The sequence below is a fragment of the Chiloscyllium plagiosum genome, unplaced genomic scaffold (assembly GCF_037043375.1).
Source record: "Chiloscyllium plagiosum isolate Xiang-an unplaced genomic scaffold, Cpla_swu_hap1 HiC_scaffold_1, whole genome shotgun sequence".
NCBI classification, from domain to species: domain Eukaryota; kingdom Metazoa; phylum Chordata; class Chondrichthyes; order Orectolobiformes; family Hemiscylliidae; genus Chiloscyllium; species Chiloscyllium plagiosum.
The window spans coordinates 43,237,130-43,381,308 of NW_028270139.1; the positions used below are offsets into that span (position 1 = coordinate 43,237,130).

At 42.1% G+C, this 144,179-nt stretch overlaps 1 protein-coding gene and 3 long non-coding RNA genes across 8 annotated transcripts; 2 read left to right on the plus strand and 2 right to left on the minus strand.

The window, feature by feature from the left end:
• Positions 1-22,377: 22,377 nt before the first annotated feature.
• On the plus strand, positions 22,378-89,051 carry LOC122552208 (uncharacterized). Its single transcript, XR_015757738.1, has 3 exons — positions 22,378-23,456; positions 56,490-56,909; positions 88,169-89,051. It is a non-coding gene; the product is annotated as an uncharacterized LOC122552208 (long non-coding RNA).
• Positions 74,608-91,892, minus strand: LOC148152109 (uncharacterized). The gene is made up of 3 exons (XR_015757741.1): positions 91,676-91,892; positions 84,424-84,584; positions 74,608-74,822 (listed from the first exon to the last, which is right to left on the minus strand). It is a non-coding gene; the product is annotated as an uncharacterized LOC148152109 (long non-coding RNA).
• A 3,609-nt stretch (positions 91,893-95,501) lies between these two features.
• LOC122552176 (heparan sulfate glucosamine 3-O-sulfotransferase 1-like) lies at positions 95,502-100,514 on the minus strand. 2 transcript variants are annotated; one of them, XM_043694742.2, is made up of 2 exons: positions 100,149-100,514; positions 95,502-97,359 (listed from the first exon to the last, which is right to left on the minus strand). In XM_043694742.2, the coding sequence occupies exon 2, from the start codon at positions 97,254-97,256 to the stop codon at positions 96,306-96,308; it is 951 nt and encodes a 316-aa protein (XP_043550677.1). In that variant the 5' UTR covers positions 97,257-97,359; positions 100,149-100,514; the 3' UTR covers positions 95,502-96,305. The 2 variants fall into 2 exon arrangements, with proteins under 2 accessions (XP_043550677.1, XP_043550686.1); XM_043694751.2 differs by lacking the exon at positions 100,149-100,514 and adding an exon at positions 98,417-100,081.
• A 6-nt stretch (positions 100,515-100,520) lies between these two features.
• On the plus strand, positions 100,521-142,207 carry LOC148152110 (uncharacterized). Of its 4 annotated transcripts, XR_015757013.1 has the most exons (6): positions 100,521-100,662; positions 102,224-103,104; positions 112,918-113,141; positions 133,466-133,614; positions 139,242-139,318; positions 139,979-142,207. It is a non-coding gene; the product is annotated as an uncharacterized LOC148152110 (long non-coding RNA). The 4 variants fall into 4 exon arrangements; XR_015757014.1 differs by lacking the exon at positions 133,466-133,614 and having other exon boundaries at positions 100,522-100,662; XR_015757015.1 differs by lacking the exons at positions 133,466-133,614; positions 139,242-139,318 and having other exon boundaries at positions 100,523-100,662.
• Positions 142,208-144,179: the final 1,972 nt, after the last annotated feature.

Consider the following 144,179-nt stretch of genomic DNA (forward strand, 5'->3'; position numbering starts at 1 on the left):
TTTGAATTTTTTCATTGATTTTGCTCCCATTTAGTACCTTGAAGGAGCCATAGAGCACAGTTCACAATTTGCAAGTGAATGATCTCAATGAAAACAGCCCTGCAGCAGTCATTTGTACCAGTCAGTAAACTTTGCACTATTGAGGGCGAATAATAAAAGGCAAAATAAAAGCATGAACTAAGATTACTATTTGTAATATATTGCTATTTTGGTGCTCGTTGGAAAGCAAGGAAGCATTTTCTGGAAGATGAAAATATGATCTCGAAAAGAAGAAATTCCCCAAAGATTCACCAGACAAGAATTTATTTAGAGGCATCGAAAACAAAGCCTGAATAAAAGGCTTCATTTTTATTCTCAGAATGAACCTACAATTTTATTAAAAATGTATGTTTCAGCCTTGATGATGAGTATCATGTCCGAGAAAAAAATCCTGTTGCCAATGTTTGCTTCTGTTCTCCGCTGGGGATAAGACCTTTATTCAATGACATGACTGGAGCATTTTCTGATTGCTAGAAAAATTGTTAAAATTTCAAAAATAAAACAGCATCAAAAATCATGACCAAAGGAAATATTTGTGGTTACATCGAACAAAGTTCTTCCAGAAATATCAATAACTTTAATCACAAAGTAAACCTGATCCCAGGAACTGGAACCTTGCCTAACTTTCACCTGAACAACTCAGAAGTATGGATGAGCATTTGTAAGCAAATGGTTGAAATATGCACAAAGTAAGATCAAATCCAAGATCTTCCTGACCTGTATATTCTCATTTTGTCATTGTTTTGCCTTAGGCCTATCTTATTTTTGAGGGTAGAGGATACACCACTATAGAGTGTCTTCAGAACGAAACTTTTTTTTTAGATACAAAGGTTTATTACATGATAGTATTATATACAACTACATTTGGTCAGCCATAATACCAAGGGCCTTTGAGAGCTCTTACAATCACATTTGTTGCAATAGTGGAACTCTTCTTTCCTAAAAGAAAAACCCAATTGAGAAGTTATTCCACTTCATTTATCATAGAATGTAATTATAATTTTGCATTGCAGCTCAGGAGCTGTAGTTGGTCAACATGTTGGGGAGTGTTGACAGTGATATTTACAGATCAGAGTATTTCATTCCCTTGGCTAATGTTTGGAGCTAGAGAGACAGCAAAAATAAGGAGTCAAAAGAAGGGCTTATATAAATTATTCAAGCCAAAAAAAAAGAAAAATGATAATAACCTCCGAATATTCAATGCAGTAGCATCAGTTCGATATGTGCTTTATCTTGCTGTAATTAGGGAATCATTAACTACTGCATCCCTTTCGATTACAAACTATCATTCTATGTCTGTGAGTGCCTTCTGTAGCTCAAAATCAAAGCCCCTCCAGGTATAATTGACATTGACCTATTTCTGAAATCAAACATGTAATTACGTCAATTATATTCCTCTACTCATTTCTGTTTGTCTTTTGTTCATTGCTTCCTTTCTTTATACAATGAACTTTGTGGAGTTTTCCCAAATGACCACTGGTGATACCTTGTGGTATTTGGTACTGGATAATACTTGCTTAAGGTTGTTCACAATCAAAAATCCTCGTTTGGTCTTTACTTTGTCTTAGGTTTATCTTATGTTTGATGGGAGAGGATACACTACTGTGGAATGTCTTCAGAACTGATACATGTTTTAGACATAAGTGCTTATTCCATGAGAGCAATGTGTACCACTATATTTGGTCAGCCATAATGATCAGGCTTTAGAGGTGGTACAGATACACCTGCTCCCTCTTTGAACTATAGTAGAGCTCCTTGTCCACCCACAGACTCTGAAACATCAGTAGAATGGGTTAAGCCAAAGTCACCTGAACATTAACTCCTCCAGAACCATTACCCTATATGACAGACTTTTGCGTAAACAAGATAATCACTGCGTCTTTTTCAGCCAGATTAACATGTTCTGAGAGGCATCTTTGTATCTCAGTAAATGCTGGATGTTTAGTTAAACTGTGACCATAATAATCTGCAAGGATTTGAATTTCTTGCCAAGTAAGTGTGTATGAAACTACACGATGCAACTATCAGACCTAAAGTTCTACACTTTCTATTAGAATAGGTGGCCTGCCCAAGCTATCAAACCTAAGGTAATAGCTTTCTCATCTTGCAATAGGCATATGGGCAGTGGCTCCGTGGTTAGCACTGTTGCCTCACAGCACCAAGAACCTGGGTTTGATTCCACCCTCGGGTGACTGTCTGTGTGGAGTTTACACATTCTCCCTGAGTCTGCGTGGGTTTCCTCTGGGTGCTCTGGTTTCCTCCCACAATCCAGAGTTGTGCAGGTTAGGTGAATCGGCCATGCTAAATTGCCCATAGTGTTAGATGCATTAGTCAGGGGTAAATGTAGGGGAATGGGTCTGGGTGGGTTACTTTTTGGAGGGTTGGTGTGGACTTGTTGGGCCAAAGGGTCTGTTTCCATACTGTAGGGAATCTAATCTAATCTAATCTAATATGGCTAAGCTTTCTTGTGCAATACATCCCCATCAGGAATTGTGACTTTCCTGGGATTGGAGTATTACAGTAAACAAGATGTTTCTGACTGAACCGGTTTGACGTAGTGGTCATCTTGCCACACATCGTGGGTGTCTTTCTTGAATAAACCTTGCAGCAGAGAAACCCTATCTACAAAGTTGGGAATGTATAGAAAACGAAAGTTAAAATAACTGATGGAACATTGTGGGCCCTTTTTATCCGATGCAATCCGTTTCTTCTCTATCCCTGATCCTACCTGGATTAGGATGGGTCCCCTGCACTGAAGTAAATGGATTCAAAGAAAAATATTATCTGGCTGATGTTGACCCGGAATTTTGTGCTGTTAAACATTAAACTTGTTGCTCTGCTGTCATTAGTAGATGAAGGTTGATCATCCTTGCATCATCAGAACACCTACATTCTCTCCACAAAAATAACCCTGAGCTTCCTGTTCTGAAAATGTGTTGCTGGAAAAGCGCAGCAGGTCAGGCAGCATCCATGGAACAGGAGAATCGACGTTTCGGGCATAAGCCCTTCAGCATCCAAGTAACAGGAGAATCGACGTTTCGGGCATAAGCCCTTCAATCGACGATTCTCCTGTTCCTTGGATGCTCCCTGACCTGCTGCGCTTTTCCAGCAACACATTTTCAGCTCTGATCTCCAGCATCTGCAGACCTCACTTTGTCCCTGAGCTTCCTGTTGTCTGGCACTTCAACAAACCTACTAGTTCCCAGGCCAATACTGCCTTCTGCAGTGCTCCAGTGAAGCTCAGCACAAGTTGAAAGAACAGCACCTCATCTTGCACTTGGGAGCTCTACAGTCTTCTAGACTCAATATCAAGTTCAACAATGTTTGGGATTGAGGCACCTTCTCCATGTCCTTACCCCAACCCCCGCACACCAGGCCTTGTCATCAGATGGGTTGCTACCACACACAAACTATTGTCAGCTACTAATGGCCCCCATAGCGATTATTCATTCCTCCAGACTGACCTTTACCCATCCCTTTGTCTGTCCAACTGTTTTTCTCTTCCCATAGGCTCTATCTTTACTTATTATTTACTCTTCACCTCACCCCTCCTCCCCCATCCACAACTTTTGCAGGAATACCAATGTTTTCCAGCTACCACCAGCTCTGAAAAGGGTCACTGGACCCAAAACGTTAACTCTGATTTCTCTCCATGGATGCTGCCAGACTTACTGAGCTTTTCCAGCAATTTTTGTTTCTGCCTTCAAAATTAAGATTGGTGTCAAGCAAATATTTACAATCTACCTGATGGCAACTAATCGCCTTATCAATGATCAAATGATTTTGAATAGTATATACTACTCGAATGAAAAATTCCTGCTTAACTCTGCCATCTCTATGACAAAGCTAGTTTGACCACAATAGGCACATCTGATCTATGTGTTATGAATGGCTGCTGTGGATTGCCCACTCTGCAGCAGATCTGCATGGACTTTTGCAATATTGCTAAAACAAACATATCAACCTAGACCTGGCCAATCAAGTAGACCACTTCCTATATACGAGAGAGGAAAGACTTTTGAATATGTTGGAATATATAGTGGTCAGCCACCTTTCTCAAAAAGGCACCATTGATGAAGTCAGCCAACAGCAGAATAGCTTTATCAGCTCCACCTTCTACAAACAAATGGAATGAGTTTTGAGAAAGAAACCCTCTGCAAGACAATGAAATTCTCGCATACAGAAAAATTATTGTCACCACATTACTGTATTTCAGTGCGACCTGGAGCAGGTATTAGTGACACATAAAAGTACAAGAAAACGTCCACCAGCAATGACTTCACTGCATCCTCCAGATTCAGTGGGAGCACCATCAAAACAAATGCTCGTGCCTTTCTCGAAGGTAACTTCACAAGCAGCCAGCCATTAAACTCAACTTCAATGGACTGAATACTGTGTCCAAGTGATAGAAAAACATCCCTCCTGCCGGGTCTGTTTTCTCAACCCTCAAATGGGCAACATTCCAGGAAAAGACAGAGAATGATTCACAGATGCTCCGATGTTAATGTTGTTGCACTCAAGGAGAGCATCAATGATTGGGGGAACCTTGCTGTAAATAGTTTAAAATAGTGACACTTGTTTATCAAGCTGCAGAGGCAGCACAGTGGGAACAAGAAATTAAAAAGAATCTAATCTTGCACTCTGGATGTCACTGCCTTGTGAGATATTCTATCCTAGGTACCCAACAAGCTGCCGGTTGAGAGTTGAAAATGTGTTGCTGGAAAAGCACAGCAGGTCAGGCAGCATCCAAGGAACAGGAGAATCGACGTTTCTGGCATAAGCCCTTCTTCAGGAATGAGGAAAGTGTGTCCAGCAGGCTAAGATAAAAGGTAGGGAGGAGGGACTTGGGGGAGGGGCGTTGGAAATGCGATAGGTGGAAGGATGTCAAGGTGAGGGTGATAGGCCGGAGTGGGGTGGGGGGGGCGGAGAGGTCAGGAAGAAGATTGCAGGTTAGGAAGGCGGTGCTGAGTTCGAGGGATTTGACTGAGACAAGGTGGGGGGAGGGGAAATGAGGAAACTGGAGAAATCTGAGTTCATCCCTTGTGGTTGGAGGGTTCCTAGGCGGAAGATGAGGCGCTCTTCCTCCAACCGTCGTGTTGCTATGGTCTGGCGATGGAGGAGTCCAAGGACCTGCATGTCTTTGGTGGGTAGGAGGGAGAGTTGAAGTGTTGAGCCACGGGGTGGTTGGGTTGGTTGGTCCGGGTGTCCCAGAGGTGTTCTCTGAAACGTTCCGCAAATAGGCAGCCTGTCTCCCCAATATAGAGGAGGCCACATCGGGTGCAGCGGATGCAATAGATGATGTGTGTGGAGGTGCAGGTGAATTTGTGGCGGATATGGAAGTATCCCTTGGGGCCTTGGAGGGAAGTAAGGGGGGAGGTGTGGGCGCAAGTTTTGCATTTCTTGCGGTTGCAGGGGAAGGTGCCGGGAGTGGAGGTTGGGTCGGTGGGGGGTGTGCACCTGACGAGGGAGTCATGGAGGGAGTGGTCTTTTCGGAACGCTGATAGGGGAGGGGAGGGAAATATATCCCTGGTGATGGGGTCCAGGGATATATTTCCCTCCCCTCCCCTATCAGCGTTCCGAAAAGACCACTCCCTCCGTGACTCCCTCGTCAGGTGCACACCCCCCACCAACCCAACCTCCACTCCCGGCACCTTCCCCTGCAACCGCAAGAAATGCAAAACTTGCGCCCACACCTCCCCCCTTACTTCCCTCCAAGGCCCGAAGGGATCCTTCCATATTCATCACAAATTCACCTGCACCTCCACACACATCATTTACTGCATCCGCTGCACCCGATGTGGCCTCCTCTATATTGGAGAGACAGGCCGCCTACTTGCGGAACGTTTCAGAGAACACCTCTGGGACACCCGGACCAACCAACCCAACCACCCCGTGGCTCAACACTTCAACTCCCCCTCCCACTCCACCAAGGACATGCAGATCCTTGGACTCCTCCATCGCCAGACCATAGCAACACGACGGTTGGAGGAAGAGCGCCTCATCTTCCGCCTAGGAACCCTCCAACCACAAGGGATGAACTCAGATTTCTCCAGTTTCCTCATTTCCCCTCCCCCTACCTTGTCTCAGTTAAATCCCTCGAACTCAGCACCGCCTTCCTAACCTGCAATCTTCTTCCTGACCTCTCCACCCCCACCCCACTCTGGCCTATCACCCTCACCTTGACCTCCTTCCACCTATCGCATTTCCAACGCCCCTCCCCCTAGTCCCTCCTTCCTACCTTTTATCTTAGCCTGCTGGACACACTTTCCTCATTCCTGAAGAAGTGCTTATGCCTGAAACGTCAATTCTCCTGTTCCTTGAATGCTGCCTGACCTGCTGCGCTTTTCCAGCAACACATTTTCCGGTCTGATCTCCAGCATCTGCAGTCTTCACTTTCTCCTCGCCGGTTGAGAGTTGACCAGTACAATCACAGGAAGATCCCTGGCAATAAATACAATGTGAACCCATTGAATTAAGGAATGTCCAATGACAATGGCTTAGCTGTTTCTCAGCACAAAACCCTCTTATGATTTATCAGCTTTTTGAGGCTTTTTTTTGTTTATGGCTTGTTCCTAAGTTTTCCCAACTATATTTGCAAAATATAAATGATAAAATAATTTTAAAAAACACAAAGAATGGATGCTGGAAATCAGAAACAATAACATAATTTGCTGGAGAAACCAAGCAGGTCTGGCAGGATCTGTGGAGAGAAATCAGAGTTAATGTTCCGAGTCCAGTGACCCTTTTAGCTAACTCGAGATGATGCCAGCCTTCCTGTTGACATTGATAGTCTTGTTGACCTTACAGTATTGCTTCAGTGTACTTCAAATCAATCTGGAAAAAACTATTAAAAAGCATATTGGAAAGTTTTTGACATTCAATATGATGGTGGTGTATGCCAACTGTAAATCCAATTATGATGCCCAACTGATTTCATAAACCAATAGAGGCAGTTTTGTATTGTATTTTCACTCCCCGAGATTCACTGCTCGATATACATTTCTTTTTTTAGGATTATATGGATTCCGCTGTGGCCTTTCTTCTAATGTCAGCAGTGCAGAATGTGAGATGGAAGCTGAATACGGACTCTCTGTGGTAGATGCACGGGTTGGTCCCTGATTAGATGTGTTTGTATTGGTGACTCAAGTGAGCGAAGCTTAGTTAATCTTATGTTAAGTCTTGAATCAATACCTCATCTGACTCCTAAACCATGAAATACCCGAATGAGAAAAACAAAGGAAGCTGAAAGGCAGAGTGTTCTTATGTAAAACTTGGAAGAGTCCCTCTCAGCATCCAAATGTGATTCAGATTTATGTCAATGATTGGGTGTTAATATTTTGTTTTCATGGAATATACTTCTGTATGCCCATACGTAACAGGTACTTGAACAAAAGGACCTGATGACTTTTTGGTAGACGTATATTCAGACTGAATTAGCATCAGATAAATGTGATGTGCTGCATTTGGTAAGGCAAATCAGGGCAGGACAGGGCCGAACAAAGAGACCTTGGAGTGCAGGTTCATAGTTCCTTGAAAGTGGAGGCCCAGGTAGACAGGGTAGTGAAGAAGGTATTTGGTATGCTTGCATTTCTTAGTCACTGCATTGAGTATAGTAGTTGGGATTTCAGGTTGCGATGGTCAGGACATTGGTTAGGCCACTTTTGGAACACTGTGTTCAGTTCTGGTCTCACTGCTATAGGAAAGATGTTGTGAAATTTGAAATGGTTCAGAAAATATCTACAAGGATGTTGTCAGGGTTGGAGAGTTTGAGCTACAGAGAGAGACTGAATAAGACGTGGCTATTTTCCCTGAGCGTCTGAGGCTGAGGGGTAACCTGATGGAGGTTTTTAAAATCATGAGGGGCATGGATAAGATGAACAGCCAAAGTCTTTTCCCCAGGGTGGGGGAGTCCAAAACTAGAGGGCATAGGTTTGGGTGAGAGGGGCAAGACTTAAAAGGGACCAGGGGCAACTTTTTCATGCAGATGGTGGCACGTGTATGGAATGAGCTGCCAGAGGAAGTGGTGGAGGCTGGTACAGTTACAGCATTTAAAAGTATCTGGATGGGTATATGAATAGGAAGGGTTTAGGGGGATAAGGGCCAAATGCTGGCAAATGGGACGAGATTAATTTAGGATATCTGCTTGGCATGGATGAGTTGCACCAAATGGTGTGTTTCCATGCTGTACATTTCTATGACTCTATGACTCTAACTTGTCAAAGGGGCTATCAGATGTGGCTCCATTGCTAACAATCTCCCTTCTGAGTGAAAAGGTTCCAGGTTCAGGATCCATTTCAAGGCATGAGTACAAAAATCAAAAAAATCACTCCAGTACAGTATTGAGGAGGGTGGGCACTGCACTCTGGAGGTAGTCTCAGGTAAGATGTTAAATCCAGGTTTAAACTTTCTGCTTATGAGGATAGAAGATCGGAAATATTTCAAAGGAGAAGAAGCAAACTCTCTCAGGAATCCCTGACTAATAACTTATATATACTTATATATACACTTACCTTCCAATAAACATCAGCAAAAAACAGAATATCTGGTTATTATAATGTTCTTGTTTGGGGGAGGTGGTTCTGCATATATTGACTGCTATGCTTCTTACATTACATCAGTGAATAGACTTCAAAAGTACATCATTTGCTGCAAAGCATATTGAGTCATCAATGGTTGTGAAAACTGCTATATAAATGCAAGACTTTTGTTTTTTGAGAAGAACAGTGCTCAATTTGAGCTTGTCATTGTCGGACTGGAAAGGTGCAGGCTATCAGAGGATGTAAAAGCCTGCAGCGTGTCAAACAGGCAGCACAACAAATTCAATGATTTCTAATAGGTCTGGAAGAAAAGATAGCTGAACATTTGCAGAGCAAATATGAGGCAACAGCTTCCCAGCTGCAACGTTCACTTCCTGTGTGGATGTCCATGATGCTGCTTGACTAGGACCAGTAGCACCACAGGAGTATGGTCAAGGTAAGTGCTGCTAACTTCAGGAGCCTACTCATGACAATACAGATCTGTCAGGATGGAAGAAACAATTGCATCATGTAAGTATCTCCTCTCACTGTCTTCAAGAACTCATTGTACGCCAAAGATACTGTAGAGCTCATTATACCTACACCTTCCCCAGCAATTGTTCCTTTACAACTATCCATCCATGTTTCTCCTGCTCTGATAGCTTCACATGTTCTGCAGTTGTTTGGTTCATGCATGTTATCACTATATGATGGTCTGCATGCACATTTATGAAGGAGAAGAGGAATGCAGAGACAATGTTGGTAGAAACCTCTTTTCCCTGAATTATTACCATCTTATTCCTAATGAGGAAGAAAGTCTGAATTTCTATGGCGGGATGTAGAAGATGGAGTTGGAAACTAGGGAGGCTATCAGGATGCATCATTTCCTATTCCAGCTTCATTTCCTTCATGGAGTTTAATGTAGGAAAATGTGAGGTGTTGCACTTCAGTAGGAGGAATCAAAAGGCAGGCTATTATTTAAATGGAGAGAGACTCCAAAAAAAGTGCAGAACACAGGGATCTGGATGTTTTTGTGCATAAACCACAGAAAGCTAGCATGGAGGTGCAGCAAGTAATAAGAAAATTAAACAGAATTCTGGCTTTCATTGTTAGGAAGTTGGAGTTCAAATACAGGGATTTTTGTCACAAATGTACAGGGTATTGGTGAAGCTTCACCTGGTACATCCGCATAGTTTTGTTTCCCATATTTAAGAAACGATACATTGGCACAGGAAACAGTTCAAAAGACATTCAGTCGGCTGATTCCGATGTAAGAGGATTGATTATTGATAACAGCTAAACACATTATAACTTTATTCTCGAGTGTTTTAAAGGATGAGGTGTGATCTTATCGTAATGTGCAATTTTCTAAGAGAGATTAACACGGTAGATATTGAACAAATGTTTTGACTTGTGGGGCACCCTCAAAGTAGGGGACATAATGTTATTCTGTAACTGATATGTGAAGTAATTTCTTCTCCGAGAGAGTAGTGAACGTCTTGAAATCTGTAGCTTAGAGAGCTGCGGAGGCCAGATCACTGAAAATATTTAAAGAGCAGGTAGGCAGATATTTGAAATATCAGGCAGTGGTGGACCATGAGGAGCTGGCACAAGAGGAGAGTTAAAGTCTGGGACAGATCAGCCATAGTTTAAGAAAGTGGCAGGGCAGGCTCAAGGGGCTGAATGGCCTACTCCTGCTCCTATTTCTTTTTTTTAAAATATGTATTACTTACGAAGAAAATAGATCATGTAAACCTCCTCTAACTTTCACCCAAATGTGATTCAACTGCTGAGTAATACATTCTAAGTGCACTACTTCTTTGTCCTCCTCAGGGATACCCACAGACTTCCAGAAACAAGGAAGAATCAAGAAACAGAATATGGAATCACAGAATACCTACAGTGCAAAAATAGATCATTCTGTCATCGAGTCTCAGTATAGAGATCATCCTAATCAGACTCACACCCCATCTTATCCTCATAAGCTGCATTTCCCATGGCTAGTTCACCTAACCTGCACATCTTTGGACTGTGGGAGGAATCCAGAGCACCTAACAGAAATTCATGCAGACTCTGGGAGAACATGTAAACTCCACACAGACAGGTCAACAGATTAGGGTGCACCCATCACTCACTTCCCTGTCATGCTCCAAAGGCACCTTCCCATTGTAAATTGGAGGATAAGGCTGGGAGGAACAGATGGCATAACGCAACTTGGTAACTGGAGGGCCAGGAAATTTCACCGTCATCTGAAAAGTCTATGACACACATCTTGCTTTTCAAGTAAAGAGCGTTGGCATTGTGAAGGGACCAGACAGTGGTGGCTAACTGGAGGAATCTACAGCATCAGGATGGATGAATAGTTGCTGAACGATTCCCAATGGGAAACAGGGTTGTTACTTCTTCAGGAAGTAGGGGAAAAAGGAAGATTCACAGCGGAAGGCACCAAAAGAAAATGCAAAGTTTCACTAAGTCGTAACAGAATTTAAAAAACTAAGGTAAAATTATTGAAGAGACAAAAGGGTGAAATTGATCATTTTGGCAAGTTAACTTCAATCAAATGTTTTTGTTTTGAATTTCCTCCCCTCATGGCCAAACTATTGATGTGCTGTTGCCTGTATTGTTTTGCCATCCTTCAATTTCAAGACCAATTTCGTCTTTTAGATATTTTTAAGAGCACCTGAAAGATCATTTAAATTTACTTCTGCCTTTTTGCACTGCTTAGCAACGTGAAATATCTTTTCCAGTTTGAATCTGCAATTCATATTCTGCACTAATGCTAAAAGATGGTGTCTACGGCAGCATCACTTCATTACTAACTAATTTAAATACTATCTTTATTCTGTCATAAAGAACAGATCAGAACTAGGAAGATTAAATAGAGTATTTTTGCCAAATTGACAAGGATGTTGCTGTATCTACATGATGCACAATGCATATTGAAGGGAGTTCAAAGAATAAGAGGGGATCTAATTAAAATGCATTGAAACAGATCGAGAAGGTAAAAGCTGAGAGGCCACTTTTTTCTCGCCGGATAGTCTAGAATTAGCGGTCATAGCCTTCCTAAAAATAAAGTGATTAACCCATTTAAAACTGACAGAAGGTGAAATTTCTTCATGCAAAGGATTATCTGAATTCTCGAGATGAGAGTGCCGTGGATGCACAGTCAGTGAGTATATCTGAGAGGGAAATCAATTGCTTTTTGTCACCGAGGTAATTTCAGGGATATAGAAACAGGGTAGGGAAGTAGAGTCGATGTAGTAGTTCAATCATAATTTTATTGAATGACAAAGCAGTTTCAAAAGTCGACATGGGTTGGATGCTATTCACAGGGTCAGGCAGAGTCTTTGGGTCGAATGGCCTCCTTTCACATTGTATGGATTTGATCATTGTAAATAATTCTGGTTTTGGATGATGCTGTAAAGCAGACAATGTTGGTCAAGTGATTAATTCTACAACTCTTTGCATTTTTAGTTTCATAGTTCCAATTTAAAAAAAACTGAAGTGATTCTGGTCTCCTTCCTATTGGAAAGATGTTGTGAAACTTGAAAGGGTTCAGAAAAGATTTACAAGGATGTTGCCAGGGTTGGAGGATCTGAGCTATAGGGAGAGGTTGAATAGGCTAAGGCTGTTTTCCCTGGAGCGTCGGAGGCTGAGGAGTGACCTATAGAGGTTTATAAAATCATGAGGGACATGGATAGGATCAATAGACAAAGTCATTTCCCCGGGATGGGGGAGTCCAGAGCTAGAGGGCATAGATTTAGGGTGAGAGGGAAAAGATATAAGAGAGACATAAGGGGCAACTTTTTCACACAGAGGGTTGTGGGTGTATGGAATGAGCTGCCAGAGGAAGTGGTGGAGGCTAGTACAATTGCAACATTTAAAAGGCATTTGGATGGGTATATGAATAGGAAGGGTGTGGAGTGATATGTACCGGGTGCTGGCAGGTGGGACTAGATTGGGTTGGAATATCTGGTTGGCATGGACGGGTTGGACCGAAGGGTCTTTTTCCATGCTGTACATCTCTTTGACTCTATGATTCTAAAGTGTATAATGGGAAATTGCATTGATCATGTCTGTTTCAAGCAACTATGCAATCGTACATTTACCCTCATTAATTAGGCAAAAATGAACACTAATCATAGGTTTCATTACAACACTAGAATGATAGGGTATGGATTTTAACAAGGCAATCTATTTGTTTTGAGCTAAAAGAGAATACAGAACAACCTCGATTATCCGAACATAAATTATCTGAATTTTGCATTATCCAAACAAGATGCCAAGGTCCCGTATCAATGCTATCCATTAGCTGAACAATCCGTTATCCAAACACTCAGTTATCCGAACAAAAGACCCCCCTGCCCATCTCATTCAGATAATCAAAATTGTTCTGTATATCTGTTCATCCATTAGGATCTTATTGTTGACTGACAATAATGTGGATGGATTCAAAATAATGAAAGCAAAGCTGGCCATAATGATGGGTGGCTAATTTTTTAACGGTAGAATGAGATAAAAGGCAAGTAATTGATTTTAACAAAAAGTAGACTGTTTATATTATAAGTGGGGATTGGTTATAATTGTTTTCTAGTCCAACAGCGCAAACCTCATTTGATAGGCAGTAAGAGAGATTTGCGACAGCTGCTCAGGAGGATTTAAACTAGTAAGGTGGAGGGGTTGGGACCCAGGGAGATAGTGAGGAAAGAGATCAATCTGAGACTGGTACAGTTTAGAAAAGAAGCGAGTCAAACAGTCAGGGCAGGCAGGGACAAAGGAGAGAACAAAGTAGGACTGATAAATTAAACTGCATTTATTTCAATGCAATGATCGTCTGGCCACATCGATCGCTGTTAACATGTCTTTTTCATAAAGTACCTTAACACGAAGAACATTCCGTAGCAGTGTCATATTTGTCTAGAACATTGACTCTGTTTCTCCACAGATACTGTCAGAGGAGCTGAGTATTCCAGCAATTTTATCTTTTAAAAGAATATTATAAGGGTAGTTACATCAACAGAAGCCTGAAAATAAATCTAGGGAAGAGTGTTGAAGTGACACTGGATACGTCAGAGGTGGTTGGGGGCAATTATAAGGACTGTGTAATCAGAGGAACACTCATACACCCTGGTTTTCAAAATATTTAAAGACATAGCTGTACAACAGACTGCACTAAAAATTAGGTTTAGCAGAAATTTAAAGCAAAAGTGCATGACAGTTCCCAGGATAATGTAAAACCCAAAAACAAAGGAGAGAGGAAAATACAGAAAATAAGAAGAAATATAAGAAAGGCAAAGAGTGAATATGAAAAACAATTAGCAAGAATGTAAAGAATTCTGAAAATGCACAATAAGTAAGAATAATTCAAAAGGGAGAGTTGATGAAAGTGCAAAGAAGAAATATTGTTGAAGTACTCATAAAGTCTCAATACCTTATAGTCATTGAAGCTGTTTTGCAGTGTAGTCACTGTTCTAATATATGGATTACAGCAGCTAAACTGCACACAGTTCGCAACACACATCAATAACCACATATCTATATTCAACTAATGTTGATTGAAGGTTAAAAATAATCGAGGATACTAAGAAGCCTCCCCTGTTCTTTTCTATATTGTTTCATGGACTCTTTAACATCCAACTAAGAGAGCGGTCAAATCATCAGTTCATGATATAATCCAAAATCTGACACCTTTAGCAGTGCATAGTTTCCTGAGTACTGCACTGATGTCTCAGCCTAACTTGTTTGTTCAAGTCAGTGGAATAAGACTTCGAGCTCACAGTTTTCTTTTTTTTAAACTCTTTTATGGCTGGGTTAAAATCCTGGAACTCCATCCTGAATGGCCTACACTGGTACCTACTACCTCCACCTGGGGTCAGTTAACTCAGTTGGCTGGATGGCTGGTTTGTGGTACACGCTGATGCTTTACCCAATCAAGAAGGCAGCTCATCATCACTTTCTCAAAAACAGTTAGGGATGACCAATAAATGCCATCAATTAATAAAGACCAAAGGAGAATTCTACCACTGAATGAAGTCCCAAAAGCTTTTGAATGGAGAAAATTGAGGAAGGATCTAACTGATTTGTTTGACAAAGGAATGTGTAGAATTGGTACGTAAAAGCTATGCCCTCTGATGAAAGAGTCTAGGACAAGGGAGAGCAATTTTAGCATTGGAGTTAGATCATTAAGCAGTGAAATCAGGAGCTTTCTTTATGTAAATGGAAATGTATAGCATTTTTGTTTCCCAAAACACTGTTCAGGTTGTGAGTTTTATTTATCTCTTATTTATGCAAGGGTATCAAGGAATAAAGGCTCAAAATATGTTGCTGGAAAAGCGTAGCAGGTCAGGCAGCATCCAAGGAACAGGAGAATCGACGTTTCGGGCATAAGCCCCCCGAAACATCGATTCTCCTGTTCCTTGGATGCTGCCTGACCTGCTGCGCTTTTCCAGCAACACATTTTCAGCTCTGATCTCCAGCATCTGCAGTCCTCACTTTCTCCATCAAGGAATAAGGACGAAAGATGGGTAAAACAATTACTTAATACCTAATTACCACATAGATGGGTTAACTCCAGGAAGGGTAAGAGAAGTAGGCAGCTAATGCAGGAGTCTTTTGTGGATATACCCATTTCAAACAGGTATGCTGTTTTGGAAAATGTAGGGGGTGATGGATTCTGAAGGGAACATAGCACGAACAGCCAGGTTTCTGGTATTGCGATTGGCTCTAATGCAATGAGGTGTACGTCGGGTTCCAAGAGATCAACAGTGTTCGGGGACTCTCTAGTCCGAGGTACAGACAGACGTTTCTGTGGCCAGAAGCGAAAAATCAGAATGGTGTGTTGTTTCCCTGGTGCCAGGATCAAGGATGTCTCAGAGAGGGTGCAGGATATTCTCATGGGGGAGAGGGGCCAGCAGGAGGTCATTGTCCACATTGGAACCAACGATATAGAAAGGGAAAAGATTGAGATTCTGAAGGGAAATTACAGAGAGTTAGGCAAAAATTTTAAAAGGAGGTCCTCAAGACTAGTAATATCTGGATTACTCTGGTGCTAAGAGCCAGTGAGAGCAGGAATAGGAGGATAGAGCAGATGAATGCATGGCTGAGGAGCTGGTGTATGGGAGAAGGATTCACATTTTTGGATTGTTGGAATCTCTTTTGGGGTAGAAGTGACCTGTACAAGAAGGACGGATTGCATCTAAATTGGAAGGGGACTAATATACTGGCAGGGAAATTTGCTAGAGCTGCTCGGGAGGATTTAAACTCGTAAGGTAGGGGGCTGGGACCAGGGGAGATAATGAGGAAAGAGATCAATCTGAGAGTGGAAAGTTTAAGGGGGATACAAGGTGGAAAGTTTAAGGGGGATTCACGCGGCAAGTACTTCACACAGAGGGTGTTGGGCGTTTGGAACGCATTCCCAGCAGAGGTGGTCGAGGCAGGCACGGTAGATTCATTTAAGATGTGTCTGGACAGATGCATGAGTAGGTGGGGAACAGAGGGATACAAATGCTTAGGAATTGACCGACAGGTTTCGACAGTACATTTGGATCGGTTCAGGCTTGAAGGGCCGAAGGGACTGTTCCTGGGCTGTAAATTTTCTTTGTTCTTTCTTTGAGACTGGTACAGTTGAGAACAGAAGCAGGTCAAACAGTCAAGGCAGGTAGGGCCAAGGTAGGACGAATAAATTAAACTGCATTTATTTCAATGCAAGGGGCCAACAGGGAAGGCAGATGAACTCAGGGCATGGTTAGGAACATGGGACTGGGATATCAAAGCAATTACAGAAACAAAGCTCAGACATGGGCAAGTCTGGCAGCCTAATGTTCCAGGATACAAATGCTACAGGAAGGATAGAAAGGGAGGCAAGAGAGGAGGGGGAGTGGCATTTTTGATAAGGGATAGCATTACAGCTGTGCTGAGGGAGGATATTTCCGGAAATACATCCAGGGAAGTTATTTGGGTGGAAATGAGAAATAAGAAAGGGATGATCACCTTATTGGGATTGTATTATAGACCCCCTAATAGTCAGAGGGAAATTGAGAAACAAATTTGTAAGGAGATCTCAGCTATCTGTAAGAATAATAGGATGGTTATGGTGGGGGATTTTAACTTTCCAAATATAGACAGGGACTGCCATAGTGTTAAAGGTTTAGCTGGAGAGGAATTTGTTAAGTATGCACAAGAAAATTTTCTGATTCAGTATGTGGATGTACCTACTAGAGAATGTGCAAAACTTGACCAACTCTTGGGAAATAAGGCAGGGCAGGTGACTGAGGTGTCAGTGGGGGAGCACTTTGGGGCCAGCTACCATAATTTTATTAGTTATAAAATAGTGATGGAAAAGGATAGACCAGATTTAAAAGTTGACATTCTAAATTGGAGAAAGGCTAATTTTGACGATATTAGGCAAGAGCTTTCAGAAGCTGATTTAGGGCAGATGTTCGCAGGTAAAGGGAGGGCTAGAAAATGGGAAGCCTTCAGAAATGAGATAACATGAGTCCAGAGAAAGTATATTCCTGTTAGGGTAAAAGGGAAGGCTGGTAGGTATAGGGAATGCTGGATGATGAAAGAAATTGAGGGTTTGGTTAAGAAAAAGAAGGAAGCATATGTCAGGTATAGACAGGATAGATCGAGTGAATCCTAAAAAGAGCATAAAGGCAGTAGGAGTATACTTAAGAGAGAAATCAGGAGGGCAAAAGGGGGACATGAGATAGCTTTGGCAAATAGAATTAAGGAGAATCTAAAGGGTTTTTACAAATACATTAAGGACAAAATGGTACCTAGGAAGAGAATAGACCCCTCAAAGATCAGCAAGGCAGCCTTTGTGTGGAGCCGCAGAAAATGGGGGAGATACTAAATGAGTATTTTGCATCAGTATTTACTGTGGAAAAGGATATGTAAGGTATAGACTATAGGGAAATAGAAGGTAACATCTTGCAAAATATCCAGATTACAGAGAAGGTGGTGCTGGATGTCTTGAAATGGGTAGATAAATTCCGAGGACCTGATCAGGTGTACCCGAGAACTCTGTGGGAAGCTAGAGAAGTGATTGCTGGGCCTCTTGCTGAGATATTTGTATCATCCATAGTCACAGGTGAGGTGCCAGAAGACTGGAAGATGCTATTGTTTAAGAAAGGTGGTAAGAACAAGCCAGGGAACTATAGAGCAGTGAGCCTGATGTCGGTGGTGGGCAAGTTGTTGGAGGGAATCCTGAGGGACAGGATGTATATGTATTTGGAAAGGCAAGGACTGATTAGAGATAGACAACATGGCTTTGTGCATGGGAAATCATGTCTCACAAACTTGATTGAGTTTTTTGAAGAAGTAACAAAGAGGATTGATGAGAGCAGAGCAGTAGATGTGATCTATCTGGACTTCAGTAAGCCGTTCGACAAGGTTCCCCATGGGAGACTGATTAGCAAGGTTAGTTCTCATGGAATACAGGGAGAACTAGCCACTTGGATACAGAACTGACTCAAAGGTAGAAGACCTGGTGGTGGAGGGTTGTTTTTCAGACTGGAGGCCTGTGACCAGTGGAGTGCCACAAGGATCGGTTCTGGGTCCTCTAGTTTCTGTCATTTACGTAAATGATTTGGATGCGAGCACAAGAGGTACAGTTAGTAAGTTTGCAGATGACACCAAAATTGGAGGTGTAGTGGACAGCGAAGAGGGTTACCTCAGATTACAACAAGATCTTGACCAGATGAACCAATGGGCTTAGAAGTGGTAGATGGAGTTTAACTCAGGTAAATGCGAGGTTCTGCATTTTGGGAAAGAAATTTTTAGCAGGACTTATACATTTCATGGTAAGGTCCTCGGGAGTGTTGCTGAACAAAGAGACCTTGGAGTGCAGGTTCATTGCTCCTTGAAAGTGGAGTCGCAGGTAGATAGGATAGTGAAGAAGGCGTTTGGTATGCTTTCCTTCATTGGTCAGAGTATTGAGTACAGGAGTTGGGAGGTCATGTTGCAGCTGCACAGGACATTGGTTCGGCCACTGTTGGAATATTGCGTGCAATTCTGGTCTCCTTCCTATCGGAAAGATATTGTGAAACTTGACAGGTTCAGAAAAGATTTACAAGGATGTTGCCAGGATTGGGGGGATTTGAGCTATAGGGAGAGGCTGAACAGGCTGGGGCTGTTTTCCCTGGAACGTCGGAGGCTGAGGGGTGACCTCATAGATGTTTACAAAATTATGAGGGGCATGGATAGGGTAAATAGGCAAAGTCTTTTCCTTGGGATCAGAGAGTCCAGAACTAGAGGGCATAGGTTTAGGGTGAGAGCGGAAAGATATAAAAGAGACCTAAGGGGCAACTTTTTCACACAGAGGGTATTATGGGTATGGAATGAGTTGCCAGGGAAAGTGGTGGAGGCTGGTACAATTGCAACATTTAAGAGGCATTTGGATGGGTATATGAATAGGAAGGGTTTGGAGGGATATGGGCCAGGTGCTGGCAGGTGGGACTAGATTGGGTTGGGATATCTGGTCGGCATGGACGGGTTGGACTGAAGAGTCTGTTTCCATGCTGTACATCTCTATGACTCTATGACTCGATAATTGAATTGAGGAATAGTCACCTCTGTAGGATAACTTAGCTCTGTTTCTATATTTTTATGCTCATTTGAAGAAAGTGATACATTTTAACTCAGAATGTGATAATTAACTAAAATGATAAAAAAAAATAGCCAACCAAATGATTATCACCCGGTAGCCCATATTCTTTGACACATTCCATAATCTGTTGGAAAACAAGTCCAATTAAAGCAAAACTACTGTTGATTAGTTATCATAGTTCTTTTTCTTTAATCTTTGCACTCCACATTTAGGTTGCTTAGCCAAGTAGAAAATGATCAGAAAGGTGCCTGTCTCTTTCAGAACATTGGAGCTAGAACCACATAACATTTCCATCCTGTGCAAGATAACAATGTCATGTGCCTGATATTATCAGTTCTTTTTCTCTCATTATCATTCATAGTTTCATTGTGTCTGCTCCATCATGAGAAAAAGGCTTGTTAGTCTAATTTGATTTGCTTCGGCTCTCTTCAACTGATGAAAAAGGATTGTATACTCCTCTAAATAGATTTTCATATCATACTTTAAACTTGTAATCTGGATTTTAAAGTGTTTAAAAATTGAATAAATCTGTTAGTTGCTTTCGGGTGGTCAAACATATTACTTGAATAGTTTGGAAGCGAGCAATAACATGGCTGATTAAAATTTTGTTTGGATGCTCAATAAAGCTGAAATAAGAAAGAATTCAAATGCTGTATTTTTGAGTTGAATTTTACAAGTGGGGTTTGATTTCAATGATAAAATCCAGAAACCAAGAAATAAGTATAGTGGGACAATGAAAGTGATCTCCTTAGCCAATTAAGAAGCCACCCCTATGAGTTCTGTGGTTGGGTTCCAGCATTGTATGCTCCATTCCACACAACCCATGGGCATGACTGCAGGCCACCTTTGCAGAGATGGTGATGTTTCACCAACAGTATTCTCTCAGGGTGTAAAGGTCTGAAAGAGTTAATGCTGAGCAGTGCCTTTTGCACTAACTCCTGTAATCACTGTCATATGGACTTGGGTAGAAAGCAGCTTAGGATCTCAAAGGAGTAAAATCTACTGCCGTTGTCATAGTCTCTAACAATCTTTATCAGATCAGTGGGACATGACTAGAGTTGCTGTCCTGTACCAAATTACATCTTGTGCAAAGACAACAGCCTCTTCTTATTAGACCATGGGCTTTTTAAAAACTCGATCACATTACACTGAGCAGGCCATGTGAATCTCTGCCAAAGAGAAAATAGTGGCAGAAATCTAAATGGCAGCAGATAGCTGTGTCTCATTGCCAGAGATTCAACTATTTGATGTTTATAATCAATGACTTGTTTAGAGGACTGAGTGTGTCATAGTGAATGACACCAAGACAAGTGGGAAAACAAGTTGTCAAGAGATACAGACTTTGCAAAGGAATATATGTAAGATGAGGAGGCAGAAATTTGACAGATGGGGTATCATGTGTGAAATCTTAATCACACCTTTGGCGGGAAGGATGAAAAATCAACATACTATTTAAATATACAAAGATACTACAGAACTTGGTGGGACAGAGGTATGTGCCTGACCCAGTACAAGAATCACAAAAAAGTTAGTATGCAGATACAGCAAGTGATTAGGAAGATAAATAGAATATTGGTGTTTATTGTAATAGGAATTGAACATAGAAGTAGGTAAGTTTTACTACAACTGTATCGGCATTAGTACATCACCTGGAGTATTGAGTACAGTTTTGGTTTCCTTATTTGAAACAAAATATTATTACATTACAAGCAGTTCAAAGGTTTACGTGACCCATTCCTGGGATGAAGGCTTATTTTGTGAAGAAATATTGAACAGTTTGGTCCCCTCTCTATTCAAGTTTCAAAGAATGTTAGGTGATCTCATTGAAATATGGAAAATCGTGAGAACAGTTGATCGGGGAAGTTGAGTTCCCTTGTGATCGGAGACTAAATCTAAGGGGTATCAGTAAAGCTGAAGAGGATAAGACCTGCTGAGACAAAGGTGAGGAAAATAATTAACCCCAAAGGGGTTGTTAGAGTGTGGAATTCTCTTCCTCAGCAGGCAGTAGAGGCTAGGACTATAAACTAACTCAAGACTGCATTAGAAAATAGTTAGTCAAACAGGTCAAGAGTTATGAGGTGCAGAGAGACAAGTGGAGATAAGATGTAATCAGATCAGTCATGATGTTATTGAATGGTGAAAAAGGCTTGAAAGACCAAATGATTTATTCCTGGTCCTGTGTTCATGTTTTGTCTCCCCAGCATCCCCAGTACCTGCTTTGTGTTAGTATTTTATTCATTGCCAGTTTCCTTCCAGGAGTTCCCAGCTTGAAGCATTTGTCTTTCCTGTCCGATCAGTTTTCTGTTTCTTGCCTCTGCGTTGTTCCTTTTCTTATTGCATTACATTAGCTTTCTCTTATCTTGTCAGGTACTTCAAGGACCGAAGATCTACTCTGCTGACACCATCAATGTGTGTCTGGAATCAAAAGTTGATGCTTTCTGCACCCAAAAGCATATGCCAGAGATGGCTTGTAACATGATTATATCCAATGCTCCATGGCCTGCTTAGTCCACCATTTAGTTACCAAGCCATTTGGTGCTTTATTCCTGCTCTGGGTCACGACCTACTTGGATACCACCCTGCTGTAAGAACTGTGACATTTTACTTTGCATTAAAAAATATTGGGACTGAAATTAGAGAAAACTGTTTTAAAAACCAGTGTTTAAAAAAATAGCTGCAGTTTTTAATCATATAAAACTGAAACCTATGGCAGGCATTACAAGCAACACTTTGAACAAACAGTAATTGAAGTTCAGATTGTAGATGATCTGGAGTGGAGGCTATTAACTGTTGGGGCACTTGTAGGCAACCAGATGTTGATTGATCTATGGACTAGTGACAGTTAACAATGAAGAGGTTACTTTGCTTAGCAGCAAATTGGTTCTTGAGTGGCTAAACTGCTTGGAGCTGGAAATAAATTACAGAGATTGAAGAGAGAGAGGAAAACCAACGTATGCGGATCTTCTCCCAGCCAAAAAGCTGCCTGATCTCTTCCAGCAAAAACTTGCAGGAAACCAGTCATTTTTCCTGCAGCAGTTGTTGTAAGATGTGCCTTTTGAATTGATAAATCACAGACATTTTCCAAACGAACAAGTCACTCTGTATTTTTGACAAATCAGTGGAAGCAGCTAAAGGAAGACACCTGAACACCATCTGGCCACAAAGAATCATCTCATCGTCGGAATCAGGAAGCAAAAAACCACTGAAGTAACTTTCCAATCTGTCTACATCTGCTATGAACCTATTTTCCCAGTTTGTTTTTCTGTCTAATTGAGTGTAAGAGGAGTTTATAAGGGGATTAATTAATAGTGTTAAATACCAACAGTTTATATCTGTTTACCTGTACATATAGTTTAATTACTTTTAATAAATAATTATTGGTTTGTTCTTTCTCTTACTCTACCTTGATGTGAGAGTCAGGTACAGTGTGTACTTTAAAAACAACTTCAACATCTGGTACAATTCGGGAAATAGTGGGTGCCCGATGTTTACTGAGTGCTAACCCTGTGGATTGTAGCATGCTGTCTAGTCACCATCCCTCTCTGGTCACACCACTTAGTGTTCTACACCCACTCAGGCCGGCTTCCTGCTCGGAGCAAGATGGTGATTAAATTCAAATTCAGATGCTGATTAGATGAAACTGTTTCTTTCTTCTATCAATGGATGTAGCTTGCTATAGAATTGTACAATGATAGAGCACAAACAGAAGCTATTTTCTCTATTGTGTCTACACCTGATCTCTGAAAGATTTGTCCAATTAGAAGTATGCCCCTGCTCTATTCCTATAGACCTGCATTTTAAAAATCACTTTCAAATATACATCACTTTGCTTCTGAAAGTTTATTTATTTTATTATTTTTGCTCTTTGACCTCTTATAAAAGAATGGAGGAGGTCATGATCAGCTCTGACAGTCGTAGAATGGAGTGCTAGTTGAGATGACGGTAGGAAGGATTTCGTCCTGGGAAAAAATCCTTGACCAATGATGTATTTTCTAACTATACAGAGATGCACCGATAGAAGTGCTTGCACCTGCCTGTCTGAGAACTGTCAAAAGACCAACAGATGTAGGCTGCTAGTAAGGACTCTCTGAGAGAGCTGAAAATGTGTTGCTGGAAAAGCGCAGCAGGTCAGGCAGCATCCAAGGAGCAGGAGATTCGACGTTTCGGGCATGAGCCCCTCTGAGAGACACCTGTCCAGAGAAGGAGTTTGCACAGAGAGAGAAAAAAATCATCAACACCACCCTGGAGAGCAAACCTACAGAGGAAGATACAAAGAGAAGATTTGACAGCTGGTTGGTTTTGAAATTTGTAATTTTTTTTGGTAAATTTTACTCGGGAGTTTTATCGGACAAGTAGTTTAGAAGGGAAAGTAAAAGGTTAGATGAAGGAGTTGTAAATAGTTGTTAGTCAATTATTCTCTGTACACTTTAAGAAATAAAGTTGTTACTCTTTGCTTTAACTCATTCTTGGCCTCTCGAATTTTCACAGATTACTGCAAAAGATAAATCTTTCCGTGCTGCTGGTTTAAAATTAACAGAGGGGGTTTACCCTGTGTCATAATATAAGGCAGAATCATATTGGTACAGGACAGTTAGAACCAAATATCGTTGTCTATAAATAGTCTGGGTACTTTTTTTTAATTGGAGAGGTAAATAATGTAACGGTTTGACTCTGAAGACATAGCTTGAAGTCATTGTTTTGTTTATTCAGGTCATGCTGACACTCTTGGATTTCTGCAAAGCTTTGAGCCAGAGGTTTTGCAAACAGCAGCAATTTGTAAGCTGATTCATAGATAAGCACCTTTAAAACCAACTGCTATGTGGTAACTCAGGATTTACATGATCTTGAAGAATAGATCCTCAAATCAAGGTGTTGTTTTTCCAAACATGCACTTTAATGGGGTACAAAACCAATTTCCAGCATAAAAGACTGAGGAAATTAGGGCATCTGTTACGTATTTCCTACATCTGAATATTTCAAGTTTTATGATCCATTTATCAAGTCATGTGTTCAGACCTGACTCAGTACAATGGCTCAGTCCCACAATAAAGTGCAGTTTGTATGAATACCATGTAATTATACTGGTTCAAAATGCATTGAAATTTTAGGTCCAAGAAGAAACAAATTCCTATTTCAAATGTTCCACATAAACTGATTTTTAAATTTAATCTCACTGAGACCAATATTGTGACTCCTATTTCCTTAAGTTATTTTTATGGCATTAATACAAAGCACATTAAAAATCGGAAAACATCTGTAATTGCAATTTTTATAAATGCTGTGGAATGTGCATGAATGGTGGTGAGATAGTTTCAAATGTTAATTTCATATTTAAAGAAGGAATAAATGGTGTGAGATCTATGTTTCCTTTGGGGCCTGTTGTTTACATTCATTTCCATTAGGTCCCACAGAGGTATGTACATCTATATGTTAATAAGAATGAAAGTTCAGTGCAAGATTGCCATTGGCAAAATAGGTTGAACAACGGGCTGTACAGCTTGCCAATTATGCTTCCATGGGAAATTCGGGTGGTTTCATAGCAAAGGGTCCCTATCATGCCATTTGATATCATATATTCTGATTTCCAGATTTGCAAAAGAGACTTGATTTATTACTTTCTGTGTTTTCATCTTCCACTAATTTGAAAAGAAACCTAGCAAATCACTTCTACACTCCTTGTTGTAGAGTTTTTAAAACATATTTTCTCTTTATTCTATGAAAGCCAAATTTGTAGTGATCTACAGTACAGAAAATATCATTTTGCAACATTTGGTCCATAGCCTTGTATGACTTGGCATGACAAGCCTCTTTGTTATGTTGTGCATTAACAGAAAACTAGATTCAAAAATCTTATCACGCTATTGCACCATATGATGATGATGTACAAAAGTCTCTCTTTGAGCATTGCTCTTTAAGATGAAAGAGGTTTTACCCTTCACATGGGTTACTTAGCCACTATCGAAAGTCCTGACCCATTAATTTCATTCCCACTTTGATTGGCGCCTATTGTGATTAGTAAAACAACGAAACTACAATATGTTTGACAAAATATGCACATAAAACAATGACATTAAAAAAGCAAATACTTTCAATATTTGACTCTATTACTTACACTTGGAGTGGAAAGTTTTTATGTCACTTGAGAGCTAATTTTCCCTGTCCATTAATGTACGAAATTTCAATATTGTTTCAGTGCACAGGCTGGTTTAATTGCTCCATGTAAATTAACTAGGGGCAATTTAATTGGCCTGGTAAGGATCAGTTCTTTGGGGTGTGATGCAACCAATTCAAACATATATATAGGTTAGATTAAAACTGTAAGGAAGCTGGATATAACATAGATAGGATTATAGTATACTAAATGTTAAAGTAAGCTGAAGTGCTTTGATTGACTTGTAGACTGCCTTCCTGTGCTATACAATTATGTCACATTAGAGTTTAATTCTCATTTGGCAGTATGCCAGCTGATCTTATGCAAGTCAGGGTATTAAGCTTTACTTCAGTATGCCCAATTGGAAGAAGGGGAATTCATTCAGGATACTTGATAAGGGCTAGCGTAACAGCTGTACTGAGGGAGGATATTCTCAGAAATACATACAGGGAAGTTATTTGGGTGGAAATGAGAAATAAGAAAGGGGTGATCACCTTATTGAGATTGTATTATAGACCCCCTAATAGTCAGAGGGAAATTGAGAAACAAATTTGTAAGGAGATCTCAGTTATCTGTAAGAATAATAGGGTGGTTATAGTAGGATGTTTTAACTTTCCAAACATAGACTGAGACTACCATACTGTTAAGGGTTTAGACGGAGAGGAATTTGTTAAGTGTGTACAAGAAAAATTTCTGATTCAGTAGAGAAGTTGCAAAACTTGACCTACTCTTGAGAAATAAGGCAGGGCAGGTGACTGAGGTGTCAGTGGGGGAGCATTTTGGGGCCAGCGACCATAATTCCATTAGATTTAAAATAGTAATAGAAAAGGATAGACCAGATCTAAAAGTTGAAGTTCTAAATTGGAGAAAAGCTAATTTTGATGGTATTAGGCAAGAACTTTCAGAAGCTGATTTGGGGAAGATGTTCGCAGGTAAAAGGACGGCTGGAAAATGGGAAGCCTTCAGAAATGAGATAATGTGAGTCCAGAGAAAGTATGTTCCTGTCAGGGTGAAAGGGAAGGCTGGTAGGTATAGGGAATGCTAGATGACTAAAGAAATTGAGGGTTTTGTTAAGAAAAAGAAGGAAGCATATGTCAGGTCTAGACAGGATAGATTGAGTGAATCCTTAGAAGAGTATAAAGGCAGTAGGAGTATACTTAAGACAGCAATCAGGAGGGCAAAAAGAGGACTTGAGATAGCTTTGGCAAATAGAGGTAAGAAGAATCCAAAGGGTTTTTACAAATACATTAAGGATAAAAGGGTAACTAGGTAGAGAATAGAGCCCCTCAAAGATCAGCAAGGCAGCCTATGTGTGGAACCGCAGGAGATGGAGGAGATAATAAACAAATACTTTGCATCAGTATTTACTGTGGAAAAGGACGTGGAAGATATAGAAAGTAGGGAAATAGATGGTGACAGCTTGAAAGATGTCCATATTACAGAGGAGGAAGTGTTGGATGTCTTTAAAGGCATAAAAGTGGATAAATCCCCAGGACCTGATCAGGTGTTCCCTAGAACTCTGTGGGGGACTAGGGAAGTAATTGCTGGGCCCTTTGCTGAGATATTTGTATCATCGATAGTCACAGGTGGGGTGCTGAAGACTGGAAGTTGGCTAACATGGTGCCACTATGTAAGAAAAGTGGTAAGGACAAGCCAGGGAACTATAGAGCAGTGAGCCTGATGTCGGTGGTGGGCAAGTTGTTGGAGGGAATCCGAAGGGACAGGATGTATATGTATTTGGAAAGGCAAGGACTGATTAGGGATAGTCAACATGGCTTTGTGTGTGGGAAATCATGATTGATTTCTTTGAGTTTTTTGAAGAAATAACAAAGACGATTGACAAGGGCAGAGCGGTCGATGCGAACTATATGGACATCGGTAAGGCATTCGACAAGGTTCTCCATGGGAGACTGGTTAGCAAGGTTAGATCTTATGGAATTAGGCAGAAGCTGGGAAATGTGGATTGGACACAGCTATTTGAAGGGAAGTCCACATTTGATATGTGGGACACTTTCAAAATAGGTTAAAGATAGTGCAGGTTAGGCATGTCCCATTGAAGGCAAAGGATAGGAAAGGCAAGATTTGTGAACTGTGGATGACAGGAGAAATCGTACGACTAGCCAAGAGGAAAAGGGAAGCGTACATTAGGTCCACGCAGCTAAGAACAGAATGGGCCATGGAGGAATATCAGAAGAGTAGGACCAGTCTTAAATGAGGAATCAAGAGGACTAAGAGGGGTCATGAAATAGCTTTAGCGAGCAGAATTAAGGAGAATCCCAAAGTATTTTATTCTTATATAAGAAGCAAGAAGATAACTTGAGAAAGGATTGGTCCACTAAAGGGCAATGAAGGAAGGCTGTGTGTCAAACCTGAGAGAATGGGTGAGATTCTGAATGATTACTTTGCATCAGTGTTCACGGGGGAGACGAACATGATGAATGTTGAGATTAGAGATAGAGGTTTGATTAGTCTGGATCACGTTGACAAAACTGGGAAGATGTGTTGGGTAGACTAGAGGTTATTAAGGTGGACAAATCCCCAGGACCGGATGGGATCTATCCCAGCTTGCTGAGGGAAGTGATAAAAGAAATAGCTGGGGCCCTGACTGATATCTTTGTGGCATCCTTAAACACAGGTGAGGTTCCGGAGGACTGGACGTTTGCTCATGTTGTCTGCCTGTTCAAGAAGGGTAGTAGGGATATTCCGGGTAACTACAGACCAGTGAGGCTGACGTCAGTGGTGGGAACGTTGCTGGAGAAGGTACTGAGGGATAGGATCTATTTATATTTAGAAAAGAATGGGCTTATCAGTGATAGGCAACATGGTTTTGTGTGGGGGAGATTGTGCCTTACCAAGTTAATAGAGTTCTTTGAGGAATTGACCAAGTTATTAGATGAAGGAAAGGCTGTTGATATCATATACATGGACTTTAGTAAGGCATTTGATAAGTTCCCCATGGTAAACTAATAGGGAAAGTGAAGTCACAAGGTATGCAGGATGCTCTAGCTAGGTGGATAAAGAACTGGTTGAGCAACAGGAGACAGAGAGTAATAGTTGAAGGGAGTTTCTCAAAATGGAGAAAGGTGACCCGTGGTGTTCCATAGGGATCAGTGCTGAGGCCACTACCGTTTGTGATATACATAAATGATCTGGAAGAGGGCACTGTTGGTATGATCAGGAAGTTTGCAGATGACACAAAGATTGGTGGAGTAGCAGAAAGCATAAGGGACTGTCAAAGAATACAGGAGAATAGATAGACTGGAGAACTGGGCGCAAAAGTGGCAAATGGAGTTCAATCCAGACAAATGTGAGGCGATGCATTTAGGCAAGTCTAATTCTAGAGCGAATTATACTGTAAAAGGAAGAGCCTTGGGAAAATTTGATGGGCAGAGAGAACTGGGAGTGCAGGTCCATTGTACCCTGAAGGTTGTTGCACAGGCGGATAGAGTGGTCAAGAAGGCATATGGTATGTTTGCGTTCATCAGACGGGGTATTGAGTATAAGAGCTGGCAGGTCATGTTAAAATTGTACAAGCTATTGGTTCGGCCGCATTTAGAATACTGTGTACAGTTCTGGTCGCCACATTAACAAAAGGATGTGGACACTTTGGAGCGGGTGCAGAGGTTTATGAGGATGTTGCCTGGTATGGAAGGTGCTAGCTATGAAGAGAGGTTGAGTAGGTTAGGTTTGTTTTCATTCAAAAAAAGGAGATTGAGGGGGGACCTGATTGAGGTCTAAAAAATCATGAAGGGTATAGACAGGGTAGATAGAAATAAACTTTTTCCCAAGGTGAAGGATTCCATAACCAGAGGTCACGCTTTCAAGGTGAGAGGTGAAAAGTTTAAAAGGGATACATGCGGCAGTACTTTACACAGAGGGTGGTAGGTGTCTGGAACGAGTTGCCAGCAGAGGTGGTAGAGGTAGGCACGGTAGATTCATTTAAGAGGCCTCTGGACAGATGCATGAGTAGATGAGGTGCAGAGGGATACAGATGCTTAGGAATTGACCAACAGGTTTAGAGAGTAGATTTGGATCGGCTCAGGCTTGGAGGGCCGAAGGGCCTGTTCCTGAACTGTAAATTTTCTTTGCTCTTTGTTCTTGAATACAGGGAGAACTAGCCATTTGGATACAGAACTGACTCCAAGGTAGAAGAAAGAGGGTGGTGGTGAAGAGTTGTTTTTCAGACTGGAGGCCTGTGACCAGTGGAGTGCCACAAGGATCGGTGCTGGGTCCAAAACTTTTCGTCATTTATAAAAATGATTTGGATGTGAGCATAAGAAGTATAGTTAGTAAGTTTGCAGATGACACCAAAATTGGAGGTGTAGAGGACAGTGAAAAAAGTTACCTCGGATTATAACGGGATCTTGATCAGATGGGCCAATGGGCTGAGAAGTGGCAGATGGAGTTTCATTCAGATACATGCGAGGTGCTGCATTTTAGGAAACCAAATCTTAGCAGGACTTATACACTGAAAAATGTGTTGCTGGAAAAGTGCAGCAGGTCAGGCAGCAGGAGAATCGACGTTTCGGGCATAAGCCCTTCTTCAGGAATGAGGAAGGTGTGCCAAGCAGGCTAAGATAAAAGGTAGGGAGGAGGGACTTGTGGGAGGGGCGTTGTGAAAGGAGGTTGAGGTGAAGGTGATAGGCCGGAGAGGGGGTGGGGGCGGAGAGGTCGGGAAGAAGATTGAAGGTCAAGAAGGCGGTGCTGAGTTTGAGGGTTGGGACTGAGATAAGGTGGGTGGAGGGGAAATGAGGAAGCTGGAGAAATCTGCATTCATCCCTTGTGGTTGGAGGGTTCCTAGGCGAAAGATGAGGCGCTCTTCCTCCAGGCGTCGTGTTGCCATGGTCTGATGATGGAGGAGGCCAAGGACCTGCATATCCTTGGTGGAGTGGGAGGGGGAGATAAAGTGTTCAGCCATGGGGTGGTTGGGTTGGTTGGTACGGGTGTCCCAGAGGTATTCTCTGAAACGTTCCACAAGTAGGCGGCCTGTCTCCCCAATGTAGAGGAGGCCACATCGGGTGCAGCGGATGCAGTAAATGATGTGTGTGGAGGTGCAAGTGAATTTGTGATGAATATGGAAGGATCCCTTCGGGCCTTGGAGGGAAGTAAGGGGGGAGGTGTGGGCGCAAGTTTTGCATTTCTTGCGCTTGCAGGGGAAGGTGCCGGGAGTGGAGGTTGTGTTGGTGGGGGGTGTGGACCTGACAAGGGAGTCGCGGAGTGAGTGGTCTTTCCGGAACACTGATAGGGGAGGGGAGGGAAATATATCCTTGGTGGTGGGGTCTGTTTGGAGGTGACGGAAATGACGAAGGATGTTCCGATGTATCTGGAGGATGGTGGGGTGGTAGGTGAGGACCAGTGGGGTTCTGTCCTGGTGGCGATTGGAGGGGCGGGGTTCAAGGGCGGAGGAGCGGGAAGTGGAGGAGATGTGGTGGAGAGCATTGTCAACCATGTCTAAGGGGAAATTGTGGTCTTTGAAGGAGGAGGCCATCTGGGTTGTTCGGTATTGGAATTGGTCCTCCTGGGAGCAGATGCGGCGGAGGCGAAGGAATTGGGAATATAGGATGGTGTTTTTACGGGGGGGCAGGGTGGGAGGAGGTGTAATCTAGGTAGCTGTGGGAGTCGGTTGGTTTATTGTAAATGTCCATGTTGAGTCGGTCGCCCGAGATAGAAATGGAGAGGTCTAGGAAGGGGAGGGAGGAGTCTGAGACATCCAGGTAAATTTGAAGTTGGAGTGGAAGGTGTTAGTAAAGTGGATGAACTGTTCAACCTCCTCATGGGAGCACGAGGTAGTGCCGATACAGTCATCGATGTAGCGGAGGAAAAGGTGGGGGGTGGAGCCAGTGTAGCTGCGGATGATGGACTGTTCCACATATCCACCGAAGAGGCAGGCACAGCTGGGGCCCATGCGGGTGCCCATGGCTACTCCTTTGGTTTGGAGGAAGTGGGAGGATTGGAAAGAGAAGTTGTTCAGTGAGGACCAGTTCAGTCAGTCGAAGGAGGGTGTCAGTGGAAGGGTACTGGTTGGGTCGGTGGGAAAGGAAGAAGTGGAGGGCTTTGAGGCCTTCGTGATGGGGGATGGAGGTGTATAGGGACTAGATGTCCATGGTGAAGATAAGGCGTTGGGGGCCGGGAAAGTGAAAATCATGGAGGAAGTGGAGGGCGTGGGTGGTGTCCTGAACGTTGTTGGGGAGTTCTTGAACTAAGGGGGACAGGACCGTGTCGAGATATGCAGAGATGAGTTCAGTGGGGCAGGAGCAGGCTGAGACAATGGGTCGGCCGGGGCAGTCAGGTTTGTGGATTTTGGGCAGGTGGTAGAAACGGTGGTGTGGAGTTGTGGGACTATGAGGTTGGAGGTGGTGGATGGGAGATCCCCTGAGGTGATGAGGTTATGGAGTCTGGGAGATGATGGTTTGGTGGTGGGAGGTGGGGTCATGGTCAAGGGGGCAGTAGGAGGAGGTGTCCGCGAGCTGGCGTTTAGCCTCAGCAATGTAAAGATCGGTGCGCCAAACTACCACCACGCCTCCCTTGTCTGCTGGTTTGATAGTGAGGTTGGGGTTGGAGTGGATGGAGTGGATGGAGTGGAGGGCTGCACGTTGCGAGGGTGAGAGGTTGGAGTGGGTGACAGGAGCAGAGGCCTTAGAGGTTACTTAAAAAAAGGAAATTAAGGGAGAGCAAAGAGAGATAGGATTGTGGCTGATAACATTTAGGAAAATTCAAAGTTATTTTATAAGTATACTGGGGAAAAAGAAAGAGTAGAGCCCATTAGGGACTAAAGTGACAATTGGTGTATGAAGCTGGAACATATACTTGTGGTTTTAAATGATAACCTTGCATCTGTATTCACTGTAGAGATGGATGATGTAGGTATAAAATCAGGCAGACTCTAACATAATTGAACAGATTAGTAGAGAGAGGGAAGGTACTAACAGTTTAGCAGGCTTAAGAATCAGTAAATTCCCAGGCCCAAGCTGCTGTATGAAGCAAAGGACGAGATTGCAGAGGCTTTGACGCGAATTTTCAAATATTCTCTGACCACAGGAGGGATCCCAGAAGACTTGAGGACAGCTAATATGGTACCATTATTCAGGTAGGTTGGTAGGAATAAACCAGGAAACCACAGACCAGTGATTGAACATCTGTGGTAGGGGAAATTATTGGAAAAGATTCTGAATGACAGAATTAAACTCCACTTGGAGAGGCAAGGCTTAAGCAAGGCTAGTTAACATGGCTTGGTAAAGGGGAAATAGTGTCTAACAAAGGTAATCTTTTTGAGGGGAGGTGACGAAGTGTACAGATGAGGGTCATGTGGTTGATATCATCTACATGGACTTCAGTAAGGCTTTTAACAAGGTCTCACGTGGCAGGCTGATTAAGAAGCCAAGAACCAATGGGATTCAGGGCAATTTGGAAACTAGGATCCAAATGTTGCATAGAAGCAGGAAGCAGAGGTGGATGCGAGAAGGATATTTTTGTGACGAGAAACCTGCATGCAGTGGCTTACTACAGGGTTCAGTGCTACATCCCATCCTGTTTGTTGGGTACATTAATAATCTTGACATGAATGTAGGAGATATGTCAGTAAGTTCACAGATGACACAAAAATTGGTGGTGCTGTAAATAACGAGGAGGGAAGACTTAAACTGGCTGGTCACATGGGCCAAACAGTGACAAATGGGATTTAACCCTGAAAGGTGTGAAGTTAAGCATTATGGGAGACAAACAAGGCAAGAGCTTACATGTACAGATGACTGAGGGAACTGAGTGTGCATACCATAGATCCTTGAAAGCAATAGGACTGGTAGATAAGATGGTTAAGAAAGCATATGGAAAATTTACTTTATTAGTCTAGGCATTAAACACAAGAGCAAGAAGATTATGGTGGAGCTGTGTATAATGCATGTGACCTTAGTCAAGTCATGGGTGGAGTACTATGCAGAGTTCAGATCATCACACTATTGGAAGGATGTGATTACACTAGAAAGGATACAGAATAAATTTATCAGGATGTTGCTGGGTTTGAAGGTATGTAGCTATGAAGAGAGACTTGACAGGCAGGAGTTGTTTCTGTGGAGTAGAGAAGGCTGAGGGAGGGGTCTGATTGATGTGTACAAAGTTCTTTGAGACATAGACAAGGTAGATAGAGAAAAGCATGTTTTCCTGGGTAGAGGGGTAAATAACCAAGGAGCACATCTTTAAGGTAAGGAGTAGAAGGTTTAGAGTGGATTTATGGAAAACCTTTTCACCCAGAATGTTGTGGAAATCTGGAACTTACTGCCTGAAAGGTGCTGGAGGCAGAACCTCAAGCCATGTAATAAATATTTAGGTGAACACTTGAAAGGCCTTAGCATACAAAGCTTGGGGCCAAGTGCTGGAAAATGGGATGACTAGTGTGAACACAATAGTTTGAAGAGTCTCTTTCCATATTGTAAAATCTCTATGATGCTATGACACTATGGCCTCCTAATGCCAACATCAGTAATCTCAATAGGTTCTTCCTACTTGGTGTTCGATTTTGAGTCTAAGAAACCTAATGATACATTGACCAATTACCCCTTGATCAGTTAACTGAAAACAGGCTATTCAGCGAAAGTTATTCTTTCACTGGTTTCACTCTAAATACACCTGGAATAATTTGATTTCTCATGATCTGTTTGCTGACTCTTAGATCTAGCTGTAAAATGTCCTTACCTCAAGGATGTTGGTGTCAAGTCATGACTGCAGGTTCCAAAGTGAGATGTGTTGTTTGTAAATCACAAAGACATACTGAACTTTGCTGCATTCTTGATGTTGCAGAATTACTTGTAACATGGTTTTGATCTTGAAAATTATGCCACTTTGATAATGTAGTTATATCTCCATAGGCTATATTTCTGTTTTTTCAGTTATGAAAATCAATCTGATATAGCAGTGACAGTTGTCTCTGCATCATGCTTCAAATTAATTCCATGTTGCGGAGGTTCCGATGTCAGACTGAGGTAGACAATATGAACAATCACACAACACCAGGTTATAGTCCAACAGGGTTATTTGGAAGTACAAGCTTTCAGAGCACTGCTCCTTTATCAGGTAGCTAGTGGGGCATCTCTTGTATGACACTTTGATCTTTTACTATAAATTCTGTGTCCTATGATCCTGTTCCACTAGCTACCTGATGAAGGAGCAACACTCCGAAAGCTTGTACTTCCAAATTAACCTGTTGGACTATAACCAGGTGTTGTGTGATTTTTAACTTAATTCCATGTCCCATTGATATAAACTACTTCTGTCATACTTGAGTTGCTTGGATCACCAGTTTTCTCTTTTATAATGCTGATGATTTTATTGCATTACCATATTTGCATGAGTAAGCAGTTGGCTTTTTGCTGCTTTGAAAATGTATTCAATTTCTGCACTGAAAGTAACCAATAATTTTACAGATGTATTATTCTTTAGTTATCACTGATTATGCTTGAGACTCTTGCTTTCCTACAGTTCTAACACTCTGTCTTCGTGTTTAACTTATGTTTGTGTTGGCTTGCAAGATATCTTTTTACAGTAATTATAAAGTAGATAAGGTCTGTTATTCTCATGTGATTTGATGACCTTTTAGCTGTCAGAATTTCTGGTTTCTGCTTCTATTTGAATAGCTTTCTCCAAAGTCAGATCCTCCTTGGATTATAACAAATCTGACGAAGATTCATCAGTAATTACAACAGTTTTGTCTCTCATGAATTCTAACTGTAAAGCACCAGAATCACAATTATTCACAAGTCTGGGGAGACCATTAATGAAATTAGCTATGACTCTTTCTGGGGACTGAACTCCTCTTTTAAATGATACTTTTTCAAGAAATGTATTTGTTCTCGGATTAAAGTAATTGTCAAATCCGTGCAGATCTTCTTGAAAACATTCTTGTACATTTTATGTTTTGAACATTATAACATCATCAGTGTAAGTCCAGTCTGAAATATTGTATTTATCAGCTTGAATTTTATTCTTTAAATTGAAACAATTTTGAATCTTAATAATTGTTTCTCAAAGATGTCCAATGCTTTAGCCTATTTGGTGTATCGTGCATCACTTCTCCGAACATATCACCCATAGAGGGTTTTAAAAGCTATTTATGAGTATACTTAAGATAGAGATTGATATGTTTCTCATTATAAATTTTTAATGTTTTTTGGACAAGTTGATTAAGTGAGCAAATGCTTGGCAGATGAAGCATAACTTGGATAAATGTTATGCTATTTGGTTACAAAAACAGGAAGAAAGATTATTGATGATAGATGAGGAAAGGGAGAGGTGTCCTTGTACATCAGTCATTGAAAGTAAGCATGCAGGTGGCGAAGGCAGTAATGGTTTGTTGGTCTTCATAGCAAGAAGATTCAAGTACAGGAGAAGGTCTGTCTTGCTGCAATTGTACAGGGCTGAGGTGAGATGATGTCTGGATTACTGTGGGCAATTTTGGTCTCCTTATCTGAAGAAGGATGTTCTGACTGTTGAAGGAGTGCAACGAAGGTTTAACAGGCTGATTTCTGAGGTGGGAGAACAAATGTATGAAGAGTAACTAGATCAGTTCGCTCAATATTCACTGGAGTGGAGAAAAATTAAGGGAATCTCATAGAAACCCGCAAAATTCAAAAAGGTCTATGCAGGGTAAATCCAGTTCGGGTGCTCTCAAATGACTGTGAGTCCAACAATTGAAGAATACCGTTTGGGCCATTTATTGACAGGGGGAGAAATGTCTTCACCCAGACAGTGGTGAGTCTGTGGAATTCTTTGCCACAGAAAGCAGTTGAGTCCAAAACATTGAATGATTTCCAGGAGGAGTTAGATATAGTTCTTAGGGCTACAGGGATCAAAGGGAATGTGTAGAAAGCAAGAACAAAGTACTGAGTCAAGATCATATTGAATGCTGAAGCAGACTTAAAGGATTGAATCGTCTCCTCCTCCAATTTTATACTTTTATGTTTAAAGGGATAATGTGGGTAAAAGGCATTGAGCTGTTCAATTAAATCAGTTGAATGGCCTACTCCTAGTCCCATGTGCCCATGATCCTATATTCCTCATGTAAATATTTATTCTTCTCACTTTAAATCCTTTTAATTTTCACAGTACCTGGATATTGATGTAATCTCTCTGCAACGACAATCTTGATGTCTTATACACTTAATGATAAGGCCCTAGGGGGTGTTGCTGAACAAAGAGACCTTGAAGTACAGGTTCCGAGTTCCTTGAAAGTGGAGCCGTAGGTAGATCGGATAGTGAAGGTGGCGTTTGGTATGCTTTCCTTTATCGTTCAGAGTACTGAGTACAGGAGTTGGGAGGTCATGTTGCAGCTGTACAGGGCATTTGCTTAGGCCACTGTTGGAATTTTGTGTGCAATTCTGGTTTCCTTCCAATCGGAAAGCTGTTGTGAAACTTGAAAGGGTTCAGAAACGATTTAGAATGATGTTGCCAGGGTTGGAGGATTTGAGCTATAGGGAGAGGCTGAGTAGGCTGAGTCTGTTTTCCCTGGAGCATCGGAGGCTGAGGGGTGACCTTATAGAGGTTTATAAAATCATGAGGGGCATGGATAAGATAAATAGACAAAGTATTTTCCTTGGAGTGGTGGAGTCCAGAACTAGAGGCATAGGTTTAGGGTGAGTAGGGAATGATTTAAAAGGGACCTGAGGGCCAATGTTTTCAAACACAGAGTGGTATGTGTATGGAATGAGCTGCCAGAGGAAGTAATGGAGGCTAGTACAATTGCAACATTTAAAAGGAATCTGGATGGGTGTATAAATAGGAAGGGTTTGGAGGAATATGGGCTGGGTGCTAGCAGGTAGGAATAGATTGATTTGGGATATATCTGGTCGGCGTGAACTAGTTGGAACAAAGGGTCTATTTCAGTGCTGTACATCTGTATGACTCTGTGACTCTGGTACAATGACCAATGCTGATAAATGGGAGGAAACTGTTATGACACACTGTTGTGGCTTGGCTCCCATGTCAATCCTGTCACACATAGATGATGGAAATTTGAACAAAATATTAGAAGATTGTATTTGTTAGAGGCACTACTTTTAGAAAGAAGTGGAGAAATTTATCAAGAGGAAAATGGAAATTATAACTTCGAAATTTTATTTTATTTCAAACAATTGCCAATAAGTCATTGATGTAATGAGACAATGTTGTTGCATGTCATAATTAAGCTCTAACTCAGTTCATAAATGAACAAGTCCTTTTTTCAAGATATTTTCCTTGCAAAATAGGACATTACAGCATGGTCAAGAGCTAAACATAGAACATAGAAGAATACAGCGCAGTACAGGCCCTTTGGCCCTCGATGTTGCGCCGATCCAAGCCCACCTAACCTATACTAACCCACTATCCTCCATATACCTATCCAATGCCCGCTTAAATGCCCATAAAGAGGGAGTCCACCACTGCTACTGGCAGGGCATTCCAACTTACGACTCGCTGAGTGAAGAACCTACCACTAACTTCAGTCCTATATCTACCCCCCCTTAATTTAAAGCTATGCCCCCTTGTAATACCCGACTCCATACGCGGGAAAAGGTTCACACTGTCAACCCTATCTAACCCCCTAATCATCTTGTACGCCTCTATCAAGTCACCCCTAAACCTTCTTTTCTCTAATGAAAACAGCCCCAAGTGTCTCAGTCTTTCCTCATACGATCTTCCTTCCATACCAGGCAACATCCTGGTAAACCTCCTCTGCACCCGTTCCAGTGCCTCCACATCCTTCCTATAGTATGGCGACCAAAACTGCACACAATATTCCAGATGCGGCCGCACCAGAGTCTTATACAACTGCATCATGACCTCAGGACTCCGGAACTCAATTCCTCTACCAATAAAAGCCAGTACGCCATATGCCTTCCTCACCGCACTATTTACCTGGGTGGCAACTTTCAGAGATCTGTGTACATGGACACCAAGATCCCTCTGCTCATCCACACTACCAAGTATCCGACCATTAGCCCAGTACCCCATCTTTTTGTTATTCTTCCCAAAGTGAATCACCTCACACTTAGCTACATTGAATTCCATTTGCCACCTTTCTGCCCAGCTCTGCAGCTTCTCTATATCCTGCTGTAACCTGCCACATCCTTCCTCACTGTCAACAACTCCTCCGACTTTCGTATCATCCGCAAACTTGCTCACCCAACCTTCTAACCCCTCTTCCAGGTCATTTATAAAAATGACAAACAGCAATGGTCCCAAAACAGATCCTTGCGGAACACCGCTAGTGACGGCACTCCATGAAGAAACTTTGCCATCAACTACTACCCTCTGTCTTCTTCCATCCAGCCAATTCCTAATCCAAACCTCCAACTCACCCTCAATGCCATATCTCCGTATTTTCTGCAGTAGCCTACCATGGGGAACCTTATCAAACGCCTTACTAAAATCCATATATACCACATCTACCGCTTTCCCCTCATCAACCTCCTTCGTCACCTTTTCAAAGAATTCAATAAGGTTTGTGAGGCACGACCTGCCCTTCACAAAACCATGCTGACTATCCTTGATCACATTATTCCTATCCAGATGTGCATAAATCCTATCCCTTACAATTCTCTAAGACTTTGCCCACAACAGAAGTGAGACTCACCGGCCTATAGTTACTAGGGTTATCCCTACTCCCCTTTTTGAACAAGGGAACCACATTTGCTATCCTCCAGTCTTCTGGCACTACTCCTGTAGACAAAGAGGACATAAAAATCAAGGCCAATGGCTCTGCAATATCCTCCCTTGCTTCCCAGAGAATCCTAGGATAAATGCCATCAGGCCCAGGATTCACCTTTTCCAGGATTTCCAACACCTCTTCTCTACATACCTCAAAGCCATCCATTCTACTTATTTGTGACTCAGTATTCACATCGACGACAATGCCCTGTTCCTGAGTAAATACTGAAGAAAAGTATTCATTCAGTGTCTCCCCAATCTCTTCCGCCTCCACACGCAACTTCCCACTACTATCCTTGACTGGACCTATTCCTACCCTAGTCATTCTTTTATTCCTAACATACCTATAGAAAGCCTTAGGGTTTTCCCTAATCCTACCGACTAAGGACCTTTCATGTCCCCTCCTTGCTGCTCTTAGCTCTCTCTTCAGGTCCTTCCTGGCTACCCTATAACTCTCAATCGCCCCAATTGAACCTTCACGTCTCATCTTTACGTAGGCCGCCCTCTTCCATTTAACAAGGGATTCCAATTCCTTATTAAACCACGGCTCCCTCGCACGACCCTTTCCTCCCTGCCTGACAGGTACATAATTATCAAGGACACTCAATAGTTGCTCCTTGAACAAGCTCCACATATCATTTACACTCTTGCCTTGGAGTCTACTTTTCCAAGCCACATATCCTAAGTCATGCCTCACCGCATCATAATTTCCCTGACCCCAGCTATAACTCTTGCCCTGTAGTACACACTTATCCCTCTCCATCACGAGAGTAAAAATCACCGAATTATGGTCACTATCCCCAAAGTGCTCACCTACCTCTAATTCTAACACCTGGCCTGGTTCGTTACCCAGAACCAAATCCAGTATGGCCTCACCTCTTGTTGGCCTGTCTACATATTGTGTCAGGAAACTCTCCTGCACACATTGAACAAACACTGACCCATCTAACGAACTTGAGCTATAGCTTTCCCAATCAATATCAGGAAAGTTAAAGTCCCCCATAACAACCACCCTATTACTGTCACTCATCTCCTGAATCACCTTCCCTATACTTTCTTCAATGATTCTAGGACTATTAGGAGGCCTGTAAAAAACTCCTAACAGGGTGACCTCACCTTTCCTATTCCTAACCTCAGCCCAAACTACCTCAGATGGCAAGTCCTCATCCATCGTCCTTTCCACCACTGTAATACTATCTTTGACAAGCAATGCCACACCTCCCCCTCTTTTACCCCCACCTCTGACCCTACTAAAACATTTAAATCCTGGAACCTGCAACAGCCAATCCTGTCCCTGTTCTAGCCATGTCTCCGTAATAGCCACAACATCGAAGTCCCAGGTACCAACCCACGCTGCAAGTTCACCTACCTTATTTCGAATACTTCTTGCATTGAAGTATACACACTTCAAGCCACTTTCCTGTTTACAGGCACCCTCCTTTGAAATTGATGCCATGTTCCTAACCTCCCTACACTCCAGGCCTTGCACCCTGAAGCTACAATCTGGGTTCCCATGCCCCTGCAGAGTTAGTTTAAACCCCCCCCAAGAGCACTAGCAAACCTCCCCCCAAGGATACTGGTGCCCCTCAGGTTCAGGTGTAGACCATCCTGTTTATAGAGGTCCCACCGTCCCCAGAAAGAACCCCAGTTATCCAAAAACCGGAATCCCTCCCTCCTGCACCATCCCTGTAGCCACGCATTTAAGTGTTCTCTTTCCCTATTCCTTGAATCTCTATCACGTGGCACGGGTAACAAACCAGAGACAACAACTCTGTTCGTTCTAACTCTGAGCTTCCAACCTAGCTCCCTGAAAGCCTGTCTAATATCCTCGGCACTCCTCCTACCTATGTCATTGGTGCCAATATGGACCTCTCCTTCGCGCTTTTAAAGGGGGAAAAAACCTACCCAGGTAAGCTTACACTAACTGCTTCCGGGTCTCGGCTGCCCCTCTGGTCGTCGTCACTTCCCCCTGGTGCTCCCGCTCTTTCTGTGAAGACAGAGTGAAAGAGAAAAAAAAAACACCGCTGCCCGCTACCGGTAAGTACTTTTAAAACCAAACGGTCTTACCTTCGCTGCTGCTCGCACTGGAAAGCAGAACATTGAAAATATTACCACAGAATTAGCAGGAGCAAGTGCCTGCTACACTTCTGCACCTCAAAATTGCCAAAAAATGAAAATAAAAGTAAAGTACTGTGGATACTGGAGATTTGAATAAAAACGATGTGCTGCAGAAACAAAGTTAACATAGGTTGTAAGTTTGCTCAGTGAGCTGGTAGGTTTGTTCTCAGATGTTTCATGCCAGGCGTTTGAATGCCAGGCGTCTAGGAATTCCCATGAATGTCTTTGTTTAGCCTGTCCCAGGATGGATATATTGCCCCAGTCAAACTGCTGTCCCTCGTTGTCTGTGTATGGATACTAGTGATAATTGGTCACGTCCTTTTGTGGATATTTGGTGCTCGTGTATCCTAGAGGCTAGTTTCCTGCCCGTCTGTCCAATGTAATGTTTGTTCAGTCCTTGCAGGGTATTTTGTATATGACATTCGTTCTGCTGGTTGTTGGTACAGAGTCCTTTTGATTCATCAAGAGCTGTTTCAGTGTGTTGGCAGGTTTGTGGGCTACCATGATGCCAAGGGGCCGGAATAGTCTGGTCGTCATCTCTTTATGTCATTAGTGTATGGTGGTGTGGCTAGAGTCTCTGGGTGTCTTGTGTCTTGATTAGGTTTGTAAGAAATCGGTGGACTGTGCTTATCAGGTACCTGTTATTCTTGAATATGTTGTATAGGTGTTTTTCCTCAGCTTCTCATAGTTCCTGGATGCTGCAGTGTGTTGTGGCTCATCTAAATAATGTCCTCTATTTGTGGGTGTTGGGATGATTGCTCCTGTAGTTGACTATCTGGTCTGTGTGTGTCACTTTGCTGTAGATGCTGGTCTGCAGCTCTCCATTGACTTTTCATTCCACTGTGACATCTAGGAAGGGGAGTCTGTTGTTATTCTCTTCCTCTTTGGTGAACTTTATACTAGTGAGCATGTTGGTTATGTGTTTGTTGGTTTCTTCTAATTTGTTCCATTTCGTGATGACAAAAGTGTCAGCCATATAGTGGATCCAAAGCTTGGAAAAAGTGAGGACTGCAGATGCTGGAGTTCAGAGTCAAAGAGTGTGGTGCTGGGCTGTGCTTTTCCAGCACCTACTCTTTGGATCCAAAGCTTGGATTGGATTTTGGGAAGGGCTGCTATTTCCAACCTGTGTATAACTGTTTCTGCCAAGAATCCTGATGATGGTGATCCCATAGGTGTCCCTTTGATTTGTTTGTAGGTCTTGTTGTTGAAGACATGGGTTGTGAGGCATAGGACTAATCGTTTGTGGATGTTGTCCTTGATGATGAAGTTGGTGCTGTCTGATGTTTGTGTCCTTGGTTCATCTAGTAGTGTGGTCAGAGTTTCTTTGGCCAGGCTGATGTGAATTGATGTGAATAGGGCTATAACGTCAAAGGAGACTATGACTTCACCGTCCTCTATGTTGGTGTCTTTGATGATGTTCTATGCTCAGAGACTATAGCCACCCTACCATACATTAATGACATCTCTAAGGTGACAACCAGAATACTCCACCTCCTTGGCATCATGGTAGCCCACAAACCTGCCAACATATTGAAAAGTTCTTGATGAATCTAAAATACCCTGTACCAACAAGCAGCAGAACGAATGTCATGTACAAAATACCCTTCAAGGACTGCAACAAACACTACATCAGACAAACTGGAAGGAAACTAGCCCCAGGATACATGAACATCAACGAGCTACCAAACGACGCGACCAACTACTCCTAGTATCTTTACACACAGACAACGAGGGACACCAACTCAACTGGGGCTATACAACCATCCTGGGACAGGCTAAACAAAGATACGCACTGGAATTCCGAGACACCTGGCATTCAAACTGGAACTCCTTAATAAGCACATTGATTTGGACCCCATTTACCAACCTCTAAGAAAAAGAACCAGAAGTGATATCACCCATCACAACATTCCAAGACACATAAATAGCAAACAGGACAGAACACCAGCGTTTCACCGGAGGCTCACTGATGATATTACCTAGCATGGTGGCAAAACATCGGAGAGCAAATCTTCCAGCTCAGCGAGCAAACTTACAACTGGAGCTACAAATCTTCACAAAAATAGCAAACAAAGCTAACATTTTGTGTCCGACATGATCTTCTTCAGAATTATGTTCTGCAGACTTTCTCTAGCATTTTTCTGTTTTTACTCCTGGAAAGAAGATTTGTTAACACAGCATGTTAACATCAGATATGGTTTGTCATTAACATTGTACTCAATGGTCTATCCCTTAACCAATAAAATAAAACTATAAAGAAAGAAACAGGCTGACAAATATGAAGGAAAAAGTGTAAATTAGAGGCTAAAAGAAAAATAATGAAAGGGATGTTAGTGGATTAAAGTAACAAAAGGGATGCAGTAAACTAAGAAAAGAACTGAAAAAAATATTAAATAGAAAGTGAGAAGATTGTAACCCTGTTGTGAGGAAGAATATCTGTTATGGTCTTTGAAAAATTACAAGTGAATGACAGGGAACATTTAATTCAATGAGTAAACATTTGTAAGCCAGGAAGTATTGAACCAGTCTAATTGTTGATTCCGTGGATAAAATACAGAATTGCAAAACCCTGGAAAATCACCTCACATGGGTTAAGGTGAGAGTGAGGGGTAGTCCATTCCCCTTGACCGTACACTTGAAGGTATTGGAAAAGCACAGCAGGTCAGGCAGCATCTGAGGAGGAGGACAGTCAACGTTTTGAGTATAAGCTCTTCATCAGGAATGAGGGGTGCACCCAAGGGGGCTAAGAGATAAATGGGAGGGGGGGGGGGGTGTTGGGGCTGGGAATGCGATGGGTAGATGAAGGTGGGGGTGATGGTGACAGGTCAGAGAGGAAGGTGGAGCGAACAGGTGGGCTTCACCCTCCTCTCTGACCTATCTCCTTCACCCTCACCTTCATTCACCTATCGCATTCCCAGCTACCTTACGCCCAACTCCACCCCCCTCCCATTTAGCTCTCAGCCCCTTTGGGTACACCTTCATTCCTGATTCGAAATGTCAACTCTCCTGCTCCTTGGATGCTGCCTGACCTGCTGTGCTTTTCCAGCATCACACTTTTGAATCTGAACTCGAGTATCTGCATTCCTCACTTTCTAGTACTTTTGGAGGGACAGAAACTCTCATACAGATGCTACCATATACCCAAGAGTTATTTTTCTATTGATGGCCAGGCTTCAGTACCTCTGTCCTGGTAGATGGTGTTTGGAAAAGAAACTGCTATTGAGAACATCATCTTCACAGCCTTCCCTGACACAGGCTATTTGTTTATGCTCACCTCTGCCATTCCATTCTTTCAACAAGAAGTTCCAATCACTGTGCTGATATCTGTGTTGGTGTCTGCAATATTTGTTCCTTATGGTGAATACACCACTGAAGGAATGAATGGTCACCACTATGACCACCAAACTGCTTTCCCTGTGTTCCTTCCATCCGTAATGGCCATGGTTTATTTTTTCTTGTGTGTGTCTGTATCAGTAAAATGGAGTCTATAAGGGAATTAGAATTATGTTCTGACATTATAATTATAGCTCGACTCTATTTACTTGTTGTAAGTTGTTGTTATTGTGAAGTACAGAAATCTTATCCAAGCTTTCTGTCAACCCAGGTCTCAAGGACACGTAAATTGCAGGACAATGGCAACTTTTTAAAATCTTTCATTTTTGTGACAATTCTGGAAATAGTGAGCTTGATTCCCATTATGATACCCCAGTGAGTTGTGATAGTTTGCGTATCCAACAATGCATCACTTACCTTCCTCTCAGATGCCAGTATTCCTTCATGTTCAATCCGGGTGATTCCTTTTCTCTACTCCAATAGTCAACAATCATTTTAGTTCTCAATAGCTTCTCCCTGAATGTCCATTACAGAAGTGAACAAACTCTTTGAATGGTCTACCCATCTATCTGTCTTTTCTCCTGTCTTCATTTCCAAGGGTTAGACCATAGATTTCCAAATGATTGCTCCACTCAGTGATTTGCCATGGTTTACTGCAGGATGGTTGCCCAAAAGATCCTCCCATTCTCAGTGCCTGCCACATGCATACTATATGGTTTTACAAGCAGATAATCATCTGGCTTTGATATGGCCAATAGACCCTGGCATGGAACCAAAACCCAGAGCTTCTGGTCTCAAAGAAGGAGTGTTATGACTGCATGACAAGACATCCCTTTTGGAAATTTCATCTAAACACCTGGAAGATATATTTACATGACTATCTACAACTGGCCAGCTTTATATCTCACAGGTTAATAATGCTTCACTAACCACTAAGATGTTCCCACAGAAGCTTTGCATTTTCTTCTTCATGCAGTAACATTGCAGAATGACTTCAAGGTACTGCATGTATTTAGAATCTTCAGTCAGGGGTAGGCAATGATTTACCTGTTCCCTCATGGATAAGCTGCCAACCTTGGGTACTGTTCATTAAGCTTACAATGCAAATTGTGCATACTCATTTGGGTTTAGCTCTGGTCTAGGCAGACATTGATAATCTTGTCATGGTTAATTCTTTTCAGTTTCACCTCAGCAAATGAAATTTGATGCCGCTAATTATTTGTCCACCATTTTTTGATAGCTCAATAAACAAGACCATAACCTACTCACATTTAACAGCAATGTACCCTAAATTAATTTTTAAGAAATCTTTCTATAGTTCAACATTCTGTTGGCACTATCCTCCAGGCAATATTTTGAATGAAGGATTTTTAAATGATTTGTATTGAAGTTCTTAAGCAAACAAAGCAAATTCATTTATTGCCATTAGCATTCCTTAGGAAACAAAAGCTAAATTACCCCACAATAACAATATCATAGACTTTTACAGTTACATTTGTATTCATCCAGCTGCCTCTCTGACTGGAAATAAATTTAACATTGACTGTCTTCCTGATAACTTGGAAGTAGTCAACAAAGTGCCAATTGGCATGTTAGACTACCTCTTGGTCTCTATCCAAGTCTTTTGAAAGGAATTGCAGCCACAAGGTTGGCTCTCTGACAACACTGATTGGAACAATCTCAATCAAGTGACTTCTTTCTCAGAATAGCACCCTCAACCAGACCAAAAATGCAGATTTCATCTGGGCTCAAGACAAGCGGATTGCAATGAATGCTGCAAGGCTTAGTACCCCAATCAAGGAGCAACAATCTGGCATTGCTTCACAGCTTTGATTCCAGACAGAATATTTTTAATCTTTTCCAAATGATAGAAATCTTGTGGTTGATTAGGAAGATCAGACAGCAAATGGAGTAGGGAAATCATGGGCGATCTTAAGATTAAAAATCCTCTCAAACGGGCACCAGAAGAATACGTTGGAAATCAGCTTCTTCATGTGTAAGTAGGTTGCCAGATGTTCTAAAAATACAAATATAATGGATTAGTACAAATAGCCTGTCTTACACTACGCTGGTGCAACTTCCGCACATAATGACCATAACTCAACTTCACCTTAATCCCAAGATCTCTCCATTTTACATCAAGTAATCTGCTGGAAAAGGCAAAACATTCCAGGGGTAGGTGAAAGGAAACACTCCAAGATTCCTTTTCAGACTCTGAAATTGATTAAGTAAGTTTCAGGAGTCAGTAGCATTATAGGGAAACATCCTTCAATATCACATTTAGCTTTTATGTGTTATGATGACAGCCTCAACAAGCAAGACAGCCAACTCTCTTTCACAGTGATTTGGTAGTCAGTGCAAGATCGGATAACCTGTTTCTTGCGATTCACTGTGAGAGGAAATAACTGAGACCTAACTGGTTGAGGTTAATTTAAATTTATGTTCAAGTCCACTATCTCTCTCTATGCTATTGAACTCGGATATCAATCCAGATAAGCCAAATCCAATTCTGTTATTATTTTTAAAATCTCAAGCTTTTTAGCTACATTTTCCACTCTACATCTGTCTGGGAAATGGCAGTTAAACTGGACATCAGCTTATGGTCCTTTTCTGAATATTTTCCAAATTCTCTGTCTCACTCTGCCTGTGAGGGAGCAACATCTGAATATATTTTTCTCTATGAGGCCTGGGCAAGGTCTTCCACAAGGCCAATATATTAATTTTTGTTCGGTGATCGATTGCTTTGGCAATGCACATTCATATTTTGTTTACTTTTGCAATTTCCTCATTCAAACCCTCTCAGATTTATGTGAGATAACACCTTGATCATTTTCCCATTTATGGAAAATACACAAATTGGTTCAGCCCAACTTAGTTATCCATCTTGACAATGGCAGGATGATGTGCCACAGAGTTCATCATTAAGCTTGCTGGAAAGACTTTGAAACTTCAAGGCCATGTTCAAAAAAAAAATAAAAAATAAAAAAATCGAATGGCATCAACTTAATCAAGATTAAGTGGAACAATTAAAATATTTCTTCTCTGTTGCTCACTTTGGCACAACAACATGATTTCACGGCATGGGGCAATATGTGAAGGATCCTGAGTTTTAACAGTTTATTACACAGCATGCAACCATATCAAAGCGAAATACCATAAATAGACCTTAAAATATTGCAATTTTTTTTCAGTTATAGGTGCCAATCTAGCTCAACCTGATGCAGTAACACTCTCCTTTCTGAGCTGGCTTTAAGGATTATAGGAATGATAACTTGAGGTAGTTAATTCTGTTTGAAATGGATATTCAGGCTACAAATTGTTGCTAATCAATACCAGTTGACTTTAATTTTGTGCTTATTCTCAATCAGGTTGCATGTTTAATATGAGAAATGCAAATTCACCTGATATGTAACTGTTTCTAAAGTTGTAGATTAGACACATTATTGAAGACACATTAACGAGCATTGAATTCACCTAATCTATGCTACATTGAATCGGAGAGTTCCAGATGTTGACACAAGCTGTCTAAAATGGAAGGGTTTTATTGTCTGACAGCGGCATCTCTCACTTTGACTGCGTATGTTCAACTATAGACTGCTGGATATGACACAGCCGTACATTTTTTCACTTCAGTATAAACCTTAACTATTGCTAACAAACTATCCTGGGTATAAAAAGATACCTTTTCGGACTTAGATTAAATCAGTGAAAGAATAAGGAGCACTAAAAAAAAAATGAAAATGCAGTGCAGAGACCGAAACCAGAGGGGTGAGTGTATAGGGAGCAGAGAACTTAAACACAGCAGGGGTCAGGATGCCCTAGATCTCTGCTGTTCTCAATATGTTTCATGGAATCACAATCAGACAAAAATAGATGCTGAAAAAAAAACACTGAGATCAGTGGTAAAGACAGTCAAAGCTTTGTAAGTTGAATGTTTAAGAAGGAGGGAGAGTGAGGTGAAGCCAGACAGAGAAGTTGAAGAAAGGAATTCCAGGGTGTAGTGCCTGGACAGCTGAAGGTAAAATCACTAAGAAAGGAAGACATGAAATGCAAGAAACCAGAGTCCAAAGAATACAATTAGGATTTGAGGGCTTGAAGAAATTATAGAGTAGGGCAGGGCAAGGCTATGAAATTGAAATTTGTGCCCTGCTAACCAATGCAGGTCAGTGAATACAGGAGTGATGCCTGATTGGGAATTGCTGCTGACAGGATATAATGATTTGGATAAACTGAAGTTTAATGAGGGTGGAAATCAGAAAACTGGCTCAGAGAGAATAGGAATATTCAAATCTTAGATTTTCACTAAGAGATGGAAAAAGAAAGTACAAAGATGTATGAGCAATGTGGAAATAGTTGTTATTTTTGATAGTCACTCAGCATGGAGGTTACAAAATAGGAACTGGGATTGTTTTGGTGTCAGAAACCAGTCTCCATTTGGGAACTTGATTATTTACCAGGATTTCCCTCAAGGAAGCACTTTGAGAGATATGTTTAGCATCACTTACAACCAGTGGAAGTGAATCAGATTAAGTGAGGAACACATTTAGACTGCCAAGAGGTAGCATCACAGACTGCTGTTTGTCCTGAAGGGGAGATGTATGTTTTTGCTAAAGCCTTCCTTTTAGAATCATAGAGTCATAGAATCATACGGCACAGAACAGACCCTTTGGTCCAATCAATCCATGCCGAACATAATCCCAAACTAAACTAGTCCCACCTGCCTGGTCCTGGCCCACATGCCTCCAAACCTTTCCTATTCATATATCTATCCAAATGCCTTTTAAACATTGCTTTAGGAAGTTCATTCCACAAGTGAACCATGTTCTGTGAAAAACATGCCCCCCATGTCTTTCTTAAATCTCTCTCCTCTCAACTCAAAAATGTGCCCCAGTCTTAATTTCCCATCCGAAGGAAGAGACAACTACCATTAACTCTACCCATCACTTTTATTTTTTTATGAACCTTTATCAGGTCACCTCTCAACCTCTTCTGCTCCAGTTAAAAAAGTCCAAGCCTATCCAACCTTTCTCTACAACTGAAACATCCCATACCCAGCAATATCCTGGTAAAACTTTTCTGAACCCTCTCCAGCTTTAATAATATCTTTCCTGTCACTGGGCTGAAGACAGTATTCCAGAATAGGCCTCATCAATGTCCTGTTCAACCTCAACATGACTTCCCTACTCCTGTACTCAAAGGAATGAGCAATGAAGGCAAACATGCCAAATGCTTTTTTAACCACCCTGTCCAAATGTGAAGCAAACTTCAAATGTTTATGTACTTGCACACCTAGGTCCGTTTATTCTACAACACTACCCAAGGTCCTACCGTTCATTGTATAAGCCCTAGCCTTGTTTTTTGTACCAAAATGCAATACCTCACATTTATCCAGATTGAACTCCATCTGCCATTTTTCAGCCCATTGACCTATTTGATCAAGATTTGTTTGTAATCTTAGAAACCCTTCTTCAATGTGTATTATGCCACCAATTTTGGTGTTATCTGCAAACTTACTATGGATTTCTATATTCACATCCAAATCATTTATGTAAATGGTGAAAAGCAGTGGAGTCAGCGCCAATCCTTGTGGCACACTGCTGGTACACAGGCTTCCAGTCCAAAAAACAACCCTCCACTACCACTTCCTGTTACCTACCTTCAAGCCAATTTGTATCCAATTAACTAGCTCCTGTTGGATTCCATGAGATCTAACCTTGCTAATCAGTCTACCATTTGCAATCTTGTCAAACCCCTTGCTGACATCCATATATATCACCTCCACTGCTCTGCCTTCATCAATCTTCTTTGGCACTTCCTTAGAGAACTCCATAAAATTAGTGAGACATGATTTCTCATGCAGAAAGCCATGTTGACTATCCCTAATCAGTCCTTGCATTTCCAGATACATATAAATCCTGTCCCTCAGGATTCCCTCCAACAACTTATTCGCTACTGAGATCAGGCTCACTGGTCTATAGTTCCCTGGCTTTTCCTTATTAGCTTTCTTAAATAATGGCACCACATTAACTAACCTCCAGTCTTCTGGCAAGTCACCTGTAGCTATGGATGATACAAATATCTCAGCAAGGAGCCCACCAATCACTTACCTAGCTTCCATCAAAGTTCTGGGATTCACCTGATCAGGTCCTGGAGATTTACCAACCTTCATGCCTTTTAAGGTATCTAACACCTCCTCTTTTATAATATTGACACTTTTCAAGATACCACTATTTATTTCCTGAAGTTCTCTAGCTTCCATGCCCTTCTCCATAGTAATTAGTGATGGTAGACAGATTTTGAGAAATCAGGAGATGAGTTACTCACCACAGTATTCTCAGCCTATGACCTGGTTGTGTTGCCACAGTATCTATATTGCTGGTCCAGTTCAATTTCTGGTCAATAACAACAATCAGAATGTTGATAATGAGGGAATTAGGTGATTGTAGCATCATTGAATGTCAAGTGATGATCACAAGGTTCTCTCTAATTGGAGATGGTCATTGCTTGTGTGAATGTTATGTGCCCCTTTTCAGTCCAAGCCTACATGTTGCCCTGGACTTGCTGAAGTCAGACATGCATAGATTCTGTCTCTGAGGAGTTGCAAAAGGAGTTGAACATTGCACAATCATTTATAAATATCGTCACTGCTGGTTTTCAGGGGTCCGTGATTGCAGTTATCTAATAAAAGCAGTCGACGATTTATTTCAATTTTCTGATAGTTTATTGAGAAGCAGTGGTTTACGTATGATATATTAGTTAATTAGGTAAATAAGGAAATATCCAACCCGAGACTGGTAGGAATGCCTTATTAATCCTGGAGCCAATGCATAGAATGTGGAGTAGGGGCGATATATTTCCATTTTCCAATGGTCTTATGTCCTTATGTGGTGACCTCAGAAAGTCTTTGGTGGCCTCAGTACTAATAATCTTTGCTTTAAGACTATTAGCCGATGAGATCTAAGAGCAGAACTAAGCCATTTGATCATGGCTGATATGTTTCTGAACCCTATTCTCCTGCTTTTCCCCATAAATTTTGATCCTCTTACTCATCAAGAACTGATCCATCTCTGTCTTAAAAGCACTTAATGCTATATTGCCACAGAAGGATGTGGAGGCTGAGTTCTACAGATTAGCTATCCTGTAGCTGAAGAAATTCCTCCTCATCTCAGTGCTACAAGGTCATCACATCACTTCTACACCCTCGGGCTGATGTTAAAGGGGATCACCTAATCTTCCCCCAGGGTGCTGGTGGACTTATCTCCTTGAATCTTCTTGCTGCTTCCTCCCCTCTTGTTCCTGTTAATAGAACTTATGTTGGGAGCTGGACATCAATGCTATGTCAATCAACTCTCTAACCACTCTTGGCCAATGGCCATGGGACAGTTACTCATGAGCCAGATGACCATTGCCCATTTGCCCACTTCCATTTTAAGGTTTCAGTCATCTCCTGGACCTGTGGGAATCCAGCCAAGTTACATGGCCAACAGTTCCATGAAATTGATTCACCTCATCCGTGGCAAAGTTGATCGGATTTGCAGACTTTGCGGGCAAAGCATCAGCAACGTAACTGGGGCACTTCTGGGAGGCTGAGTATGACATCCTGGATATGTCAGAGCAGGTCATTGGAAGAAGCCATTGGTAATGTTCACAGTCACCAGCAGGGCATGGCCATAAGTTCTTGTAGACTGATGCTTGCTTTCAGCGGACTGTAGATGTCTTCTGAGGCACTTTTGTTGAGAGCTGTTCAGAACGTTCACTGTTGCTCTAAATCCATGTTAGAGCTGGTATCGTCACCTTCAAGATGGAGCTCTCTGTCTATCACCTCGCCACCAATGGAACTGCACGTGGCTGTGGGTGAGGGAACCCCTTGTCATATTCCCTCTGGGAGTTGCTGTATGAGTTGCTGTCATTGATGGGCCTGAATCAAGCTGCTGCTCCCCTCAGGGATCCAACTGCTGCTGCAAGGATAATTCCCATTGCCAGGATTTTCCTGCATGGCATTAAGTCCTGAGAATGAAGGCCCTGAGACTATTTTGACAAGCAGTGGGTGCGCAATGATAATCCTTGCAGTGGCAGCCAAATCAGAGGGTTAATTGTGCTACACTCTTTACACTTAACAGCATACTTTTAAAAATTACTAATAATTATGTTTTATCTAAGCTCACAGGTTTGAAGCTCCTCTGATCCTCAAAGCCAGCTTACTGGATGAAGGCAGCAGACCTCATGGTGCCCACGACACATCTGACCACCCCAGAAGAAGGCCAGGCCAGCCGGAGGCAGCCTAGGCAAGCCCCAGGCTTGGGGCCTGCCAGAAAAGGGACCCAAGAGACCTGCCCCTGGAAGGAGAACCAACACGAAACATTCCCGGCCCCATAAGACGCCTGCCTGACATGAAATCGATCAGAACGTACCTTGAGACCAGCCCAAACACATCTGTAAAAAACATGGCTGGACCTGGGAAAAAAAACCACACAGTAAATTACTTGCTTCACTAGATCCTAAGCAGACCCTCTGCAAATTATACTAAACTGCTACATACCTGCTCCACAGGGTCCTGGAAGGATCACTTAACTGGAAGCAGTCATAATCCACTCCACCAGACCACCGGACCACTGAAATGTAAGAAACCTGTGAGGAAGAGGGGTAAGTGTGCCGGCCTGCTAGTAAGACTGAGACTATGCAGTTTCAAGACCCCCCTTCCTAGCTTACTCCGAGCAAATGTACAATCTCTGGAGAACAAGATGGATGAACTCAGATCACGGCTCAGCTTCCAGCATGAACTGCGGGACTGCTGCACACTCTGCTTCACAGAAACCTGGCTCAACCCAACCCTTCCCGACTGCGCATTTCAGGCTGATGGTTTTTCTATCCATCGTATGGACCACACAGCGTCCTCGGGTAAGTCAAAGGGTAGAGTGATTTGCTTTTTAATCAACAACTTGTGGTGCATGGACATTGCAATCCTGGGTAGCCTTGAACTCCTCACCATCAAGTGTCACCCCTTCTATCTACCACAGGAATTTACCGCTGCTATACTAACTGCTGTGTACATACCGCCACAAGCAAAGGTTGAAGAAGCTCTGGATGTGCTGTACTTCACCACTAACACCCTGGAGACAGAACACCCCGAGGCCCTGTTTATTGTAACTGGTGACTTCAATCAAGTCAATCTAAGGAAGGTGTTGCCCAAGTACCACCAGAACATTACCTGCCCCACCAGGGACCCGAACATTTTTGACCACATCGCTCCATTCCCTGCCCTCATTTTGGGAACTCCGACCACAATGCTGTGTTTCTTCTCCCGGCTTATAGGCAAAAGCTCAAGCAGGAGACCCCCCTCGTGGATACAGGTTCAGTGCTGGTCGGAGGAAGCAGAGGATCAACTCCAGTGCTGTCTGGAATTAGCTGATTGGGTCATGTTCAAATAGTCCGCAGGTACCTTGGACAAGTACGCCACCATCGTCACAGACTTTATCAGCAAGTGTGTGGAGGACTGTATACCAAGGAAGTCAATCTGGGTGTTCCCCAACAGGAAACCCTGGATGAATCAGGACATACAGAACCTGCTAAAAACCAGGTGTGAAGCCTTCAGAACCTGAGACCCACTAAAATATAAGGAATCCAAGTATGACCTTCGCAGAGCCATTAAGACAGCGAAGGACCAATACCGATCCAAACTAGAGACCCAGACAGACACCCAGCAACAATGGCAAGGACTGAATGATATCACAGGTTCTAAAAAAAGACAATGCAAGATAGCAGATGATGACACATACCTCCCAGATCATCTCAATGCCTTTTATACTCGCTTTGAGCAGACTCTCGGCGAAGAGGTAACACCTATTCCGACAAGTCCAGACGAACCTGTCCCAACAGTCACTGCATCAGAAGTCAGATCAGTTTTCCTTTGTGTGAATCCAAGGGAGGCGATGGGACCAGATGGAATACCAGGCCGTGCTCTCAGAGCATGCACAGATCAACTGGCAGAGGTATTCTCAGACATCTTCAACCTCTCCCTGCAGCAGGCCACTGTCCCTGCCTGTTTCAAGAGAGCCAACATCATCCCTGTGCCTAAGAGGGCTCATGCAGCATGTCTCAATGACTACTGCCCAGTGGCCCTAACATCGGTGGTCATGAAGTGCTTTGAAAGGCTGGTCATGGCATTAATCAACTCCAGCCTCCTAACTACTCTTGACCCACTCCAATTGGCCTATCGGACCAAGATTCATGTCAGATGCCATATCATTTGCTCTTCACTCCTCCCTAGAACATCTTACTCATTGACTACAGTTCAGCCTTCAACACTATTATCCCCTTGAGACTGATTACTAAACTTAATGATCTTGGACTAAGCCCCACTTTCTGCAACTGGATCCTCAGTTTCCTGACCCACAATCAGTGAACACTATCACCAACACTCAAGACTGGAGCCCTCCAGGGGTGCGTACCCAGCCCCCTACTGTACTCACTACACCCATGATTGCTTCGCGAAATACCAGACTCATGCCATTTACAAGTTCGCTGATGACGCCACCATAGTCGGTCGAATCTCAGATGGCGATGAAACAGATTACAGATGGGAGATGGAAGACTTGGAAAAATGGTGTACTGAGAACAACCTAGCTCCAATGCTGACAAAACCATTATTGACTTTTGGCTGGATGTTACTCATGCCCCCTTTACACATTAACAGCACAGAGGTGGAACGAGTGGAGGTGTCAAGCTCTTGGGAGTGGCCATCAACAGCAAACTTTCTTGGACTCTTCATGTGGACGCACTAGTTACAAAGGCCCAACAACGTCTCTTCTTCCTCAGGCAGCTGAGGAAATTTGGCATGACGGTGAATATCCTTGCCAACTTTTATAGGTGAGCCATTGATAGCATTCTGTCTGGATGTATCACTGCCTGGTATGGCAACTGTCCCATTCAAGATCAGAGATGGTTACAGAGAGTGGTGAACTCGGTCCGGACAATCATAAAAGCCAACTTTCCATCTATAGAATCGATCCACCAGGCCCGCTGTCAAGGAAAGGTCGCCAGCATTCTCAAAGATTCATCCCAATGTTTTTCTACAACCTCTACCATTTGGGAGAAGGTACAGAAGCCTGAACCAACCAGTTTCAAAACAGTTTCTACCCTACTGTTGTTAGAATACTGAATGGACTCACAAACTCTTAACATTTGCCTGTACCTGTGTTTTTGTTTTTGTCTCTGTTTACCTATTATTTACTTATTGATGCTATTTAACTATGGGATCTGCCTGTATTGCTCGCAAGATAAAGCTTTTCACTGTGCCTCGGTACACGTGACAATAAATTCAATTCAATTCAATCAACTGGCAGATTGGCAGTGCCATCGAGAGAGGGCAAAGAGAACAGGAGGGTGCCTTCCATAGTGAGGAGCTCTGGAAGGAGGTTCCTTGCCATGTCAGGTCAGGCTGGCAGGCTCAAGTGATCAAAAGGGTGAATTCACCAGCAGTGGGATCAGGGCCGTGAGGAAGGCATTTATTTCACAGTGCCCCTTCCTTGGCTACAGGAAATCAAGGCAATGGCCTTACCAGCTCTGGGTGCATGTGTCTCCAGATCCTGTGCAATGTGACTGATTCTCAATTACCCTCTGAGCCGAGCCACTGACATCCACATCTCATGAGTGGGGAAAAAAAATCCAAGGCATTTGAAAGATCATGTAGCAAATCTGTAATTTCCACTGAAGCTACTCATTTCAAGCTGAATGAAATACATTGTCAGCATGGGGCTTTCACAAAGAGACTGCTGTACAGTAACATTACAAAATTTTAAGAAATGTATTGAATATTATAAAATCTTGTGAAGAAAGATTCCATAGTAGCTTACTCGCTGAATGTACAAGATGGGTTATTTTTAATCTTTGCCAAGGACATATCTTTATCAAAAGCACAGAAAGACAATATTGCTAAGGTAGCCTCTTGCCTCATACATAAACCAATTGTCTGAAGGCTAAAAACAATGTTTTAGATGAGGTTGTGAGAAACACAGGCTTAATGATTTCACTGTTCATACTTTTCCAACAGATCAGTTTCAGTAAACCATCACTTCCTGCTGGACTCTCGCTTTTTGCACTGTGGAACGGTGCTGAGATCTTGGAAACTATGCACTGACTGTTCAGGCCAAAGAGCGGGATTAAAGACAGATATAAAAATAAAACGGAGAGAAACTCAGCAGGTTTGGCAGCATCTGTGGAGAGAGAATAAAAGTTAATATTTTGAGTCCAATCTGACTCTTCTTCAAGACTGAAGACAGACTTAATTAACTGCTTTTATGTGGAGATATAACGACATTATCAAAGTGGCATAATTTTCAAGATCAAAAGCACATTACAAGTAATTCTGCAACACCAAGAATGCAGCAAAGTTCAGTATGTCTTTGTGATTTACAAACATCACACCTCACTTTTGAGCCTGCAGTCATGACTTGACACCAACATCCTTGAGGTAAGGACATTTTACAGCTAGATCTAAGAGTCAGCAAATAGATCATGAGAAATCAAATTATTCCAGGTGTATTTAGAGTGAAACCAGTGAAAGAATAACTTTCGCTGAATAGCCTATTTTCAGTTAACTGATCAAGGGGTAACTGGTCAATGTATCATTAGGTTTCTTAGACTCAAAATCGAACACCAAGTAGGAAAAATCTATTGAGATTACTGATGTTGGCATTAGGAGGCCATAGTGTCATAGCATCATAGAGATTTTACAGTATGGAAAGAGACTCTTCAAACTATTGTGTTCACACTAGTCATCCCATTTTCCAGCACTTGGCCCCAAAGCTTTGTATGCTAAGGCCTTTCAAGTGTTCACCTAAATATTTATTACATGGCTTGAGGTTCTGCCTCCAGCACCTTTCAGGCAGTAAGTTCCAGATTTCCACAACATTCTGGGTGAAAAGGTTTTCCTTAAATCCACTCTAAACCTTCTACTCCTTACCTTAAAGATGTGCTCCTTGGTTATTTACCCCTCTACCCAGGAAAACATGTTTTTCTCTATCTACCTTGTCTATGTCTCAAAGAACTTTGTACACATCAATCAGACCCCTCCCTCAGCCTTCTCTACTCTACAAAAAACAACTCCTGCCTGTCAAGTCTCTCTTCATAGCTACATACCTTCAAACCCAGCAACATCCTGATAAATTTCTTCTGTATCCTTTCTAGTGTAATCACATCCTTCCAATAGTGTGATGATCTGAACTCTGCATAGTACTCCACCCATGACTTGACTAAGGTCACATACATTATACACAGCTCCACCATAACCTTCTTGCTCTTGTGTTTAATGCCGAGACTAATAAAAGTAAATTTTCCATATGCTTTCTTAACCATCTTATCTACCAGTCCTATTGCTTTCAAAGATCTATGGTATGCACACTCAGTTCCCTCAGTCATCTGTACATGTAAGCTCTTGCCTTGTTTGTCTCCCATAATGCTTGACTTCACACCTTTCAGGGTTAAATCCCATTTGTCACTGTTTGGCCCATGTGACCAGCCAGTTTAAGTCTTCCCTCGTCGTTATTTACAGCACCACCAATGTTTGTGTCATCTGTGAACTTACTGACATATCTCCTACATTCATGTCAAGATTATTAATGTACCCAACAAACAGAATGGGATGTAGCACTGAACCCTGTAGTAAGCCACTGCATGCAGGTTTCTCGTCACAAAAATATCCTTCTCGCATCCACCTCTGCTTCCTGCTTCTATGCAACATTTGGATCCTAGTTTCCAAATTGCTGTGGATCCCATTGGTTCTTGGCTTCTTAATCAGCCTGCCACGTGAGACCTTGTTAAAAGCCTTACTGAAGTCCATGTAGATGATATCAATCACATGACCCTCATCTGTACACTTCGTCACCTCCCCTCAAAAAGATTACCTTTGTTAAACACTATTTCCCCTTTACCAAGCCATGTTAACTAGCCTTGCTTAAGCCTTGCCTCTCCAAGTGGAGTTTAATTCTGTCATTCAGAATCTTTTCCAATAATTTCCCCTACTACAGATGTTCAATCACTGGTCTGTGGTTTCCTGGTTTATTCCTACCAACCTACCTGAATAGTGGTACCATATTAGCTGTCCTCAAGTCTTCTGGGATCCCTCCTGTGGTCAGAGAATATTTGAAAATTCGCGTCAAAGCCTCTGCAATCTCGTCCTTTGCCTCATACAGCAGCTTGGGCCCGGGAATTTACTGATTCTTAAGCCTGCTAAACTGTTAGTACCTTCCCTCTCTCTACTAATCTGTTCAATTATGTTAGAGTCTGCCTGATTTTATACCTACATCATCCATCTCTACGGTGAATACAGATGCAAGGTTATCATTTAAAACCACAAGTATATTTTCTAGCTTCATACACCGATTGTCCCTAATGGGCTGTACTCTTTCTTTTTCCCCAGTATACTTATAAAATAACTTTGAATTTTCCTTAATGTTATCAGCCTCAATCCTATCTCTCTTTGCTCTCCCTTAATTTCCTTTTTTTAAGTAACCCCCCTTCAATCCTCTAAGGCCTCTGCTGTTTTCAGCCTTCAATACTTACCATAGTCTCTCTTTTTCCCCTTATATAATCCTGTACATCTCTTGACATCCAGGATTCTCTGGGATTGTTGGTCCCACCCCTTAACTTCACAACAATATGTTGGCCCGACACTTTCGCTATTATTCTTTTGAATGTTTCCCACTGGTCTGATGTGGATTTCCTGCAAGTAGGTGTTCTCAGTCCACTTTGGTCAAATCCTGTCTTATTGTAATAAAATTGACCTTCTTTCAATTCAGAACATTTATTTTAGGTTCATCTAATTACCTTAAATGCTTTTGAATAATGATCACAACCACCAAAATTCTACCCCTCCCTGCCACTTGCCACATCTACCACTTGCCCAACTTTGTTCCCTAAAATTAAGTTCAGCACTATTCCCTGTCTTATAGGACTTTCTAAATGCTGGCTTTAAAAAGCTCTCCTGAACACATTTTAAGAATTCCACCTCCTCCAAGCCTTTCATTGTGTCCCAGTTACTTTTGGGGAAAGTGGGGGAGGTGGCACAGTGTTTAGCACTGCTGCCCCACAGCAGCAGAGATCCCAGTTCAATTCCCGCCGCAGACAACTGTCTGTGTAGAGTTTGCACATTCTCCGTGTGTCTGCATGGGTTTCCTCCGGGTGCTCTGGTTTCCTCCCACAGTCCAAAAATGTGCAGGTTAGGTGAATTACCCATAGTGTTAGGTGAAGGGGTAATTGTAGGGGGGTGGGTTGGTCTGAAGGACCTGTTTCCACACTGTAAGTAATCTATTATTATTACCCTATTATTTTGTACACATCTCTTGAGATTTGCCTCGATTTTGTCTTTCTATCTTTCCCTGACAATTTAAGGGTCTACACCACACCTCGAGCAAAGTGATTACACTGTTTTTTTTTAAAAGTTAAATCTATTTGGCCACATTTGAGGAACCAGCTAAGATATTACCCCTCCTCAAGCATGTCTTCATAACACAGTAATATTGCACCCCCAAGCAGGAATCAACACTCTAAATTTATTTGCCTTACATGCAAGACACCTTTCGTTAAAGTAATATCCAGTCTTGCCACGTTTTCTTGTACCTTAACATGACTGAATTTGAACTGCCTTTTGACTGACTTGGTTTTTATTGTATTTTTTGGTGTATTATATGTACCTCCACTCTACAACTCTCTTTCAAAGCAACAAGAAACACATTAGCAGACCTCTTCACCAAGATGTTGGTACAGTTCCAGGTTTGTTTCCTATTGTCAATAGGAAGGAAACCCAAGACTCTACAGAAGTGGTGGAAATACTTTCATTTCCTATCAAACAGTAGAACTTACTGCAGAAAGAAATCAGCACATTGTGTGGAGAAGCAAATACCAGCAACAACAATGAACAACACAATACATTCCTCAAGCTCATTGATAAACTTTTGACAGGAGTCATTCAGACAGCAGAACCATATGCAGAATAAATTGTGACAGAAATTAATGTCAGATTGGAAAATATCAACACAGGACCAAGTGGCCTGCCCCACTTTTCAATACGATTATAGCTGATCGAACCTTTCAATGTCTTTTACCCACCCCATTTCCGTAATCTTGAATGCCACTTGTAATCAGAAATCTATCAATTTCCACCTTAAATATAGCCAAAGCTGAAGCTGACACAGCCCTCTGTGATTGTGAATTCCAAATGTTCACAACCCTCTGGATGAAAACAAATTGCTCCTCATTTTCAAACTAAATGACAGCCCCCTTATCTTTAACTTGTATACGGTGCCTGGGTTCTGCACTCCTCTACCAGGGGAAACATCTTATCTTTATCTACCCTGCCTATTCCTCTCAGTATTTTGTCAGTTTCAATCAGACCACTTCTATTCTCGAGAGTTTTGGAGGCCTGGTTTTCTCGATCTCTCTTCAGAGGTAATCCAGTCATTCTAGAAACTAGTCCACTGACCCTGATGATGAGAGTTCAAGAAGAACATTTCAATTCTTCTTCTTCCAAAACAGAAATCTCAGTACAAGTAATCATGGGTTCTGTGAATATTGGGATTCCTTAAAAACTGAATTTTCACTGTACTGATCTATCGTGTAGCCGGAGAGATCATTTAACAGATATTTCGGCATTACTTAACTTTCCAAAGTTCTAGTGAAATCAAAGGGAGGAATTACAAAATAACACAGAGGTCATGATGCCAATTGAACTAGCATCAACAATTCATCTGGTGCCAAACACAGTCTATTACCAGTGTATTATTCTTGACAATAACCTTTGAAAGAATGGTAAACACACCCTCAGATGACGGTAAGCAAGGAGATAATGATCAACTAATGTCATGAGTTGCTGTCCCATTGTCATTGGCCAAAGAGGTTCAGACAATTGATTGACAGAGAACATAACCCGCCCCTGAAATGATAGACGACTAAGTGGCAGGGTCAGAGAGAGAGGAGTACTCAGGATAGGGAAGTGCAAGGGGTGAAGCACATGTGGTCTAGGCCAGTTCCACACTGGAATACCCACACCAGGGATAGGTCTGGAGGATCTGTGGCAAAAGCCAAGAATAGAGTAGACTCAGGGCAGAGGGGAGTTTTCCCAGAGAACAGTTCTCATTAAGTAGACCTTAAAGGCAGCAGTCATTATCGAGGAGTCCTCACCAGATAGATGGAAATAGACCAGAAGAAAAGGAGGCTAAAGAGATAATTTCCTTAACCTCGGCTAGAGATGAGGATGTTGTCCCCACCACTTCAACAAGACCAAATGATTCCAAGCTAACAGCTTATTTGTTCTCTGCTATCAACGGGCCATCTCCAATTGTCATGGCTGTATACTTTCTGTATATAACTAGCTAATATATCTAGTATTCTGCTTCTTAACAAGCTCAATAAACTATCAGAAAATCACTTACAGATCATTAACTGTCTAACTCTGATCACAAACTTCTAAAAACTACAGCTCAAAAATTTCAAATACAGACCCATCAGCAGATTATAACTCAAGATTTGCTTGCACAAAATAAAAACATCCCCCTTTTGACTCCATGGTCAGACCAGATGCAGGAGATAGTAAAAAAAGTTACTTGGATTAGAGATTCAAGCACAAGTAATCATTTCGCAGTGTAAAGCCATAGAGTCATACAGCTGTACAGCACAGAAACAGATTGGTCCAACTTGTCCATGTTGACCAGATATTCAAAATTAATCTAGACTCATTTACCAACATTTGGCACATAAGCCTCTAAACCTTCCTATTCATATAGCCATCCAGATGTCTTTTAATGTTCTAATTTACTTTGCCATTTCCTCTGGCAGCTCATTCCATATGCGCACCACCCTCTGCATAAAACAAATTACCGTTCAGGTCCTTGTTAAATCTTTCCCCTCTCATCTTAAACCTATGCTGTCTAGTTTTGGACTCCCCTGTTCTGGGGAAAAGACCTTAGCTATTCATTCTTTTCATGCCCCTCATGATTTTATAAACCTCTCTAAGGTCACCCCTCAGCCTCTGATGCTCCAGGGAAAACAGCCCCAGCCTATTCAGCCTCTCCGGATAGTTCAAACCCACCAAACCTAGCAACATCCTTGTAAATCTTTTCTGAACGCTTTCAAATTTCACAACATTCTTCCTATAGCAGGGAGACCAGAATTCCTTGAGCATTCCAAAGGTGGCCTAACCAAATTCCTGTACAGCTGCAACATGACCTCCCAACTCCTATACTCGATGTACTGACCAATAAGGGAAAGCATAACAAACGCCTTCTTCACTATCTTATCTACCGGCAAATCCACTTTTAAGGAGCTATGAACCTGCACTCCGAGGTCTCTTTATTCAGCAACACACCCGAGGACCTTACCATTAAGTGGATAACTCCTGCCCTGATTTGCCTTTCTCAAATGCAGCACCTCACTTTATCTAAATTAAACTGTATTTGCTACTCCTCGGCCTATTGGCCCATCTGATCAAGATCCTGCTGTACTGTCAGGTAACCTTCTTCGCTGTCCACTACACCTCCAATTTTGGTGTTATCCCCAAACTTACTAACCATACCTCCTATATTCGCATCCAAATCATTTATATAAATGACAAAAAACAGTGGACCCAGCACCAATCGTTGTGGCACACTGCTGATCACAGGGATCCAGTCTGAAAAGCAACCCTCCAGCACCTCCCTCTGTCTTCTACCTTCGAGCCAGTTCTGTATCCAAATGGCTAGTTTTCCCTGTATTCCATGTAGACATTGCTAAGCAATCTATCATGAGGAACCTTGTCAAACACCTTACTGAAATCCATATATTCTTTCTACCGCTTTGCCCTCAATCTTCTTTGTTAGTTCTCAGGGCTACAGCGGGCACACAGAGAGGGGAGCTGGAAGGTAAGTGGGGACCAGTTTATATTAACGTTTTTCTTTTCGCAGTCTGTGTTTTTTTTTCAACTAGGAGTGGGAACCCGGAAGTCGTCAACAGAGGCTTCTGGGAAGGTAAGAAGTTTGAGTGGAGAAGGAACCCGAGACACTACACGTGTAGTGTCTCCCATCCTCCCTCCTCCTCCAACCTAAAAAAACGGACTCAGTCGGCTGAACAGGTAGGCTACTTAGTGTTCTTGTTTTGGAGACTAAGTGTAGAGTTATGGCAGCGCAGGCAGTGGAATGTTCCTCCTGCAGGATGTTTGAGGTAGGGATGACCACCGATGCCCCTGCCAATTTCACCTGCAGGAAGTGCAGCCAGCTCCAGCTCCTCACAGACCGCGTTAGGGAACTGGAGCTGGAGTTGGATGAACTGAGGATTATTCAAGAGGCTGAGAGGGTGATAGATAGAAGCTACAGGGACATAGTTACGCCAGAGAACAGAGGTAGCTGGGTAACAGTTAGAGGTGGGAAGGGGAGGAAGCAGGCAATGCAGGGATCCCCTGTGGTCGTTCCCTTCAACAATAAGTATACCGCTTTGGATACTGTTGGGGGGGATGGCCTAGCAGGGGTAAGCTGCAGTGACTGGGCCTCTGGCACGAGGTCCGGCTCTGAGGCCCAGAAGGGAAAGGGGGAGAGGAGGAGAGCGCTAGTTATAGGAGACTCTATAGTTAGAGGGACAGATGGACGGTTCTGTGGACATGGGCGAGACTCTCGGATGGTTTGTTGCCTCCCGGGTGCCAGGGTCCGAGACATCTCGGACCATGTCTTCAGAATCCTTAAGGGGGAGGGTGTGCAGTCAGAAGTCATGGTGCACATTGGCACCAATGACATAGGTAGGAAGAGGGGTGGGGAGGTCATTCAGGAACTCAGGGAGTTAGGCTGGAAGCTAAAAGCTAGGACGGATAGCGTCGTCATCTCTGCGTTGTTGCCAGTACCACGTGACAGTGAGGCAAGGAATAGGGAGAGTGTGCAGTTGAACACGTGGCTGCAAGGATGGTGTAGGAGGGAGGGCTTCAGGTATTTGGACAATTGGACTGCATTCTGGGGAAGGTGGGACTTGTACAAGCAGGACGGGTTGCACCTGAACCAGAAGGGCACCAATATCCTGGGGGGTAGGTTTGCTAGCACTCTTCGGGGGGGTTTAAACTAATTTGGCAGGGGGATGGGATCCGGACTTGTAGTCCAGCAAGTAGGTTAGCTGTTTTTCAGGATGTCCAAGAATGTAGGGAGGCTGTGGAGAAGGTAGCACTGACAGGGAATACTTGCGGACACAGAGATGGGCTCAAGTATGTATACTTTAACGCAAGGAAAATTAGAAATAAGGTAGGTGAACTTAAGGCGTGGATCAGTACTTGGGACTACGATGTTGTGGCCATCATGGAAATGTGGATAGAAGAGGGACAGGAATGGTTGTTGGAGGTTCCTGGTTACAGATGTTTCAGTAAGATTAGGGGGATTGGTAAAAAAGGAGGGGGGTGGCGTTGCTAATTAGAAATGGTATAACGGCTGCAGAAAGGCAGTTCGAGGGGGTTCTGCCTTTGGAGGTAGTATGGGCTGAAGTCAGAAATAGGAAAGGTGCAGTCACCTTGTTGGGTGTTTACTATAGGCCCCCCAATAGCAGCAGAGATGTGGAGAAACAGATTGGGAAACAGATTTTGGAAAGGTGCAGAAGCCACAGGGTAGTAGTCATGGGTGATTTCAACTTCCCAAATATTGATTGGAAGCTCTTTAGATCAAGTAGATTGGATGGGGCGGTGTTTGTGCAGTGTGTCCAGGAAGCTTTTCTAACTCAGTATGTAGATTGTCCGACCAGAGGGGAGGCCATATTGGATTTGGTACTTGGTAACGAACCGGGACAAGTGATGGGCTTGTTAGTGGGTAAGCATTTTGGTGGTGGTGACCACATTCTGTGACTTTCACCTTGGTTATGGAGAGAGAGATAGGTGCGTGCAACAGGGCAGGTTTTACAACTGGGGGGAGGGTAAATATGATGCTGCAAGACAGGATCTGAGGAGCATAAATTGGGACCATAGGCTGTCAGGGAAGGATGTCGTTGAAATGTGGAACTTTTTCAAGGAACAGATATGACATGTCCTTGATATGTATGTACCCTGTCAGGCAGGAAAGAGATGGTCATGTGAGGGAACCTTGGTTGACGGGGGAGATTGAATGTCTTGTAAAGAGGAAGAAGGAGGCTTACATAAGGTTGAGAAAACAAGGTTCAGACAGAGCGTTGGAGAGATACAGGATAGCCAGGAGGGAGCTGAAGAAAGGGATTAGGAGAGCTAAGAGAGGGCATGAAAAATCTTTGGCGGGTAGGATCAAGATAACCCCAAGGCCTTTTATGCATATGTGAGAAACATGAGAATGACGAGAACAAGGGTAGATCTGATCAAGGACAGTAGTGGGAGACTGTGTATTGAGTCGGAAGAGATAGGAGAGGTCTTGAATGAGTACTTTTCTTCAGTATTTACAAATGAGAGGGACCGTATTGTTGAAGAGGAGAGTATGAAACGAACTGGTAAGCTAGAGGAGATACTTGTTAGGAAGGAAGATGTGTTGGGCATTTTGAAAAACTTGAGGATAGACAAGTCCCCCGGGCCTGACGGGATATATCCTAGGATTATGTGGGAAGCAAGAGAGGAAATTGCAGAACTGTTGGCAATGATCTTTTCGTCTTCACTGTTAATGTGGGTGGTGCCAGGGGACCGGAGAGTGGCGAATGTTGTGCCCCTGTTTAAAAAAGGGAATACGGATAACCTTGGGAATTACAGGCCAGTTAGTCTTACTTTGGTGGTAGGCAAAGTAATGGAAAGGGTACTGAGGGATAGGATTTATGAGTATCTGGAAAGACACTGCTTGATTAGGGACAGCCAGCATGGATTTGTGAGGGGTAGGTCTTGCCTTACAAGTCTTATTGAATTCTTTGAGGAGGTGACCAAGCATGTGGATGAGGGTAGAGCAGTGGATGTAATGTACATGGATAGAGAACTGGCTAACCGGTCGAAGTCAGAAAGTGGTGGTAGATGGGAAATATTCAGCCTGAAGCCCAGTTACAAGTGGAGTTCCGCAGGGATCAATTCTGGGTCCTCTGCTGTTTGTAATTTTTATTAATGACTTGGATGAGGGAGTCGAAGGGTGGATCAGTAAATTTGCAGACGATACGAAGATTGGTGGAGTTGTGGATAGTGAGGAGGGCTGTTGTCAGCTGCAAAGGGACTTAGATATGATGCAGAGCTGGGCTGAGGAGTGGCAGATGGAGTTCAACCCTGTCAAGTGTGAGGTTGTCCATTTTGTCAGGACAAATAAGAATGCGGAATACAGGGTTAACGGTAGGGTTCTTAGTAAGGTGGAGGAGCAGAGGGATCTTGGGGTCTATGTTCATAGATCTTTGAAAGTTGCCATTCAGGTGGATAGAGCTTGTAAGAAGGCCTATGGTGTATTAGTGATCATTAGTAGAGGGATTGAATTCAAGAGTCGTGAGGTGATGTTGCAGCTGTATAGAACCTTGGTAAGGCCACATTTGGAGTACTGTGTGCAGTTCTGGTCGCCTCATTTTATGAAAGATGTGGAAGCTTTGGAGAGGGTGCAGAGGAGATTTACCAGGATGTTGCCTGGAATGGAGAATAGGTCGTACGAGGATAGGTTGAGAGTGCTAGGCCTTTTCTCATTGGAACGGCGAAGGATGAGGGGTGACTTGACAGAGGTTTATAAGATGATCAGGGGAATAGATAGAGTAGACAGTCAGAGACTTTTTCCCCGGGTACAACAGAGTGTTACAAGAGGACATAAATTTAAGGTGAAGGGTGGAAAGTATAGGGGGGATGTCAGTGGTAGGTTCTTTACCCAGAGAGTGGTGGGGGCATGGAATGCGCTGCCTGTGGGAGTGGCAGAGTCAGAATCATTGGTGACCTTTAAGCGGCAATTGGATAGGTACATGGATAGGTGCTTAAGCTAGGACAAATGTTCGGCACAACATCGTGGGCCAAAGGGCCTGTTCTGTGCTGTATTGTCTATGTTCTATGTTCTTCAAAAAACTCAATCATGACATGATTTTCCACACACAGAGCCATGTTGACGATCCCTAATTAATCTTTACCTTTCCAAATACATGTAAATCCTGTCCCTCAGGATTCCCTCAACAATTTGCCCACCAGCAATGTCAGGGTCACCCGTCTATAGTTTCCTGGCTTTTCCTTACCACCCTTCTTAAATCATGGCACCATGTTATCCAACCTCTCGTCTTCCGGCATCTCACCTGTGACTATCGATGCTCAAATATCTCAGCAAGGGGCTCTGCAATCACTTCCCTTAGCTTCCCAGAGAGTTCTAGGATACACCTGGTCAGGTCCTGGAGATTTATCCACCTTCATGCGTTTTAAGAGGTCTAGCACCTCATCCTCTGTAAAATGATCATTTTTCAAGATGACACTATTTACTTCCCCATGTTCTCTATCTTTTATATCCTTCTCCACAATAAATACTGATGCAAAATACTCATTTAGTATCTCTCCAATCAACTGCAGTTCCACACATAGGCAGCTGTGCTGATCTTTAAAGGGCCCTATTCCCTCCCTGGTTACCCTTATGTCCTTAATGTATTTGTAGAATTCCTTTGGATTCTCCTTAACCCTTTTTTGCTGAAGCTATCTTATGTCCCCTTTATGTTCTTCTGATTTCCCTCTTAAGTACAAAACAACCTCGGTTATCCGAACATCAATTATCCGAATTTAGGGATTATCCAAACAAGCTCTCAAGGTCCTGTAAAAATTTTATCAAATTTAAATAGAAGCACAGTGAGAGCAGGCAGCCTGGGCTGGCGGTGGGAGCAGGAACAGGGTCGTCACGGGAACCCTGTTCCTGCTATTGCCGCTGCCACGGGAGCCCTGATCATTTGTCCAAACAATCGATTATCCAAACAAAATATTCCCTGCCCACCTCATTTGGATAATCGAAATTATTTTGTATACTCCGACTGTCGTTATCCTCTTCCAGGGATTCACACGATCAATGCTGTCTATACGCTTCTTTCTTATTGACCAAACCCTCAATTTCTTTAGTCATCCAGCATTCCCTACACCTACCAGCCTTTCCTTTCACCCAATCAGGAACATGCTGTCTTTGGACTCTCCTTGTCTCATTTTTGAAGGCTGCCCATGTTCCATTCATCCCTTTCCATGTGACCATCCGCCCCCAATTAACTTTTGAAAGTTTTTGCCTCATACTGTCAAATGTGGCCTTCCTCCAATTTAGAACTTTATATTTTAGATCTGGTCTATCCTTTTCCATCACTATTTTAAAACTAATAGAATTATGGTCACTGGCTCCAAAGTGCTCCCCCACTGACACCTCAGTCACCTGCCCTGCCTTATTCCCCAAGAGTAGGTCAAATTTTGCACCTTCTCTCATAGGTACATCCACATACTGAATCAGAACATTTTCTTTTACACAGTTAACAAATTCCTCTCCATCTAAACCCTTAACACTATGGCAGTCTCAGTCTATGTTTGGGAGTTAACACCCCATAATATAGACACCCTTTCATTCTTACAGATAATTGAGATCTCCTTACAAATTTGTTTCTCAATTTCCCACTGACTATTTGGGGTCTATAGTACAATCCCAATAAGATGATCATCACTCTCTTACTTCTCAGTTCCACCTATATATCTTCCCTGGACAAATTCTCAGGAATATCGTCCATAAGTACACCCATAATGTTATCCCTAATTAAAAATGCCACTCCCCCTTTCTATCCTGGCTATAGTATCTATACTCTGGAACATTAAGCTGCCAGACCTGTCCGTGCTTGAGCCATGTTTCTGTAACTGCTATGCTATCCTAGTTCTACGTTCCCAACCATGCCCCGAGTTCATCTGCCTTAACTGTTTGGCCTCTTATATTGAAATAAATGCAATTTAACTTATCAGTCTCATCTCATTCTCTGTTTTTTTGCTGCCTACCCTGACCGTTTGACTTGCCCCTTTTCCCAACTGTACCAATCTCAGACTGATCTCTTTCTTCACTATCTCCCTGTGTCCCACTAACCACCAACCAACCACCTCACCAAATCTCCCTGTCAGTATATTAGTCCCCTTGCTATTCAGGTATAGTCCATGCTATTTATACAGATCACTTCTACCCCAAAAAAGATTCCAAGGATCCCATAATGTGAACCCTTCTCCCCTGCACCAGCTCCTCAGCCACGCATTCCATCTACTCTATCTTCTTATTCCTACCCTCATGAGCTCATGGCACCGGGAGAAATCTAGATACAACTACCCTGGAGGACCTCCTTTTTAAATTCCTGCCGAACTTTCTATATTCTCTCCTCAGAATCCCATACTTTTCTCTTCTTATGTCATTAGTTCCAATGTGCACAATGACCTCCTGCTGGTCCCGCTCCCCTTTGAGAACATTCTGCACCCTCTCTGATATCTTTGATTCTGGCACCAGGGAGGCAGCTCACCATTCTGATTTCTCCCTGTCCTCCGCAGGAATGTCTGTCTGTGCCTCTGCCTAGAGAGTTCCCTAGCACAATTGACCGCTTGGAACCTGACATACCCCTCATCACATTCGAGCCAGTCTCGATACCAGAAACTTGGCTGTTCGTGCTACATTCCCCTGAGAGTCCATCACTCCCTGCATTTTTCAAAACAGCACACTTGATGAAATGGGAAAAGCCACAGAAGACTCCTGCACTACCAGCCTACCTCTCCTAGCTTTCCTGGAGCTAATCCCTCTGCCTGACTGTATCTGCGGCTTTTCTCCCTTCTTATAACTGCCATCCATCACACCCCTTAGCTCCTGTAAATTCTTCATTGCCTCTAACTGCTGCTCCAACCAATCCATGCGATCCAATAAGATTTGCAACCAAACATACTTCCTGCAGACATAATCATTGGTAACATGGAAACTCTCCCTTATCTCCCACATTGAACAGGAAGAGCACGTCACTCCAGTAAAGGCCGCCTTTGCACCTTAACAATCAACAGACCCAGAAAATAGCACAGTCTTACTGCTCTAAAAACGCTGCTCCAGGCTGAATTTGCATCTATGTTTTTATATATTGTTTTATTTATTCATTTTTGGGATGTGGGCATTGCTGGCTGGCCAGTATTTATTGCCTGTCCCTAGTTGTCCTTGAGAAGGTGATGGTGAACTGCCTTGTTGAACCACTGCAGTTCACCTGCTGTGAGTTGACCCACAATGTCATTAGGGAGGGGATTCCAGGATTTTGACCAAGCGACAGTGATGGAACAGTGACATATTTCCAAGTCATGGTGGCAAGTGGCTTGGAGGGGAACTTTCAGAGTGGCACGGTGGCAGAGTGGTTAGCACTGCTGCCTTGCAGTGCCAAGGACCTGGGTGCGACTCCAGCCTCAGGCAACTGTCTGAGTGGAATTTGCACATTCTCCCCGTGTCTGTGTGGGTTTCCTCCGGGTGCTCCAGTTTCCTCCCACAGTCCAAAGATGTGCAGGTTAGGTGAATTGGCTATGCTAAATTGCCCATAGTGATAGGTGCATTAGTAGGGGAATGGGTCTGGGTGGATTACTCTTTGGAGGGTTGGTGTGGACTTGTTGGGCCGAAGGGCCTGTTTCGTACTGTAGGGAAGCTAATCTTGAAGGTGATAGTGTTCCCATGTATCTTCTTCCCTTGTCCTTCTATGAGTTTGGAAGGTACTATCTGAGGACCCTTGGTGAATTTCTGCAGCGCATCTTGTAGAGAGTACACACTGCTGCTACAGAACATCAGTGGTGGAGGTGATGGAGTTTTAAAGACTAATCAAGAGACAGAGCTTGGTGTTACTGAAAAAATACACATTTTGTTGAAACTTTTTTCTTGAAATCATTAGGTCATTTGACAAGAATACAAATTTAAGCAGTCAGAAAAAACATGTAAATGTATGACACCTATTTTAGCTCAAGAAAGTAGGTGACAGCCATTTGTTGGTTAATTTTTTAACATAATATCCTAACAAATCAGAGTCAATGCTCCTGCTTTAAAATTTAAACAAAGCCTGGCGGTTAACTATCAATTAGCCTTAAGGGGTGCAATCTCCATGTCAGCACCTCTATACATCAGAATCTACTTGCCAACCAAACAGCATCCTCCTCTCACTCAGTGCAGGCTCTCAATTTATTTCTATAAGATAATGTCTCTGGCAACCCTGAAACACTCTCAGTACCCATGTGCAGCACCTCTGCCAATTATCTCATGACATCCCATTTTCTCATGCTGATTGTGCTTATTTAGGCACTACCATGTTTTCTTTTGACTGACAGAGCATTGTATAATGTGAACATTTTGAGGTGTCAGGAGATATTGCATTAGTACATGTCAGCTAATTATCACAATGGGAATACATGAGATTAAAGTTCCCCACATTTTATTGTGGAGCAATGACCTGATTCACCCAGGAAGAGTTAGATACATAGAAACATTGAATAAGGGAGCAGGAATCGTCTATTCAGCCCTTTGAACCTGCTTTGTTATTCAATATGATCATGGCTGATCATCCAACTCAGCACCTTGTTCCTGTTTTCTCTCCATATTCTTTGAACCCATTCAGTCCTCAGAACTACATCAATACCTTTCTTGAAAGTCTTCAATATTTTTGACTCAACAGTTTCTGTGTTGGAGAATTCCATAGGCTCACCACTCTCTGAGAAAGTAAATTTCTCCTTATCTCTATCCTAAAAGGCCTAATCCTCATTGTTGCAATTTAAACCCTTGTTCTGCACTCCTTGGTCATTGAGAACATCCCTCATGCATCGACCCTGATAAATCCTGTGAGAGCTTTATAGATTTTTAAAGAAATCCACCCCCCACACTCTCACCATTCTTCTAAATTCTGGTGAATATCTTCTTCACCAATCCAATCTCTCCCCTTACGTCAATCCCACCATTGCAGGCATCAGCCTGGTAAAATGTCTTTGCATTCTCTCAATAGTCAGAAGATCCTACCTCAGGTAAGTAGACTTTGTTCTTCTGAACACAACATTTGTGTGACCAAGGGTCGTACAATAAAAGTAATGAAGCGACCACATGAATTAGCTAGAAGATATTCTCCATGAAGAACTTTCAAGAGACAAATGATCCTCCTGGAGGTAGTTGACAAATCGCACACAATCAAGAAGAGAATCAAGGTCACAGTCCTCAAGCTATAACCTAGCAATCTTCAGGTCTTCAGAGACCATATTCAAGAAGAATTGTGAAATAACCAAACGGCCTGAATTTGTAAAGTCGGAAACACGGAGTGGAGATGGGGTAGTAGTAAATATAAACTGTTATGGTCATAATGAAAATGGACTATATTATTCAACATTCATTTGACTTTAATATCAAAGATTTCCATGGACTAAAAATGAGGTTAAGCAGGACCAATGCTGATCTAAACTGGCTATTATCACCTGATTAACTTGAACCAAGTCCATGAACCCTTAGTAAACATGATTAATATCATAGAGATCACTCAACTCCTGACTTCATTGCAGCTATGGTCCAAACATGGACTCAAGAACTGAATTGCAGAGATGACAGGAACATGGCTACCTTTGACACTGCAGCCATATTTGACAGTGTGACATTAAGGAGCCCAAACAAAAAGTTGTGTCAATGGGATTCAGTGGGAAAAAAATCTCCTCTAATTGGTGTCATGCCTGTCACGAAGGAAGATGGTTGTGATTGTTGTGAATCAGTTTTCTCAGATCCAGGGCATCTTTCTTGGAGTTCCCCAGCATAATGCTTTTGGCCCAATCATCTTCAGTTACTTCATCAAAGACCTTCTCTCTGTCTTAAGGTCTGATACAGGGATCTTTACTGATGACTTCATGGTGTTCAGCATCTTTCTTGACTCCTCAGATACAGAAGCAATCAATGTTCAAACACAACATGGCCTCTATAATATGAACATTTTGCTGGCAAGTGACAGTGAACATCTGTGCAACATAAGTGCCAGGCAATGACCATCTTCAATGAGAGAGAATCCATCGTCCATTGGCATTCGATGGCATTTCTACCAATGAATCCTCCACTGTCAACATCTTGAGGGTTGCCACAGACCAGAAACTCAAGTGGACAAGTCATATGAGTCCTGTGGCTACAATGTTGTCCCATTCACCTCTGCCACCCCCCCTCCTCACCCCCCCCCCCCCCCCACCCCCTCCCCCACACATACTCAAAGCAAAATGCTCAGAGACACAGTATGGCTTTACCTCCTTCACCTTTATTCCATGCCCTGGATGGAGAACGATCGCCCATGTGCACAGAGAAATGAGTTCTCTGTCTTCCCTCGAACAGCAGTTTCTTACTAAATTATATAGTCATCTTATAGGGAGGAGCATCCAGATAAGGCAACATACATATTGATTGTGTGACTGTTACTCTCAGTGAGTGTCAATAGTAGAGATTAAGCCTTCTGCTGTTATACAATGAATGTTCTTAACTTTGTTAATTGTCTTCACATAATGGATGCTCTTCCACTTATTAATTGACCTTACATACTGAATACTTCCAATATTGTTAAATGGCTTGATATAATGAATGCTTTTCTGCCTTATTAAACCATTACCCTTGCCTCCAGCACCCCAGTGTTAACTGCAAGTTCTTATCTGATCTGAGTCATGCGCAGCTGAACTTCTTGTTTCACGAAACTCAAATCATAACTCTTTCTCTACCTGATCATATCTTATACACTTTCTCAACAAAAGCAGGTCAGAGGTTAGAATTCTTGTGGCAAAGACAAAGCAGTCTATCTGTATGACACTATATTCACAAACATTCAGTCCGTCCCCCACTGACTCTCAGTAGCAGAGGTGTGTACCATCTACAAGGTGCACTGCAGAAATTCACCAAGGCTCCTTAAGGTATCCCCTTCTAGACCTGTGACCCCTTCCATCTAGAAGGACAAGGGCAGCAGGTACATGAGAACATCACCACCTGCTAGTTAACCTTCAAGTCCCTTACCATCCAGACTTGGAAATCAATCACCATTCCTTCATAATTGCTTAGTCAAAATATGATATCTTCCTCCCTAATGACATTGGGAGTGTACCTACACTAAATAGACTCCAGCAGTTTAAGAAGCCAGCTCAACACCATCTTGTCAAGGGCAATTACAGATGGACAGTAAGTGTTGGCCAAGCCAGCGACACACACATTCTATGAGTGTGTAAAAAACATATATCATTGATCATATCAGTTAGCATCATAGCAAGAGGACACTGAAACTGTCACCTGTATCTCCAGTCGATTCACACCTTGAGATGAAAGGCTGTCAGTGAATTGTTCCATTTGGGAAAGCAATGGGCAGACTCAGGATGGAGAAATTGACTTTTAGTATCAGCTCCTTTTCAGCAGCAGTAAAGAGACAAGGAAAATAGATCTGTGGGCAAGAACTGGAAGCTGCTCCTTTGCGTGAGTCTCTTCCTCAAGCTCAGAAAAGCTAGTGATAAAGCCTGTGGAACAAAATCAATGATTCACTAACAAATCCAGGACAGTTGCAGTTTCACCATGATGACAGCAGCTAAGAAGCAGAATTTAAGTCTTTCCATTCTCATAAGATCTGCACATCCCTTCCACTTCCCTTGTAACCTCATTACCCACGTTTCTCTATGCCTAATGCACTTTTGTTTGGAGCATTAAGTAATAAAACCCCACTGTCTTTCACTCGGGAAATCTTTGGAATTAATTCTGTGTCATTTATGGTCTGGTTAACTGAATTTAATTGATGTGTGATACTGTAAAAGGATAAACAAAAATGTTGGGAATGACAGAGAAGTCTTAAAAAAAAAGAGTGGGGTGGGGGGGCAGCCATGACCCCTCCTCATCTTATTGTAACAAATTATGTCCATCAATTTCCTAAAAAGAGAAGCTTGGGTGAAATATTGTATGAGGCAGTGGTTCTGAAATGATTAACGTTGGAGATTGCATTCAACTCCAACTGATGTAATGATATTAACCCATATTAGCTTGAGTGCAGATAAGGCAGGCAACCTTGGCACCTCATAGTCCCATGCCCACAGGTCTCCTCATCTAATTATTCTAAGTCTTTTGAACCCAGTAATATAACTTTTAACTATCACGCATTAAACCATACCTTGTGAGATATTTTCTTTTGTTAAGGCTTAATAGTAGTTGTTCATCTTGCACTTTAAACCAATTACAGTAGACAATTAGAGCCAATCAAATGATAGTGGATTGGTGGTAGCACCTTTCTACCCCAACTACCACACTCTCGTCCTATTCCCCCTCCTTCAACCACTCATTTTCTTTCCCTTTCCAGACTCCTTCCCTTTCCTTCCATTTCCTCACCCTCCTCACTATATTGAAGAAGGTCCTTTACAAGGACTTCCTTTCTCATTCCATCACAAGGTGCTGTCAATGTGGGTGGGTTTGTTTTTCACATCTGAAGGGAAATAGCTGACAGGTTTATCGTTTTTTTTTCTCCCTAGCATACGATCAGAACCCAAATTGTTCTTTGTTTGGATGGCAGCCAACCCTTTGAGCTATTGCAGATGCAGAGTTCTGCAACAGCAGCAAATTCCCACACCCCAGAGAGGGGATTCCCCATGATAGCAAGAGACACCGGAGTCAAGAAAAATGGTTGAACCTGATCTCAGAATTCCCCAGAGCTCAAGCCCAGCGCTGAGGACCAGATTTCAACCCAACAAATTGGCTATTCCAGTAAAGAGGAAATTGTCTTTACTGGAAAAGCCTGGGGTTTCTTGTGCTGGCTCACATTTCCTCCTTTCTAGATCAACTAGGTATTTACAACAATTTTATTTTCATTAACAATCTGCTGCATCTGCAGGATTTATTTCCTTCTTTTAAAATGTTCATCTCCCTTGGAGAGGACTATTGCCACATTTAAAATGTTCATCTCCCTTGGAGAGGACTATTGCCACATGCTCTGGAACCAAATCATTGCTCCTTGGGTTGATATATTTTGAATGTTTCAGCCTTTTGTCCTATTTGTTTCTTTTATTGTTTCATCGAGATCACTTTTTAAATAAAATTTAATGATTTTCTAACTGCATACACTACAGCATAAATAAATAATATTTTTCTAATTAGCCGTTTGCAGTTCATTCAGTCAAATGAGACCCCTTTATAATTAAAAAAAACTTGCGTACTTCCTTTCCTGTTTATTCCCTAACCTTACCAAATTGATTGCTTGTCTTTAATTTCTTTGTACTGACTGAAAATATAATTTGAAACAATAAAAAAGGTCGTCATCTTTGTAAGAAAACCATCAAGCTGGCTTTGGCTTTTATTATGATCAGTTCACAATTTGCAGTAATCAGAAAATGAAACAAAAATTATCCACAAAATAAATAGAAAATGAATCAGACATGTTCCTCTGACTGAATCACTTTAAGTCACACGAACCAGCACATGCCAATTTTGGACCATCGTGCATGCTTTGTTGGTTGATCATATGGCAATCTTGCTCCAATTTGCCTCCACTCCTTTTTGTTAGTGAACGTAAATGGTCTGATTTTCTTGCTGTATTTGCTACCTGACAGTGAGTGCTGCAAGTGTTTGTGCAAAAACATAATGAGGCTTGCTTGTGAAGCATCCTGCAGTCCAGAAGCATAGTTATACGTACAGCTAATTCTCACACAAGAAAGCACAAAACATTCTCGTAACAAAACAATTCCCTCAATTCATTTAATGGAGATACACAGTGCTTTCAGCACCAAAACTATGACCCCGATATTAAGACAGTCATGTTTCTGAGCCTGGTTGAGAGTTTTGTTCAGGAAGCTAAGCTGTATGCTGTGGAGTTTTACTCTGCAGTGTGCAGTTTTGAACAGGATCTCGATCTGGAAGTCAACCTGATTAATGAGCTTTGCTTGCAGTTTGGTGGAAAGCACTCAGAGCAGCTTACACCCACAGGCAGGGGGACAGCAGCTACATGAGGTAGGAGTCCAACCCTTTAGAATTGACCTCGGATTTCCCAGAATTGAAGATCCATCTCAGGGGCCCTACTAAGCGCAGATCTGGAGATAATCCAGAAGGATATTAAAAAATATATTTTTCATGTTCTTTGGATATATTTCATGCTAGATACAGAGATAAATCTGAAACATGGCTTTTTGGCTGACAGTCAGAGTATCATCCAATAAGGTTGTGAGGTTTTCTTTGCTTTCCAATTGGTGTTGGAAGGCAATGGGTCACCAGCATGGATGCATTGGCCAAATTATGGCAGGAGCATTGGGTAAAGTCATATAATGAAACCTCTAGGATTACATTAATTCAAAGTTGGTAATGCTCACTGCTGTAAGGATGGATTGGTGACTTGATGTACGAGGTGAGATGGTGGTGTGTGATGGCAATAGGCTTTGACCCCTGACACCAGTGAAAAAGGAAAAATGAAGCCCATGGGCCTGATTCTCTCAATTTGGTAAAGGGGAACAGAATAATCAGAGAATCGTAGATGGGGCTCTTTGAATGGTGGAGGCATTGTGATTCCAGTGAGAGATGAGTTCTTTATTATTTACTCACGGGACATTGGCATCACTGGCTGGCCAGTATTTGTCCCTAGATGCCCTTGTAAAGGTGGAGGTGAGCTGCCTTTCTGAACCGTTGTAGTCCACCTGCTGTAGGTTGACACACAATGCCATTAGAGAGGGAATTCCAGGATTTTGACCAAATAACAGTGTTGGAACAGTGAGATATTTGCAAGTCAGGATTGTATGAGACTCAGAAGGAAACTTGCAGGTGGTGGTGCTCCCATGTATGTATGCCCTTGTCCTTCTGGGTGGAAGTGGTCATGGGTTTGGAAGGTGGTGTTTGAGGATCTTTGGTGAATTTCTGCAGTGTATCTTGTAGATAATACACACTGCTGCTACTGAGCGTCAATGGTGGAAGGAATAGATGCTTGGGGATGTGTTGTTAATCAAGTTGGTTGCTTTGTCCTGGATGGTGTGAAGCTGCTTGAATGTTGTTGGAACTGCACTTATTCAGGAGAGTGAGGTTTATTCCATTACACTCCTGGCTTGTGCCTTGCAGATGATGGACAGGCTTTGGGGAGTCAGGAGGAGAGTTACCCACCACAGTCTCAAAGAAGTGAAACTGGATGGATTACTTGGCATCAACCTAGGCACCAGAAAAGATAATGGCAGAAACAGCCCTGACAATCCTGCAAAGTCCTTCTTACTAACATCTGGGGGCTAGTGCCAAAATTGGAAGAGCAGTCTCACAAAAGAATCAAGCAACAGCCTGATATAGTCATACTCATGGAATCATACCTTACAGAAAATATCCCAGACACCACCACCACCATCTTGGAAATGTCCTGTCCCACTGCCATGCCAGACCCAACAGAGGTAGATGCACAGTGGCATATAGTCAAAACAGAGTTGACCTGCGAGTCCTCAACATTGACTCCAGACCCTATGAAGTCTCATGGCTTCAGGTTAAACATGGGCAAGGAAACGTCTTATAGATTACCACGGACCATCCACCCTCGGCTGATCACTACTGTTCCATGTTGAACAACACTTGGAGGAAGCACTGAAGTTGGCCAGGGCACTAAATGTACTCTGGGGGAGGATTTCAATGTCCACTACCAAGAATGGCTCGGCAGCAGTACTATTGATTGAGTTGGTCAGGTCCTAAAGGACATAACTGTTAGACTGGGTCTGTGGCAGGTGGTGAGGGAGCCAACAAGAGGGAAAGACATGACCTCATCCTTATTAATCTACTGTCCAGGACTGTATAGTGACCACCACACAGTCCTTGTGGTGACAAAATCCATTGTTCACTCAGTGAATAATCTCCATCATGTTATGTGGCACTATCAAAGTGTTAAATGGGACAGACTTTGAACAGATGTAACAACTCAAGCAGCAGAATTGTACTCCAGCACAACTTGTAATCTCATGGCCTGGCATATCCTCCATTCAATTATTACCATCAAACTAAGGGATCAACCCTGGTTCAATGGAGAGTGCAGGGGGGCATGCCAGGAACAGCACCAGGCATACCTCAAAATGAAGTGTTAACCTGGTGAAGCTATCAAACAGGACTACTTGCATGCTAAACAGCAGAAGCAGTAAGTGATAGAGTTAAGCGATCCCACAAATAACAGATCAGATCTAAGCTCTGGAGTTCTGCCACATCCAGTTGTGAATGGTGGTGGACAATTAAATAACTCACTGGGTGAGGAGGCTCCACAAATATGGCCATCCTCAATAACAGAAGAACCCAGCACATCAGTGCAAAGGACAAGGCTGATTTTTCACAGCAACCCTTCAGCCAGAGGTGCTGAGTGGATGATCCACCTCGGCCTCTCCAGTGGTCCCTAGCATCACAGATACTGGTCTTCAGCCAATTCAACTCACTCCACATGATATCAAGAAACAATTGGAGACACTGTATACTGCAAAGGCTATAGGCCCTGACAACATTCTGGCAATAATATTGAAGACTTGTGCTCCAGAACTTGCCAAACACCTAGCCAAGCTGTTCCAGTACAGTGGTAAGAGTGGCACCTACCGTCAATGTGGAAAATTACCCAAGTCATGTACATAAAAAGCCTGACAAGTCCAACCCAGCCAATTACTACCCCATCAGTGTCCTCCTGATCATCAGTAAAATGATGGAAGGTGCCATCAACAGTGCTATCAAGCAGTGCCTACTCAGCAATAAACTGCTCAGTGACCCCCAGTTTGGGTTCCACCAGGGTCACTCAGCTCCTGATCTCATTACAGCCTTGCTTCAAACATGGACAAAAGAGCTGAATTCCAGAGGGGAGGTCAGCGTGACAGCTCTTGACATCAAGGCTGCATTTGACCGAGTGTGACATCCAGGAGCCCTATCAAAACTGGAATCAATAGGAATCTAGGGGCAAACTCTCCGTTGGTCCAAATCATACGTGACACACAGGACTGTTGGAGGTCAGTCATCTCAGCTCCAGGACTCCGTAGGAGTTCCCCAGGGTAGTGTCCTGGGCTCAACCATCTTCAGCTGCTTCATCAATGATCTTCTCTCCATCATAAGGTCAGAAGTGAGGATATTCACTGATGATTGGACAATGTTCAGTAACATCCATGGCTCCTCAGATACTGAAGCAGTCTATGTCCAAGTGTAACGATGGCATTTATTTTGAGAGGACTTGAATACAAAAGCAGAGATGCAATTCTGAGGCTCTATAATGCTCTGGTCAGACCACATTTGGAGTATTGTGCACAATTTGTGCCCCATGTCTCAGGAAGGATGTACTAACCCTGGAGCATGTTCAGAGGAGGTTCATGAGAATGGTCCCAGGAATTAAAAGCTTAGCATATGAGGAATGTTTGAATACTCTGGGTTTATACTTGATGGAATTTAGAAGGATGAAGGGGGATCTAATTGAAACATACTGAATGGTCTGGACAGAGTAGATGTCGGGAAGAGAGAGAGACAAGGACCTGAGGGCACAGCCTTAGAATACAGGGAAGACCTTCTAGAACAGAGATAAGGAGAAGCTTCATCATCCAGAGTGGTGAATCTATGGAATTCATTGCCAAGGCTGTGGAGGCCAGGTCATTAAGAATATTTAAGACTGAGATAGATAGATTCTTCAGTATCAAGGGGATCAAGGGCCATGGGGAGAAAGCTAGAGAATGGGGTTGAGGAACTTCTCAACCATGATTGAATGGCAGAGCAGACTCAATGGGCTGAATGGCCTAATTTCTGCTCCTATGTCTTAGGGTCTTATGGTCAAATGCACCAACTTCTGGACAATATCCAGGCTTGGGTTGACAAGTGGCAAGTACCACACAAATGTCAGGCTATGATCATCACCAATAAGACAATCTAATCATCCCTTGACATTCAATAGTGTTAGCATCACTGAATCCCCCATTATCAACATCCTGGGCATAATCATTGACCAGAAACTCAGTTGGACTCACCACATAAATACAATGGCTACAAGAACAGGTCAGAGGCTAGGGATACCTTGGTAAGTAACTCATCCCCTGACTCCCCAAAGCCTGTCCATCATTTACAAGGCACAAGTCAGGAGTGTGGTGGAATACTCCCACTTGCCTGGATGAGTGCAGTTCCAACATCATTCAAGAAGCTTGGTACCATCCAGGACAAAGTAGCCAGTTTGATTGGCATTACACCCACAAGCATCCAATCCCTCCACCACCGATGCTCAGTAGCAGTAATATGTACTATCCAGAAGATGCACAACAGAAATTCACCAAAGATCCTCAGACAGCACCTTCCAAACACACAAACACTTCCACCTAGAAAGTCAAGAGCAGCAGATACGCCACCACCTGCAAATTCCCCTCCAAGCCATTCAACATCCTGACTTAGAAATATATCACCATTCCTTCACTGTCACTGGGTCAAAATCCTAGAATTTCCTCCCTTATGGCATTGTGGGTCAACCCACAGCACGTGGACTGCAGCGGTTCAAGAAGGCAGCTCACCACCACTAGGCATGTGTTATAAATGCAGACTAGCCAGCAACACACATATCCCACAAATTGATAAATTTTAAAAACGTATTCCTGGTCTCTCACTTGTTCTTGTAACCACTCCGTTTACATGGCATGTTGGTTGAGTTTCTGTTCAATGGTAGCTCCCAGAATGTTGGTATTGAGGGGACTTCAGTGATGGTAGCGCTACTGAATGCCAAAAGATGTTGGTTAGATTGTCACTTATTAGCAATAGTCATTGCCTAGCAATTGTGTGGTGTGAATGTTACTTGCCACTTTTCAGCCCAAACTCTGCTGCAGTGAGTAGCCTTACTGGATGAGTGGTAACTGGCCTGATTGTATTTGTCCTGCTCTTTGTGTATGGACTAGACCTGGACAATTTTCTGTATTGTCAGTGTTGTAGCTGTACTCAAACAGCTTGGTTATGGGAACAGTAAGTTTGGGAGCACCAAGCTTCAGTACTAATGCTGACTGGCCATTAACCTCTGTTGCATCCAGTACTTCCACTGTTTCTTGACATCACGTGAAATTAATCGAACTGGCTGAAGACTGTTATCTGTGATGATGTGTACTACTGGAGGAGGCCGAGATGGATCATCATCCACTCAATACTTCTGGCTGAAGGTGGTTGCAAATGTGTCAAACTTAACTTCTGCACAAGACACATAGAAACATAACGTAGGCCATTTGACACCTCAAGCCAGCTTCATCCTTCAATAAGTTCTTGGCTGATCTTCTTCTATCATGGAGGATGGGGATATTTGTGGAGCCTCTTCCTTCAGTGAGTTGTTTAATCAACTACCACTATTCAACACTGTATGGGGTGGGACTGCAGTGTTTAGATTTGATCTGATGATTCTGAGATTGCTTAGCTCTGACTATCGCCTGCTGTTCATGTCATTTGGCATGCAAGTATTCTTGTTGGTAGCTTCACTGGGTTTAGGTATACTTGGTGCTGCTCCTGGTATGCCCTCCTGCACTTTGAACCTGGGTTGATCACCCAGCTTGATGATAAGGGTTGAGTAGGGGATATGACAGGCCATGATTTAGCAGATTGTGCTGGAGTACAATTCTGCTGCTGTTGATGGCTCACAGTGCTTCATGGATGCCCAGTTTTGAGTTTCTGGAGGATATTCTCAATGTTAAGACAGGTCTGTCTTGGACAGTTACATCTGCATCCGGCAGTTTGGTAAAGATAATGTCAAGTATATCTTTCCATCTTGTTGGCTCCCTCACCACCTGCAGACCCAATCTAGCAGCTAGCTTTTAGGACCCGACCAGCTCAATCAGTCGTGCTACTGCCAAGCCATTCTTGAGGGTGGACATTAAAAATCCCCCACCAAGACTACATCCTGTGTCTTTGATATGCTCAGTTCTTCCTCTAAGTGTAATTGAACATGGAGGAGTACCGATTCACCAGCCAAGGAAAGAGTGGTTACATGGTCATCAGCAGGAGGTATCCTTGTCCATGTTTAACCTGAAGCCATGAGACGTCATAATGTCCGGAGTCAACGTTGAGGACTCCCCACTATCTCCCTCTGTTGAATCTGTGGTATCAGTGGGACAGTTAATGGTGGTGTCTTGGACTTTCTCTGTGAGGTATGATTACATGTGTATGATTATGTCAGGTTGTTGCTTGACTATCAATTTTGGCACTAGCCTCCAGAAGTTAGTGAGGAGGACCTCGCCAGGTTGAAAGGGTTTCTGCCATTGTCAGTTCTGATGCCTACGTTGATGCCAAGTTGACCATATGGGAGATTTCTCTCCCTGAAATACATTAGTGAAACAGATGGATTTTTCTACCACATTGACAATGGCTTCATGGTTATCATTAGATTCTTAATTCCAGATACTTTTTGTTATGATGAGATTCAAACCTGCATCCCCAGAATATTAGCTAAGTTTCTGGATTAATAGTTTGGCAATATCTGGGAACCCGATAGGTTTGAAGATCTAGGGAAGCTCTCCAATGCTACAAGTCCACTTGCATTTTTCCCAAAGCTGTCCTTGCTTCTCTTGAGGACAAGACTGATTCCTGGAATGGCAGGACTGATGAATGAAGAGAGACCGGTATGGTTAGGATCATGTTCACTGCTGTTTTGAAAATGAAGGAATCTCTCACAGAAACTCATAAAACACTAACAGGACAAGACAAGATAATAGCAGGTGGGATTTTCTCAATGACTGGGAAGTCCAGAGCCAGAGGTCACAATTTATGGATACAGAGTAGGCCAAAAAGAACTAAGAGGAGGAGAAGTTTCTTCACTCAGAGAGTGGTGACCCTATGGAATACTTTGGCGCAGAAGTGGTCAATGGCAAAATGTTGAATGTTTTTTAAAAAGGAATTAGATATAGTTTTTAGGTCTAAAGGGGTCAAAGGGTATAGGGAGAAAGCCGGAACAGGATACTGAGTTGGATGATCAGCCATGATCGTACAGAATGGTGGAGCAAGCTCAAAGGGCTGAATGCGTACTCTTGTTTCTATTTTCAATGCTTCAATGTTTGAGCTGCCAGATGTCTTAAGACCTGGGAAACTCAGCCAGTGAGGGTCAAGTCTGTAAACGTGGTTACATATAAGGCTACCAGTGTAATAATAATGTGTAAAAGGCCGTACCTGCCCTGTATCCTTCCTTTGGTTAATGTTGCAACTGAAGTGAAACCTTCACATCACATTTGGTCCCAACATGCATCTGCCACACATCTTTGTGCTAAAATTACACATATTGACTTGGTTGTTGGTCATGTGGTAGCACTTCGAATTAACAAACAACTCTCCTGAAAGCAGTTATAAACAAAGTAGTAAAACTGAGTTTAATTCTATTCAGGAGAATTAAAAAGATGAACATAAAATGAGAAACAACAAATTTAATAGTCTATATGGAATTCCTGGTTTTGTTAGATTATATTTCATCTGAATGTCCTATTATATTTTCACAGACTAGGGTCTCTAGTACCATTTTCCATTCGAGGCTTCTGTTGATATTTACAATCTTATCTGTTCCACCTTTTCAATAATTGTGCCACCAGTGAATGTCAAGCAAGTATGACTAATTATTCAAGAAACTACAGTCATATAACACACAGTCTGGTCATTTATATTGCAATTAAATTAGTGGACTTAATTTCTTGAAAACCTGAAGGCATTTATTCGTTAACTGAAAGATAGAAACACAATGTTTACAGTCTTGCAGCTGTTATATGTAACAACTAAAGTACAATGAATATAATGGTGATCTAATGGAAGGATTCAGGGATCATTTTAATTAATAACAATATAACTCAAATGACTAATTAATTTATTTTAAAAATCCATTTTCTTTTTCCAAGTGTTTTACTTTATTTGGACTTCTTATATACTAACAAAATTCATCATATTGGAGGACTGGTGGTATGTTTTATATTGATCTGTACTGAAGAATTAATTGTCAAAATGAATAATTTATTAATGGTGGAGCAATATCCTCTGTGCCTCTGGAATAAACAATGATTAGGACAGTATCACAGTTTGGTCACCATTTCTGAGTATATTTATTTTCTGTGATATCAGGAGTTTGCAGTTATTTCACTTTCTGGTCTGTATGTCTTACTCTTACCTTTACACTCTTCTGATGCCCACTTTAGCCTCTGACATCAACATTACACTAATTTTATGCAAATTCCTTTGGCAAAGGAATCATCCTTTAAGTAGGTTGTTGCATGAATTATAAGCATTTACAAATTAATTAGGTACATGTATTTGTGGGTGATCATTAGTTTATGCATTTGTATGTTATCACACAACACAAAAAAAACTGAGTTTTTTTTTAATCGGAGGTACAATGACAACCAGTCAATGAAAAAAATAATTTGCAGAAAGGGCAAAAAGGATCCTTTTTCTCTACGAAGATGGGCAGCAATCAGGATTAAATAGGGCAACAGAGGATTCATCCATATGAAAAATAAGACAGGATGGGGGAAGATTGGGAAGTGGAAGAGAAAATATTTTCAAAGGAAAGATTTTCTCCTGTCCTTGCAAATACATTGCCTTAGTTACCTGCTGAGGACAAACGATGGCCTAGTGATATGCTCACCACATTATTAATCCAGCAATCCCGTGGGCAAGGGTTCAAATCCCACCAGCACAAACAGTGGAGTTTTAATTCAATAAAAGTTAGGTGTTAAGAGACTTAATGGTGGTAGTTGAAAGGACATCTGAGGCCCTCTTGTGGTGCAGTGGCAATGTCACTACCCTTGGACTAGGAGGCCCAGACTCAAGACCCACCAGCTCTAGAGATGTGTAATAACAGCTTTGAATGTGTTGATTTGAAAAATATGTTAAATACCAAAAAAATGAAAATCCATCTGGTTCACTAATGTTCTTTCAGGAAGGAATCTCATCAACATGTGACTCCAGTGCATAGTAATTGGTTCTTAATTGTCCTCTGGGCAGTATTTAATAAATCTTGACCTAGCATAATGCAGGACAAGTGTAATCAAATACTCTCTGGGCAATCTTTCAGGATGGAGCATCTGCATTTTGTGATGTAGTGTATTATTTCTAAAATCATAGGCTCTCAAAAATGATCATAGGTAATGCCTTAAGGAAATGATCAGACTCATAGAATCAGACCATTTTTCTACAAATATTATTATTTTCTTTGAACACAAACCTTGCTAATGACTGAACAGTTGTGATCCTGCAGATCAGATGTTTTGGACCTGGTAAAGTAGAAATATTATTAAAAGGGATAAAACGTTAGACTAAGCCAATCAGCCTAACCTTTCTAAAGGAAAAAAATATTCAAAAATATTTCTGAGGGTCAGTAGAAATTGTCATGAAAATATACATTCCTTAAGCTGTGGTAGTCAGTATGGATTTATTAAGAGAAAGTCATTGAAGGTGACAAGAAGGGACAATGAGTGTAATGTGTAGGATGTAGTCTATATGGGTTGTAGAAAGGCTTTTAATGAGGTCATGTATGACAGACTGGTCATAAATGAAAAGCTCATGCAAGCCTATGACATTTTTAATGGATCCAAAAATAGTTCAGTACCAGGAAGAATTGGGTAATGGTTGAGGAGTGATTTTGTGGCTTGAGGCTGTTTTCAGTGAATTCACTGTTATGTTCCCTGTATTTTCTTTCAAAATATGGGTGGTTTCTTTAAGTGCATGGCACCACATTTTTGGGAGACTGCCGCATATGAAAAGTAGTTTGACGAGACTAAGTTATGTGGGGACATCCATGTAGCTATGTATTTGCATAAATTACAGGGAACAGTCTTGAGATACTTTACCCTATCTGTAACTGTAAAGGATTTGGTTAATAAGTTTGCTGATGAAATTAAAATCCATCCTGTGATTGTTTGTGTGAAAGGAAAGTATAGTCTGCAAGAATGTATCATGAATTAATGAAAATAGTTGATAAATATCAAATAGAATTAAAAACAAAGAAGTGTCAGGTGAAGAATTTGAGGAAGGAAAACAAGGAAAGACAACAGACAATACAGTGACATATAATAGTACTGTTAAGATAGTAGTGCAGAAGAACAGTGGCACACTAGAATGTATATCTACAGATCCCTGCAGTTGGTAGAGTGTTTAGATAAGGTAGGTAAGAAGGTATAGGGGATAATTCCCTTTATTTGCTGAAACGAATATAAGAGCAGGGAGGTTACACTTGAAACAAGTTAGGTAAAGCCAGAATACTATGTTCAGTTCTGGTCATTACATTACCTGAAGGATGTGATCACACCAGCAAGGGTATTAAGGAGACTCATGGGAATGCTAGAGTGGACAATGTCATGCATGCAGAAAGCTTCCCTTTCATGGGATTACTTGCTTTCTTTGGAACATGGAAAGCTGGGAAAGACATGTACTTTGGAATGAATAAAATTACAAGGGGTCCAGATAAATCCTATAGTTTAAATCAATTTCCTTGATTAGAAACCAGTAACTATAGTGGATAGATTTGAAGAAATTGTTAGAAACATTACAAGGGTTTTGACAAGAATATTTTAGAAAAGTAGTTTTTTAGGTCCTAAAACACCTGAAATAACAGTAGAGATCAAAACTCTCAACTCATGTAAAAAGTGTTGGAATATGCACTGAAATTGTTCTAACTTTCAGATCTGTTATCTGAAATAATAATTTAGAACATCATTGACTGGACATATATCTACGTTTTGGACTTTTTCAAAAGGACAGTTTGCAAGGAAAGGATATTGGCTCCAAAAGGGGAAATAGTTGCCTTTGCACAGGACAGAAGTTTTTTGAATTGAGTCAGAGTCCACAATGTTCATGATCTAGCTATGAGAGAGGTAACTTGTTTTAACCAACTTTGCCCTCTCTCTTTTTTTCTCTGACACCTCTCTGACCAAAGGGCATTGGCTGAAAATTCATTGAAAGTGGGAGATTCTTATCAGAGAATTCAGAATGTACCACCAGTTAAAAGAAAACCCAGCCAAACGTCACTGATCCAGGAATAATCCAAGTGCCAACAGCTCGTATGGAATGCAACTTCAGCTGTATTTGGGACAATCTGTGAATAATCCTTCTTTTTAATTTAACTGCTACTTGGCGAAATACTTCTACAATAACACTCTGCAGACCATTATATTTGTTTCCAGGCTGGAAGCTTTTGCAGATGTGTGTTTAGATTGGATTAGATTAGATTCCCTACAGCGTGGAAACAGGCCCTTTTGCCCAACAAGTCCACACCGACCCTCCGAAGAGTTACCCACCCAACCCCATTTCCCACTGACTAATGCACCTAATGCTATGGGCAATTTAGCTTGGCCATTTCATCTGATATGCACATCTTTGGACTGTGGAAGGAAACCAGAGCACCCGGAGGAAACCCACACAGACACAGGGAGAATGTGCAAACTCTACACAGACTTGTTTACATCCATGTGTGAACAAGAATAACTGTATATGTTTGCACTGATTAAAACTTTAATTTCACATTTTTGCTTGAGTAAATTTTGTACATTATATACTGGTTCTTTGTTTGTACTTAAGGAATCTGACTGACATATTTTTGATAGTGAGCAATATATAGTCTGATATAATTGGCAATATCACTTTAATTTTCAAAGTTAATTTTGAATAAATTTTTATAACCAATGGAGGACTGAGACAAGGAAAGGAATCAGTTCACCTCTGCTAATTTGGTTGTAACAAGGGTTAAGGGCTAGAGCTGGGCAGTAGAAAAGATTGGATAGGTCTTTTTCAGCTACCACATGCATGAAGGTGTGGATGGACTTGCCTTTATTAGTCAGTGCACTGAGTATACGAATTGAGAGGTAATTTTGCAGCCTGTTGCATCTGTATAGAATATTGGTGAGGTCACTTTTGGAATACTGCATGCAATTCTCGTCTCTCTGCTGTAGGAAAGTTGTTGTGAAGCTTGAAAGAGTGCAGAAAAGATTATCAAGGATGTTGCCAGGATTAGAGGGCTTGATCTATAGGGCCAGGCTGAATAGGTTGGGGCTATTTTCCCTGGAGCGTTGGAGGCTGAGGGGTGGTCTTAACGAGGTTTATAAAATCATGCAGGGCATGGGTAGGGTGAATAGTAAGGGTAGTTGAGTCCAAAACTAGAGGCCATAGGTTTAAGGTGAGAGGGGAAAGATTAAAAAGGGACCTAAGGGACAATGTTTTCATGCAGAAGGTTGTGTGTGTAATGAGCTGCCAGAGTAGGTGGTGGAGACTGGTACAATTATAACATTCAAAAGGCCAAATGAACATCAATTTAGGATATTTCGTCAGCATGGACAATTTGGACCGAAGGGTCCATTTCAGCACTGTAAACCTCCGTGACACTATGACGCCTTGCTGCAAATTATCCATGTTTCAATGAACAGGAAATAACATTCAGTGCTTGCAAAAGAGATGTTATTAAATGAAACCAATCTTACATACTCCTTCATCATCAGTTTTCAAAACATTAAGGTCTTTCAGTAACTCTCACAATAGAAACAAATGTATGACGAAAACAGTCAGTTTCAGATATTACTGTTTGATCAAGCTTCTCAACTTACACTGTTAGTTCAAATTTCCCTTGCTGGTATTATTGCTGTCTATTGTTATGAATTGTGGGAGCCAGGGTATATTTTGAAATGACTTTTCACTTTTACATGTAAATTAGAAAAAAAATCTAATGCACTTGCCCCTGTAGGTTTCTAGTGTGGCTCTAAGTCTCTCTTCCTATTAAATATCTCTCTCAGTCACATCTCTCTTGGCCTGCCATTGCATGCCATTCCTTTTTCTTTAAATTGGCAGAGAGTCAGTGAATGATACTATAAGGCAAATCTATCCTAGTTTCTCATTCAGTATTAAATCAATCTGTTCACTATTGTGAGAATTCAGTCTCAGAGCACAGAAAGCAAAAATAATCCTCTCTTCCAGTAGCAGTGCCTGACTTGTTTCATCATGAGATGAATTGTTTCAGGGTATGTTCGGAGCAGCAAAAGTTGTGGAGAAGGGTCATTTGATACACATGTGGATCTGAAAAAATGAGCTACAATGAGCAGGAACAGTGAATTCAGATACATAACACTATTGCGGATCAGCTTTCCTAATAAATTACATTTTCTGTTCAAACCTTGCTTTCTATTACTCACCCCCTAAAGCACAGTATGGAACACTTCAATGGTGCTATGACAAAGCTAACAGGAACGAATATTTAATCTGTTGAGGTTGTTTCAAAGTAAAATACATCTTATAATTCATCAAAAAAATCCCTCTGCAAAAAATGTTTTAATGTTCTGGCTGTCTCTTTCCAACTAAAGGACAAATGAAACAGTTAATGGCTAAAGAAAAGGGACAGCTTGAGATAGAAAGGTTGGCACAGAAGTAGAGAAAAACAATTTAATGTAACTCTGAAATTCAACAGCGAAGTTCATCTTTCAGTCTCCACTGTCATGTCTTAAACAATATTTATCTTTAGGGGGACACTAAAACTAATTTAGATTTTGCATAATAGCACAAGAAAGAACTCACATTTTGTTTGGAGCCTGGGCATACCAAAGTGCAGCAAATTAAAATACTCTAAAGGTGTGATCATTATTGACAGCCATACATAAACTGAACAAAGTCCCACAGAAAAGATAATGACCATGCAACATGTTTTACTGATTGTAGTTGAGGGATAAAAATAGTCCCATTACTCCTTTGTGCCAGGATTGTTTATGACTACCTGAGAGGACAAATTGGACCAAAGTTTAATGTCTCATCTGAAAGACTGCACATTGAATAATGCAGCACTTCCTCAATGTTATGCTGGAATATCAGCTTTATTTGTAAGCTCAAGTCTCAGGAGAAGAACTTAAAGCCACAAATGTGCTAGGAACTGAGACACAACCGATTTTGACTTTGAAAAATGAGACTTGACCCTGGCTGTTGTCATCATGTATCAGCCTATCTCAGATATATATCTCCAGGATTAATTCCACACAGGCAGGGCCTGTTTTATATGGCCTTGACTAATGATTGTCTGTGCTTGCTTTCAAACATGTGCACAGCTTTGGTGCTACTTTTGCATATACTGAGATTGTCAGGACCTTCAAAGTCTTTAATTAAATTGTATTTAGTTTATAAACTCAAATGGATTCACAAAATACTTTATAAAATGGTGTTGGAGCATGACTGAAGTTGTGTTCACAGCTGTGAGTTCAACTGACCCAAAAGATTTCATGTTACTTCCCAATGGAAGGGAATGGTGCCTTACTTCTGGAATCATACATCTTATAAGTAACCAAATTGTAGAGAAACAGAAATGTCATGCAATAATTCAAAAACAGCAACATAGTTTCCAGTTTATTTGATTACAGCATATCAGCATTAATTGCCTTATATTCCATAATTTCCAAATCAAAGTGACCCTTACCTTCTGATCTGTAACCTTTAAGTGCACATCACAGGTGCAGCAGTGGCAACGGTTGGGGCTTGGTAGCTCAGTTGGCAGGATACCTAGTTTACAATGCAGAATAATGCTAACAATGTCAGTTCAATTCTTACACAGTTACCATGAAGGACTCACTTTCTCAACCTTGCCTGGGGTTAAATGTGCCACCAGTTGTCTTCCTCTAAAGTGACGATGCTAAAGTTGCTTTAAAAAATCTTTATCATGATAACGTCACTGAACTAATTATATAGAAACCCTTAATGGCAGATGGTGAAAACTTGAATGCAGTAAAAATGTGGAGCAAACAGCTAGCCTCATGGTGACGGTATAACCATTGTTAATTGTAAAAACCCATCTAGTTCACTAATACACTTGAGGGAAGGAGTTCTATCATTCTTACCTGGCCTTGAGTACAACTGACTCCAGATTGACAGTAAGTTGCCCTTTGTAATAAACACTGGTTTAGCCAAGAATGAATGAGAAAAGCAAACAACGAAACTTAACGCTGTTACAGCCAAACTGGTCAAACCTGAACACTATTTCATTATTGATGGATAACTCACGTTGCTAAAATTGTGAATATTATCTTCTGCGCATGATGAATGTTAAAAAGCTTTTTCTCGATACCTTAAAAGCAGAAAGGTGCAAACGTCACATGATATTTATTTTAAATGGAAGTTACCTACTTGCTAACTGTATAGCTAACCATAAAATTGGGATTTATTGGTACAGGAATCGTGTTTTTAAAAAATCCATAACCTGAACATCTCCGCTGAGCTGGCTAAGAACACTACTCCACTCATTCAAACAGCCAACTGTACAGCTATCGAGCGAGCTGTCTTTCCCAGAGTTCACATGACCGGTTGGAAAATTATCAACAATTTAAAAGATGCTTGATTTGTATAACTTGTACAGGCCGTTAACATCAGACATCACAATCAGGCGGTTAAACATTAATTAACTTTAGTCTACAGCTGACTTTAACTTCAGTATCTAAATGTCTTTTCTGAAGCTGTTTATTTTCAATCTCCCACGGTCAAAAGGTCGCTTACAAAATTTGATTGTGCTATTTGGATTAAAACAAGGGAAACGACAGATCATTTCTAAAGATCGTGCAAGGAAACTTGCATTTATATAGCTTCTTTAAGGCAGTGAAATCTCAATGCTCTTAAACAGGATACGAATGAATCTTTAACCATTCACAACTGTTAAACGGCTGTTTAATAATTTCACCGCTGTCTGAATGAAACGTGCTCTAATTTGCCAAAAGTTCTGCGAGTGTTGGAAATCTGAAAGAGAAATGCGGGAAATTCTCGGCAGGTCTGACAGCGTCTGAGGAGAAACAAAGTTAACATTCGAGGTCGATGAACTCAGGGTTCGGATGAAAAGGTGCCGACCTGAAATGTTGACTCTATTTCTACTACTTTACAATTTGAATCGTGACGAGCTGCCTCCATTTTTTTAAACAGAAGCGTCACCTATTCTATGTTACGTAGTTATAAGTTTCAAAAACGTAACCCACTAAAAATGACTTACGGCCGCAACAGCCCATTACATGTATTAAGCATAAAGCCAGTGTTTCCCAAAAGCAGAAAACTGCACACTTATAGTGAATTAAGTTTCCAACTAATCTCAACCAACAAGATAAAACTAAATGGATTTTTTTTAAAAAAGAAGCAATAGTGTAGATTTTTCAGTTATACAGTAGCGATAGGAAACTAACATTTGAAAGTAATTTGTGTCCACTATTTTGTTACAGCGGAATCTGCTGACAAACTTTATTATTTTTCCTTCAGTCAATTGATACATTGAAGTAGGAATGAAGAACGAATGTTAGAGATAGGTTTAATATCTCCAATCTCCGTCTTTATACAACACATCGGAGGATTCTAATTCAGAAATGGATTATATATTGAGGCAATGTCCTGCTCCATGTATTGGGAATACGGTCAGCGATGTAAACGTTGTTTCCACCTATGGAATTGGCTGTTCCAACAAGCGGCGAAGGCACGCGAATTTTGAGAAGTAGAATGACTTCTGGTGTTTTTGTGTTGACATTTCCAACATGCAAATCTTGATTACAATCTACTTCCACGCATTGTAAGAAGGAGAAAGGGCGGGAGAGGGAAACCTCATTTGGTACGGCATGTATTTGAAATTTCGATGTGAAATTCGGTCTTGAGTGTGAAAGGCATTCACTTTGCTTACTGTAAATCATGTCGACAAATGACGGCGCAGATTACTTTTAAAGGTTTGTTTTAAATGTGCCTATTCAATCCTTATTCAATAATCCACCCAGTGGTTTAGTATCCGACAGATCAGCAGATTGATTCACTATCTTATTTAAAGCTGACACGCATATGACCTGGGTTTGCTGCCTGTTCATGTGGAGTTTATGATTGTAGTGCTATCGTCGCTGAGAGGAAGAGAGTGGATTATTTTCTGCCGAAGGAACCTGCAGCAGGCTTTACAATGCTTATGACTGTCCTACTTCCAGGATCCAGGTGAAATTACTCTGATGTTTTGGCTTATATCCCACTTTCAGCCCAGGCACTGCAGTCACTGGCGAGAAATGCGACCAACTCCAGATTCCAAGGGCAAGGGTGATGAGGGGATGACTGAATATTTGTCATAAAACCTAGACTAATGATCCAGGGACATGATCGGGTGAAATATTAGTTCACTCAAATTTCATTGCCTTCCATAGCTAAGACCTGGTCCTCTTTGAACCAGAATATGGAGGGGGTTTAGTGAGTTAAAATCTCGCCCCAGGATTTGAAATCATGTCCTCGCAACTGTGGAATTTTAATTAAGTTAAAATCTGGAATTTAAAAGGACTGGTCATAACTATCCCGTTAAAAAGTCAGGCTCACTAATGTCCTTTTACCGAGTCTAACCTCCGCACCCACAGTGTGATTGTCTCCAAAAGGGTTTAATAAGTAACTCAGTTCAAGACCATAAGCAACAAAGGTGAGTCTTGTGGCGTAATTATCGTGACCCCAGCTCTGAGACATGGAGGCGCGGGTTTGAGTCCAATCTACTTCGGAGATACGTCATATCATTTGAGAACAGGTTAATTAGAGCTATTAGGTAAAGGCCGATATCAGCCTGGAAGTGAACACTGAGAATCTGTATCTGAACTTCGTGGGCATTAATTCTCCCCTTTTGGTTTCTGTTATTATCCACAAAACATGAATATATTTCAAAGTGGCTGTAACCTAAAGGTGAAGGCAATATTATAAATTGAAAATTGTTACGGACTAGAAATGGATTCAACAAAAATTGAGTGGAATGGGGCTATGTTTCTATTTGAACAGTATCTTAAAATTTGGCCTCTGCTTCCTTGAATTTATGAATGGATGCAAACTATTTCGCACGGGCGACACGGTGGCTCAGTAGTTAGCACTGCTGCCTCAGAGGGACCCGGGTTCGATTCCACAGCCTCGGGTAACTGTCTGTGTGGAGTTTGCACATTCTCCCTGTCATGCATGGGTTTCCTCCCACAGTCCAAAGGTGTGCACGTTGGGGGATTGGCCATGCTAAATTACCCACCATGTAGATCATTAGTCAGGGGTAAATATAGATTGGGGAAATGGGTCTGGGTGGGTTGCTCTTCGGAGGGTCGGTGTGGACTTGTTGGGCTGACGGGCCTGTTTCCACACTGTCGGGACTCTAATTCAATTTCCTTGCAAAGTGTTGGTGATTCCAAATTCAGGTTTATTTGAGATTCGTCCCATTCTAATTCAAATCGGTTTGTCAACGACGCATATAAAATACTACAGGGGAAATAAAAGATGAGATACCCATGTTACAAACACTGTTTCTTTATTTCATAGCATACGGTCTAGTTTGTACAATATTATCCGAAAATTCGTAGTTTACAAAAAAAAATGACAGTATCCATATCAAGAATGCATGGATACTAAATACAAATAAAAAAAGTTCATCTTTACTGCCCTCCCGCGTGAATAAATAAACCTAACATAAAACTGAAGTACTGTGGGAATTAGTAGTAAATATATAAATGGCGCTCTCGGTCAGATGGTGTCCCCATCAAACGCTTGCCAGCGGTGCAGAGCCTGTAGTTGTTTCACTTGTAGGAAGTGTTTGATGCCACTAATAATAGCAGCGTTTGTACAATATCTTGTGAATGACATGATTCCAGCAAAATATTGCACTTGTTTGGGTTGGGGGGGAGGGGAGAGAATATTTTCTTCCAAAACTATAAAAAAGAATTATACATATATTGAATTCCAACATCAAACGACATGGTCCCGGACTTTTTCTTTCCCGCGAAACACATACCAAATCAGACTGATTTCACCGTCTCCATCCCCACCCACCCCAACCCCCACGCCCATTCATTACACACAACCTTGTCTCTGTAGCAGTTCCATGACATAACTAATGAAACAAACAGGACTAACATCGGGAAGCTGGGCTTTACAGCATTCTTGCGACAATGTAGAAAAATATAACTAGCTCTGAATAAAGATTGGTCTACTTGTCATATTGTACAGTTACTCGTCCTAAGGAAATCCACTTAAATTACTATTTCAGTATAACTTTGTACATTGTATATAATGGGATTTTAGAAAAGAGAGACATTAATTTAATGCCAGTCGAATGTTCTGCCAACCAAGTCGAAGAATTTGCGGTTGGGTTCACTGAAGAAACCGTGTAACTTGCTGAGCACAGCGGAGTCCACTGGCGGGTGCGTTCTCCCTTTAGACTCGTGCAAGCACCTCTCCCTGCCGCCATCCCGGAGGCAGTAAAATCCCTTGGTTTTGTTGAAGTAAAAATTGGACCTGTTAATCCGCGGCGAGAGTCTCAAGAATTTCTCCACTTTCTCCATTTCCGGGAAGGGGTCCCTGATCAACTGGTCGCCGTCCACAATGTGGATCTGGCTGAGCGGGAAGTACCTCAGCCAGTTTTGCATATGGATGTAGTACAGGCTGCGGTTGATCGCCTTGTAGTCGACGTTGATGCGCCCCCCTCGGACCAGCAGCTCTTCCACTGACTGGAAGGGCTTGTGTTTTTGCATCCTGTTGAACAATACCTGAGTGTAGTCCGATATCACTCTCTCGGTTGGGTCCCGCAGTATGAGGAGGAGGCGAATAGTTTGGTTCATTTTGTAGATCCTTTCAGGCACTTTGTGCGAGGTGAAGTAGGCGGGTGTCTTTTCCACCGTGGTCTGGTGGGGGTACGAGATGGGCATTTGGCGGCTGTACCACCGCAGCCCCTTCTCGTAGTTCCCTTCCCAGTCGAAGAAGTGGATCTCAGTCTCGGCAGCTCTGACCTCCGGGTGAAGGTTCAGCATCTCCAGCAGGGCCCGCGTCCCCCCCTTCCTCACTCCGATGATGATGGTCTGAGGCAGCCGCTGAATGGTCCCGTTCGGGAAGACCGCCTCCCGGAAGAGCTCCCCGCTGCCCGCGCTGTCCTGCAGCAGGTACCGCAGGGCGGGAGGCGGCAGCACCCGGCTCAGGTCAAACGCCGGCCGGGAAGGCACCGCCACCGGGTGCAGCAGGAACAGGAACAGGCCCAGAAATAAAGTGGCCATCATGGAAGACTTCAGTCTGGATTTATTAAACCAGCGGAGGGGGTACGGAGTAAACTCCACATGGACTCTTCGGAGTATGCTGAGATTTCTCTGGCACCGACACTCACTGAGGAGAGAATACATAAAAAAAAAGTTTAAATTTGTCTCACCAACACTAGTCAGTATAAATCAAGGGCGCCTGCAGCTTCTAGCCATGTAGTCTAAACGCAGCTAATATTCTTTACAAAATATGTTCGTGCCCTTTAAAACGAATTGATTTACATTCTCCAGAAGCAGGTATCTAACTTCCACTGAGTCCACACTGCGTCTTTTAGCAACGAAGCAAAGGGAAACTCCTCAATATTATGACTTGCAAATACAACGCTTCTGAATGAAAGGAGAGATGCTGGAGATATACCAGGCATCGACTCGCTTCTGTCAAGGGAAACCTCAACATTGTGTGCAGGAGGAATACCCTTCCCCAGAACTGGGAACCGACCTGGTCCCTCTGGGTTCTGAGAGATCCGCGAAGTGCTTCCAGGCTCTCTCTCCTGTCGGGAGTGTGGACTTGCTTTGGCCAGCATTAATAATCCAAGAATTGCTTCCCGATTGAATTTAGTATCAGCACGTTTCTACTCTACAATAAGGCCGGGGAGGGGTTCAGCAACAGCCAGTTTGATTTCGCTCTGAAGGTAGGTTAGGGAACACACATAAAAGACATCTTAAGGAAATGTCTTTTTTTTCTGGTTTGAACCGAATTAGTTCCTATTGAAAGAGGCAACGCTTTAAAAAAAATTAAAAACCGACAAGATTAAGTGTGATAATATTCCAGTGTCCCCCTCATCCAAACTCCCAGAGCCAAGCGCCCATCAACAGATCTTTTGTATGTGCGTTTGTTTCGTACTCGCGAGGTGATCCATTTCCTGCACTTGGTATTATTGCATTCGCTTTCATCGAGTTTATTTTTTTTTAATACAGCGCGGTGGAGCGACACAGTGATGAATAGGCATTCGGAATTTCTGCAACCCAGGTGAATACGGCGCTAGCCGCTGTCTCCTCCGCTCTGGTCCACTCGATCCCGGGAAGTGGAAGGAGGCGGGGGGGGGGGGGGGGGAGGGTGGCTGTGGGGATAGAGGTCAACCCAAAAGCGAGGCGAAGCCCCACAGAGGAGCTGTCCCACCAACCTCTCCAGTGTCTCGCTGCTGCGCGTCTGTCTTGAGCTGAGCTGGAGTCAGGGCGAGCGATCCACTGTGAGTCCGCATCCCGAATGAAATACAGGCTTTCTGAAGTCAGACAGCGGCCGTGCTGGCTATGAGGGACTCCAGAGCAGACAAGGGCGTGTGCTGACGCTGAGATGTCGGCTTTGCTGGGGTGTGGGGGGGGAACAGACTGAGGGGGTCGGGCGATGGCGTGTTTACATCAGGTGCAATCCAAGTGCCTCTGCTACACAAGAGTCAGAGAACGCCTTGCCATTGGATGAGCGGCGGCGAGTGGGTTGGGGTGGAAGGCTGATTGGCAGGAACACACCTCCCTCACAGGGCATTTGTTAGAAAGGTACATTTTAGAGCATCCACAACTACCGTTAGAAAGAGGGCAAAGCACTTCCATTGCACCGTGTCCTTTCCCAATGACAGGAGAATCTTCAGGATAGAATTTCAATAAAGTTGACGGTGCCCCCCGTTTGCTTTGTGTCCACTTGAATGGATGGATGGCAGGGGATTCGATCTCAAAACAATACAGTCCAAGTGAGTCTCTCCCCAGACCAGCCATTCAGTAATCTCTGGGAACAGCCCTGGATATGCATTACAGTTTAGAATGAGATGTTATTGCATGTTGCTTATGGCCAAGTATAGACCATCGCCGTTTCATTGATCTCTCTGGCATTGTCGGGAATAGGCTAAAACTGACGCTCGGTTCCCCCATCAAGCGGTTTCAATCGGGAGAGTCTGATGGACGCGGAAGAAAATGCGACTGGCCAGCCCCAATCAGTCTCCCTAATAGTCACGAGTTAACAATAACATTAACCCCAGTATCTGGGGAACGGTCACTCAAAGGGCGAGGAGACTGGCTCCGCTTGCTGGGACAGTACCGAGGCGTTAAGAAGTCACAGAGGAAGTTCAAAGGGAAGCCTTTCCACAGGGAACGGCGAAGGTTCAGCTGCTATTATCGAGTAAACTTAAGCTTGCTGATAATCATGTAACACATAAGTCGCCTCAGAGTTAAGATTCGGCGAAAATTCCTCTTTCAACACTTCTGTATTTCCGCAAAGTGAACCTGCACCAATGTACCGAGTGAGTCCGGAAAACACAAAAACAGTCAGGGAACATAGCGAGCCACACTGCAGAATCGAAAGATACGACTCGAAAAATGTAGAAATTATATTCGAAACTTCCGCCAGGCGTCATACACAGACACCTTGCAAGGGTCCCTGGCGACACGCTAACTTTACTTTCCCCCCAAACCCATTTGTGGAAGATTTCCGAGGCTTTCAGTCTCGATCACTGCACATCACTTCCATACCCTGTAGATCTCGCCCGTGGTTTAACATTAACCCAGCAACACTACTTCAGATTTGAAAAGGTTAACAAGAATCGACTAAAGCTAGCAACCAAACAAATGGCATTTAATGTTCGGTTTTAAAGTTTTTGTTTTAGACTGTTTAAAAGCAGCGCCCAAAGTCCGAAATGATCATTTCTCTTTATCAAAACAAAACATATTATAAAGGAGCAGCACCCTCCACTTTGCACAGCCAGATAATCACAGAGTCGAAACAATCCGCATCATATGCGGTTTCCTTTTCTATTGAGGTCAAAATATTCAACACCTTGAAACAAAACCCACCAATGATAGAGAGAAAAAATCAACACACACAAACACACACTTAAGAGAAGGTGTACAATTGGGTTCCAACATTACCTGTGACACAAGTCTGCTTCACAAGCCACGGTTCAACAACGAGTCTCGCATAGCAGCGAGCGGTAACTCTTTCCCTTCTCAGGGCTGCTATACCCCGTCAGCTGAATTCGCTTTGCTGTGAAATTCAAATCGACTGTTGACTATTTCTCTCTCTCTCTCTCTGCCTTTGGAGGCTGGGGCTGCGCGATCAGCTACAGTCACAACACATACACACAGCTGGAAGATCGACTGGAACCGCTTGCTGTGAAGACAGTCCGGGATCTGGTGTCAGCCGTGAGACTGACAGCAGCGTTTGGGCTCTCTCATTGGCGAAGCCTGGGTTAAAGCCGCCTGCCCGCCCACCGCCCAGCCACCTCATTCTCACTCACACTCGGCCGCTCCTTGCTGCTTACGCCGAGTGACTTCCTTCGAAATGCACGGGAGTTCCGTTTCCCAGCGGAACGACACGATGCCTGGGAAGGCGGAATCGGGTGGCGGACCTTCAAAGGGATTGCTAATCCACCGGAGACTTCCTGTAAGCCCCGAATCGGTGTGGCTGAACGCGGGCGACAGCTCAGTGAACAGGACGGCACAGCGGCTACACTCAGTCGCAGCGCTATTGACATTATCAGGATGTAACTTTTTATCCTTTTTTGTTTTGTTCAGGAGGGAGTGTGATTGCATTGTTCTGGCTTTTCCCTCAGGAGACTGAGAGGAGAGTTTCGCGAGGTGGGGGGGGGGGGGGGGGGGTTCGAATCCTTCCCTACCTATTCAGATATCCGCTTTTCTCTCGACTGACTGTACATCCCGATCACGGGGCTGCGTCCCAGAGCAGAGCAGAATGCTCTCAGTTAAGAGGTCACAGGGATCGGGGCCAGAAACAGGTTTCGGGCTGTTTCTCAACCTCCCGAGTGCGGGTATGCAGAGGGCCATCAGAAAGGCAAAGCCAGCGATCGAGGCTTCCTGCTCTTACGAGCCACAAAGCGAACTGCCCGCATTTATCAGCCTGTCAGCTTCTCTACACGTGATGCTTCTGACCAAGGGATAAAGCGGTTTCAATCCCACATCCCGGCAAAAGTGGAACCCCAGCCCTTGGCCTAACACCCAGAGTCAGAAACTTAACCAGACCCCAGGGAGTGCGAACGCCCCTTCCACCCCCCCACCTCGCAAATTATCTCATCAGTTAGACCTGGCTCTGCCCAAAAGATAACTCCGAGGAGATCGGAGTGCAGGTTTATAAGGCGCTACAGCAACCTGTTTAAACCACGGGGACTTTATGAAGTGGCGGCAGTCTTTTTGTTTAAAGTGAGTGGAAACAGATGCTCCTGCCCATTGAATCCCTCATTAAAACACTAGGTACAAGTGGTCTGCATGGGAACATGACAATGCCGGGCTTCTTCCTGACGGACAGAGCCTGCCTTTGTAGCAAGGTGCTGCATTTGTTCTAATTCCGGTTTAAACCTCACATTGGAACAGGAAGAGGAGCAGGGCATGAGCATGGGGCTCCAGTATGGGGCTGCTCTGTTAAATCAATAAGATCATAGCTGATCGTTTGCTTTAAACTCCACCCACCCGCTTTACCCTCCGAGATCTCGACCCCTGAACTATCTATGATCTGTCTCAGCCATGAATATACTCAGCGACTGAGTGCTCACACATACATGACGTTTTGAGTTCCATATATTCATAAGCCTTTCAGTGAAAGAATTTCTCGCCCGTTCTAAATAGCGGAGCTGCCATTCATTCTGTAACCCCAGTTCTAGACGTACTGACCTTGACAAAACATCCTCCCAGCTTCCATCCTCTCAAAGTCCCTTAAGAATTTTATAACCTCAAAGAGCGGACAGCTCTTTCAATCCAGGAAGCAGGTTAAGTGAACTATTGTTGAACTTCTAGGGAAGTATCTGTTTCCTTGGGTAAGCTGAGCTGATGGTCAGAGACTTGTTCTACGTTTTAATGGGAAGCAATAATACTGTAATGTTTGTAACTGCAAATGTAAGAGGAAAAAGCTTAAAAGTAACTTTGAGGATTAATCATTATGTAGCAATGTTATTGTGGAACGTTGATGTGTGATGGGCTGTTTTAATGTGTTTTAGGTTGTGCTGTGGTCACCAACTCCCACATAATGGCCCCCTGCATTTAGCAGAAACATGAAATTAAACTTGTTAGAGTGTCAAGATACTCACCAGTAAGTCACAATTTAAAATGGACTGCTGCTCTGTGAGGTCGCTGCATAAGCCAGCAATACCAGCAGGGTATTGAAGCAACATACAAGCAACTAGAAACACAGCATGATGTTTACATCACGTATATCATCAGGATGAAATGGCTCACCATTTAATCTATGGAACTTGCACAGCAGTGGTTAAGAATTCCAGTCCCACTATTGTAAGTTGTGTATCTGAGTTCAATATATTTGACAATTTGTAGCTTGGTGCTGGAAAATGACCATACTGCCAAATTGGAAAAAAAAAACTGTTTCACTGAGCTTCCTTTTTCTGGAGTGGGACACTGCCTCCTTCTCCCTATCACGCCTAAGTCCGTTACTCATGGCAACTAAGAAAATGAGACAAACACTGCTTTGCCAATGTTGCATTAAACACAATATGAAGTGTAAAAATATTCCTGAAATGAAATGACAGCCCTGAAATCCTTACAGGACATGCACCTGTAAATGATCATCAAAGTGTCCACTTTGGGTACTTTCATCAAGCACTTTGTTTAATGAATTAACATAATATCACTTCATCGCTGGAGTTGAGTTTTAATGCAGCTCACACTAATCTGATGAAAACCTCTCCTGCCTATTGGTTGTAAGTAGAACATTGTAACTGAAGTTATGCATTTGTGGAATGAATTTTTGATAGTTTTAACTTGGTTTCTAATGGATATCATTTCATGTTTAAATAGTGCCAATCCTTTGCTACAAATTGACTGCATTAACAATGGTGTTTGTTCAAAGTCATAAGAATGACAGGTATGTAAAATGAAAAAGTTCTCACTGGTGCAGTGGAGGCTGTTGCTTTGAGATTTGTTTTGAGACAGATTTAGGGAAAATTTATGCTGTAGTCTACATGTAACAAAAGCACAAACCTGCATATCAAAAATACTCTGCTGTTTTGTTGAATGTTACACAATGAGAATCTCTCTAGTTTAGACATATGCAACAGTTGACCTTAAGTTGCACAGACTGAGGGTCAAAAGTCAAAGCGTGCTCTGTCTTCTAGTACTGAAGGCTGACTTAGAGGAGCATAATGTTACCAAATGGTTAGCACCAATTTAGACTGAATTACAATAAAATGAATTTTTCAAATTCCAAATGCAATCATTTAACTTAGGTGTCACCAGGTACCTTTTGAATGGAACATCCCAGCAGCTAATATTAGCAATTAAAATTGCCATTTGTTGGGGTGAGGAATGGAGCAGTTGCCCCTCAACAGAAACTGGTCACAGTTAATTTTAACCGTGAAAGGAAAATACTGCTGCAGATCAAGGCTGTACTAAATCAAAATAATATCCTTGAACATGAGCACAAACATCATCCAAATGTACAAACAAGGAATCATGTATGCACTTGATCCTTCAAGCCTGCTTCATCTTTCAATGAGATCATGACTGATTTGATTTTAACCTCAACTCTACATTCCTCTACATCTCCGATACTCTTTCATCTCCTTGATATCGAGAATCTTATCTACCTCTGCCATAAAAATATTTGAACATTCAGCATCCACTTGGAGGAAGAGGCATTCAATGATTCACAAGCATCCAAGCAAAAATAAAACACTGAAATACAGAAAATTTTGTTTTAACTGGCACCTCATCAACCAGCACTCTTGATGAACCAGCAAACAGACTTCAAATACCGGGATGTCCAATTGTAACAGTGATCTTGGAGTCATAGAGATGTACAGCATGGAAATAAACCCTTCGGTCCAACCCGTCCATGCCGACCGTATCCCAACCCAATCTAAACCCACCTGCCAGCACTCCGCCCATATCCCTCCAAACCCTTCCTATTCATATACCCATCCAAATGCGTCTTAAATGTTACAATTGTATCAGCCTCCACCACTTCCTCTGGCAGCTCATTCCATACATGTACCACGCTCTGTGTGAAAAAGTTGCCCCTTAGGTCTCTTTTATATCTTTCCCCTCTCACCCTAAACCTATGCCCTCTAGTTCTGGACTCCCCGACCCCAGGGAAAAAAACTTTGCCTATTTATCCTATCCATGCCCCTCATAATTTTGTAAACCTCGATAAGGTCACCCCTCAGCCTCCGACGCTCCAGGGAAAACAAACCCAGCCTGTTCAGCCTCTCCCTGTAGCTCAGATCCTCCAACCCTGGCAACATCCTTGTAAATCTTTTCTGAACCCTTTCAAGTTTCACAACATCTTTCTGATAGGAAGGAGACCAGAATTGCGTGCAATATTCTAACAGTGGCCTAATCAATCTCCTGTACAGCCGAACATGACCTCCCAACTCCTGTACTCAATACTCTGACCAATAAAGGAAAGCATACTAAATACCTTCTTCACTATCCTATCTACCTGCAACTCCACTTTCAAGTGTGTATACCTACTGCATTATGTTTCTATTACTTACTATGTGTTTTTGCATTGACTTCAGGAAGCATGTTGATTCTTTTACATAGATTTTTGGAGGGATGTTGGTGTGTGCTGAAGTTTCACTCAGTCAGGGTTTATTGCGGTTATGCATACCTCTTAATCATCTGGAACATTTGATCAATGACACACTCCTGGTCCTATAGGTGCCAGTTACTAAAAGTAACGACATAGAATCTGGTCTAGATTGGTGGGGTGTCAAATGTGTGTTTTCTTTGTGGTTAAGATGATAATAAATTGTTAGCATGGATTTTATGCTTTAAGGTACCATTGGCAAGATTCATATTTTGTATTCACTCCTATCACTTGTCCTTGGGTGCTCCACCCTAACTGTTATTTCTCAGTTAGGGACTGTGCATTATAATATTATTATAGAATCATAGAATTGTACAGAAGAGGCCTGTCAGCCCATTGAGTTTGTACTGGCAAAACTAAATCTGTACTAATCCCACTTTTCAGCACTAAGCCTTGCATGTTATGATATTTCAAGTGCTCATCCAAGTACTTTTTAAAGGCCTTGAAATTTCCCAGCTCAATTACCCTCCCAGGCAGTGCATTGCAGATTCTCTCGGTGAAAAAGGTTTTCCTCAAATTCCTTCTAAATCTCCTTTCTTCCACCTTAAAAGTGTGTCCCTTTGTTATTGATCCTTCCACTAAGAAGAACAGCTGCTCTTTATCCACCCTGTCCATGCCCCTCTTAATAGTATACACCTTTGTCATGTCTCCCTTCAACCTGTCTGTTCCAAAGAAAACAACCCAAGTTTCTCCAGTCCACTCCATAGCTAAATCACTCCATCCCAGGCAACATCCTGGTTAATCTCTTTTGCATCCTGTCCAGTCAATCACATCCTTCCTGTAGTGCATGACCAGATTGCTCACTGTACTCCAGCTGTGATCTAATCAAAGTTCTGTATAACTCGAACATGACCTTCTTGCTCTTTTAATTTATGCCTTGACTGATAAAAACAAGCATTCCGTATGCCTTCTTAACAACCGAATTAACCTGCCTCGCCACCTTCAGGGATTTGTGGACAAGTGCCACAAGATCCCCGTGTTCCTCTGAGCTTCGTCATGTCCTGACATTTATTGAGTCCTCCCTTTTCTTCTTACTCCAACACTATGATATCTATGAGACTGTTACTAGGATCAATCCTTTAGTTATAATCCGAATGTGATGACATGTAGATACCCATCGCAGTGTAACCTTGCCTTAGGATTCTGCTTCCACTGCCTTTTGAGGAAGAGAATTCAAAAGACTCACAACTGCCAATGGTAAAAAAAAGATTCTCCTTATCTCTGTCATAAATAGTATGTTTAAACACTAACAAATTAGCTCTGGATTGCTCCTGATGTGGAACCAGCCTTTCTCCATTTATCCTCTCATGATCCCTTGGTATCTCACATGTTTCAGTCAAGTTACCTCTTACTCATTTAAACTCCAGTGAATAAAAGCATGGACTGTTCAACTTTTTGTCATTGGACAATCTGCCGTATGTTTGGCCACTAATGAATTACCTATTATGAGAAAAAATGATTGCATGGTGAAGATTTCTGCCTGTAAATTCAGTCATCAGTTTCCTTCCAGAATCATTGTGTAACAACAACTACTAGCATGCAATCCACAGAACGCCTCCACCTGTGATATAGAACAGATGGTGGAGTGCTGTAGAGCACCACAAAGTGAGAAGCAGAAAACAGGAGTTCATGTTTGTGATTCTTCACATGAGGAGTTCTCAGTTTCTGCTGCATCATGACGCAAGGCTCTGAGCAGCTCAGAAGGGGAATTGAGAGGCAAAACAGCAGGCTTATTCTTGTTCACCTAAAAGTAAGCCAGCAGGAGCACTGGTCTAGGAATAGCTCTGCTGTCAGTCCTCGGAGCACAAAAATAGTACCTCTTAGGGAGCAACGAAAACTTGCATTTTGATAGTGCCTTTAATATGGTGAATTGACTTATGGTGCTTTATCTGGGTGGTATGAAACAAATATTTTACACTGAGCCATGTAAGGAGATGTGAGGACAAATGACCAAAATGTTCAGCCAAAGAGGGGGGTTGCAAACAGCATCTTAATGGAAGAAGGAGGACAGGAGAAATACAAAGGTGTAAGGAGAGAATTCCAGAAATCAAGGCCTTAGCGGCTGAGCTGGGGTAGACAATAAACCTGTTGGACTACATCCTGGTGTAGTGTGAGTTTTAGCAGCTGTAGGCAGAGCAACCAGTGGCAGAGTAAATAAAATTAGGGTGTTCCTTTTTCCAGAATTGAAAGAGCACAGATACATCAGAGAATTGTCAGGCTGGAGGAGGCTAGAGATAGGGAGGGGTCAGAATATGGAGTAATTTGAAAATAAGGATAAGAATTTTAAAATTGAGGCATCACTTAAGTGGCAGCCAATATAGGCCAGGAAGCAAAGGAGTGATGGTTGAATGGGTTTTCATGTGCTTTAGGACGTGGGCAGCAGATGATGTAAAGTTTAAGGAAGGTGGACCCTAGCAAACTAGTCAGGAGTACGTTAGATTCATCAACCCTAATGGTAACAAAGGCATGAGTGAATGTTTCAAAGGTAGATGACCTGAGTCAGGAGGAGTTGGGCAACGTTACATTGATGGAAATTGGTGTTGTTACTGACTTTGAGGATATTCGGTTGGAAGTTAATCTCAGGGTCGCTAATTATACCAATGTTGTGCACCATCTGGTTCAGCCTAAAACAGCAGCTGGGAAGACACACAGTTTCAGTGTTCAGGGACAGAATTTGGGTTGGGAGATTGAACACAAGTGTCTCTGGTGTTCAAAATATTTAATTAAAGAATTAATGGTCATTGGACATATCAGAGAAACATATTGTACAAACAGTCTGACCATTTAGTGACAGTGATGTGTGGTAGTGAGGGAGAGAGTGGGTGTCACCATATGGAAACTGGCACTTTTTTTGGATAATGTTGTGAAAGACAGCATGTAGATGAGAAAAGGAAGAGACCAAGGAGAAATCCTTGCTGGACACCAAGGAAAAGCGATGCAGAAATGGGAAGAGCAGCATTGCAGACAATTCTCTGGCTACAGTTGGATTGATGAAAATGGAATCAAGTGAGTGCAGTTCAAGTCAGCTGAACAATGGTGGAGAGGCATTAGAGGATTGGTATTGAAAAGGTGAGAGGGATAGTCTCCTTTGTGTCAGTCGTGTAGGGAAAGCGACACAAGGTGAAATGTTCATATGGAAAACCAACAGAGACACAATGGGTCAAAGGGCCTCCTTCATTTGTATCATCTGTGATTTTGATTTAAAAGAAGCAATATGGCCCTGTGATAGGGGTAGAAATCTGACAGGAATGATCTAAATTTGGAATTCTGGGAAAGATGGTTATGTATTTGGGAATTGAATTGAATTTATTGTCACATGTACCGAGACACAGTAAAAAGCTTTGTCTTTTGAGCAGATCACATAGTTAAGTAGCATAGATTAGATTCCCTACAGTGCAAACAGGTCCTTCAGCCCAACAAGTCCACACCGACCCTCCGAAGAGTAACCCTCCCAGACCCATTTCCCTCTGACTAATGCACTTAACACTATGGGCAATTTTAGCATGGCCAATTCACCTGCCCTGCACATCTTTGGACTGTGGGAGGAAACTGGAGCAAACCCACACAGACACTGGGAGAATGTGCAAACTCCACACAGACAGTCACCCAAGGCTGGAATTGAACCTGGGACCCTGGTGCTGTGAGGCAGCAATGCTAACCACTGAGCCACCATGCCACCCCAAAGTCAGTAAATAATAGGTAAACAGCAGCAAAAACCAAAACACAGATACATATGAATGCTAAGAGTTTGTGAGTTCATTCAGTATTCTAACAACCGTAGGGTAGAAGCTGTTGTGAAATTGACTGGTGCGTGTGTTCAGGCTTCTATACATTCTCCCTGATGGTAGAGGTTGTAGAAAAATATTGCCAGGGTGGGATGGATCTTTGAGAATGCTGGTGGCCTTTCCTTGACAGTGAACCTGGTAGGTGGATTCTATAGATGGGAGGTTGGCCTTTGAGATTGTCCGGGCCGAGTTCACCACTCTCTGTAACCGTCTCCAATCTTGAATGGTACAGTTGCCATACCAGGTAGTGATACATCCAGACAGAATACTCTAGATAGCGCAAGTTGGCAAGGGTATTCACTGTCATGCCAAATTTCCTTAGCTGCCTGATGAAGAAGAGACATTGTTGGGGCTTTGTAACCAGTGCGTCCACGTGAGGAGTCCAAGAAAGCTTTTGTTGATGACCACTCCCAGGAGCTTGACACTCTCCACTCGTTCCACCTTTGTGCTGTTAATGTGTAAGAGAGTAGCTGCACATTCAATGATTTTGGGAAGGGAAAGAATGTTGGAGATAGGATGGTTGTTTGTAACATTGGAAGGTCGAAGCATTGCCTGTTTGAGAGGAGGTTTGATGACAGCTGATTTGAAGGAGTTACAGACAGCAGTTGAAAAGAGAGAACTGTTAACTGTATTGATGAACATGGAGCCAGGTATGGAAGTTGGGTGGCCAGCTGATTAGTGGGAGCTGGAAGTTGATCTCATAGACAGGAAGAGTTCAGAGAGGGAATGAGGGCAAATACAGTACCAGGAAAAACCTATAAAGGGAGAAACTGTGAAAGACTTACGATAACAAAACACATTGTTACAGCAGAGATTTTTCGAGCCACAAAGCAACTCAGGGATAGCGCATCAAGCTTTGCAGGTCAGTACAGTATGAAATTTATATCTCATCATAACTCAGCTTATAACTCTATTTGGGTTTACTTGTGAGTTTTCAGGCCAATGCTTATTCATTGAAATATAACTTCATATTCCACCATCTTCCACGGTTTTTCAGAACATTGAACATATAGTTCATGTTTATAAGTCAACACAAGGAGTTTGCAGAACTGAAAGCAATGTTGTGCTTGCATTGTAAACTATGATAAAAAATGTTTAAAATAGAAACTGCTGTATGTTCCAAATTAATTATATTACCACTTGACTTTTTATCTGTCTGGATTGTTGTGTTTGATGGGTTTAAGGTGCTCATTGGTTGCTAGGTATATTTCTTAGATGTGAAAGTGAGGTCTGCAGATGCTGGAGATCAGAGCTGGAGAAGGGCTTATGCCCGAAACGTCGGTTCTCCTGTTCCCTGGATGCTGTCTGACCTGCTGCGCTTTTCCAGCAACACATTTCCAGCTATTTCTTAGATGTACCCAGCACAAACTAAGATGGTATTGGGAACTTTGATGGAAGACCAGGGAAGCCCATCAATAAAGTTATCCCAGTTAGATTCAGTCCATAAGTAATAGCATAGGAGTGCAGTAGGGATGCCATGAGAGGGAGGAGATGGCAATGGGAGGGGTAAATGAGATGATGGGAATTCCTTACGTTTGGCAAAATGGTGGGGACAATTATTTGATAAACTTATTATTCAAAAACTATTCTTTGTGCTCAAACAGTGATGGTTCTCTCGCTGTCACAAGGTTGTTACAGTGCAGAAAGAGGCCATTTTGGCCCAATGTGTCTGTTTTGGCTCTCGGTATAAGCAATGTACCTGATATCCTTTCTCCCCATAACACTGCACTTTCTTCATTTTTACACAAAAATTGAATTTCTTTCTGAATGCTGCAATTTATACTACTTCCACCACATGCTCAGGCAGCAATCAGATTGTAACCATTCACTGCCTGAGGAAATCTATGGTTTGAATGGCCTAATTTCTGCTTCTGTGTCTTATGGTCCTATCTCTCCTCATGTCACCATTGATTCTTTTGCCAATTACCTTCAAGCTGGGTTCTCATACTCTTGATCCTTCCACCAATAGGAACAGGCTTTTCCATACCTATTCTGGCCAGTCATAGAGTCATAGGGATGTACAGCTCGGAAACAGACCCTTCGGTCCAACCTGTCCACGCCGACCAGATATCCCAACCCAATCTAATCCCACCTGCCAACACCCGGCCCATATCCCTCCAAACCCTTCCTATTCATATACCCATCCAGATGCCTTTTAAATGTTGCAATTGTATCAGCCTCCACTACTTCCTCTGGCAGCTCATTCCATACACGTACCACCCTCTGTGTGAAAACGTTACCCCGTGGGTCTCTTTTATATTGTTCCCCTCTCACCCTAAACCTATGCCCTCTAGTTCTGGATTCTCCCACCCCAAGTAAAAGACTTTGTCTATTTATCCATGCCCCTCATGATTTTATAAACTTCTATAAGGTCACCCCTAGCCTCCGACGCTCCAGGGAAAACAGCCCTAGCCTATTCAATCTCTCCCTATAGCTCAAATTCTAATCTCCTCTCAATCTTCTGTACTCCAGGGAAAGGAGTACCAACTTCTCCAGTCTATCCACGTAACTGAAGTTCCTCTTCCTTGGAAGCGTTCTTGTGCATCTTTCCATGCTGTCTGTGATGCCTTCATACACGTCCTAAATTTCAGTGCTAACACTGGACGCAGTCCTCCAGTTGAAGCCAGAAGTGTGTTTGTATAAGTTTAACATAACAACTTTTTTTCATATTCTATCCTCCTAAGAATAAAGAGTAGGATTCTGTCAGCTTTATTAACAACTCAACCTGTCCTTCATGCATATATAACATCCTCATTGCTTTACTACTGTACCTCCTTTAGAATTGTTTCTCTTCCTCCAAAATGAATCAGTTTACACTTCACTATATTGAGTTTCACCGGGCACTTGTCTGTCCATTTCATTGAACTAGCTAAATCCAGTTGAAATGGTGTACAACCTTCCCACAGTTTACAATGCTTCCAAGTTTTGTATCATCTGGGAGTTTTGAAACATATCACGAATAATAGGGATCAAAGTAAGACTGGAGTATTACAGCCAGTATCTTTATAATTTGGACTCTTGCTTCCCTCAATACACATGGTTACACCTCACCTGGTCTTGTGTTCTTATCAACTTTCAGTACAGGTAGCCTTTCCAAAACTACTTCCTCATCAATTATAAAGTATTTTAGTCTGGCAGTGGCAGAGGGAGTCATTTCAGTGGACTACCTGCCCCTCTTCTGCAGTTATGTTCAAACCCGGGTGTCTTTGGAGAGTGAGCACGTGGTGATAACCAATGATCTTGATGCCTTTAAGGAGAGGTGCGCACTGTGGAGGGTGGAGTGTTTTATTTCCCCCTCCATTTCTATTTTTATTTAATCCCTAACATATCCCTTCACCTTTTTTTCACATAAGCATTGCCTCCATCGGGATTTGCTTGTTACTGGTTCCCTGGCCATATGGGTGTTTTTCCTGGTGGTGGAAATAAGGAATAGAATTATTTGCACAAAAAGAAACACACTCTTCCAGTGCCTGCACTGTCTCCTCTTTCGCCATTATCTGTGCAACGCTGTCTCCCTTGGTAAAGATGGATACAAAATAGTTATGTAATACATCAGCGATGTTTTCTGCTCTATGTATAAGTTCCCCTTTTAGGTCACTTCTTCTTTTGATATTGTTTTACTATTTCTTGATCTATGGAAGCCTTTGAGATTCCCCTTCATGTTTTCCACTAGTATCCTTTTATATTTCTTTTTAGCTTCTAGTATCTGCATTTTTCACTTAGTTTGTATCATCCACCTGACATCTGCCTTCAGCACACCTTTTCTTTTCCGTTTTGTTATCTATTACTTTAATCAGCCCAGGAGTTCTGAATTATTTGCCTTACCTTTTCCTTTCAAGGAAAAATACCTTGAACAGCCAACTGTACAGTTATTTTATTGCCTACCAACCTTTGATTCTAATGTATTTGGCCCATTTTCATTCTTATGCCATTGATGTTAGATTTCCCTCAATTAACTATTCTTACTGTAGATTGTTCCTTGTTTATTTCCATAGCCACACTAAACCTTATGAAACAATTATCATTGTCTGTGTAATGTTCTCTGTGAGATATTTGATCCACCTAGACCATGGTTACAACCTTATTTACTACGTCTCAGATTTTAATCTGAGATTTACATTTAACAATTGATAGTGTTCATTCAGTTAGGATCTTTAATATCTTCCCAAGCATAGCAGCTCCTGAGGTTAACCTTAAATTAGATATTTCACATTTATTTGCAAGGAATCATTTCAATTATTCGTGGATCCTGGTTAGCTGAGTATTCCTTTGTTGACAGGTTTAAAATTGTTCTCTCTTTTAGGCATCCATCTCACATCCATGTAAAATGCACTGCAGAAATTCACTAAGGCAGAACCTTCCAAACCCATGACCGCAATCATCTAGAATACAAAGACACCAGATACCTTGTCAACACCATCATCTGCAAGGTCCCTCCATGTCACTGTGCATCCTGATTTGGAAATATATCATCATTCCTTCAGTATTACTGCCTCAAAGACTTGGAATTTTCTCCTTAATATAACTGTGAGTATACCCACACCATGTGCATTGCAACAGTTCCAGCAGACAGATCTCAATGCCACATTATGAAGGGCAACCATGGCTGGGCAACAAATGTTGACCTTGGCAGCAAGATCCACATCCCATTAATGGAAAAAAAGATACAATGCTTCCCCTCCCCATGCGCCTCTTGTAACCTCCCTCTTCCCCAATGCCTCCCTTGCAGACTACTAAACTGCTATTGCAGCCTCCTCCCCAACACCTCTCTTACAGGGTTTCATTTACTGATAGCCCCTCTTGCAGCCTCCTTCTCTGTCAGATCTCTATTGTAGTGTTTCTTTAACTCAATCCCTCTTTTACCTCCACCTCCGTACCCCACCTTGTAACCTCCTTCCCACCTTCCATCTTGCCCAACATACCCCTCAGACAACCTTCTTACCCTTCTCCAGAGCCCTTGCAGCTGCCTCCGCCCACTTTGCTCTCCCAGCCGCAGGATAATCTGGCTCTCTGTCCCTGCCCTCTGCATCCTAGCACATGCTATCCTTGGTGACTCCCTCAAATTTCCACTTTCCTAATTACTTGCTGCTCCACCATCCCAGGTTGGTTCTTTCATGGTGTTAGATTCAAAGTGAGTGAGGAGTTTAAGGAGACTACCAGTGTGAGATTGGAGGAGCCACTCCTCACCATTGCCATCCCTCTTTTGTGAACTACCTTTCTTTGTTTGGCTACCCCCAAGAGTAAATTTTCGATGGTGTTCTGGTGAACTACAGAAGGTGAATATGTCTTTCAGCAGCCCCACTGCTTTCTCCCTGTGTATTTTGAGCATCAAGACCACCATCCAATGATGAAAAGAAACCAAACAAAATTTATAAATGATTGCATGCTGCAAAATCTCTCCCTCAAAGTACAGCTTAGAATGTAACTGAGTTTATGTGTAATATAACAAAGTGAAGAGTTGAGTCGATGAATTACTATCACTTTTAACCTGTCACTATTATGTTCTAGAGGACACATAGTTCTGGGTTAAGTTCATTTTATCAATGATAAATATAAGCTGTGAATAAATATGTTATAAATTATACATAAACAAGAAGTAGTGAAACAAACAAAGTGGCAGATAGATTAAGTGGTGAAAGTCTTCTATCGACTTCTAGCCTGTTTTAGTCTAATCTCACAAATATTGCTGCAAGTATGGTGATGGGAGGCTCAATATCAGTACATCCAAACCCATGAAAACTGGTCCAACTGCATGCATTTAACATGCTTAGCACTCAGTTTAAATAATGTTGAACAAATCTTTTAAGCTAAGAAAGTGAAATTGTTCTTCCCAAGTCAATGTTGGAAGACATTGGGTATGATGTTAAATGACTGCTTGTCTTGCTATGAGTTTGTTTCACACTGCTTCCAAAACTCAAATTTACCCCTAATGGATTTATGATTTAAACACTTGAATGATATCACAAATAAATGGCTTAGTGATGGTGGGGCAGGTCAGTCAGTAGAGCATGAAACAGAGCATTCACGGGCCAGCTGCATGGTTTGTGAGAAACCTATTCCAGCTGTATGCACTTTATTTGTTTGCAGGGGTAATATGAAGAATGTGAGAGCGTTTCAGAACTGAGGCCCAATTTTAACAAAGCCACATTAAAGGTTTCATAGAATTCCTCCAGTGTTTGGCCCAACAAGTCCACATCAACCCTCCAAAAAGTAACCCACCCAGACCCATTCCCCTACATTTACCTCTGACTAACACACCTATCCTACACATCCCTGAATACTATGGGCAATTTAGCATGGCTAATTCACCTAACCTGCACATCTTTTGGATTGTGGGAGAAAACCCACACAGACACAGGGACAATGTGCAAACTCCACGCAGACAGTTGCCTGAGTCTGGAATCAAATCCAGGTCCCTGGGGCTGTGAGGCAGCAGTGCTAACCACTGAGCCACTGCGTCACCCAAAAATAGCACAGCAGAACTTTGCTTTGTTAGCTCTGTTAATACTTGGGCAAATAAATACCACTTGTGTGCTCAATCCTCAAAACAAAACTAAAATAAAACACTCTGCTTCCCTGACTTGAAAATTACTGGATTCACATTATATGACAATTTGAAATGTGTGCGATTCTCTCCGAATGGTTGTGTTAAATATTCCTGTTTAATTAAATTGATTGAACAATTTAATTCTTTGGTTCAAAACTGACTTGATCAGAAATAGCTCAACAATATTGCAGACATCATTATGTTGTATAAAATGTCAACTGCAAAAAAAAGGGAGCTGCTGTTTTCTAAATAAGTGATACAATGGTAGACACTCTACATTTAGTGGGTAATTCATTTTTCAACAGCACTATGATGGGAGATCCTGCTGGCTGTTCATGTATTGTTCTTCCCAATTAAAATTCAACAATGTCATAAATTTGTAATAGAGCGATTTCCAAAAAGGGGTGGTGGTAGATCATGCAAAGGAATTTTAGAGCAGCACTGTGTGAGAAAATGAATGGGCTACAGCAAACAACTGTCTGCATTCTCAACAGCTCACCTGCAGCAAAGGATTGAAGTGTCACTGTTGCTGGAGAATGGATAACACTTGCCTAACAAGCACCATGTTTTGGGATAAGTGAGGGGAAATCCACTGCGGAAGCTCGGTGTGTGGCCTGGACTACTTGAACTTATGTAAATATCGAAGGATGGGCAATGCTGATACCAGGACAGATGAGAAGGAATGGGAAATCTGCTCGGAACACACAATTAAAGCAATGCTGTTTTGTGTAACCTGCACTTTTCAAAGAGCTTCAGCTGCTGATGTCATCATCTAGAGAGAGAGAGAGGGGGGAGGGAAAGAGAGAGGCAAGGTCAGAGTTGGAAAGAGCCAAGGATATTTTTGTGGGTTCTGAGCAGGAGGAGGGTGGGGGGAGCGTGGGCTGCTCATCCCAGTAAGAAATTCTAATAGAAATAATTCTTCAAAATCCACAATGTCATCTTCTGGCTGGTGTTTTAGTTTCCATATTTTAAACTTTTTGGGCCTCCCATTAACTCGTTGGCTAAAGTATGGTGTGATCCTCATGAAAGTCAGCAAGGATGAAATTGCGCCAAATGGGAAAGGAGTGAATAGATACAGTCAATACTTAAATCCTAAACACTAGCCCCCACAACACCACCTTCCTACCTCTCACACCTCCCCACTCACTGGAGGGGACTAAAACTTGCATTCTTAGTTTCAGCCCTTGACGTTATGCTTAAGGGAAGCTCATTGAAATTGTGGCAAGGTATTTACTTAGCAAATCATTCTAATACAATCTTGTCTCATGATGTGGGTTGATTAACCAAAGCCACATTAAGAATTCTTGGGGAACTGGGCACCAAAGATTTTCCAGGTTCCCCTTCATTCCATGGCCAACTCCTCCAAATAGTCACAGTCATACTCATAGATTCACACAGTCCATGCCAAACATAATCCCAAACTATACTACTCCCAACTGCCTGCTCCTGGCCCTTATCTCTCCAAACCTTTCTTATTCATGCACTTATCCAAATGTCTTTTAAATGTTGCAATTGTACCCACATCCACAACTTCCTCAGGAAGTTCATTCAACACACAAACCATCCTCTGTGTAAAACGTTTTCTCCTCGTGTCTTTTTCAAATATCTCTCCTCTTACCTTAACAAAGTGTCTCCTAGTATTGAAAATCCCCATCCTAGGGAAAAGACATGTTCTATTAAGTCTATATGTACTTCTCTTTTTTTTATACAGTTCTATCAGGTCAATTCTCAACCTCCTATGCTTCTATGAACAACGTCCTAGCCTATCCAGCCTTTCTTTATAACTCAAACCTTCCATACTTAGCAACATCCTTGTAAATCTCATCTGAACCCTCTCCAGCTTGGTAATAATCCTTCCCATAAATGGTTGACCAGAACTGGACACAGTATTCTAGAAGAGGCCTCACCAATGTCCTGTACAATCTCAACATGGCTTCCCAACTCCTATACTCAAAAGACTGAGCAATGAAAACAAGCATGCCAACTGCCTTTTTAACCACCCTGTCCACATGTGATGAAATGACATGAACCATTAAGATGCAAAAGTGTAGAAAATGCATGAAGAAACAAGCTTTTTGCATGTCTACACAAGTACTGAGTACCACAATGGGGGCAGAATGTTTTAGGACATTGATACTTTCGGCTTTTGCAATAATCTGCCTTGTAGTTAACTCATTTACTCAGGAGGATAGTATGATGTTAATGCCGCTGGACTGGTAATCTGAGACCCAGGTTAATGGACCATGGACAGTGGGATCAAATCCTACCAGGGTAGCTTGAGACATATGAATTTAATGACAGTCTGGAATTAAAAGCTAGTCTAACGGTGACCTTGTATTCATTGTCACAGAACTATTTCTGGTTTACTCAGGTACTTTAGGGAAGCAAAATTTGTCATCCTCGCCAGATCTGGCTTACATGTGGCCCCAGATCCACAGAACAATGGTTGATTCTTAACTGCTCTGTGAAACAGCAGGCAGAATCAAACAGTTCAAGGCAACAAGGATGTATAACAAATGCAGGTCTTGCCAGTGATGCTCAGACCCCACGCAAGAGTTAAAAAGAAACATACATGGTGGTCATGGTACATGCTTTCAAGTTCTCTTCTTGAAGTAGAAAATGGTGCATAACAGAAGGAAACATTTCTAAACTGGAACAGAGCCCAGAAATTTTAAAGCCTTAATTGCTTTGAAGAAACCACATTTGATTAGTCTAACTATGAGAGCCTGGTGGGGAAATGCAAAACTGAGGGCCTTCTTTAAATTATGAACAATACTGTCCTGTCCTTGTTATGCCATTTACCCATTATAATTTATTATGATAGGGTGCAATCAAATAAAAAAAAGAACACTCTCACATTGTATTTTAGAATTCTACAGTATATTGCATTGTGTCATCCGAAATGAGCATTTTGACATTTACCCTTGAATAACAGCTTGCGAACTGAGTTAGAACCCAGGACAAGGTAACACATCATCAGACTTGGTGTTATTCTCACCAAAAGTTAGAAGAACATGTGTATTTTTAGACTAACAAGGATGTTGATCATGAACTTGAGAAGGCATGTTGTGAGTTTCTCTCTTCAATGGTGATGTTCAAAAGATCTGAACTTTTTAGTCACTTATTCAAGAAGGTCACTCTGCATGAGAGAGTTGAGTTTGTTTCAGTCTTCTGCGCAATCAGAGTGTAAGACAAGAGTCAAACATTTCATTGTTGTACAAGAAAGCTTCTTTGGACTTTGGTCTTCTTCAATTTGCACAACAGCAGCGTATCTACAATCAAGACCCCCCCCCCCCTCCCCCGCCTCAATGCAAATGAGAGTATGTTTTATGAACCTTCAGATCCCTGCTTTAGAGTTGTTCAGTGATGCCCTAGAATTAAGTTTAACCCAGTTTCAACATGATCAGATTGACCAAACCTTAAAGTAATAATTTACAGACCATATCTTTACCTAGAAATCTGCCATTTTACAGCTCTGTAGAAACTGTGAGGGAACTCCCAGCATCAAAAAGGCACAACTGCTGAATCAAGCAATAACACAGTTTACCTTCATGAGTAATAACAATATTTGTACCTGATTATGGCATGGTAAGCTAACCATTGCTTTAGTCATGGAACCCATGTAAGGAGTAACGCATTCATCTAAATACTGATAAGCTCTCAATTGAAATAACCAAGCAGGCTTGTTTGTATTTAGAAAGACTTACTCGTCAAAGGGACTAAAAGAACATGCAAAACGAAAATATTTATGAATCTAGCCATGATCCAATGTCAGTGGACTTTCCTTATGCTGGTCAGGAACCTGCTGGACTTCCTTTTACCTGGAATTCTAACTGGCAGGCAGGTCCTTGAGCTGGTCTGAGAAAGCCCCATCAGTCCCCTGATAACATGTACTCAGATATAGAGAACCAGGTCAGGGGTCAGTGAGGTTCTGCCCTCAAATATCACCTTTATGGAAGTTTGCATTGGAGATAAGGACGAAGATTTGCTGGCCCCAGTCTAATTCATAAGGATTTTTTTCTATTCTATTGGTGTAATTGTGCCAAATTGTTGCGAAATTTGATAAATGGATAACTACACACAACATGCAATTTCTTGGAAGCAGCAGGTCACAAAATCTACCAATTGGTAACTTCCTGCTTTATAAAGTTAACTATGAATGTATTACGACACTATAAGAGGGACGAACACTCTAGAGTGATTGCTTTTTGGAATGGATCCAAATACAACACATGTGCTGCATTCTGCAATAATAATGAAAAACAGAAACTCATAAAGGCAACACCTGTAGAACTGGAAATATGGTCGCGATTTAGTGGCTCCCAGAACACATTTATTTTCTACGGCTATCCATTTGGGTTCAAATTAAACACAGCCAGGTACTAACAGACTCAGTTTATTGGATTTTTAATAAAATGCTGCACCCAATAGTAGTCACAGGTTGTCATTTATTGAGCATTGGAAAGTTGCATAACAGGAAATTGATTATACATTCTTGGAACTTGGGCTTGGCAGACTCGCGTTCTTTCTGTTTACATTACCAAATTTTGAGTGAAATTGGAAATCTGAATGTGGGTTCTCAGCTGCTAGGGCGGATACAGGTGCCATGTCCTTAGCTTGGCTGTGATCATCAAAGTGCCAAGTGTGAAGGTGTATTCCTGGGTTGAACTTTGTTGGCATATTTGGGTGAGCTCACAACATAACACAATACCAATGCATGGGCAGAATCTGCAGCTTCTACAACCTCAATGGGAAATTGATTTACTATATTGAGTAAACAATTCAAATATCTGTTGTAAGTGACCATGAATACAAGGCTTACCAGACTGCTTCTCCTCTGCATATGGGCTAATTATGGGATGTAACACAGGGAGGAAAGGCAAAGTGTCTTTCCTCTAACTTTTTTTGATGAGTAATGGGTAACATTTAAATATTGCACCTGATATGAAGCTTAGGACTAGAATTTAAATGAGTGGCAATGAATATAATTTCAGCCTTATAGGTTCACATTTTTCTGATCTGCTGATTACATGACATGTATAAATAGCAAGTATTATTTTTCTTTTCTGCATTTTAAATTTACTTTGAGGTTATGAAAATTAGGTGTTTAAGCCTACCATTAGCTATGGCCCAGAGTTCAATTTTACTCACTCACTGCATGCAATTGATAACGTGTATAGAATAGAATATAATAGAATAGTAGGCCAGGCCTCTGTTGTCTTAGTATCATAGAATATTTACAGCAGAGAAAGAAGCCATTTTTCTGTCCTGCACATCATGTGAGTTCTCACTGAGAGAAATATGATGGCTTTTATGTAGAATCAAAACAACAGAGTCAACAAAGAGACAGGATAGACTCAAATGATCCATACAGAATCTCAATGTGTGCGTGCTACTTGGTGGAAGATGGTGGAGGAGAAGAATATAGGAACACAGGACTGATGAACAGGAGTTGGCCATTTAGCCCACCAGGCTTTATCCACCTTATAATAAGAACATGGCTGATTTGACTGAAGTGTCATCTCCACTTTTTTTGCCTGCATCAATAATATTTTACTTCCATTGCTAATCTATCTAACTCAGGCATGAATAAGTTTCAGCTTCCACCGTCTTCAGGAACAGGATTTCATCATACAACAATCAGCTGAGAGAAAAAGAAAACTCCTCATCTCTCTCTTGAAAAGAAAACCTCTTTTACTTAAGACCATATTCCTTAGTTTTAGTCTCAATGTGGAAACATTCTCTTGGTATTCAGTCTATCCAGTCCATTTAAGATCTGGCACATTTCAATAAGATCATCTCTCATTCGTGTAAACTTCAGTGCATGTTCACCTGTTTAACATTTCTGTGTCAGAGAATCGTAGGAATAAGTCAAAGAATGAGTGTCCAGGACAAGGTGTAAGTTTCAATTTATGAATGGTAAGATCCCAAAACAGTTATTTTTTAACAGTAGTATTATTTTAAAGCAGCACGTGAATGAAACTTTCTCTGGATCTTTGCAGATAATACCGTAGAAGATTTTACATTCATCTAAACAGGCACACCTGATTCCAGCTGCCTCTCACTTCTCTGTTAAAAGGAGATCCAAAATCTCCTTCGCACATCTTACAGAGTATTAGAGACCATTCTTTTAATCCCAGTTGGTGACCTCCTCCTGTTCTACATTTCACATCAGCTGACCAACTGCAATTCCCCTTTGGTTTCAGGTGGACAATTGATTGGGATCTCAGGTTAATTTTAATTGAATTGTGGGATGTGGGTGTGGCTGGCTGGCCAACCTTTATTGTCCATCCTTAGTAGTCCTTGAGAAAATGGTGATGAGCTGCCTTCTTGAACCGCTGCAGTCCACCTCCAGTGGTTTGACCCACAATGCGAATAGGGAGGGAATTCCAGGATTTTGACCCAGCAATAATGAAGGAATGGTGACATACTTCCAAATCAGAATGGTGAGCAGCTTGGAGGGGAACTTAAAGGTGGTGGTGTTCCCATGTATCCGCTGCTCTTGTCCTTCTAAATGGAAGTGGTTGTGGGTTTGGAAGATGCTGTCTGAGGATCATTGGTGAAGTTTTACAGTGTCTTGCAGATAGTATACACTGCTGCTATTGAGCATCAGTTGTGGAGGGAGTGAATGCTTGTGGATGTGGTGCCAATCAAGCAGGCTGCTTTACTCTGGATGGTGTCAGGCTCATTAAGTGGTGCTGGAGCTGCACCCATCCAATTAAGTGGGGTACTTTCCATTACAGTCTTAACTTGTGCCGTGCAGATGACAGACAGGCTTTGGGAAGTCAGGAGATAAGTTACTTGCTGCAGTATTCCTGCCCTCTGACCTGCCTTTGTAGCCACTGTGTTTATGTGGTGAGTCCAGTTGAGTGTCTGCTCAATGATAACACCAGGATGTTGAATGTTGGCGATTCATTGATGGCAATACTAATAAATTTCAAGAGACAGTGGTTAGATTGTCTCTTATTGGTGATGGTCATGGCCTGGCACTTGTGTAGCATAAATGTTACTCGCCACATGTTAGCTTAAGCCTGGATATGGTCCAGGTCTTGTTGCATTTGGACATGATCTGCTTCAGTATCTGAGGAGTTGCAAATAGTGCTGAAAGTTGCAATCAACGGCAAAGATCCCCACTTCTGACCTTATGATGGAGAGCAGGTTATTGGTGAAGCAGCTGGAGATGGTTGGGAATAGGGCACTACCCTGGGGAACTCTTGCAGGGATGTCCTGGAGCTGAGATGACTGACTTCCAACTACCACAACTATCTTCCTATATGTCAGGTATATCGACGATCAGCCGAGAGATTGCACCCGACACCCAATGATTCCAGTTTTGCCAGGGCTCCTTGATACCACACTCGGTGGAATGCAGCCTTGATGTGAGAACTGGGAGTTAAAATTGCCTGGCCAAAAGCTTCATGTCTCATGAAAGGCACAGCTCTTGAACAATGTGGCAGTCTCTCAGTAGACCTGCTCACATCAATCTGGAAAAATTCTTGTTACATTGGAATATCAGACTATTTCAGCTGCTTCAAATGTTGACACATTAATAGCACTCAGGGAGATTCCAGAGAGCAAAGACTGGAGACAAAATGAAAACACAACGTACAAAAGAACAGAATGTTCAAAAATTATAGTCATCAATAGCTAGCATAATTTTTGGAATGGGAAAATGAGGAAAATAAATCTGGAAACTGATGAGCAGATGGAAAATAAGGAAATAGAAGAAGAATTGGAAACTTGGAAATATGAATAAAGAACATATGAAGAAGAACATGGACAATGTGGGTGAACAAACTAGGTAGAAGATTCGAAACCTGGTCTGTCTAAAGAAAAAGCAGGAATCATATTTCAGGTATAGATAGCAGAGATCGAGTGAATCCCCAGAAGAGTATAAAGGCAGTGGGAATATACTTAAGAGGGAAATCAGGAGAGCAAAAAGGGGACATGAGATAGTTTTGGCAAATAGGATTAAGGAGATTCCAAAGGGATTCTACAAATACATTAAGGACAAAAGGGTAACTAGGGAGAGAGCAGGACCCCTTAAAGATCAGCAAGGCTGCATATGTGTGGAACTGTAGGAAATAGGGGAGATACTAAACAAGCATTTTGTATTAGTGTTTACTTTGGAGGAGCATATGGAAGTTATAGAAGGTGGGGAAATAAATAGCGACATCTTGAAAAATGTCCATTTTACATCTTAAAATGCGTAAAGGTAGTTAATCCCCAGGAGCTGATCAGGTGTATTCTACAAGTCTTGAAAACTAGGGAAGTGATTGCTGGGCCTCTTGCTGAGATATTTGTATCAGTGATAGTCACAGGTGAGGTACCAGAAGACTGGAGGTTGGCTAGCATGGTGCCACTATTTAAGAAAGGTGGTAAGGACAAGGCAGGGAACTATAGACCAGTGAGCCTGACGTTGGTGGTGGGCAAGTTGTTGGGGGAATCCTAAGGGACAGGATTTAGATGTATTTGGAAAGGCAAGGACTGATTAGGGATAGTCAGCATGGCTTTGTGTGTGGGAAATTATGTTTCACTAACTTGATTGAGGTTTTTGAAGAAGTAATAAAGAGGATTAATGAGGGCAGATTAGCGGACATGATCTATGTGGGCTTTGTAAGGTGTTCGACAAGGCTCCTCATGGTAGACTGGTTAGCAAGGTTAGAACACATGGAATACTGGGAGAACTAGCGATTTGGATATAGAATTGGCTCAAATTTAGAAGGCAGAGGATGGTTGGGGAGGGTTGTTTTTCAGACTGGAGGCCTGTGACCAGCAGTGTGCCACAAGGATCGGTGCTGGGTCCTCTTTGTTTTGTCATTTACATAAATGATTTGGAGGTGAACATAGGAGGTATAGTTATTAAGTTTGTAGATGACACCAAAATTGGAGGTGTAGTGGACGGCGAAGAAAGTTACCTCAGAGTAGAACAGTATATTGATCAGATGGGCCAGAGGGCGGTGGAGTGGCAGTGGAATCTAATTTAGATAAATGTGAGGTGCTGCATTTTGGAAAGGCAAATTGTGACAGGGTTTATACACTTAATGGTAAGTTCCTGGCGAGTGTTGCTGAACAAAGAGACATTGGAATGCAGGTTCATAGTGTTGTGAAAGTAAAGTCACAAGTGGATAGGATAGTGAAGAAGGCATTTGGTATGCTTGCCTTTGTTAGTCAGTGAATTGAATATAGGAGTTGGGAGGTCATGCTGCAGCTGTACAGGATATTGGTTCGGCTACTTTTGGATTACTGTATGCACTTCTGGTCTCTCTGCTATAGGAGGATGTTGTGAAACTTGAAAGGGTTCAGAAAAGATTTACAAGGATGTTGTCAGGGTGGAGGGTTTGAGCTATAGGAAGGGGGTGAATAGGCTGGGGCTGTTTTCCCTGGAGCGTCGGAGGCTGAGGGGTGACCTTATAGAGGTTTATAAAACCATATGTGGCATGGATCGGGTGAATAGACAAGGTTTATTTCCCTGGTGTGGCAGAGCCCAAAATTAGACAGGATAGGTTTAAGGTGAGATGAGAAAGATTTAAAAGGGACCTAAGGGGCAAGTTGTTCACACTGAGGGTGAATGTACGGAATGAGCTGCCAGAGGAAGTGGTGGAGGCTGATGCAATTATAACTTTTAAAAGGCCTCTGTATGGGTGTATGAATAGGAAGGATTCCGAGGGATATGGAGATAGTGAGGACTGCAACTGCTGGAATGTCAGAGTCGATAAAGTGTGGAGGTGGAAAAAACACAGCAGGTCAAGCAGCATCAGAAGCGCAGAGGAGTCAATGTTTCAGGTCCAAACCTTTAATCAGGACTGGGAAGGGGGAAGAGGACTGAGAAATAAATAGAGGGAGGGTGTGGGGGTGTGGTGAAAGGTGGGCGGGATGGTGATAGGTGGATGCAGGTAGGCGATAGCTGTGATTGATCAGTGGGAAGGGTGGAGTGAACGGGTGGAAATGAAGATGGACAGATAGGGTCAGGTTAAGGATTTGGGTTTGAGAGAGAGGGCTAGGTCTGAGATGAAGTGGAGAGTGGGGATTTGAAGGCTGGTGAATTATATGTTAAGGCCATGATTTCAAATTCACAAGCTTTCAATCTCCCCACCTCCCACTTCATCTCAAGTCCAGCCCTTCCTGTCCATCTTGCTCCCTTGACCTGACCTGACCTAACCTATCTATCTTCCTTGCCACCCATCCACTCCACCCTTCCCACTGACCAATCACAGCCATCTCCTACTGCATTCTCTTATTGCTAGTCTGCCTACCTTTCCACTAGCCCCACCCTCCCTTTGTTTATTTCTCAGCCCTCTTCCCCCTCTCCAGTCCTGAGGAAAGGTTTAGACCTGAAACATTGACTCTCCTGCTCCTCTGATGCTGCTTGACCTGCTGTGCTTTTTAGAGGGATATGGGCCAAATCCTGGCAGATGGGGCTAGATTTGTTTAGGATGTCTGATTGGCATGGATGAGTTGGACCAGAAGGTCTGTTTCCATGCCGTACATCCTTATGACTCTAAATATGTTTACAATTTTCTACATATTGTGCACCTACTTAAGCCAAAGAAGACACAGGAAATGAAAGAAAGTGGCTGAAATCACAGTGTAAATAGGAGTATTAGAGAAACAGAATGTACACTATCTCTGTATTCTTAAAATAGTATAAAAGCTGGATAGAGATGGAAATTCAGTGAAGAGAGAAAAGGACTTTCATTGACTTAGAATCATGTTATGGCCTTATGACTTTCTAAAGCACAGCCAATTTATTAATGTTCATATGGAGTGAATGTTGTTAATTATATATAATAGCTCATCCTGCAACTGATTTATGGACAGCAAGATTCGACAGACAACACATGAGATGAATGTCGAGCTAATGTTATTTTGTTAGTGCTGGCTCTGAGAGGAATTTCTAAAATGTAGAAATGATTTGTTGTTGTGTAATGTGAGAGAACAAGTGCTTTGTTCCTCATCCTGTTGTCTTAACCGACCTGCTTAAAATGGTTTCATGAGACTGTCATAAAACACATGATAAGTTTCTTTGCAAATAATACAAACAATTGATTTTTAAAGTTCAGGCAAACAAATTATAGATTGAGCAAAGCAAGCAAAATCATCCATTCAGGGAGGCTACTGTTTGATTACATTTGGGAGACGTAACTGACATCAAAGGCCAGAGAATAAAGGAAAGATGTGGTATTGAACTGGCAGAATGGCAGAGTGCCTGTGTCAGGAAAGAGCAACCATTCTAGGCAGTACAATCTGGAAACTGCTTTATTTACAGGTAAGCAAACATTTGTCAATATATTGCCATGCATGAATCTGAACAGCACAGAATCTTGGCAAACCTGTAATTCCTGCTGTTTGAGTGAAATAGGTATGACATGTAGTGTACTCATAGTTCAGATATGATTTGTTATCTTGCTGGAAAAATTGAGTAATGGAGTGTTAACTACATGCAGATAGTGAAATTTCTAACCAGTTTGTACCATCACTTTCTCAATACGTTGGAAAGTTTTTGTGAGCAGTCTTTGAGACTTCAATTATTTCACACAAAAATATGGTGCTATTCATTTCATATTCCCCAAAAGGTATTCTTTATTTACAATCATAGTACCAAGGGTGATTCTGACCCTGCTTTACTAGTAGAAACTAGGGCCATAATTAGAGGCAAACTTACCTGCTGACACCACACTTGCTTTGAGCAGCCTTTGATTTGAATCTGCTCCTCTGACCAGGGACACCCATCTGAAACTAATGGGGGGGTGGTCCCATTCAAGTACATAGACTGGGCTTGGATGACAGGAATTGGACTGTTACTTTGCTCAGGGTCCTGAACCTGGTGGTTTGCAGTTTTCTCGCCAGATGAACTTGGTGAACAGCAGAGCTAGGAGTGGCAATCACAAAAGTAAGTTTTAGAATAATTTTTTTGCAAAAACTTGCTTCATGGTTCCAGAAGGAGCAGGAGTACTCCGGTAGTGCACATGAGGAAAATTTAGGCCTCACCTTTCTTGGGCTCCCTCCTTCCTTCCATGGATTTTCCTCAGTGGTGTGAATTGTTTGCTCTAACCTGCAGCTGGCCTCCTGCTGGGCCACCAATTCACTCCTGCAGCTGCTTCTGCCCATTTTGGACAGACTACCGATGTACAAATGAGGCCAGGGAGGGCAAATATCGTCTGAGCCTCAGTATGTTGAAGCCTTATATTCACCTTGGTCTTTGCTCAACTGGTGGTCATTCTGGGTTTAAAGCAAGGATGTTCAGTCAGTGCCAAAATTTATCATTTCTTTTTGCTCATTTGATTGAAGTTGCAATATACTTCTCATATCCTGGTAGTGACACAGATCAATATTTTAATACCCAGTGTCAGAATTAGTCATAACGCGTAATGAATCAGTTGCCTGGAAACAATACTGCAACACTTCATCAAGAAATGAGTGCTTGCTACCTTATTTCCTGTCAAAGCAAGGATGGGCAGGGAAAACCCAGCAAGGTGAATAGTGTCATTGTTTATTTAAACTGCCCTTAACCTCCAGGAGCTAGATTTTAATCCAGGCCAAGCTAATAATTGGCCATCAGTACTGAACAATTGTGTCAATTTTCACAGTTTGAAAATTATGAAGAGAATACATTGAATTCTCTGCCTAGCAGCTGATGCACGATATGAGTATAATTTGGACAAAATCATTCCAATGATTATACTATTAATTATTGTAATTCTTTTCTCTACTTCCAATAAACTAGTTTGGAAAGAAGTGCACTCTAAATAGGCCTCCATCTGCTTCACATATGTTAACAGCACTAGATGAGTTAGAAGCAATAGTAGTTGGGAAATATTTCGGATTTTTGTGTTAATTGGAAAATTCCTTTTGTGTTTGCGGAAATAAATATGTATAGTCCAAGCTGTGCCAAGAAAACAACTTTTAAACTTTTAAAGCAATGCCAAATTAGATCATTTTGCAACACTCGAAAGGTGGGTAATGTGGAGTGAGAGCTGGGAAAGATTAACCTCCATAATCCCAAATGATTTCATCTGAGGGGGGATGAGGAAAATCAGGGCATTGACCCCTCAATGCCCTGATAGAGACAGTCAGACTCCCTACTATTAGGACTATTATTGGGTACTTGTTCCACTGCACACATCACATCCCATCCCCTAATGCATGGTAATGGTAGCTATCCAAGGTTGCTTTAGAAATATTTGTAACATACTACATAATCAGAGAAGGTCTCCCATGAAGTAGGTCATTGGTGAAAAAAAGAATCTGTGTGTTATTTTATCTGCACATTCAATTTTAACTCTTGAATTTTCTGAAGTACAGAATAGACTATGATGATAGGCAAAAGTTGGAGGTTTGTACCCATGTTAAAGGAGGATCTTGTGGGTTTTTTAAACATTATTGGTTGCTCAATCCACAGAGGAAGCTTTGTGAAGGTTAGTAACATTGGGTTACCAATGTGTTCTGCAGTCTCTTGGCAATGGAAATAAATTTGTGTTCGGTGATGACAGATGAGCAATTCCAGAAAATTGTGGTTTCTACATGTCCAAGTATTTTGAGAAGTTTGTGTTCATCACCAGCTCATATTTCTTGACACTCCTAAGTTTTCCCAGGAACTATTTGTCATAATCTTTGGAACTTGATTACAAATTTTTAAATGTCCACTAATACTGTTCATTCTTAACTGTTGCTTTAATAATTCTGGTTTGAAAAGTAGAAAGAATAATCTCACAATTTTCCCTCAGAAACAGTGCTGACTCTCATGAAGGAGGTCAGCAAGAAACATTTTAACAAGAAACTAGAGTTGCCTGACATCTGGCTTTGCATATAACATGTAACTTTCTAACTTGCCTTGCAGGCACAGACTCGAGTTCTGCTCAAAGCTCATGAAATCCTCCAGCAGCATCCGTGACAGAAATTTTGCATTTATGACTTTAAAATTTGTCTTTAAGTCCCTGCAACAGGCTCAAAATAGGTGGAGATTGCGATGCCAGACAGAGTGAGGATCCCAAATTATATCAGGTAATGCTTAAAAACACACCATCACAGTATAAACCATCTCCTCAGGAGATTGGAGACTGTCACTAAATAGGTTCAAGATGAGGCTTTAAGCGAAGGCAACTGCCTAGTTGTACTATATCTGGACTGTGATCGGGCGGCCCAGTAATGTTCTGGGGACTCGCTTTCAGCAGATGCTGAGTTTGAATTCAATAAATATTTTGGAATTAAGAGTTTGATGATCATGAATCCATTGCTGATTGTCGGGAAAAATCCACCTGGTTCACTCTGTCCTTTAGGAAAGGAAACTGCCATTATCACCTGGTCTGACCTAACTGTGACTCCATACCCACAGCAATGTTGTTAACTCTTAGGGATGAGCAATAAATTCTGGCCTAGCCAGCGATGGCCTCATCCTTTGAGGGAATAAAAAAATCTCCAAGGTTTCCATTACCAGTGAATGGTGTACATCTGAAATGTTTATAGACTTTTTGCTTCTCTGGGCCTTTTCAAATTATTTTGACATTTTCAACATTTTCAGTTTGCACTTTACAGTTGTGTTGGTTAGTTCACTGCACATTTACCAGGAATGCAAACCTGAAGAAATCCTACTCTTTTCAATATGAGCTGAATCTTATCCCTTTTTGGCTAAGCATGCATCACACCAGGTTTGGTGGAATAAACTTGCCCAATGGTTGAGCGAGCTTTCTTGCCATAACTCCCCAGATTAATTGGCATTTGAGCCCTTGTGGTGAGAGGCACATTCGATTTCTGCCCTATCCATGCCCCATTCCCACAGCATCTCAGCAGACATCCACCTTAAGACCACCATCCTTTGCCCTGCAACATCACATTTTGGACATGAGTGAAGTGCAATTGTTGGGGACTCATAATGAATGCCATATGTATCATGTGGGAGCAGGGTTAGGAATGAATGTAGATGGCTTGTTCTGATGTCTTAGGTGACCACCATCACCACACCCCACTACATCCCACCTCCCAATCCCCCTCCCCTCAACCTTGGTCACATTTGGGTGCCTGAGTGCTCAGGAGTGTACATCCAAGTGTGATCCCCAGCAGTGATAATGACTGCAAAGTGTAACACAAAGAGATATCCAATACTCTAGGGTGACTGGGGAATAGGCAGTATGGCCAGTGTACCATGTGTTCATGGCCAATATTGTTCCCATGTGACTGCCCAGTTACTAATGGAGATACGCCACCTTTCTGAATCATCGGCTTACTTATCTCAGTCATTGCTGTTCATGGCTGTTCTCCTGGACATTTGCCTCATAACTGTGTTAACGTGCTGCTGTGACCAATAATATTACCTTTCTAGCTGCCCATTCCTTCAATATCACAGGCATCATACTTCCCCAGCCTGTCATGTTCATGTGCCTGCACTTTCCTCCCTATCTCCCCCTTCTCCACCCCCTATCTCCCTTAGGCTCTGTGATCAGAGGCAACTGGATAACTATGGCCCTCCTCTTCAAATGGGCTGTCCTGCCAGTACCAGTCCTCACCTGCTCAGATCTCTGGCTGGTGGTCAAGTATCTCCGTGATGTCACCACATCTACCCGCCTCAGACTGGTCCCTATGGGAATAAAGCACTGACTGTGCCACACTCCTTGGAGCACAGAGAGCACCCCTGTCCAACACTATCCTGACTGGACACCTGGCAATAACCAAAGCCCAGGACTGGTATTAGAAGCTGTGTTTGACTAACCGTACAGGGCCCTCCTTTTTGACAGATATTCCCATGTACTTCATTGTGGACTACTTCCTAAGATGTGTCTCACAGCCTGGTGCAGATTCAGTGTGTTTGGCGTGAACATTCCTGCCACATGGTGCAGGTGTTAGGCTGATGTGGCACACTGACACGTGACAAAATGCCCTTGCCCTTAACTAAAGGACCCCTGCACAGCATGGACACTTCCCTGGTTGTGCATTTGTGCCAATTGCCAATGCAAGGCACAACAGGGTAAGGCATGTCATACTTATTGTTGGCATTGTAGGAGATACTGTGCACTGAGAGAGCAAGTGAACAGCCCTGTTGGCAGCCTGAACCATGTTCATAGTTTGTGTCTCTATCCAGAGCACCTATAACCAATGCAGCTGTATTCTGCAGATTGTAGGTGTGCCTGGCTAAACAACTCTGCCCTTGCAGTACTTTGGAGCATGCCAGGATGTTGGCAATGCCCCCATGTAAGTCAATGTCAATGTCTGTGGTGGAACGATGCAGTTGACCTGTGCCTGTGGATCATGCCCTGATCTGCATTTGGCTGTAGGTATGATGGAAATACTTTAAAACACGCGCTGAGTTGTATTTGCCAAGAACCCACTCTGGTTCCATGTTAAGATTTCTCAACGGCTAGTTTGTATGGCAAATTTGGTAAGATTGCAACCTTGGGCAAGTTGGGCTGTTAATAAGACCTTTAACAGTAATAATGAACACCAATTGGGAATAGACCATTGCCTAACAAAAGCCTTGATTGTACTGCTTCAGAAAAGTATGGGAGATATGGTTTGAAAGTTTGCGGAAGACACCAAACTATGTGGTGCAATAGATAGTTATCTCAGAGTACAATGGGGCCGTGATCAGATGGGCCAATGGGTCGAGGAATGATAGATTGAGTTTAATTTAGATTAACGTGAAATTTTGCATTTTGGTAACGCAAACCAGGGCAGGACTTATACAGCTAATGATAGGAGGGTTGCTGAACAGAGACCTAGGGGTGCAGGTGCATAGTTCCTTGAAAGTGGAGTCATAGAGTCATAGAGATGTACAGCATGGAAACAGACCCTTCGGTCCAACCCATCCATGCTGACCAGATATCCCAACCCAATCTAGACCTACCTGCCAGCACCTGGCCCATATCCCTCCAAACCCTTCCTATTCATATACCCATCCAAATGCCTCTTAAATGTTGCAATTGTACCAGCCTCCACCACATCCTCTGGCAGCTCATTCCAAACACGTACCACCCTCTGCGTGAAAAAGTTGCCCCATAGATCACTTTTATATCTTTCCCCTCTCACCCTAAACCTATGCCCTCTAGTTTTGGACTCCCCGATCCCAGGGAAAAGACTTTGCCTATTTATCCTATCCATACCCCTCATAATTTTGTAAACCTCTATAGGTCACCCCCCCAGCCTCCGACACTCCAGGGAAAACAGTCCCAACCTATTCAGCCTCTCCCTCTAGCTCAGATCCTCCAACCCTGGCAACATCCTTGTGAATCTTTTCTGAACCCTTTCAAGTTTCACAACATCCTTCCGATGGGAAGGAGACCAGAATTGCAGGCAATATTCCAACATTGGCCTAACAAATGTCCTGTACAGCCGCAACATGACCTCCCAACTCCTGTACTCAATACTCTGACCAATAAAGGAAAGCATACCAAACACCATCTTCACTATCCTATCTACCTGCGACTCCACTTTCAAGGAGCTATGAACCTGCACTCCAAGGTCTCTTTGTTCAGCAACACTCCTAGGACCTTACCATTAGGTGTATAAGTCCTGCTAAGATTTGCTTTCCCAAAATGCGGCATCTCACATTTATCTAAATTAAACTCCATCTGCAACTTCTTAGTCCATTGGCCCATTTGATCAAGATCTTGTTGTAATCTGAGGTAACCCTCTTCGCTGTCCACTACACCTCCAATTTTGGTGTCATCTGTTAACTTACTAACTGTGCCTCTTATGCTCGCATCCAAATCATTTATGTAAATGACAAAAAGTAGAGGACCCAGCACCGATCCTTGTGGCACTCCACTCGCAGTTGGACAGGATGGTATGCTTGATTTCATTAGTCAGTGCATTGAGTATTGGAGTTGGGATGTCATGTTGCAGCTGTACAGGCCATGGTTAAGCCACTTTTCGAATAATGCATTCCATTCTGATCTCCCTGCTGTTGGAAAGGTGTTATTACACTTGAAGAGGTTCAGAAATGATTTATAAGGATGTTGCCAGGACTGGAGGGTTTAGGCTACAGGCTGAATAGGTTGGGGCTTTTTTTGCCCTTGAGCATCAGCGGCTGATCCGTAAAATGATGAGGAGCATGGATAGAGTAAATTACAAAAGATCTTTTTCTCATGGTGGAGAAGTCCAATATTAGAGGCATAGGTTGACAGTGAGACGGGAAAGATTTAAAAGGGACTTGTAGGCAACGTTTTCACATGGGGGAATGTGGTGGAGGCTGGTACAGTTACAACATTTAAAAGGTATCTGGATGGGTAAATGAATAGGAATTATTTAGAAGGATATGGGCCAAATGCTGGCAAATGGGACGAAATTAATTTAGGATATCTGATTGGTGCAGATGAGTTGGACCAAAGAGTCTGTTTCCGTGCTGAATGACTCAATGATGCCATGACTCTATGTGACAAAGGATGATCTTGACATTGAGGTGGACCTTGCTGACTTGATTCTGCCATCCATGTCATAATAGTTCACATCACTCAGAGCCTGGTAAGAAACTGCACCATGACTTCCATTGAATCTTTCTCTCTTCCATTACTATGACCTCTAACACAAAAGCTAAAAATGCTTGGAGCATTCAATGAGTCACTTTGAATGAGGACAGAAGATGAGTTAATAGCCCAAGACTTCCAATCAGTATAGAAAGTCAAAAAACTTACTTTTCCCTCACTTTTCCAGCCAATCTTTCAATTGAGTCATCTCCCAAACTCAACAATACAGGAATCCTTGAAGGGAGCTTTTTACAGGAACAGCTGCTGTATTTGGGGAAGTGAATTTTAACTGTCACAAAGCTTCTCAATATGAATGTATATGTGAAGGGGTGAATATGTAGACTTGTACACGTGTAAGTGAGACAGGTTCAGTCGGAGAGTGTGTTGGATAGAATTGGGGTTCAGTAGGTGGAATTAGTTGTTGGGGTCTGGTCAAACTATGATGGAGCTGGGTGGCAGGGTGGAGTCACATCATTCACTTATATTGATGGGGAGAGGGGAATCCTAAGGGTCAGAGTCAGGCAGAAGGGTAGTTGGAGGGCTGGGAATTGCAGTCAGTTGGTGGGGTCAAGTTAGGTTGAGTCAGGGTTGGGGAGTCAAATACTCAGTGTTGGTTGGTTGGGTATTCAAGGTGGGGCCAGAGGACCTGTTCAACTTGTGCAGAGTCAGTAGGGAGAGTTTGAGGGTCAGCAAATTAATGCATAGCTTCTTTAATTATTTTTGAAATATAATGACGTTTGTTTTGATAATTAACAAGAAATCTAGTTCTCACAGTCAATACTGAACACTCAGATTTCTACATCAAGTAGTGATGGTGGAAATGGAATTATAATAAGGGACAAATCCATAATGCACTGAGAATTCCTAACTGTTTAATGAGATGTTGTTTGTTGGCTTCCTGTTTCTGTAAAGATGTCATCTCTTTCTCCCACGTTTCTCTAACTTCATTGTAATGGTTTGTGATAACTCTACATTCTACATATGAGCCTTTTTAAAATTCACTTTTGGGATGTGGGTGTCACAGGCTGGGCCAACATCTATTGCCTGGCCCCCAGTTGGCCTGAGAAGATGGCTGTGAGCTGGCTTCTTTAACTGCTATAGTCCTGAAGAAGGGCTTATGCCCGAAACGTCGATTCTCCTGTTCCCTGGATGCTGCCTGACCTGCTGCGCTTTTCCAGCAACACATTTTCAGCTCTGATCTCCAGCATCTGCAGACCTCACTTTCCCCTGCTATAGTCAACATCCAGAGTCTTTACATAGATCTTCACTCTTTCCGTATGTGCAGTTGCACCTCTAGACCTTTACTCACATCACCAGGGCTCCCAGTGTCTTCACATTCCCTTATTTTGACAGTAACAGTCCTTGACATCAAGACTACATTTGACTAGGTGTGGCATTAAGGAGCCCAAGCAGAACTGCAATCAGTAGGTATCAAGGGCAAACTGTCCACTGTTTAGGGTCATACCTGGCATATAGGAAGATGGCCTTGGTTGTTGGAGGGCAATCATCTCAGCTCCAGGATGCCTCTGCAGGAACACCTCAGGGCTTCCTCAGTCTTAGGCCCAACCATCTTCAATGATCTTCCCTCCAACATAAGCTCTGGAGTGGGGATATTTGCCGATGATTGCAGAATGTTCAGCACTATTCACAACTCCTCAAATATCGAAGCAATCTATGTTCAAATGCAACAAGATCATAAAAATACCCAGGCTTGGGCTGACAAGTGGCAAGTAACATTCACACCACACAAATGACAAACTATGATCATCACCAATAAGAGAAAATTGAAACAATATACGCATTATGAGTTTGGAAGCACATTCTAATCATGTTGTATTCTACAGATTTTCAACATTTTTGGGTTTGTGACATCTATCATCAATCCCTTTAGTTACTCTCCCCACACAGGTCCATAACATCCCCCTTCTTTTCTACATATATAACCAATATCTGTATTCAGAAAACATATGTACAGTGTATATAATTCTGGTATAAATGTTTAAATTATCCAGATCTTCTGAGTATGCGAGCAAGAATGTAAAAATCAGTGGGTGAATGTCTAAGTGTCCAAGTGGTTAAGGTGGTGAGGTAAGTAAGTAGGGTGGGCAAGGTAAGTGAGGTAATATGTAGGGGGGAAAGGTTGGGTGGGGTAATATGTAGGGGGGAAAGGTTGGTAGCAGTGTGGGTGAAAACTGAGTTGGGTGGTGTGCCAGTGTGATACAATGATAGTTGGTACATTAGTAGCGAGGTAGCATGATAGGTAGGTAGGGTAAAACCTTGTTATGGTGGCAGCTGGGCATTGTGGCAAGATTTGGATTACTAGTTGGATAGAGTGTCAGATAGATATGGTGTTGACGTTGGCCACGATAGAGTGGTGTGCTGTTAGGGTATACAGTCAGGCCAAGTTAGGGGATGTTTCCAGGTTGGCCACTATTACATTGGGTTGGGGCACTGTGAGGAACTTGGGGAATGTCAGATGGAGGATTCCACTCAGATCAGGTTGGTATGGAGCCAGAGGGTTGTGGTTGATTAGAGGGCAGTTGGAGGATTTGGGAGATAGTTGGGTGGTGGGTCCAGTCAGATTGAGTTGGAGGGGATAGATATCGGTGGGATTGGCTGAGGGAATGAGTCAAAGGGGCTGTCAGGTTCATTGTGGGTGCATCATGTACAGTCACCCAAGAGTCAAACAAGGATTTTTCCATCTAACCTTTCCTGATTAACTGTTCAGGTAAGTAAGGCGGAACTGTCTGAAGCTATCGACTATAATTCAGAGATAGAAATTTTCTTGGAGGGTCCCAGGGGGTAGGGCAATTGCCCATTCGAGTGTTTAAATTTCTCAGATAATTTCCAAGGGGGTCCCAAAATGTATCTCTGCATATACGTTCGGTCTCTGATTATCCTGAGACTTAAAGATCTGGTCCATAATATTTCCGGTATATTTCAATACCCTTTGCCTTTCCTACTTTTGAGTCTATTTTGGTCTATTGAAGTTAATTTGGGCAGTGGGGAGGGGAGGGAGCAAGTGGAAGGTGGGGGGGGGGGGGGGGGGGGTGGTGAAGGAGGGGCAGGGTGGGGAGGTGGTTGGAGGGTGAAATTAGACTGTCAGGGAGGAATTTGAGCGATAGAATTTAGTTTATTTGGGCCATGAGGGGTGTGGGGTGGTGGTGCCATCATTGGATATCTTAGAAGTTTAAGGTAAAGAAGTTTCTTCTAATTTTCCCAATGGATATATTTGAGAATACTTATATTCATGTTCCCAAGGTCTAGTATTATTGGGTAGGAATAACTCCAGGGCTGAAGCAGTGTATAAATCCAAACTATGTGACATTGTAGAAGTATTTAGTTGGGCTTATTCAATAAAGTTCTTTACATCCTCCTGAAATTGTGAAAGTTGCAATGTAAAGATTGTTCCTTCTTTCAGATGAATTCACAAGAGGTGAATTCTGGTCTGTTCTTACACATCTGAACCCAGTTCAGTGTAATCTTTTCAGAGTACAGCAATAAATAATAAAACAAATCATGCCTAAAAATTACTTTAAAATAAATATTAAGTTTAAATTTGGGCTTGGAAAATAACATTTCCTTTTGACTATGTTCAGTGATGCTCTGGGGAGTTCCTTATCATTTTGATCTTTTTGTGAGATTCATTAATTTATTGCAGGCAGTTTGTTGACTCCTTTGGGATGTATTAATGAATATCTGTAACAGATAATAAATGTTTCAAAGATACATAAAAGACCTTACGAAGAGAGGGTTAGGAACAATAAAGCAGTTTCTGGCTCAGAGTGTGTAATCAGTAAGAATAAATTATTACAGCAACAATGAATGAATTATTTTTATCATGAATGATCACTTTTTGCAATGTATTTCACAAATATATTATGGAGCTGATATTTCCTGTGCAGTAACTTATGTTTTTGTTGACCAAATGGAGATGTGTTGCAGTGTTGTAGCTTGTTATGAATAGCAACAGTGTCCTAATTGAAGTAAGTACTCACTTTAAGCCTCACACATGCAGAACATTACTTTGCAGTGGAGCCAGAAGGTCTGGTCCAGATATTATACCATTGTGATTGATGCTTATGTCAGTACATTTGTGAGATAGTCAAGCCAATTGGATCCAAAAGAGAAAGTTCAGCTGATAATCAGCCAAACACCTAGTCAACCAAATTATGACATACTCAGCCCATTTGGTTTCAATTCTTTTTCATTGAATTATAAAATAAATGAAAGTGTAGGAATGTTAACACTGGGTGATAAATCAGGATTATTGAGAAGCACCATTAACAGTATTTCAATCTGAGTGGGAAGGCCTCTCTGGAGCTCTATTCCAGTACCTTATCCCAAAGAGTCAAGATTAGAGTGGTGCTGGAAAAGCACAGCAGGTCAGGCGAGCAGGAAAATTGAATTTCGGCCAAAAGCCCTTTATCAGACCTTCTCATTCCTGATGAAGGGATTTTGCCTGAAACATTGATTTTCCTGCTCCTCGGATGCTGCCTGACCTGCTGTGCTTTTCCAGCACCACTCTAATCTTGATTCTGATCTCCAGCATCTTCAGTACTCACTTTCGCCTATTCATCCCAAATACAAGCCCCCAATTTGGTTGTAGAGTAGGGTATAATTAGCAATTTTTCATAGATTCCTTAGGAGTGTGCCATGCAAATGGCTTTTCTCCATTATCAAGTGAAACATTTACCTACTGATACCTTTCCTGTTTCAAATTCAGAATTTACACAGTAGGAAACTAAGCATAAGACTGATTCTTTGTCACAACCTGGTGTAAGTTGGGTATAGGAAGCTTTACAGTTAAAAGATTTTTGGTAGACACCAGGATGCATCTCGGACTGTAATTGACATTTTGAAATCAAATTTCATGTACAATATATGCTCTTTCAGGTTTTCCCACGGTACAGTTGTATATGACCAAAAATTATAGAATTACATTACTTTTGTAAAGCTAGAGCAGTTTTCTTGTCCAAATACCACAAGAATAATGCAGTAAAGTTGAATATTGCCACAGGAATAACACAGGGTCTTTGAGTACTTTTAAGAAAAAGCTAGGTAGATTGATTAACTAAGAAGGGAGTAAATGGTTATTGGGGTAGATGGCAATATGGAGTTCAGGGTACAATCGTCACTTGTGATCTTATTGAATGGTGGGCAGGCTGGAGGGGCTGAATGTTCAGAAGTAGGCCTTGGGATTCACCTCTGCGATCAGAAGAATATAGAAACTGGAGTCGGCCATTCAACCCATCAAGTCTTCTCTGTGATTCCTGGCTGATTATCCACCTCAATGCCTTTCTCCCCCCACACTATCTTAATGTCCCTTCACAGCATTGGGATTTAGAAATCTGTCAATCTCGACATTAAGTATGCTGCGTGTGAAAGAGAATTCAAATTATTGGCAACTATCTGAATAAAATATTTCTCCTTGTTTCAGTCCTAACTGGCTCCCCCCCCCCACTTATTATGAAATTGTACCTTTTGGTTCCAGACCAAGGAAAACCTTTACTTATCTCCACCCTGTCTACTCTGTTGAGTATCTTGCGGGTTTCAATAGGTTCACCACTTATTCTTTGAAACTCTCGCAAATGCAGTCTTGTTTTTCCAAATCTCTCTTCACAGGAAAGTTCAATCAACTTTGGAACAAGTCCAGTGAAAATTCATTGTAGTCCCTATCTGGCAATAGCATGCTTCCTCAGGTAAGGATTCAAAACTGCATATAGTACTCCACATGCAGTTTAACCAGATTTCCAGACAACTGATGCAAGAATTTATTACCCCTTCACGCAAATCCTCTTCTGCCAGGCCACCCAATCAACCTTCCCTCCAGACTGTAGGTGCAGCCACTCCAACGTTCCATGCACAGTGATCGTCATTGGCCCACCAATCACAAGGTTGCCTTCCAGTTCTAGGAGTCGCTGCCATGAACGGGTCTTGAAGGCTTATGCAGCTGAGAAGAATATTAGAGGGAATGCTGCACTCAAGACCCATTGCACATCACACATTTTCTAACCTCTTTGACCGAAAGAAATGCTGTGCACCTCTATTCTTTAAAATTACTAATGACCCTCCTCTAGCAAGAAAAGCCTTAACAAAAACTGAATACACTATGTCCATTGACTTCCCTTTATAATTCTGTTAGTAACATTCTCAAAAACTCCAACTGGTTTGCCAAACATGATTTTCAATTCACAAATCCACACTGCCTATGTCCAATTAGTTCATTATTATCCATGTGTCTAGTTATTTTATCTTTTATAATAGACACAAGTATTTTCCCTAATACTGATGTATTCCCTGTTTTGTCTCTCCTCTCTTTGTAAATAGTGTACTGACATTTTCTACCTTTCAATCCACAGGAACTGTTCCAGAATCTATAGAGTTTTGGAAGTTGATTATCAATGCATCTCCTGTCTCCATAGTTACCTCTAAGATGGCAAGCTTGCATTGTTTACATCAGTGCTCTAACAGTCACAAAATTGACGACTAACTCTGTGAGCACTAAGGAAGAACATTCCGTAAGAGAAAGGTAACTTGAGACACACAGCAGAAGATTTAATAAACAGACAGAATTTTCTGGTTCTGTCTTCACAGGTGTTGCTTGATGTGTTCAGCATTTTTGGCATTTTCCCAGTTCATTTTGTTTGTTATCCTGAGCTTGTTACTGATAATGTATCTATTGGTGGATCTCAAAGCTGAGATAGACACTTTCAAAGACATGGGGCATTCAAATGTTCCCAGGAGAGTGACTTTATATACAAGAGCAAAATGATCCACAATCTAAAAAAAAATGCCCCTCAGAATAGAAACTGTTTCAAATGATAACACAATTTTTATTTCCATATATAAAATTGAAATCAATCATGGGTGAATTATCTACCAGGTTATCTCTCAAGCAATGAAGATGAAAATCTACTCATGCATTCCAAAATAAGTCAGAAGTTGCTTTGAACTTCTAAGTTCTGCAAACATAATTATCAATGATCTGTGTGGGATCAGAGTAACTGCTTTCAGTACAGTCAAATGTCCTTGAGATGATTCAAATCTCAAAAGAAACAATGTTAAATAATTTATTGGTCAAACATAAAAGGGTAAAAATATGACAGTTTTGGCAGCCATAGTGATGCCATCATGAATTTCTATGTTTGATTGAAGCTACCTATGCAATAGAACTTTCTATTGTAATATTTCTCCAGCCACATCTTTCATCAAAAGCCTATGGGCAAAAGCCTGAGCATTGAGCCATGGATTTAAATTGTATAACTGTAGACTTAAAAACCCAAAACTTTAACTGTAAAGACTCAAACCAGAACACTGCCACCTTTATATCTATCATTGTGTGTTGTCCTTACAAATATATATAAATTACCATATGACAAGTCATTCCCAGATCATGTCAGGATTTGGTCTGTCAGTGGAAACCTTCAAAAACAACTTTTTCATGAAATAAATCAAAAACACGATTGTCATCTCAAATTATAGCATGATGGCTCAGTAGCTAGTACTGCTGCCTCACAATGCCAAGAACCTGGGATCGATTCCACCTTCGTGGTTGGCTAATGTGGTGCCACTGTTTAAGAAAGGTGGTAAGGACAAGCCAGAGAACTATAGACCAGTGAGCCTGATGTCGGTGGTGGGGAAGTTGTTGGAGGGAATCCTGAGGGACAGGATGTACATGTATTTGGAAAGGCAAGGACTGATTAGGGATAGTCAACGTGGCTTTGTGCATGGGAAATCATGTCTCACAAACTTGATAGAGTTTTTTGAAGAAGTAACAAAGAGGATTGATGAGGGCAGAGCAGTGATGAGATCTATCTGGACTTCAGTAACGCATTTGACAAGGTTCCCCATGGGCGACTGGTGAGCAAGGTTAGATTTCATGGAATACAGGGAGAACTCGCCATTTGGATACAGAACTGGCTCAAAGGTAGAAGACAGAGGGTAGTGGTGGAGGGTTGTTTTTCAGACTGTGACCAGTTTGGGTCCACTACTTTTCATCATTTATATAAGTGATTTGGATGTGAGCATAAGAAGTATGGTTAGTAGGTTTGCTGATGACACCAAAATTGGAGTGTAGTGGACAGCGAAGAAGGTTACCTCAGATTACAACAAGATCTTGATCAAATGGGCCCATGGACTAAAAAGTTGCAGATGGAGTTTAATTTAGATAAATGTGAGATGCCGCATTTTGGAAAAGCAAATCTTAGTAGGACTTATACACTCAATGGTAAGATCCTAGGGAGTGTTGCTGAACAAAGAGACCTTGGAGTGCACGTTCATAGCTCCTTGAAAGTGGAGTAGCAGGTAGATAGGATAGTGAAGAAGGCATTTGGTATGTTTTCCTTTATTGGTCAGAGTATTGAGTACAGGTGTTGGGAGGTCACGTTGTGGCTGTACAGGACATTGGTTAGCCACTTTTGGAATAATGTGTGCAATTCTGGTCTCCTTCCTATCGGAAAGATGTTGTGAAACTTGAAAATGGTCAGAAAATATTTACAAGGATGTTGCCAGGGTTGAAGGATTTGAGCTAAAGAGAGAGGTTGAATAGGCTAGAACTGTTTTCCCTGGAACATTGGAGGCTGAGGGGTGATCTTATAGAGGTTTATAAAATCATGAGGGGCATGGATAAGATAAACAGACAAAGTCTTTTCCCTGGGGTGACGGAGTCCAGAACTAGAGGGCATAGGTTTAGGGTGAGAGAGGAAACATATAAAAGAGACCTAAGAGGCAACGTTTTCACTCAGAGGGTGATACATGTATGGAATGAGCTGCCAGAGGAAGTGGTGGAGGCTAGTACAATTGCAACATTTAAAAGGCATCTGGATGGGTATATGAATAGGAGGGTTTGGAGGGATATGGGCCGGGTGTTGGCAGGTGGGATTAGATTGGGTTGGGATATCTGGTCGGCATGGACGAGTTGGACTGAAGGGTCTGTTTCCGTGCTGTACATTTCTATGGCTCCATACTTGTCTGTGAGGAGTTTGCACAATCTCCCATTTCTGCGACAGTGTCCTTCCCCAGTCCAAAGATATGTGAGTTAGGTGGATTGGCTATGCTAAATTGCCCCATAATGTGTAGGCTCGGTGTGTTAGCCACAGGAAATGCAGGGTTACAGGGAAGAGATGAGGGGGTATGGATGCGATGCTCTTTAGACGGTCGATGTGGTCTTGTTGGATTGAATGGCCTGTTTCCACACTGTAGAGATTCTATCTAATGGAATGTTGGCCTTTATTTTAGTGGAGATTGGGAAGCTTTTTATGCAGTTATAAAGAGCCATGAATAAGTCACATTTGAACAACATTCAGTTTTGCACATCACATTTCATGAAAGATATATGGTCATGATTAGAGCTGTTAGCTCTTTTGGAAGGATAACTGGTTTGTCATGGGGGATAATACCAACAGCATTGGTTCAATTCTTGCACCAGCTGAGGTTACCATAAAGCTCCTTCCATCTCCATCTGTCCCCTCACCTGAGGCATAGTGACCTTCAGATTAAATGAACCACCTTTCATCTCCAATAAGATAGCATCCCTATGGTCCTCTGGGATCATGGTGACTTTACAGAGAGACCACAATAAAACTTCACCAAAATGATACCAAAATTCAAAAAAAAAATTATGGGTCACATCTATCTCATTCATGTTCCCCTGAGGTTATTGTCAGCTGACAATTGATCTTATTGTAGATCTGTAAAATGAGTTCATGGAGTGATAGTGTCCCTATCCATGGGCCAGAAAGTTAAGGGGTCATGCCTGTCTTAACCATTGCCACTGTTTTGACTGCATCTGGCTGAAGCACCTTCATGAACATCACCCTGGAATCAAGTTAAAAAGGGTTGGAATTGTTGGGCTAGGTTGGTGAGGACAGGCAATGAGGCGGGAAAGGGTGATGTTGTGTCAGAGTGGCTGCAATGCCACCAGGAGGCCCTTCATGGGCTACAAGTTGTCTAATCTGGAGAGTCCACCCCTCCGCCCTCTCCAATCTCCCTCCTCCACCCCGCTGGTAAATTGCCAGGCAGGAAGCAACCTTTCGCTGGCATTAAGTTGGCCACATAAAGGCTTCAACCGTCCTCTGAGTGGTTCGGCCATCAGTAACCTTCTTCTGGTACGATGCCGTCTTCCACTCTCCCACATGATTTTTCCTCCACCCACCCACCTCAAAGCCAACTTATTGAGACCTGATAAAATCCCAGTTGAGGTTTAAATCGGTTAGGTTTTAACTTTCAGAAGCATTTGAGCTTAGGAACAAGAAATTGGTATTATTTTATGAGGTCGCTAAAACCCATTGAATCTCACATTTCACTGCTGGACACTGGGCTACAGAGGCTGCCACATAACGTATGCTAATTCTTCAAATAGAGTGGTATTGACATTGCTTTTAATTTGAACTGTTGGCCTGTATATTTCTCGGGTTCCCTGGAACTCTGTAAGTGAAAGCAAGGTGTTTGGTATGTTTTCCTTTATTGGTCAGAGTATTGAGTACAGGAGTTGGGAGATCATGTTGCAGCTGTACAGGACATTGGTTAGGCCACTGTTAGAATATCGTGTGCAATTCTGGT

What these genes read in the sequence shown, in the direction of transcription:
- LOC122552176 (XM_043694742.2), bottom strand. Translation starts at nt 97,256, where the DNA reads ATGATGGCCACTTTATTTCTGGGCCTGTTCCTGTTCCTGCTGCACCCG.